The following is a 144,179-nucleotide window of genomic DNA, read 5'->3' as shown; positions in this document are numbered from 1 at the left end:
GTTTGAATTAAAAAGTGAAAGCTGTGTGATTTCTGGCTTGAAAGTGTTATTTTTCCGTTCCTTTTGTGAAAAATTTATAGTCTGGAAAATGTGCAGTTGTCATCCGCCCATTACTGCTATGTACATCTACTGTATAGGTTATTGAGGTCCCTGTTCTTTCAATTAAATGACAGCTTCTGCATAGTGGTATAAAAATGCAAACAAGGTGGAAATATCTGGATTAAGCTGATGTTTTCTTTTTTTCGCCTGTCTAAATTCGTGGCTCCTTTTATTAATGTATGCAACTTTCTTTCAAAGTGTTCCAAGGTTTGATCATACATTGATAATGCCCTATACCCTTTCACTTTAGGAAAACTTTGATTTTTTTGTTATCCTTTTGGCCCACATCAAGGTTATTTTACCTTTCTAGTTTCGAAAGTACAGTAAAGACAAAGCCCAAATAATTACCCATAATTACCTTCCAATTTTTTGCGAATTTGGTGCAACAACAATAAATGGTGTTGTTTCTTCAAACTTAGCATAGCCACCTTTGGGCGATGCCAAAAGATAAGAAAAGCTAATAAAGTGTCTTTTTTCCAGATAAAGTTTTCGAAAATATTATACTATGCGAGCTCATGTAATCAAGGGCTGTAGCCAATAGGCTTTGCCTCTCAGTTAAATCATAATCCAGTGACAAACTGCGATTTGTTTGCTTTGCTGGAGCCAAGGGAAATAATGAAACAAACCCTGTGTCCGGCCGTGACTCTGAATATACTGCACCAGTCTTTGACGAGAGGGGATCTGCAGGTGGCTAACTTGAATGCACAAATGCCCCAAAGGTTTCCTCAACATCGAGATTGAGTAAGATAGTCGAATATGTTGCCTGTTATGAGATTTAAAAAAAAGGGGGGTGTCCAAGTGCACACCAGTCTTCAAGTTTTCTTTTTCAGCAAAAGTTTTTCCATTTTAATCCTTATGCGTGCAGCCCTGAACCGGTCTGCCCTGCTACCACGTGTTACAAACATCATCAAAAGCTGGAGTTTGCGAAATGGAAGAGGAGAAATATTTATTGAATGTTATTTTGTGGCATCTCATAACAGGCATCATCAAAAGCTGAAGTGGTCTCCGGTGTCGGACGCACAGCTGAGCGCAAAAATCATGCAAGATTTTCAACATATTTATCTTCTTTCAGTGAATTTAATTCTTAGTATTCCTCAATGTTTTATTCCACTTCTTCAATGTTTATCCTGTCACATGAGAGATACTCTCTATTATTATATCTAATGCTGCAGATATGCCACGCCAGGCCTTTTTCTGCAGCAAAACTGAATACAAGTAAGTATTCATCGATGATAAGTGTAATTCCCAATGTATTTCTGGCTATAATACCGCCTTTCCTCAGGGGTATACTACAAATTGAAAAAACATCAACTTTAAATAGTGTGTTCAAGTCATAATACAAGTTAATCATTATCAATGCATCGCTTAGTGCGTACCTCATTTTTTAATTTTTTTTATTTCAAAGTATTTTATTGAAAATAAATTTTACAAGTATAATACAATGCAGTATATCAAAATTCTTGGCTGCGGTGGAGAGAGAAGAAGAGAAGAGGAAAAGAGAGAAAAAGGGAAAAGGGAAAAAAGGGAGGGGGCTTTATCGCTCCAGGTGAGCATCCAGGGCGGCCCACATTCCCCCTTTGGTGGTGTGGTTCGCTCAGTGGTGATTTGCAGTGATATTGTCGGCCCCCCTCAGGAAGGTTACGGAGTTGAACCATCGCTTGAAAGTGGCTTTGCCAATGTTTTTCCAATTAGCTAGAATTGTTTTGGCCGTCGCTGTTAGCAGGAGGTCAACTAGGTTGCGGTCTTCTTTGGATTGGAGCTCTGTGGTCATAAAGGCCATGGCAAGACCAGGTAGTCCACGTTTTGTGTAACTTCCTATGAGCGTGTCAATGAAGTCGTGTACTTTGCGCCAGAACACCATGACCTTGGGGCACTCGTATAGGATGTGGGACAGGTCACCCTTTGCCTTGTGGCAGTTCCAGCATGAGTTTGTTTCACTGGCACCTACTGCTTCAAGTTTGGCTGGTGTCAGGTATAGTCTGTGTAGTAGCCGGTACTTTGTTTGGGCTAGCTGCGGGGTTACTTTGTTTTTGGAAGCTGAGACCCAGAACTTGGCCCTCTCTTCTTCACTTAGAGTTCTCTCTAGCTTCCCTTCCCAGAATGCCAAGGTTTTGTTGTTCAATGTTGTGGTGCGAGGGGTGATGAGTTTGTATATGTGTGCGGTTTGGTGGCCAATCTTGTTTAGGTTGTGTGTGTACTGTATGATGGAGGGTTTGTGTTTTGAGAGGTTGGCTTTGGTGATTGCCGCCTTGATCTTAAGGAATTCGTAGAACTCCTGTTTTGGTAGATTGTCTGTGCGTTGTAGCGCTTCGAATGTGAGCGGGTTGTTCCCTATCACCAGCTGGGCCGGTGTTGTGATGCTCCTCCCATACCACTCTTTGCTCGCTAGTGTTTTCCCCCTGTATGTTATTCTGGAGTTATGCCAGATTGATTCCCATTTCGACCCTTTAATACTGAATTCCATATCTCTGTCTACTCTGAGAAGCGCCGCTTTGGTATTTTCGATGATTGCATTATTGGCCTCTGGGTGTTTGTTTGCCGTCAGTGCCATTAGTGGGTCGGCCCCCCCAGGATGTCCCTTTCCAGATCAATCCAGACTGGCATGTAGTCTGGCGTAGGGGAGTTCCAGTGTATGCCTTGTTTCGCCAGACATGCTGTTTGGAAGGCCTTATAGTTAGTCATGTTCAGCCCCCCCAGATCTTTCTTCAGTCTGAGTTTCGAGAGGCTGATTCTGGCTTTTTTTCCCTCCATAGGAATGAGTTGATTGCCTTGTCTAGTTGTTTGTGAAAGTATATGGTTAGCGGTAGCATACTTAGCAGGTAATTCAGCATTGGTGGGATCATCATCTTGATCCTCTCGACTCGACCCCACCAGCTGATTAATTTTGGGCTCCAGGCCTCTAGTTTGCTTCTGATCTTCTTCAGCACTGCCTCCTCGTTGTGGTCCAGGGTCGACCTTAGGTCTCTTCCAAAGAGAAGACCCAGGTATTTCAGGGGCTTCATTTGCCAGGCTAGTCCGGACGTGCCTAGCACTGTTTTTGTTGTGTGGCAGTTCATTGGCTTGCATTCAGATTTGTTGCGGTTTAGTCTGTATCCTGAGACATGCGCATATTCCTCAATTGTTTGCATCAGAGCTTCGATTAAGGTTTCTGGGTCATTTGTGGTGATTAGGATGTCATCGGCGTGCGCTGCCAGTTTGAACGCGTTCTCTCCGACGCGTACGCCTGTTATCAGTGGGTTGTTCCTAATCATGTGGAGGAGTGGTTCTAGTGCGTGTAGGAACAGCCCTGGTGAGAGTGGACAGCCTTGCCTTGTCCCCCTCTCTAGGGTGAACACTGCCGACGTTGTCGCATTGACCACTACTCGTGCTCACGGGTTATGGTAGAGTGACATTACCATACCTCGGTATTTGTCACCTAGTCCGAATTTGTGCATGCATTGGTCGAGGAAGGGCCATGAGACTCTATCGAAGGCCTTTTCTGCGTCTAGCGCAATCATTACTGCCTTTTCCATGCTGTTGGCCGTGCGGTTTATCAGGTGGCATAGTAGTCTAGTGTTGTCTTGTGAGAGTCTGTTCTTCAGGTAGCCTACTTGCGATTTGTGTATGAGGTGAGGCAGGTAGGTGTTCAGCCTTGCTGCCATTACTTTTGCAATCCACGTTTATTAGAGAAATCGGGCGGTAGTTCTGCGGGAACTGTGGGTCCTTCCCCTCTTTGGGGATGACAATGATGTTCGCCTCCGCCATCGAGTTCGTCATGCTACCTCTGTTTGCGCCTGTTCTGAAGACTTTGACCATGGTACCCTTAAGCAGGTGCTGAAATTGTTTGTAGAAGGCGGCCATGTACCCGTCCGGGCCCGGCGCCTTGTTTCGCTTTAGGGAGTCTATTGCCATCCCTACCTCGGCTTCAGTTATGTCCTGCTCAAGTGAGTCTCTTTGTTCATTAGTGAGTTTGGGGAGTGCAAGTTTGTCTAGCAGGTTAGCTCCTCCATCTGTCGCCAGTGATTTGTCTGCCGTATATAGTCCCTTGTAGAATTCCCTGAAGGTTTCCAGGATTTGTTTGTTGGCCGTGTGTGTCTTGTTCGCTTTGTTTGTTATCGCTGCAACAGAGTGTTGCCTTTGCTTTGCCTTCAGATAACCTGCTAGTGCTTTGCCTGCCTTGTTTGCTGAGCACAGGTTTATGGATTTGTACTTGTTAATCCAAGTACCTGCCCTTTCGCTTAGTGTTTTGTTAAGTTCATACTTTTTTTTGTAAGTGCGGTGAGCGTGTTCCTGTCTACGAGGTTCGCACTGTGGTTCTTTTCTAACTCCTTAATCTGGTTTTCTAGTTCTATTATTTTTTTGTTCCTGTTTCTGTTCATCCTAGCTTTGATGCTCAGGAACTTCCCTCTTATCGTGGCTTTTAGTGCTTCCCAAAGGGTTGTGGTGTCTGTCTCCGCAGTGTTGTTAAATGCTAGGTACTCTTTTATCGCACCTTCTGCCTCCGCTATATTTGCAGGGCTTTCTAGTATGTCGCTGTTGAGACGCCAGCTACGACTCGCCTTCTCATTGTGCTTCCCGCTGATTAAGAGGGTTATGTGTACGTGATCTGAGATTGTTATAGGGCCGATCTCCGTTGATTCTGTGAGGTGTGTGTGGGTGGAGGACATGAGTATGTAGTCAATTCTGCTGTATGAGTTGTGCGGTGTGAGTAGAATGTGTACTCTCTGGCACTGGGGTGTTGTAGCCTCCATGGGTCTGACAGCTTTAACTTGGCGCATATGTTCTTGAGTGTGTTTTGCTCTTGTGCTGTGTGGCTGATTCTGTGTGGGTGTCTGTCCGTGACATTGTCGATGGTTTGGTTCATGTTTCCCGCTAGGATCAGCAGCTCTCCCTGAGGGATGTTGCTGAGCTCGTTCTCCACATCCTCCCAGAATTCCCTGTCTGTTGAGTTCGGGCCGTATATGTTGGCTACATGTATGGTTTCTTTCCCTCTCTTAAGGCATAGCCTTCTTCCCTTTGTCTCAGCTCGGTAGTCGTGTAGCGTGAGTTTGGCTTTTTTGCTGATAATGGTTATCACCCCCCCTTTCTTGTTCGCCGCTGGTGAACACACTATCTCGCCTATCCATCTTGCCTTGAGGCGATTTGCGTCTTCCGCTGAGACCCTAGTTTCTTGGGGGACATATATGTCGCCCTTGAGTTTGTTTAAATATTCTAGTGTTTTCCGGCGTTTTATGGAGTGGTTGAGGCCCTTGAAATTTAGGGATACTATTTTGATGTCCGAGGCTATTTGTGTTTGGGTTGGTGTGATCATGGTGGTTTGTGTTTCTCGCTTGCTCTCGCGCAGATGCTAGAGTTTGGCCACGTTTCTCGCTCTGTGCTCATGCTGACTGTTTGCCCCAGTCTGTTATCGGTCCTCCCCCCTCGGGATTGATTTAGAGTGTGGAAAGGGTTGTAGATAGAGAGGAAAGAAGAGAGAAAGTGTCTCCACAAGATTGCGATTGTTCGTGCTGCTTGGCTCCCTGCCCGCACCCACCCATCCCCCCCACCCCTGTTCCTTATTTTTTTTAAAACAACTCAAGTCCTTGACGTTTTCCCTCTAAAGCGTGACTTGATGCTAACAACAGGGTGCCCAAACAAGCTTCTCACCACCATCCGGGTCTTCCCACACCTTGAATTCACCTTTCGATAAACCCCCACCAAGAACATTCCCCGTGGAGTAGTTTTAAATTTAACAACACGTCATCAACAAACTCTCGCTTTGAACCATTTGGTAACATGCCCTCCCTTTGCGCCAACCTGTAACCCTCTTATCAGCACCCATGTTCCCTCCATGACTCATCACCCCCCTTTCTTCGGTCTACTCAACCCTGTTATACCCAGGGCTTTAAGTGGGCCGGGTCTCAAGGGGTCTGAGCACCGGCAGTTTTTTTTAAGGGGCATCGAAACGGGTCTCTATCGGGCTCTGTTTTGACCCCCGGTACAGGCGGTCCTTTTTTTTCCGGACTGTAGTGACAGCAGTTTGCTGTCACTGCAGTCCGGAAAAAAAGTGCCATGGCTCAAAACAGCCCGATTGAGACCCGTTTCGAGACAGCAGGCACAACGATGTGCCCTGCCCACACTACTCACTTCTCACTAGTGGACGTCATGCCATGTGAGCGTTGTGTGGGAAGGGAAATCCTTTAAAGAGAGTCATTTTCTCTCTGGATTTCCCTTCCCTTTCCGAAACGCAAGAGCAGCAACATTGTGGTAGGGTCACCAGGGCTTTAATTGGAAGCTTTTTCAATATTATATGCAACAAGCCATAGTTGCAGCTTATTTATCTTATGCAACTAATAACCGTTGACAAAGCCAATAGTCCTGACTTGTTGTAGGTATGATGTTACTTGTTGTATCACATATCTGGAACAGGGCTTTAAATGGGCCAGTACTCACCGTTACTGAGTACCGGCACTTCTTTGTTTTCTGCCCCTGAGTACCGGAACTTATTTTTCGGGCAAGGAGAGTACCGGTACTCTCAGAAGCAGCAGGGCTCAGACCCTGAAGTACGGGTAAAATGGAGCGTGTTTATGTGCCGCTCTGGCTGGCAACAGCATGTGTATTTGTGTATTCCTGCACTGGGCTCAAATGGCTTCACCGCCCTCCCCCCTCCCTCCCTCTCCTCGTGTGTTTCAGCCCGGGCTGAGACAGATTCCCGGGCACACTAACAGCCGCACCGCACCCGAGTACTTCACAGGTCTTTACAAGACCATTTGCTTAAGGTTTTGTTATGTGTTTCACCCATGCTTAGAGCCCCTCCGGTGATGTGCTTTGCAGGGGTTGATTCACCCTTGATGAAACCCTGCTGTGTTGCCTGAATTAAGTCAGGCAGCACAGTAAGAGAATCTTTCTAACAGTTCTCTGTCCCTGGTGTCTTGAGAGGGCTGGTGTGAAGGTGAGCCTTCACAGAAAAGTGTAAACGTTCGTGCTCACCCGACCCTTTCTCAAAACCGGGACATTTGTTCATGTTTGCAATAAGTGTCGGCACACCGGGACATTTCCCGAAAACCCGGGACTGTCCCGGGAAATCCGGGACGCCTGGTCACCCTAAATTAGTGAGTACCGGCACTTTTGATGTTCCATTTAAAGCACTGATCTGGAATGGATGTAATGACAGAAACAGCAAAATACAAGTGGGGCTGCACACTATGCTAAACACAGATTTTTAGCCTAAGTGATTTAAAGCCACGCCCCTAATTACACTGACCACGCCCCTTTGAGAGACCCCACTGTTTTTTCATCCCACTTAAAGCCCTGGTTAGACCCTCTATATCCTCTGTGATTGACACCCCGTTAATACCTCTGTTCAACCCTTAAATGGTAGTGGGATTAACACATCTCCATAAGATAAAACACATTGATGCACGCCTGTACCTGGCTCTGTTTTCTTCGTACTCTCGTATTTGTTTTTATACTCCATGCGCAAAAACCTAGTCCACCCAATCTTAATTGCCCATTTCAAACCTTCAAAGCGATCCGCCCCTATCACATCAACCAATTATGTAGATCCTCCGTAGTCATGCCTACAACACCCATAATCCCCCTTGCAGGCCTCTAGAACATTCGTACTCCCGGGGCCTCACTGTTAAATCCAAACTGCTATTTCCGAATACAGCCTACCTGAGCAACTCCCACATTTACCCCGCCCACCCTCAGATGTCATCTACCACATCAAGTCTGAGATATAACAGGTTGATAACAAGTAAATAACACCTAAACCGTGATTAAAAACTGCCATTTGTTTTGATTAACATAAATTGCATAGTTTTAAACTTAAATGTCTCTCCATTTATGAAACGAAAAATCTGTCGTGTTTCCTCGTAGGAGTAGTTCATGAAATTCCATTTCAAAGATGCAATCATCTCTTATATGACAAACTTCAGTTTTGTTGCAGGTTTTATAGTAATCCATGGGTGCAACTTGTGCCGAAGAGCAGCAAGTAATACATTATATAACAAGCATTTACAATGCAACGGTTTCGCCTTTGGAAAAGTTTGAGCTATTGGCATTGTGAATGACAAACTTTTTATTTATGTGTTGGTTTTTGAAAACAGATAAATAAATGGCATTGTCATTTACAATGGCAATAGCTTAATCTCTCGCAAATGCGATTTGTATTGCAACTATTTCAGTTAGCATTTTGCACTACGATGAAAACTGGCTTGTGCATTTACTCCTGCAGAAGAGTATCAAGAGGAGAGTCAGCAGGCGTCCCTGTAGGAGGTAGTGTATTCAAGACTGTGCAAAACAATACATGCTCCCTTCCCAACTCACTTGGTCTCGAACGCCCAGTCATACACTGCACCACCATACATTGCGACACAAATCTGGACATACATTAAAACGCAGAATGACCAAACGAAACGGACTAAAAAATAAATAAACCCCGCCCACGGCCTTGATGACGATCCGAGAGGGAAGAAATCGCGGGAACTCCCACGAATCTGGTCCGGCCATGACGGACAGATCTCTGTTCCAATGGCTAGCCTCCATTTATGGAGCTAGCCAATGGAAACAGAGGCGGGGACCAAAGCACTCTACTCTTCTCATGAGGTTTTCCCTGCAGCTGCGCAGTGCGCAGCTCCCCAGGCAAAACCTAAAAACAGTAGTCTGGGAGAGGCAGATGCACAACAAAAGAAAGAAAGCAATGTAGGAACAAGCTAGTGTGTGGGTGAAGGAGCCCCAGGCATACTTTGAATAAACATACCTTTATTTGGTGAGTGTTTGTTATTAGATTTGTTTGCCTGGTCAATTTTGGCAAGTGATAATAAAACATGCACAGCACCAAGGACATGAAAGGGACCTTCAAATATGTCCGTTGTTACACTCACTGAAATGTAGCAACCCAAGCAATGTGTGCAGCTTCCGGTGTGATTACAGATTTTGTACAGGTGCAATTTTGCGCCAATATTTCCATTGATTTGGAACCACATTTTCAAAGTAATGCATTGCCATTGACTTTTCAGTCAAAAGGTATTTTGAGCTGGAAAGGGTCTCTTTTTTCTCAGCGCATAAACAACTTTGTCCTACTGCTACTTTTCGTCAGTTTTGTGTGAAGGGGGTGTTACTGGGGCGTTACTTGCGAGGATCAGTCTAAATCCCATAGGCTTTAATGCAAAGCTTGGTCTAAGAAAGCCAGACAGGGCGCTATGTTAAAAACTCGCACTTTCTTGAAGTAGACACGAACAAAGGAAATGTTTCCATTTCTCAAAAAAACCCACATATTGTATGCATTTCGAAGTGCACAGCACACATCTAATGAATGGGATGCGCCTAGTACAGATCCTGTGCTTCACAGAGCACACTGGCCTCTGCACTACAGTGCAAAGATGTGTCATTCACACCGGCATAATCAGAGCCCTAGTGCAGGGAATGACTGCAGCAGCAGGCAATCTTCATAGATATGGCTGTATGGTGTTTTCTTGTGCAACGCAGCGTAGTAAATTTGGTTGTTGCTGTGTTGCAATAAACATTTGTAAATCTGGCCCATAAATTAGCAGCAATTTTGCACCAACAATTGTCATGACTTTTGGAATAACTATCTGGTACACATTATTTATTTTGCATTTTTCAGTAGGTGCCAGTGCAAACTTATCCATTGTCATACAGTGCAAATAATGACACAAAATTTAGCCAGAGGAGCATAATTGAATATGTCTGAACCATTCCACATCCACCACAATTTGGCGCATGTATGAACTGTGCAAATTGTTGGGGCTGCACTCTGATCACCTGGGAGGTAAAACAGTAAATATTCTGCTAGCACGGAATCCCCACACAACAACGGTTGCATTTGTTATGACGCACTTGAAGCCTGCACGCGCTTGAGTCTTTGGTTTCGCTTTCCCTGCACTTGAATATCACTTCCCGCATAGCAAGTTAATGCCTCGTGGCTATAGCACTTCACTGCAGAGCAGTAATGGACGCCGGCTTGTAAAATACAATGGATGGAACATTATTATTACTAATCGCCGCTTGTGTGGCGGGCACACGGACAGCGGGGGGGGGTTGCAGGCAGGCACACGGACAGCGGGGGGGTGCGGGCAGGCACACGGACAGCGGGGGTGCGGGCAGGCACACGGACATGCAGGCACACGGACAGCGGGGGGGGGGTCGGGCGTGCACACGGACAGCGGGGGGGAGGGCAGGCAACATAAGACGGGATACATAAAACGAGCGGTAAAGGCACGGACAGCGGGAGGGGGGGCGGGAAAGGCACGGACAGCGGGAGGGGGGGCGGGCAGGCAACATAAGACGGGAAACATACAAAGTGAAAACACATTTATAAAGAAAATGCTCCTTACCTGATCGCTTTGTGGGAACTCAAATCTTGCAGCCAACTCCAACAACAAACACTTGTAGAAAGAAGAAAACAGGCCGACTCGGAAAAAAAAAATAACACACGCCCACCGCCGCGATGACGACATCGCAGAGGCGGAGAGCGAAAAAATCGCAGGAACGCCCCCGAATCGGGTCCGGCCTTGACGGACAGATCCGGCTCCCAATGGCTAGACTCCATTTATGGAGCTAGCCAATGGGAGCCGGGGGACGTTCCTGTAGCCCATATTGCAAACAATAGATTTCGCCTGCGCCGAAAAGCTGCGCAGAGCGCAGCCTTCGGCAGGCGAAACCTAAAAAGGGGGGTGCCCAAGTGCACACCAGTCTTCCAGTTTTCTTTTTCAGCAAATGTTTTTCCATTTTAATCCTTATGCGTGCAGCCCTGAACCGTGGTCCGCCCTGCTACCACGTGTTACGAAACATCATCAAAAGCTGAAGTGGTCTCCAGTGCCGGACGTACAGCTGAGCACAAAAAATCATGCAAGATTTTTAACACATTTATCTTCTTTCAGTGAATTTTATTCTTAGTATTCCACAATGTTTTATTCCACTTCTTCAATTTTTATCCTGTCACAGGAGAGATACTCTCTATTATTATATCTAATGCTGCAGATATGCCACTCCAGGCCTTTTTCTGCAGCAAGACTGAATACAAGTAGTCATCGATGATAAGTGTAATTCCCAATGCATTCCCGGCTATAATACCGCCCTTCCTCAGGGGTACACTACAAATTGAAAAAACATCAACTTTAGATAGTGGCTTCAAGTCATAATACAAGTTAAACATTATCAATGCATCGCTTAGTGCGTACCTCATTTTTTGAAAAAAAACAACCCCAGTCCTTCACGTTTTCCTTCTAAAGCGTGACTTGACGCTAACAACAGGGTGCCCAATCAAACTTCTCACCACCATTCTGGTCTTCCTACACCTTGACTTCGGGAAACATCCTTTACAACGCAACTTTTACAACGCACTACCATTACAACTCAACTTTTACAACGCAAGTCATTACAACGAATTGCGCTGGAGGGCGATCTAGGATAGGAATAGTTTAATTACTATCCAACACCTTCCCTACTATCCACAGGGACTGGAGTTGGAATAGTAAATTAAACTATTCACTATCCAGCGCCCCCCAACGCAAGTTGTCGTAACGACTTGCGTTGTAAAAGTTGCGTCGTAATGGCATGCGTTGTAAAAGCATGCATTGTAATGACATACATCCCTTGACTTCACCTTATGATAAACCACCACCAAGAACATTCCCTGTCGAGTAGTTTTGAATTTAACAAAACGTCATCAACAAACTCCCGCCTTGAACCATTTGGTAACATACCCTCCCTTTGCGCCAACCAGTAACCCTCTTATCAGCACCCATGTCCCCTCTATGACTCATCATTCCCCTTCGATCTTATCAACCCTGTTAAACCCTCTCCATCCTCTGTGATTGACACCCCGTTATTACCTCTGTTCAACCCTTAAATGATATTAGGATTAACACATCTCCATAAGATAAAATACATCGGTGCACGCCCTAAATAAAATATTGTGGAATACTAAGAATAAAATTCACTGAAAGAAGATAAATGTGTTGAAAATCTTGCATGATTTTTGCGCTCAGCTGTGAGTCCGGAACTGGAGACCACTCCAGCTTTTGATGATGCCTGTTATGAGATGCCACAAAATAACATTCAATAAATATTTCTCCTCTTCCATTTCGCAAACTCGATGACCAGGAGAGTGGCACCGTAGACTTTTCATGATCCATAGTTCAAGCAAAGAAACTTAGACCTCTTTCTCCACTTAGGCAATAGAAGACAGATACAACTGGGATGCAGCTGTAGCAGTCGTGCAGTTTGCTTGAGTCTGGGGTTCCGCTGCTTGATAACCTTCGTAGCTGTGGCGGTGGTATCCTGGTTGCCATGGCCTAGTGGGAGGCTACTCCATGGTGGATGAAGCAGGATGAGCATACATGCTTCTTTTTCACTTACCCACAGTTGGGGTGGCCTCTGTAATGCAGTAGGAGTTCTACAGTGGTAGAGGCTAGAGATGTTAATGGGTGGTGAGTCTGGTGAGGAACCACTCGCAGCCTGTCTTGAGCATGGACAGGAATGCAAGGTGAATACATCGAGTGCTAGCCATGTTTCCTAGGTTTGTTATCAGTGAATAAGCTTAATTTGTCATGGTATTGCAATGACTGGGGTACTTTGGTTGCACTGAGATTCAGGCCTGTTGCAACAACTCAGTTTACACTGTGCACCAGGGGTTTCCACGGTCCGCTGGCTTTTCAATCCTCATTGCACTTAGCATTATGACAGACCTCCGTCCCTGCCCTGGATGAAGGAACTAAGACTGGAGTTTACCAAAAAACACTACTCATCAAAGAGTCCTTCAAATTTGGACTAAATTGCCACCCATAGGCACTTTACCTGGGACTTTGTTCCAAGGATGTATCACGAGGAATTCAAGGGTTATGGTAGGAAAGTAAGACAAGGAACTTCGAGAGGCAGTTGGGCGATAGGGGCCGGTCGCAGAGCACAAAACAAATGTAAACATGAAAATAAACTCCAAGTCAAACGAAGACACTTAATATTTGCACTTTATTTGAACTTTTAATCTTTACGTTTGGGTTCGTCCAGGACTATGGCTTTCCTTTTTATGATGTTTTACATTTTTACTACATTTATTACCGTATTGCAATAGCTTTAATTAACTTATGCAAATAAATAACTAAATTCTAAATTCAAACTGGTGATGGTGTGAGTTTCTGGAAGTATCTAGTGTTTTTTTTATCAACATAGGTACAGCATGAGCTCATCAGAAACAACTTGCACATTTATTCAAAAGTGAGGGCTACTCATCCTCTCACTCCGCCCTCAGGTTCATTCAGCATTTTACAGAGGCAGATATCTTAAATGTTCTTCAGAGAAACTCATGAGTCATTCAACAATGAAATTTAAGCTGCTCTTACATATTGTAACACATCAGTTGAATCTGCAGGGATGATAGAAGAGGCTGTGAGCTTGTGGTGGTGTTCAGGAATGCTTGGATAGGGGACACAGAAGAGAGAGAGAGAGTAATTACTCAAACAATGTTGTGCCTTAACCTTGTAGTGAATCATACCTGCCTGTCTCCTCACTTATCTGTGGCTGGCTGCCCCTTTCAAGCCACCTTGAATAAACGTGTGAGGCAGAGGAGCAGGTTGTTGAAAGAAAAAGAACAGGATAGCAAGGTGCAGTTGACTACATCAGTGGATATTATATCTGGGAATCACCAAGACATCTGCTGCACATCAATACAGAGAGAAAGCTTCATCAGTCTTACAGGCTTCACAAAGCCCTCCAAAGAATCTGGAAATTCCAGAATTTTTCTGAGCATACCTGATCCAGAAGGATGATGGGTCATAATTGATGAGGCTCTTTATCGGGCCTAAAATGCTATGAGAGGGAAGTGAGTCTTCCTGCACTCTAAAAGTGAAGATTCTCATTAAGCAATTTAGGTGCAACAACAGCAATGATTTCCTCTCTTGGACTGGGTTAAATACTAAGGAATATACTCCTGCAGACTAAGTACATCAAGCAGTCGAAAAATGTACTCAAATGACTCTAGCTTCCTCTGGCATCTATCCAGGCAAGAACGTTCATCCACCACCAACCTGAGACCATACTAATTTCCCTACAAATCACCAACTACACCTTCTAAAATCTGCTCTTGCAAGTTCTCAGACACATATGTTTACGCACACAAAGGGAAAAGGTAGGCATTTTAACCTAATAGTGGAAGCAAACATGAAGAAATGCAACATAACAATGCTCATGCCACTTCTGAACGATGTTCCGATTCAGAGGAACGTGCGAATATCTTTGCTAATGACTTTCATTTGTACAACAGATAATCCAGCACAAATTAAACTTTATGATAATAAATGTGCAAAACCCTTTGGAATATGAACCCCAAGACTCCTTGAAGAACAAAGTGTTGGTCTGATTGCATGACAAAATTGGTTGGAGTATTATTTAGCCAAAACTATAACATAAAGATAAAGGAACAAATAGACTGCTTGACTTCCTGCTCCTAGACCATACAATTTTGAGATATGGTGACAGGACTCTCCCACAATGTCTTTCATTGATAAAAAGTGTGTTTAACCAATGCCCTTCAGCTGAGATTGTTCTGTACAATCCTTTGGAAGCACCAGAGTCAGAGTACACCATGTATACACCGAAGACTTATGATCGAGTATTGTCAGAATGTTGAGAAGAGACTTAATAAAGTAACAGGCCTGCTTTATATTCGCCTTACCTAGCATTTGTGGGATACCTCTTGAGTAGGTGTTTATAAGATAGAATGAGAAAAGTACAAAGAAGGTCACAGATAGGATTGTCAAAGGTCATATTAAATCCTCAAAAGCTTTGGAAAAAACATTACAACCCCCCACGAAATTTTCAAGACTCTATGTGGCAAATTTACAATATTTTGGTGTAGGGCAGCACTGCAAGTCTTCTAACTGTGCTGTCTTATTACAAAAAAGAAAATGGCAGGAATGTGCAATATCTACAAGTACAACATACTCCTGTTCTTTCTGCCAGCACCGGCTTACAAACTGCAGCCGAGCACCAATGCAGGCACTCTTGCACCCTGGTGGGAGGGTGTCTGTGTTGTTGGCATGATTATTTTTGTGCTGGAAGGGACACCTTCAAAAACAATCAAAGGAGGCATTTTCCTTGTTCTATGTGTGCTGCAGAATACAGCACACATGGAAAGAGGATTAAACAGGAATAAATGTAAATATTGCTCTTCATTATGGCTGCTTTGGAAACGTATTAGTTTTGCTCTGCCCCAGATTTATGCTATGTTGTAAATCTGGGGCAGTGTGAAAAACCGTAGGTATTGTGCGGTAACACCCACAGCAACACCAATTGAAATGAAATTGTGTATGATATATACAAAAGTATTATTAGTGTATGAGGGGATTTGTGAGTGGGTGTGTGAGTATATCTGTGTGTTTATAAATGAGTGTGTGTGTGGGTGTGTTAGTCAGTATGTTAGTGAATGTGTGGGTCAGAGAATAGGTGTGTGAGTAGTACATCAATCATGTGTTTCCCTGGAAGTTTACAGCATGTGTGTGTAGTTTTACTGCATGGTGGAGTTGCTATTAAAAACTCCTTGCTAATGTTTAAACTTCTGTTATACGATGTAATAAGTACCCCTTAGGTGGGGTATAGATGAGTCATAGGGCAGGGTGCTAGGTGGATAGTAGTTGAGACATGCAGTTTGAAGTCTCAGTCAGTTACATGTGTACTTTGAGACCCCTAGGAAAAGTTAAATATCTAGTTCCTCACTCATACTGCAGCTTATATATAGTTAGAAAAGCAGAGTCACTCATCTTGCCTGTGAGAGAGAGACAGAGGCATGTAGATATTCAGTGACATGCTCTTACAGCACCTATGTATCCAGCAGTAACAGAGCCAGTTGCACACACTGTTATAAAACCCAACAGTCAACATTAGAGGCAGTAATTGATATATACAGCTACTTACATACATATACAGAGATCCATAGCGATACTGAGACAGCTAGTCATATAGGGCCAGATGTAGGTAACTTACATTTAGTGAGTCCTTAATAGCGAATATTACCGAATCGCTATTAGGGACGCGCTAAATGGAATGTAGGTAGGAATCGCTAAAATATTAGCGATTCCTTAACATTCCTTAATAATGAATCAGTAATTCTGATTCGTTATTAGGGAATACCTAGCCATTCATTCCTTTGGGCTAGGAGGCCCATAGGAATGAATGGGAAGAGATTCCCTATTAGTGATTTGGTATTACCGAATCGTTAATAGCGGGAGGTATTTCAAGAGTGCCAGGGTGTCCAAAGGATACCCTGTTGCACCCCTGAAATGTGCATGTGCGCACATGTGGCGCACATAAAAAAAGTGTTTTTTGTAAGGAAATCATTCCTTAAGGCTGAGGTGCACTGTTTTTAGTGCTACGTACATTGTATTTAAGGAATCGGTATTTCCGATTCCTTAAATGCAAGAGCAAAATAAGGAATCGCTATTTTGTGATTCCTTATTTTACATGTAGGTTTAAAGTCACCTACATCGAACATTACTAAATACCGTTCGGTAACGCGGTAATTTAACGAATTTTGTCATTACTGACCAGTATTTAGCCACCTACATCTGGCCCATAGAGTCTTAGTTACTTACACACCCAGACAGGAACTAACTCATGCACTTATCTAGATGTATATTTAAGTAGTGATACTCCTACTCATTCATCCAGACCAGTAGTCCTTTAGCCATGTAGTCTGCCTACTACTGCGGACTGCATCTTCAGTTTTACTGCCAAATCGAGTTGGCATTCAAAACTCTTGCTAAAGTTTAATCTTCTCTTCTACTAGATAGTAGTCACTAAAAATGTAGGATATATGTATGTCAGAGGTCAGGGTGATATGTGCTTAGAAGGCAAGACATGTACTTTGAAGTTTCAGTGAGTCACATGTGCAGTCCCAGATCGATATGCCCAGTTACACATTCAGCCTTCTGCCCATACTGTGACTCACATACCTATTAACAAAAGCATAGAGGTACTCATCCACCCAGTCAGACAGAGACAGATGCACTTACACATTCAGTCACATGTCCATACAGCACTTATGTATCCAGCAGTAGCTGAGACAGTTGTGCACACAGTTGTATTTCCCAGTACTCAATAACACAGCAAGTAAGCAATCCATAGAGCTACTTGCACATGCATTTACAGACCCATAAAGTTAAGAAGACAGCTAGCTTACTTAGTTTACATATCCAATGACACACCCACACAGGGACTTACAATCACTCAGATATATACTAAAGTAGTAACCCTCCTAGTCACCTATCCAGACAAGTAGTCCTTTAAATATGTCCAGGGCCTACTACTTCAGAACCTGTCTGTGCAGTTTTACTACCAGTCTGACTTGACATTTAACACCTTTTGCCATGCAGTAAACTTTCCTTTTACTGCATATAAGTCACCCCTAAGGTAGGCAATGTGTAGTGTGTGTTTAAAAGATAAGACATGAACTTTGAAGTTTCAATAAGTCGCATGTGCAGTTACCTATATGCCAAGTCATACGTCCAGTCTCCCACCCATACTGTGTCTCACATGCATATTTACTAAAGCATAGAACCTCTCACACACCCAGTCAGACTGTGACAGAGTCCCTTACACATTCACTCACACACTGACTCAGCACTTGTGCATCTAGTAGTAACTGAGCCAGCTGAACACACAGTTACATATCCCAACACTCTGTAATAGATCCAGTTAATAATATATACAGCCACTTACATATATTTATAGAGACCTAAAAAAGTAAGAGAAGGAGTCATATAGCAAGATAGCTACGTACACATGCAGTGACACACTCAGAGAGCAAACTAAAGCACTTATTTACATATGCACTAAAAACTGGACCTCTAAACATGTGTTGGGGCTGCTACTGCAGAGTCTGTGTGCTCAGTTTTACTGGCTTGTTGAGTTGGCTCCTAAAACTACTTGCGAAGCCTTAAACTTCCCTTCTACTATAATTAATATGTAAGGTAGGCCATGGGTAGGCCATAGGGCTGGGTCCTGTCTGCTTAAAAAGTAAAACATGTGCTTTTAACGTTCATTATGTTACATGCGTACTTACAGTCTTATACGCCCAGTTATACATCCAGTCTCACACTCATACTGCAAGTCACATATGTATTTACAAAAACATAGAGTCACTCACACATCCAATCAGACAGTAACAGAGGCATTTACACATTCACTCACACACTCAGACTCACTTATGTATTGAGCAGTAACAGTGCCAGTTGCACATACATATCCAGCACTCACTAACAAAGCCAGTAAGCCAGTAAGCTATCCTTACAGCCACCACTTGCATACAGATTTACAGACCCATAGAGTTACTAAGAGACCCACTCATATAGTTATATAATTACTTACACATAATGTCACACACCCAAAGAGGGACTGAAACACTGAATCTGATATGTAGTCAAGTACTGACACTCCTAGTTACCCATCCAGACAAGTAGTCCTTTCTTTTTTTCTCTTTTTTTTTTTACTCCTCATCTCACTGTGTCAAGTCTTTGTGGAACCTTTACAGCCATAATCCATCTCTAGGGGCCACCAGGCTGACCACCTTTACTTGGGTCACCAGACCTCCTCCCCTTTAGTACCGGGGACATGGTGTAATCATAGGAGTGTCCGAATCAGTCTTAAGTCCCTTCCCCATCTTATAAGAGGATGCCAGATGTTAAGCAGCTTCTCCTCAGCCCTTTCGTATTCCAACCGGGCCATACTAAATGATGATCTTAACCAGTCCTCACTACTCGGGGGTAGGTGGTCCCTCCACCTCTTACATATCTCTCTCCTAGCCAGCAGTATCAAATATAGGAGGAGCCCTTTTTCCACACTAGTAGCTGACTGAAAGAACAGGCCGTCATCCCCAAAAATCACTAGGAAGGGATTGACTTTAATCACAGAGCTAAAAAGTCCTGACAGAGCCTGTCCTATCTCAGTCCAAAATTGATCTAGCTCTTTACAATCAAAAAACATATGTATATCGTTGGCCAACAATTCCTGACATCTTGGACATTTCGGTGGAGGTAGAGGGGCAAATTTCCCGATTTTATAGGGAGTGTAGTAAAGTCTATTCACCACGAAGAAATGTTTTTTTTAAAAACATGCAGGCTTTATATGTTTATACAAGATCTTCAAAGATGGTTCTAACATATCCTCTGCCTGCATAGCCAGTACGGAGTTGTTCCAAACCCCTTCTGCCACTGGTATCCCTGTATCATCTCCTTTTATTAATTGCTGATACCAAACGGAGATTTCTTTAGAGATTGGTGTAGATGATCGAATAAGCCTTTCTACTACCTCATTGTTCCCCATCTCTTCCACTTCTGCTGTATGCCAGGACACTAGTTGAAGATATTTAAACCTTGACAGATCTATCCCAACCTTGGCCCTCAAATACTCCCATGGGTGTATCCCATCCTCATCTATTAGCTCCTCCCACTTCATTATCCCAGCTCTTTGGATGGGTATAGCCAGGGCATCTTTTAAGCAGTCCGGGGTACCAAGTGAGTCCCAGATTGGAGATGAGGCTGAATAATACCCAATTCCACATCCTACCCTTATCCTGTACCATGTCTCCAGGGCAGTTTTTAAAATCTTTAAACGAACCCTCTTGAAGTATCTTGAGCCGAACTTATACATAAATTCGTCATTCCTCCCTTCGATTCTAACCATTTCCTGCAATAGTTTGCCCCAGGGTGAATCATCTGGCCTAGTGAGTAACGGGCGGAGACTCTTAAACTGAAAAGCAACAACATAGAGGCTGATATCGGGGAGGGCTAAACCACCTTTTAATAATCTTCTTCTGAGTTTTTTCCAGGATAAGCGTGTCCCTTTATTTCCCCACATAAAACTCCCAATCTTGCCCTGTATCCTTTTTACATCTTTCTTGGGGAATAGTAGCGGTATAGTAGAGAAGAGATATGTAAGCTTTGGAAGAACCACCATTTTTACCAAGTTCACTTTCCCGTATATTGTTAATAGGAGATTTTTCCACCTACTGAACAAACGGTCTATTTCCTTAGTAGTTCTGTCTAAGTTTATTTTAGGGATCCTATCTAATTCCTTCAATATATAAATCCCCAAATATCTGAACTCCGAGCTCTCCACTCCTGCCCAATGATCTAAATTCCAACACATAACCTCCGTCTTAGATCCATTCACCTTATAGCCGGACAGTGTCCCAAACTCTGCTGTCAATTCCTCTATCTGGGGTATGGCTGTAACTGGGTCTCTCGTATACAGGATCAAGTCGTCCGCGTAGAGGGCCAATTTGGAAATATACTGTCCAGATTGAAAGGGTGCTATAATAGGATCGAGCCTTATTGCCTGCGCCAAAGGTTCAATGTACAAACTGAACAGTAACGGCGAGATAGGGCAGCCCTGCCTGGTTCCCTGCTTGATATTAAAGACTGATGTTAGTGTTCCATTTAAAACGATCCTAGCTGAGGCTCCCCTGTAACAATTCTGTAGTGTACTGATGAAAAGTGGCCCAAACCCCATTGTTTCAAGGACTACCCAGAGGTATTTCCAGCAGACTTTATCGAACGCCTTGGCAGAGTCGAGGGCTATCACTGCCAAGGGTTCTGACTTTCGTACTGCTAGATCGATGTTTCCCAGTAGGAGGTGCGTTTCAATATGCCTACCCGCCACAAAGCCCTTCTGGTCCTCATGGATCAACGTGGGTATCAATTTGTCCATTCTCCCTGCCAAAATGCCCACAAAGATTTTATAATCTACATTTAGCAGGGAGATTGGTCTGTATGAGTCTGCTCTCTGAGGGTCCTTTCCGGGCTTCAAAATTAAAACTATTAAAGCTTCCCTCCAGGAGTTTGGGACCCTACCCTTTGGTGAATAAATTGAATTACATATGATTTCTAAAATCGGACATAACTCCTCAGTTAGATGTTTATATAGCTCACTGGGTAATGCGTCTGTGCCCGCAGCTTTTATGTTCTTTAATTTCTTAATCTGTACTGAAATTTCTTCTATTGTGATAGGGGCATCCAGGGTGTTCCTCCCCTCCTCAGATAGCCTAGGCAAATTCTTGTTGCTCAACCATGTATATATGGCTTCAATAGGCGGATTCACCTCTTCTCTATATAGGCTTGAAAACAAGGAAAGAAGACAGTTTTGCATGTCCTCAATATTTCTTGATATTTCTCCATTATTGTTATTAATTATTAACTCCTTTATATCATTCCTTGCACGGTCAGTTCTAGATTTCCACGCTAGTAATGCTCCTGCCCTTTCCTCATATTCAAAATTATCCATCCTATTGGAATCCCACTGAGCTTTACACTTAATGTCTAGATGTCCTCTATAAGTTTGTTTAGCTGATTCTAGATCCGATTCGATCTGGAAGAGTTTTCCCTGCTCATTGATTTGTATATTCATCCTTTCCTGCTCCAACTGTCCTATTTTAATCTCAAGATCTTTAAGTACCCTTGCCTCCGATCTGTTCTTGGCACAGACTATTGCATGAAGCTTCCCTCTGAGCCCTGCCTTATATGCGTCCCAAATATAATCAAAAGTAGTGGACCCCATATTAAATAGAAAAAAATCTGCTGTATATGCCTGAATAGATTGTATTGTCTCTGTACTAGAAAGAATAGACCTCTTTAATGTCCATCTAGACTGTGTCTGCGTTACGCCTTTCACATAGACTAACTGAAGAGGGGAATGGTCAGATAGAAGGCTGGGCTTTACTTCTATTTTCTTTATATCGGTAATTGAGTGCCTATCTGTAAACATGTAATCTATCCTCGAGGCATGCTTAGATTTCTTGCTGTAAAATGTATGTCCCTGTACTGCACCCTGCTTAGTTCTCCACACATTCTCCAAATCTAGATCATGGATCATATTCTTTAGTGCGCGTCGTATCTTTGGTGCCCCTACGTAATTACTCCTGTTGGATCTATCCCTTATTGGGTCCAATAGCACATTGAATTCTATGTCAGGACCAGAGGCTTCGGATTATGCCATTCTTTCATCGCTTTATTCTCTACAGCAGCAAGAAAAAATATAACAACTACTTTTCCCATGAACATTTGGGGAAAGAATAAAGTCAAACATGAGTCCTATTACAGTGTCCATGTACAGGTGTCTCCCATCATGCTCCACTGTACTTGTCCCCTCTCTTTCTTCGCTGCTCACAGCAAGTTAAGTTGGTTTTTTCCTTCTCTCCTGGGTTTGGGTTTCTGAGTGGTTTCTTTGGCCTTTGGGCCGGGTGTCAGGTTTCTGTCTTTTCCCCACAGATTCCCTTGCTTGGTCGCGGGACGCCTAGTGCGCTCCTTACGCGATCTTTGCCCAGTAGTGTGCGGTGTGGTGGCGCGGCCACCAGGGGCCGGTGTCTCGTTTGCTGAAGGGGCGCTTCCAGAAGCTTCTAGAGTGTTCTGGCGCGCTCCTGTCACCAGCTGACCCGTGCCTAGCCTCCCGGCTCTGATACCCTGCGGGGTCGCAATTAGGTTTTCCCTTTGCTTCTGAACGCCCTTTGATTTGTACTTTTGGCGAACACCCTACGGGGTCGTAAGTGTGCTGTGGGACCGCTTTGCCGGGAGGCGCCCCGAGACTCTGTGGGCTGCAGCGTTCCCAGGGCTTTGCCCGTTCATTGTGTGCCTCTGGCCACCCATATCGCTGGGACTCCCCAGACTATAGAGCGCCCTGAGGAGGGTCGTTGGTCTTGTCTGACGTTCCCGTTGCTAGAGCCCAATTTAACTCGCTATGCAGGGGAACGCGGACAATTATCCGGAGGAGGACCCCCTGAACTATGTCCCGTTGGACGATGACTTTTACCAGGCGGTCGACGAGTCCATCTACCGCGCGGACGACCAGGCTATGGTCCCCCTGGAACAACGTCTTTCGGCACGCCTGGACGAGGCCTATGCCAAGTTTGCCGCCTTGCTTCCGGCGCCGGTCCCGGCCTCCGGGTCCGATTCGTCCCCTACCCCACCTCCTCCCAAGAAGCCTTGCACTGAGGGGGTTGATTCGGCGGCTTTCGCCAGGGTAAAGAGTGCCTTCAAAGCCCTGGAGGACGCTCAGGCTCCTGCTCCCCTTCCTTCGGAGGCTCCGCCGCTTTCTCCACCTGCGATGTCTCCGGACCCGCAGCGCGATGACGACGACTCCCCGGACTCGGAGGAGGAGGCCTGTTCTTCCGGGTCGTGGCTCACTTCTCAGCCCTCATCCTCCGCTGGTCCGTCGGACATGCTGGGCCCGGACAATATCGTCCATCCCCGTTCCTCAGAGTGGGTCCCGTGTGACAAAGTGGCCCAGTACGTCGCTAATAGGCTACGGAAACCGGTGGACAAGGATGCTAGGAGCCGCCTGCGCGCGGAGTGTCCCCGGCCGTCGTTGGATGGCAAAGTGGCCATGACCCCGGACATCGATCCGAAGATGGCGACCTTCCTACAGAAATTTGTCAAGGACCCGAGGAAGGGTATCGACAGATCCTGGCGCACTTGCCAAGACAAGCTTCTGGATGCTGTCGGGCCCCTTACCAAGATCCTGGATATGGCGGAGGAGGCCAAGGTGTCGGGTGACGCGATTTCCCCGGAGGTTCTTTCCAACTGGGCCCAGAGGGCCATTATTTTCCTTGGCAACGCCAACTGCGCCCTCTCTACGGAGCGGAGGCGCTCCCTGCTTATCAAGGTGGACCCCAAGCTGGGCGACCTCGCCTCGTCGGAGGCGGGTGCTGTAGCCCAGGGGGGCTTGTTTGGTGACCCGTTCATCAAAGAACTGGGGAAGTTCGTGGCGACCTTCACGTCCCTGGATCGTGCCCAGTCCAATATCAAAAAGGTTTTTGCGCCCCAGGTTTTCGACAAGGCCGGACGAGGCAGGGGCCGCTCGTTCGGCTGGGGCGCCAGCTCGGACCGAGGTCAAGGCTCCGGACGTGGCCAGTACCAGGACAGGGCCAAGTTCAATAATTTCTACCCCACGAGAGGGCAGAAATTCGGAGGTCGTGGTGGTCAGCGTGGCCAACAGCAAGGCGGTGGCCGAGGTGAGTGTTCTGCCTTCCGCGAGTTTGAAAGTGGGGGGGCGCTTGGCGCAGTTTCTTCCTGCATGGGCCTCCCTTACCGGCGATGCTTGGGTTCTGCAGACGGTTCAGGGCTTCCAAATGGAGTTCCATGGCCGTCCGTGTCAGCTACAGCGTCCTCCCCCCATTACCTTTTCCCAGCGCGATGCGGCTTTGGTGAGCGAAGAGGTCGCTGCCCTCCTCCAAAAAGGGGCGATTTGTTGCGCTTGCGAGCACCCCTCAGGTTTTATAAGCAATCTTTTCTTAGTAGACAAGGTGGATGGGGGCAGTCGCCCCGTGATCAATCTGAAGGAGTTCAACGAGTGGTTGGTGTATCGGCACTTCAAAATGGAAGGGATACATCTGCTGCGCGACGTCTTGCGAAAGTCCGACTGGATGGTCAGGTTGAATTTGAAAGACGCTTATCTAACGATTCCCATTTTTCCGCCTCATCGGCGTTTCCACCAGTTCAGGTGGGACGGCCAGGTTTACGAGTTTACTACTCTTCCTTTCGGGCTCTCCTCAGCACCGTGGTGCTTCACAAAGGTGTTGCGGCCGGTGGTGGAGGCCTTGCGAGCTCAAGGGGTCAGGATGATAGTCTACCTAGACAACATGCTGCTCATGGATCAGTGCCCCGAGAGACTGCGGTCACAGTTGCAGTCTGCGGTCAACCTTCTGCAGGGCCTGGGGTTCGTGATCAACGAGAAGAAGTCTCTCTTGGTTCCCATGCAATGCGCTACATTCCTCGGTTTCACCATAGACTCGGTGGCGGCCACCTTGAGCCTGCCGGCCAGGAAGATGGCGCGGATCCGACACGAGTTGAGACAAACCCTAGCGAAGCGGATGATTTCCTTGCGCCACCTGGCGAGACTAGTGGGCCTGTTGTCCTCTTCGATCCAGGCTATCTTCCCGGGGCCCCTTCATTACTGCGCCATGCAGCGCTTGAAGGCATACCACCTGCGGAGGGGCCTGACATACTCTCAACTGATTCCTTTGTCGGAGGACGTGAGGGATGAAATGCAGTGGTGGCTTACGCACATGGAAGCCTGGAATGGCCGTGCGATTTTCGGTTCCGCCCCAGATATCGTGATAGAGTCGGACGCCAGCCGTTACGGCTGGGGGGCGCGGAGCGGAGATTTCTCCACAGGCGGCGCCTGGTCTGCTCTCGAACAATCCTTGCATATCAACTGCTTGGAGTTGCTAGCGGGCTCCTTCGCGGTGCAATGTTGGACCAAGGACAGGGTGCAATCCTGCGTCCTTCTGAGAATGGACAACGTGTCGGCGGTCCGTTATATCAACCACCTGGGCGGTACCCGGTCCAAGATGTTAGCGGACCTGGCCAGGGATTTCTGGCACTTTTGTCTGGATCACCAGGTGTCGGTTACGGCAGAATATTTGCCGGGTGGTCAGAACGAGGTGGCCGATTGGCACTCGAGGAATATTCTGGACGCCAGTGTTTGGAAGCTGGGCCCTACCCTGTTTGCGGAGCTCTCGGATCTTTGGGGCCCGTTTTCGGTGGACCTGTTCGCGTCCCGCTTGGACCACCAGCTCCCGCGGTATTTCAGCTGGCGCCCCGACCCTCTGGCGGAGGCGACGGATGCGTTCCTCCAGGACTGGTCGGGACTACAGGGCTATGCGTTTCCACCATTCTCAATGATAACAAGGGTGTCCGCGTTGTTACGCCGCCAGTCGGCACAGGTAGTGCTGATCACTCCGTGGTGGAGGTCGCAAGTTTGGTTTCCGGTTCTTCTGGAACTTTCTTGGGATTTTCCTATCCTACTCCCCCAGTCTCCCCACATTCTACTGAATCCGGAAGGAGCGCCCCACAGGTTAGTCCTGGAGGGCTCGTTGCGCCTGATGGCGTGGAGGCTCTCCGGCGACGCTGGACGTTGCCTGGCCTTTCGAGATCGGCAGAGGGCTTGCTCTCCAAGGCTTGGGCCGACAGCACGACCAAACGCTACAGATCGGCTTGGCTCCGGTGGAGCCGTTGGTGTGTGCGAAGGGGTTTGGATCCCGTGGGGGCACCTGTAGTGCGTGTCTTGAATTTCTTGGCGGAACTGTCTGATCAGGGCCTGCCTATCGATCGATCAATACGTTCCGGTCGGCGGTGTCGGCGGGACACGACCTGGTTCAAGGGTCCCCGGTTGGCAAACACCCCTTAGTCTGTAGGCTCTTGCGGGGTATACAGCTTGCCTTGCCGCCGGAGCCTCGGTATTCCGCCCTGTGGGATGTGAACAGGGTGCTGAATTTGTTCCTTTCCTGGCAACCGAACAGGTTTTTAACGCGTAAGGAGTTGACGGCTAAGTTGGCCATGTTGTTGTGCCTGGTGTCCTGCAGGCGTGTCTCGGATGTGCGAGCGTTGGATATTACGGCCAGGGTTTTTTCTCCTGAAGGAGTTTCCTTTACCGCCAGCAGACGGACCAAAACGCATACTAGGGTCATTTCGTACCCGGCTTTTCAGGACTCCCCTAAGCTGTGCGTAGTGCAGTGCCTCCGTGCTTATGAGGATATGACAGAGGATACTCGCCCTCCGGGTGAGCGACAGTTGCTTATTGCCCTGCGTAAACCGTATAAGGCAGTGACTTCACCGACGATCGCCCGTTGGGTGCGTTGGATCATGCAGGAGGCGGGGATTGATACTAAACAGTTTGGAGCGCACTCTACGCGAGGTGCCATGGCGTCTAAAGCTTTTGCCCTTGGGGCTCGATTGGAGGATCTGATGAGAGCGGCCGATTGGTCCTCAGACTCCACGTTTAAGAGGTTCTATTTCAAGCCAGTTATTGATGTGGCCAGATTGGTGGTCGATAAGCTTTGAACTGGCATAATCCGAAGCCTCCGGTCCTGACATAGAATGCGAATTTGCCTAGCCTTGGTGCTGGTAAGTTCCAATTCTATTAAGGACTCGGAGGCAAGGATTATCCCCCCCGGTGACTTCATGGAAGTGTACCCTCCCCGTATGCAATGTAAGTAAAGCGTTTATGTTCTTTTTCGAATGTGCGCTTATGGCTCTGCGGTGTACTGCTCTTTCTGTTTTACCGCTGAGGTTCTATTGATATAGGATGGATCTGATGGTGTGTTCTTTTGCAGGAGCAGATAATTCTAAACAGGATGCGTGAGTGGACGGATGTTCTGGCTTCGCGCGAAGAAAGAGGAGGGGACAAGTACAGTGGAGCATGATGGGAGACGCCTGTACATGGACACTGTAATAGGACTCATGTTTGACTTTATTCTTTCCCCAAATGTTCATGGGAAAAGTAGTTGTTATATTTTTTCTTGCTGCTGTAGAGAATAAAGCGATGAAAGAATGGCATAATCCTCGCCTCCGAGTCCTTAATAGAATTGGAACTTACCAGCACCAAGGCTAGGCAAATTCGCAATCTCCACCCACAATATACGGTGGTGCCTCCAACATCAATATAGATTGTAATTTTAAGATGTAGGAAGGATCATCCACGTTAGGGCTATAAAAGGAGGCACACACAACATCTATACCATTCAACAACATCTTTACTACAATCCATCTCCCAGATGAATCTGTGTGGACCCCCTAACTGTTGCCGAAGTACCCTGTTTCACAAGTATAGCCACTCCCCTGTTGTGTGCTGTCTGAAGCGAAACCTCAAAATCTTTTATCCATTTAACCTTCGAGAATATAGATCGACTTTCGAGTACACTCAGATGCGTCTCCTGTAGTAGGCAGATCTGGGCACTCAAGATTTCCAGATATTTAAGAATAAGTCTCTGTCTACGTAGACATCGCATTCCATTCACATTCCATGTGACAAAGGTGGTCCGTTTATCCCTTAAACTTTGTTCTCCCATCATTCTTCCTACTACTTGACAATCATAATTCCATACCACTAGTGAGATGAGTAATTTTCTGGATTTTTTCCCTATGCCCCCCCACCCTGTGCTCCCCCTCTCCCCCTCTCCCCCCACCCCACACGCCTTCCCCAGTGCCCTACCCCCCCATTGGGAACCCTCCCTTCCAATAGGCTAAGCCTATTTGGCTGGGCTCTCTCTCTTAGATGCAATTTTAATATTTATTAAACAATAATGCTCTGTTTATTCATTAATCGCCATATTACAGCTCTTAGCGGCTCTGGTCATTCATGGTTTTTGACTCCCTACAAAAAAAACATAAGGGGGAATAAAAGATACACCACTTATAGATACGGAAGGGGGAGAACTTCCTATCCTTATCATTCACTTCCTTTGGAGCTTTTTTTTTCTTTTTTAATTTTCAAAATCAATTCATCAGCTTCCTCCCCTGTTTTGACCAAGTGCATGTGGTTGTTCCACATCACCCTTAAATGTGCCGGAAACTTTAACTGTGCCTTGACCCCCAAACTATTCAATTCATCCAGTCTTTTCCCCAGTTCCCATTGTCGGTTAGCTGTCACATGGGAGATGTCCGACCTTATTTGGAAATTAAAGGGGTTGGAACTATTGAATGCAATTGTTTTTTCTTTCAGTGCTGATGATAAGATTTGCTCTTTTACTGTGTAAGTCAAGAAATTCACCAGAATTTTCCTTGGTTTCTGCCTGGCAGGAATCCTTCGAAAAGGATCTCGATGAACCCTCTGAATTTCCTGCACGAGATCAACCGTTTCATCTCCTTTCAGTACAGTCCCCCTTATCAACGATATCACAAAGCCCTTTAAATCAGCTCCTTCCATTGCTTCTGGCACATTGAGTATTTTTAAGTTGTTCCGCCGGGAGTGGTTCTCCAGCCTCTCAATGTCCTCTTTCAACTCTCGGTTTTGTGCACTTAGTTTCGCCACTACCTCATCAGTAGAGCGCACTGACTCCCTTATCAATGGAACTTGTTTCTCCAACACTTCTGTCCTTAACATGACATCATCTAGTCATTTTGCCAAAACTTCACATGAAGCCTGAATAGCGGCCTGGTTGGATTCATAGGTCATAAAACGGTTAGCTAATTCTGATTGATTGCTTTCCGAAACCGTAAATCTGTTTGATATTTCTTCCTTCATAGTTAGAAGGATATCCGCCAGCGTTGAAGAGGACACATCAGTTTTACTAGTGGCCAACTTACTGGCACCAGTGCACGCTAGCCCTCCCTGCAACTCGGGCATTACGGGCTTTTTCTGATGTTCGGTAGGCAAGGGACTAATTGGGGGAAGATTCCTCTCCCCCGTGACTCTATCACCATCTATCAACACAGAGAACTTGTTGGAGAGGGGCACGTCCGAGTGTATGGTCAAATTTGCCGTCAGCTCTCCCCCTTCATCCGCTGGCATCTCGTCTATCCCCCCATTGATTTTAGCTATTTCCTCAGTGCTTTTCTTTTGCTCTACCATTGTACCCTGCTTTGCAATGCCCTTTTGTGCGGTTGAGACCAATGCCGGTGATGGTGTTTTCTTGGGCTTTAGTGATTTAGATGGCGTCTGAGAGGTCCTTTCAACATGTGCTGGGACTGATAATGTAGATGCTGAGTGTGCAGTTTTGCACAACTCTACATGAAAGTCTTGTCTGATTCTGATGTCGAATGGCTCAATTACTCCTTCCACATCATCCAGAAATGGATGTCCAGCTCCTACCTGAGGCTCAACACTAAGAAGATAGAATTCCTTTTATTTTCCATGACCAAGAAATTTGATACAGTACACACTTGCCTCAGTGAAATGGACCTTGATGGCTTCAGATCTTAACTCTCTACAAATACCAAACAAAACAGCCAGAAATGAGCTCTGTCTTTTAAAAAAAACCTTAACAGCTTTTTTTTCTGAAAGCAATTTCAGAACTGCTGTTCAACCCCTTGTACTTTCACATCTGAGTGTTTGTAATGCCCTACTATCTTCCTAGACTCCACACCGACACCCCTTAGGAGTAATCTACCTGGTGCAGCACGTCAGTCAGGGCTTGAAGAAATATGATCACTTCACCAAAATCCTGCTGGAACTCCAGTGGCTCCCGTTGATGGTCAATACAATCTTTGAAACCAGCTGTTTCATTTACAAAGTCATCACGACTACCCACCTTCCCTGCTTATCTTGCAGGAAAGCTCACCAGCTCTGATGGTCACACTTGCAGCCAGGATACCTTCAGACAGCAGATTAAGAAGTATAAAAAATAAAAAAGGCCATTTCCAACTATGGACACAGGATCTGGAACAACATCCCTTTATCCATTCGGGGCACTCTAATGCACCTCCAATTTAGGAAAGAGTTGAAGATGCCTGACTTTTGGGGACACTATGTCACAATGCATTGCCAAGCCACAACTCAGCTTCATCTCCTATTACTCGCAGACTTTAGGTTTGTCTTTGATCATGTGCAGCACTCCTTTTGGGTTGGTTTTATTATAGTAATACCATATACATTCATACATATACATACATTATTTTTTACTACCACAGTAACTAATCATCATCAATTCCAATCCAATGAATACCACCCCATCAAACATGCCTCTACTGCCTAAACTAGAGCCAATACCACCAGCAATACCAACACCAATACCAGCACCACATACCACCACCAACAATGCGACACCACCAAACATTTAATGCACCACAAATGCCATCACCATCAGTAGCACCAATACAATTTCACCTCTAACCAATTCTACTATCAATAATACCACTACAATCAATACCATCATTAAAGCCACAAACGTAATACCAATACCACTACTACCACATATCCACTGTACCACTAATACTCCCAAGTATATCACTGATTGCATCACCAATACCACCACCAATATGCCATCCTCCACTACCACAACCAATATAATTGCTATCACTAGAATCAGCACCAAACCACAGTAAACACCACCAATCACAAAGCCATCACCAGAATGACCACCATAACCACCAATAACCATATCACTACCATTAACCACACCTCCATCAACACTACCAAAACCAAAGCCCATCAGGCAAAGCTAAACTCAATTTCATGTTAATGTTTTACAGTATTTAGAGAAACTAACAATGACAAAATTAATATCACTGTGGCAGACTCTTTAAGAAACAACTTTATTATTCATTACAGCATATCACTGGCAGTGATCTGAACAGTGATAGTGCAGCCTGCCGTGCCATTTGGCAGTTCAGGCTAAAGGGTCTGTGTTAAAACATATTTTTGTTTATATAAACATTTCAAATTAAGGACACACATCTTAAAATCTGTCTTAGACAATATTCTATTTGGCACCCAGCATGTAATTATTACATGTGGAGAAGATTTCTTTGTTATTTTCTTCTTTAAAAAGTGTGCCAATGAGTAATAGCAGCAGTAGCCAACGCGTTTCGTCCAACAAGGACTTCTTCAGGGCTCTGACTTATATATGAGCATCACTAGTTCCTCAGAATGTGTTGACAATAGAATGATCCAAACTTTGTCATTTTGTTCAGTACAAGATTTGGAATACATTTGTCCCCCTGGAAAATTACATTTGTGGTGTCTGCTTCTAATAGTGACTCTTCCTCTGCAGCTACAGACCAGTTTCATTCTGTTTCTGCCCTCTGGGACCCAATTATTTTCGCCCTAAGATTGCCACAGTTACCGGTCTGGATCTCCGGTCGGTTGATTATCCGCGTACCCATCATTTCAACGAAGCTGACAGAGAAAGGTTTTAATAACGAGAGCCACCATGACTACTCTTCTGTTACAACTACTCTCGGTTGATTTCCCCTCTTCTTTTTCTGTTGGTCCACGTTTGAACTGGCAATTTTCTCCTTTCCCCCACAGACCCTCATGAATACCTTATTGGCCTTCCTTGATTGACTCATCCCTACTACAAGGATCCCAGGCTACCACCACCTCAAGTAGCCATTATTCCTCTTCGTCCACTATTCTCTTCCTATGTCTGTACTATCTCACTCTTAAAACCTCCCTTTCTCCATTCATTCCCTTATACAGAACTGGCCGAATCTCAGTAACTCGGCTCTGATGATGACCTGAAAATGTAAAGGTTGAAACGGCGGCAACGATTCAGCACATCTCTAGGCGTTATCGTGGTTTCTGAAAACAGTTGAAACTTTGTATAAATGTCTCAGTAACTGTTTTTGCAACCATCACTCAAATAGTTTATTGCGCTGTTTTTGCTGTTGCTACACCTTTTCACATGTCACTCGAGCCGCTCACCTTTCCACGAGCATGTATGTGCACTTTATACTTTTGGGTTACTATCGCAATTGATGTAATGTAGTGCTGATCTAACTACCTTTACTTAAAAAACATACCAACCTTTATGGTCCTCTTTAAACTATTGTGGTATTTCTTATTTCTCTGTATGTGACATTGATTCGTTTTACATTATACTTGTCTTACTCAATGATCACTGGCTGAGACACTGTTGCTTTGTTAAACAACCTTCAAGAAAGACAGAAAGTAACCCATTCACCTGGGATAAAACATCAACATTTATACATCTAAAGTCTATCACGAGTTAGTCGCATAGAGTGATTTAGCCTCAACCTACCATAATACAGATGCTGTCATTAGATTTGTAGTTCCCTTTTACATTTAATTATTTGTTTTCCTGTATCATTTGATGCTTAAAGCTATGTTTTCATTTTTACTTGATTGTACTAATTTAATGTGTATGATTTCAATGGACTTAGCTTGGACCTCATAGGCTCTTTATTTGTTCACTGGAATACTTTTTTGTTCAGTGTTTGCAAATATAACTCATGCATGTCTCTAGGAAAGTCTTGTTGCCTAAAACAAGTTACCAATGATGAGGCATGGACTCTTTGAAGACAGCAGCTAACTTTGGATTAGCATTGGATTGTTTGGATCTTGTAACAACTCATATAAAGTTGTTCTATATGAGCTTAAAATTAAACCTGAATGGATGCATGTTTCGGCATGAATCTTTTCACTGCAACCCATCCAAGTGAAAGCATGGTCATCCCTGCAGAGGAGATGAACTTTGCATTTGTCCAATTGTTGGCTTACAGCGAGAGACAACTCTGTGGGATCTCTGTAACATCCCTATCTTTGTTGTCCCATTCCAATTCATCACCTTGTGTGTCATGGGCTCCAATTTAAATAGTTTGTTTAGAACACAAGGGAAAGCCATTATACAAAAATAAAAAGAGCTCCTTGACATCCCCAGCTCTAAGCTTTGTAGAATTCCATTATATGGATTTTTTTTTTTTGATTTGTTTAATTTTTTTTTTTATTATTCATCATCAGAGAGTACAATTCCACATGATTACAATCAACTATTTCATTCCAAATATACATTTCTTTTAGCAGATATGCATCATTATGAACGAGAGACAAAGAATAATTTCACAGGTCATATAAGTCTTTACACAAACGAACTAAAGTTCATGAAAACAAGACACAAAAAGTAAGAATTATTATAATGTTATAAACTAATATTGTAGAATAGATTACCCCTCTATTCTTGATTTCCAATGCTCTACCGGTGCCCAAATCCGTTTGCCTAATTGCATCGCTTTACGACCTTTTTTTTCATACAATGATTTCTCCAATGTATACATTGATAGCATTCTTATAAGCCATTGGTTAAATGACGGGGATTAGGATCCTTCCATTGGGTTGCTATACAAAGTCGGGATATAGCCATTGCAATATATATATACATTCTTGATGGGGGATATCCTGCCCATCTCTCCCTACACCCAAAATCATAATCTCGTTTGTTAAGCCAATTGATATCCTTAATTCATCCCTAAAAAATATTTCCATCACCTTTTTGAAAGGATTTAATTTTGGACATGCTGAAAACATGTGGATAGTATCAGCTTGTGTGCTTTGACATCTGGGACAAGATATGCCACTAATTCCCCCCCATTATGCTATTTTATGCGGCGTATAATATAATTCATGGAAGGTTTTACAGCATTGTGCTTGTAAATTAGCAACTTTAACAATAGAGTTAGCAAACTGCAGTGATTTTTCCCCCTCGTTTCCCACTAAGTTTAACTTCGTCCTCCATTTAGTGAAGATTTTAGTCCTATTGTCTTCTTTGCATTCACTCAACACCCCATATAATTGTGAGATTGAGCAACCCTTCTCATTTTGAATATATTCCATCAAATCCTCTCTTTTAAAATTATTTCCCCTAGGCAGTTTTCTTTGTATATCTGATCTGTAGGTATTTGAAAAAGTCTCTACGATCTAACTTAAATATTTGACAAGCCCTTTCAAATGAGATTATGCCCGTATCATCTATAATATCTCCTATAGTACAAACCCCAGCACTATCCCATCTTTTCATAACTTGATCATGGAACACTTCAGGGAGTAGCTCATTATTATATAAAGGTGTATAGAAACTCATCCGTCCCAGCTTGATTTTTTTCCGGACCATAGACCATACCGATTTGGCTGCTGCAAATACCTTAAACTTTGCTCTTTTGTAGTAACTAAATTCTTTAAATGTAAGTAATCCTTTATTGGAATCTCTAACTAATAAATCATATGTGTCTGGTATATCAAGTCCGTCCCACCATCTATCGTTAGTGTTCCCCCCAAGTAGTCCTCTAAGATACTGTAAAGATGCTGCTAGATAATATTCTTTAAAATATGGAACTGCTAAACCTCCCTTTTCCTTAGATAGATCCATCTTTTTTATGGACCTCCGAGTTTTACCTTTTGCCCATATAAATCGATTACAGACCCTTTCAATATCCTTAAACCAATTATTATGAAATATTAAAGGGATAGTTCGAAAGAAATATAACATTTTGGGAAGAAACATCATCTTAATTATATTACAGGGTCCGATTATTGTAAGATGTAGATTATCCAACCTATCTAGATCTTGTTTAGCCTTTCTGATTACCGGAGTGAGGTTTTCCTCCACTAGCTTAAGCAGATTAGATGTTATAGTTATACCCAGGTAGACAGCCGAATCTATTACTCTAGCATCGTCTATTATAGCAAATTGGCTAATAACTATCTGTGTTTTAGACTGGTTCAATTTGTACCCAGACCAAACCCCATATTTTTTTGCCTCTCTTTCTATTTCCACTAACGCTGTTACTGGGGTAGGTGACGTGATTGCTAGGTCATCTGCATAACCCAACATTTTTGTCTCGTAGCCATTCAATACAATAGGACATATGAGCGTATTCTTTCTATATGTCTTATGAAAGAGTCAATGTAACAGGCAAAGAGCAACGGTGAACAGGGACAGCCTTGTCTAGTTCCTCGCTTGATGTTAATATTTTCACTCTGTTCCCCCGCTACTCTTACTTTTATGACTGGGTTTTTATATAGCGCTTTCAATCCCCCTATATACTTTTGCCCAAAGTTGAGTTTATACATTGTTGTCCATAGAAAACCCCACGAGACCCTATCGAAAGCTTTTTCTACGTCTAATAATATTAAAGACATAGGGTCTCGTGAGGCTGTCGTTCCATCAAACAAGGTGAAAACTCTTCTAATGTGATCGGCTGTCCCCCTGCCTGGGATAAACCCATGTTGGCGGGGTGAAACCACCTTTCCAATTATCAAGATCAATCAATTAGCTAATATTTTTGAATAGGCCTTTGTATCGCTATTCATCAGGCTAATTGGTCTATATGACCCCTGATCAGTGGAAATGTTATTCTTTTTTAAGAAAACCACCATTGTCGCTTCACTCCAGAAATCGGGCGGTTCAGCTCCTTCCTGGATCGAAACCATGAGTGTAATGATATCCCCCTCTAGTATTACAAAGAATTTCTTATAAAATTCAAAGGGTATGAGGTCAGGTCCTACAGCTTTCCCTGATGGTAGTCCACTAAAAGCCAGTTGAATTTCTTCTCGAGTAAATTTTGTCTCCAGACTAACCCTATCTTCCTCCGTAACTTTATCCAGTACCGCCTCTTCTAGATATGTTTCTATTTCTCTCTTTCTTGGCTCCTCTCCCTCTTGATTATAGAGTTTCTTATAAAAGTTCTGAAAAACTGGGCAGATTTCCTTTGGGTTTTTAACTACCCCTCCTCCTTCTGTGATCATTTCAGTTGTCTGTCCCTTAGAAACTGCCTGTCGAGTTCTTATCGCCAACATGCGTCCAACTTGCTCATTATATTCATATTGCTCTTCTCTTCTTGCTAAATACTTCTCGGCTGCTCTTGAACTATATACTTCCCCTACTGCTACTTTAGCAATAGCTAATTTTTGAGTCACCTCTGTCACATCCCCTTTCTCTACTATAGTCTTTATCAGATCTTCCTCCAAATCCACCACAACTTTAATCTTCTTCTCTATTAATACTTTTTGCATTTTCTTACGTCTAAGAGAGTAGCTTAAAGTTTCTCCTCTGATACCAGCCTTCATCGCGTCCCAAACCACTGAAGGTCGTACCGTACCCATGTTATGTTCAAAAAATTCTCTTAACCAATTTTCCATAAGGGTAACATAATCAACATCATATAATAAAGCTCTCTCAAATGACCAAGAAGAAATATTTAACATTGCATTCGCCAGAACAATCTCTAAAACTAGAGGGTTGTGGTCCGACATTATTCTTGGTAATTTTTTGATTATAACAATCGGTAGCAGTGCAGGTGAGATCAATAAATAATCAAGCCTTGCTACTGTTTTGTGCGGAGCCGAGTAGTATGTACTACCTCCTCCTCCCATAATCTGCTCCCAGGTGTCAGTTAAGCCATTATCTTTCATAAGATTAACCAGTGCTCTATGACTTTTTTTTTTCCTCCCTTTAAACCTACCTACATCATTCTTCCATAGCCCTGCAAGACCATTTATATTTAAATCACCACTCACTATGATCGGAAGTGGCCAGCTAGGTAGTCGTGCATTTATTTGGCTAAACGTATCAGGATCATCCACCGTAGGTGAGTAAATTGAACATAAAGTAAAATTCAAATGATGTATTTGTAATTCAGCTAAAACCCATCGGCCGTGTTTATCTGTCTGACGTTTCTTCAGTTTAACACTATTTCCTCGAGCCAGTACCGCTACCTCACATGTCCTTGTACCCTGGGTAGTACATACCAATACCAAATTACCCAATTGCTCTAGTAAATATTTCTGCGAGAATTCAACATGCGTTTCTTGCAAGCATATTAAGTCTGCTTGCAGTGTTTTAAAACATTCTTTCAGCTCTCTTCTTTTTCTCACCTCATTTAAACCACAAACATTAATTGTTACTATGCGCATGAAATTTTAAGTTTCTTAGCCATTTTTCTCTAGTTCTTTTTTTATCCTTATTCCGTTTAGTAAGCATTCTGCCTTTTCCCTCAGTATCTGTGATTCTCTCCTGCCACCACTATACAATAGTTTCTTCTTTTCCTGATGATGAATGTTTCCCCCCTGTAGCAAAACATTCCCCACCCTCTCACCCTCCCCTCCCCCCACCACTTCTTGAGGCATCCTGGGACCTAGATCCCTAGGTGTTGGCGGCCAAGTGATCCGAACATCACCACTCGCTCGATCGCCTGATTTGTCAAGAAACTTTGAATATATAACATCTCAGATGGCTAGTTTTTCTCTTCCTGTTTTCTCAATTCAGAAAGTTCGTGCAGATACGCCTCCGCTTGGATCTCACTAACGAAGTTCCTTGAGGTTCCTTTATAAAGTACTCTTAAACGTGCTGGGTTTAGCAAATGTACAGTTGCTCCTATCTTTTCAAATGGGGCAAAAAGTTGCCGCAGCCTCCAGCGACGTTCAACCGTTGCATGAGCAAAATCCGGGCGAACAAAGAACTTGTTCCCTTGATATTCTTTTTTGCTCATCGGTCAGGCCAGGTCATCAATTGCTTCTCTTAAAAGAGAATTTCCAAAGCAGACCAACATAGCTCTTGGATATTGGTTTTCTTTTGGAGATCGTTTGGGGAGTGTTAGAGGAAAACGGTGAGCGTGTTGAACTTCACGTTCTAGTTCCCATGTTTGAAGTTCAGTCATGGAAGATTTTAAGAGGTTGATGATATATCCCTTCGGATCGCTTCCCTCTGCACTTCTGCAATTCCCAAAAAGCGTAGGTTATTTCTCCTCCCCCGGTTCTCAAGATCCTGTAATGTAGTGCTGATCTAACTACCTTTACTTAAAAAACGTACCAACTTTTATGGTCCTCTTTAAACTATTGTGGTATTTCTTATTTCTCTGTACGTGACATTGATTCATTTTACATTATACTTGTCTTACTCAATGATCACTGGCTGAGACACTGTTGCTTTGTTAAACAACCTTCAAGAAAGATAGAAAGTAACCCATTCACCTGGGATAAAACATCAACATTTATACATCTAAAGTCTATCACAAGTTAATCGCAAAAAGTGATTTAGCGTCAACCTACCATAATACAGATGCAGTCATTAGATTTGTAGTTCCCTTTTACATTTATTGATTTTTTCCTGTATCATTTGATGCTTAAAGCTATGTTTTCATTTTTACTTGATTGTACTAATTTAATGTGTATGATTTTAATGGACTTAGCTTGGACCTCATAGGCTCTTTATTTGTTCACTGGAATATTTTTTTGTTCAGTGTTTGCAAATATAACACATGCATGTCTCCAGTAACGTCATGTTGCCTAAAACAAGTTACCAATGGTGAGGCATGGACTCTTTACAGACAGCAGTTAACTTTGGATTAGCATTGGATTGTTTGGACCTTGTAACAACTCATATAAAGTTGTTCTATATGAGCTTAAAATTAAACCTGAATGGATGCATGTTTCGGCATGAATCTTTTCACTGCAACCCATCCAAGTGAAAGCATGGCCGCACCTGCAGAGGAGATGAACTTTGCATTTGTCCAGCCACGGCATCCCTAAATGCAATACAGTGCGCGCAACGAAATTTGTTTTATTTATTTAAATGTTTACTTACCTGTAAAACTTCGTAATCCATACATTACTACCCCCCACCCTGCCCCTCCCCCTTCCCACGTCACTGCCCTGCAGGTACTCCCACTGCCGGCCGCGGCTGCATTTGTCCAATTGTTGGCTTACAGCGAGAGACAACTCTGTGGGATCTCTGTAACATCCCTATCTTTGTTGTCCCATTCCAATTTATCACCTTGTGTGTCATGGGCTCCAATTTAAATAGTTTGTTTAGAACACAAGGGAAAGCCATTATGCAAAAATAAAAAGAGCTCCTTGACATCCCCAGCTCTAAGCTTTGTAGAATTCCATTATATTGATTTGTACTGTAGGATTTATAAAATGATTCAATTATTAATACTTCCAATGAGAGTCAAAACATCTAATGGACATTGGGTTCCAGTGGACACTTTCAGAGTGCATAGTGTAAAGAGTGTGTGTTTGAAGATTGGAGATGTATTCCAGCCAAGGTGCAACAAATGTGTAGCTGTGCATATACGTACGGAGTTATAGAGTTTTGTAAAATATAGTTCTGGGTAGGTAGATTGAGGAGTTGTCTGGTACCTTTATTTGGGATTTTCGGTAGCCTGCAGATTAGGGAAAAATGGGCTGTATGATTTAAACCATTCAGATAGTTGAAGCAGGAAAGCACAAAGATGATGAGTTCCTGTACACCTTGAGGTTAACATAGGCAGTGGGGCCTCAATACAGGGATCATCTAATGCAGAAAGATATTTTTGTATTCCTATTTACTTGTGCTACATGGGAAGATTTAGACTCCAAAATCACTTCCAAAATTCCTACTTGTTTTAGGATGATTAGTTGTGGACCTAGTTCCTGTGTCCGGAAGGTCGAAGGTTGATATGCTCTATTTCCCCTCACTAAAGTTTCAATGTGTTTAACTTGTGTGGTCAGTTAGCATAAAATACTATAAAGTGGTAGCATTGCTGCTCGCTCAAGAGTTGAGACAAGGGTTTTTAGGATTTAGAATGATTTTTGGGGCATCAATGTAGTTGTAGCAGTTGAGGCTCAAGGAGAGAATAAGGCATGGGAGAGAGCTAAGATGGACAATGAAGAGGTGTGGATGGTGGGACCCTGCAAAATTGATTTTTAAGGAAATATTCTTGCACATGCATTTTTGGTGTCAAATCTCACTGTCAGATGTAGTTGTGTAAAGTTGGGAATTTGTTTAACTGCAAACTGGACAAAATGCTAAGTTTGTAACCTTCTCTTAATCTCAAGGAAAAAGTTAAATTTATTGCGCAGCCACCAAAAATATACACAAATAATGAAGCCAATGACCATTAGTGCAGTTTTGTGACAAATGAATTTGATACATATAGGTTGACTCATCAACACTTTACACCACTGCATAGTCACACAAAGTAACGAAAAGCAGTGCAAAGCCTGAGGTACTGGGTTTTTCAGAACCGGTACTGATCCGGTAACCCAGCGGTGTCAGGGATAACACCCGTAGACCTCGAGTACTTTCCTGATTTAGACCACAGAAACACGAGTCTTCTAGGTGAAGTCAAGGATCAAATTTATTGGCTGCAACCAGGTAACAAGCGTCCTAGAAGTACATCAGCATGTATGTTCTCAGGAGACTGCTCAAATGTACAAAGCCTGGTCTCTTCTTTTATACATCTTTTTAGGCTTCAGGCAACATTCTTAAGTTTACGGTGCAAACATTCTAGAATTTACAGTGAGCTATTCACATATTTTCTTTACAAAAAGAAAAGCAGAGTCATGGTGACATATATACATTTAGTGTGTCCAGTTCGTGATCAATTACCCGGCCAGGCCCAACATTTCCATCAGATATCGGTGTACTCTCAATAAAACCGGGTTCCTCCTCATCATAAAGGTAAAGAGAAGAAAAGAGCAGAGCCAGGTGTGAGCAAGATTTGGGCAGGGTGTGTGTGCGATGTACGCGATTTATGGCCTGTTGTGTGTTGATGCTATCTTGTTCGGCCACTGGGAGAGGAACTGACCAAACAGGTTTGGCTTGGGGCGATGGCTTCAGCTTGGCCAGGTCACAGAGAAGTCGATTAAGGTGTACGTGTCCTTGATATCAAGACTCAGCTGCAGTTGCAAGCCTATGTGAAGGATAACATATAAGATGGATGCCAAAACGCAAAATGGCGGACAAGGGTTCAGAAACAAAAATGACGATTTTGTGGTGAAATCGTTACCTGATTGTGACGCAAATACTTGTGCACAATGCACTAGTCATTACCGGTATTTTGGCATAAAAATCGTCAAAATACGACAAAGTTTATTTCACGGGTTCCAGAAATTTTCAGGAACTACAAGCCTTAATAGAACGTTTTCTTTCCAGCACTAAACCTTTTTTCGGCTGGAATGTTGCCCTTAAGTTAGCACAAATGCTGTGTTGCACTGCTTTGCCCTACTAAGGTCAAGAAGCTGTTCCATGGGTGGTACTCATCATCCTCACGCTGCCACTCATGGTTTTTGGCCACAAAGCTTGTTAGACCTAGCTTTGCACCAAGCAATAATGACTTTTTTAAAGATGCGCTAAGTTGCAGAAATACACACAAGATGATGTACGGAATGTTGCACAATGGCAAAACATTCACCCCGAGTCACAGATCTGGGTTTAATATATTGTTATTTTGCTCACCAAGACACCCCAGTTAGACATGGCCATATGCAAATCAGTCTTGGCCCTGTGCCTCATGGGGACAGTCCAGCCCGAATTGCCAAGCCATGTCTTCCCTGGAACGGAATCAAGCATCCTAGGACCGTTTTCTGGCTATCAGCCTTCCTCAGCCAGGATAGCTTGACTCCAGTGGCGTAGTGAGCACGGGACCCACGTCTGGGCATACCCTTCCCACATAGGCTGAACAGCAAAACACACACAGATTAAGTGTTTCAGTGCCTCTTTGGTTGAGTGACTGTATGTGTAAGTAGCTATATCACTATATGAGTCTGTCTCTTAGTACCTCTATGGGTCTGTAAATCTGTATGCAAGTGGCTGTATGGATATCTTACTTGCTTTGTTAGTAACAATTACTTCATTTATGTGCAATATATGACAATATATGTACCTACCTCTAAATGTTGTGAAAAAGGCTACAACTATACCAACGTTAACTACCTCATGTCATGCTATCTGAAGCGCTCTGATACCCAAGGGTCTTGTTCACGCTATACAAAACTCTAAATAAATAAATAAATAAATAAATAAATGTGTATGTGCAACTCTATTACTGCTGGATACAGAAGTGCTGTGTGAGTGTATGTATATGGTATTTCTACAGTGTGAACCTTGCAAAACATTTTGACTTCATTTAGGACCGTGTGTTCCTTGAGGGCGAGTTTGGTGTCCAGGGTGAATCCAATTGACTTGGTATTCTGTGAAAGGTCAGTTTGAAGCCTTGAAGGTGTAGGTCATTGAACCGCTATGGAACCATGGGTGGATTTTAGCACGTGATATGCTGTATTTGTGACCTGGAGGTGCCCGATTGAACAATCTGTTGACGGGTGAAAAGGTGTTAAAGAATGGTCTAGGCATAGGACATTTTATTGAAAATCTGTCCTTACAGTATGAACTTTATGGTAGACAGCATGAATTCACCCTAGCACTATGGTGCAAAGGTGTGTGTGTAGCTGTTTGTACACCAGCGAATGGGGAGAGAGCAGCAGTTAGTCAATATGGCTCTGTGCTGCTCTCGCCCTCCACCACAACACAGCAACTTTGGTTGCGGCTTTGTTGCACTATAATTTTGGAAATAAGGCCCTAAAATATTTACTAAAGATTTCTGGATTACAGAAGATATTTCAAACTTCATATGAAAGGATTTCGTTTGTGCTTCTTTGATAGCTCATGTACAACTTTTATGCTATGGTTTTGTTCTCTTGGATAGTCTGTACAAGAATTCCCTCTTTTTCACTTTAGTGGAGTTCCCATTTTCCATAAAAAATGTCGTTTTAAGAAACCACTAGAATAGTACTTCCGCATACCACTCATACTTTGAAAGTTGGATATTGCTCTAATAGAGCCGTGATTTTTTTTTAAGATGGCCCTGGTTCCGAAGGCTTGTTCTGTTTTCATCCCATTCAGGCGCTGGATCGAGAAGATGTTTCCCCTAAATTAAATCACAGAAAAAAGTGTGATCGTATTAGATTGCAATACACGCACAATAAAGTATATTTCATCAAAGCTACAGAAATTAATGTGTTGGTTTGACCCGGCAGCCAGCATGCCTACTAAAGCCCTGAAGAGAACTGAAAATAAAATAGCCCTACTTGACAGATATAATAGTTTAAGTGATTTCAAATTAACCACATCCGGCTGACCGCAAGTGAAGGATGCGTTCATTTTCCTGCAATAAACCACGCTCGAGGGACACATTACGCTGAATGGAGTAAGCAAAACCATAGTCTGGTAATTGCAGCAGCGAAAGGCAGGGGGAAGGACAGCTTCTTCGTAATTTTTCCCTAAATTATTCACATATCCTCATCGTAATACGTTTACTAATTATTTTAGCTCTATTGGAAACTTTACCTTGCATTACACGAGAACTACTAGCAACATAATGATATTGGACATTTGCTGAAAGACCAGTGCGTTTAAAATGTAATTCATCCAATCAAAATAACTGATTTCGCTTGACCTTTTTTCAATACTTGCTTTGTATAGCAAGTTATATTGTTCAGACTAAAATCAAAGTACCCGGGGCCTCATTTATGAGAAATGACGCATCGCTGCGTGAAAGCAGCGATGCGTCACTTCGCAGTGCGCACTCCTTGCGACATTCCTGATGCGTCATATTTAATGTATGATGCATCATGTCGGAAGGAGTTACAGATACGTTAGTATTTCTGACGTATCTGTAAGTGCAAAAGTGACTCATTGCTGGTGTGTGTCACAAAAGTGACGCAACTCCAGCAATGCGTCCTTTCACATGGGGCAAGCCCCATGTGAAAGGGCCTGCGTCAGTCTTACGCCTGCTGTGAGGCAGGCGGAAGATTTTGACGCAACGGCGTCCTAAAAGTGACGTAGTGAAATCTCATAGATTTCACTGCGTCACTTCTACGACCCTTCCTTGCGTCAATACGTCCCCCTTGCATACATTATACCTGGCGCAGGTATAATGTGGCGCAGGGGTTTACAAAGGGACGCATCTACCTAGATGCATCACTTTGTAAATATGGCGCAACAAGGTGTATTTTTATGCCACTGGTGCGTCATAAAAAGTGACGCACCAGCGGCGTAAAAGTGACGCAGAGATTCATAAATGAGGCCCCCTGTTCAGAGAACACACTGAACTAATTTTTGTGCACTGGCCAATAAGCAATGAAGGGGTCCTGTTAGCCAGGTGTGAATTTTTTATTAAAGACATAAATGTGGGAATAAGTGCCATTTTTATTTCAGTAGATGCATGCATGTTAATTTGCTCTTGCTCTGCACTTTTAAATTATACACAAATGGCCTTTTTAATGACATTGAAACCACTTTTTTAAATCATAGTCCAAGGGCCTGATTTAGAGTTCAGCAGACACCATACTCCATGACAACTGTGGCGAATAATCCGTCCACCTTATTACAAGTACCATAGGATATAATGTACTTGTAATACCCTGGACGGGGTAGCTCTAAGTTTGTGATGGAGTATCCCATCCACTGAAAATGAAAGTTTTGTACACCCACAATCTTACACATTTGTTTGTATTCATATACTTCTATCTAGGCCAATCTCACCCTAGTACTTTTCCAAGATGACAATGAAAAAAAAAATCCATGCACACATGATCGGTGCACAGGGAAAGGAACTTAACACTTACTGGAAGGTATTCCTTCCTGCACAAGTGTACACTATGTAAAACTCCACTTGTAGAAAGGCCTCTGCCTGTGTGTAAATGCAGATTTCTAAAAGCTTCCCAGGAGTACAACTAGAAATACACATCTGTTACAGTTTTTTAAAAGCATTCTTTAAAACGTTTATAAGTTCCAAAAAGTCAAAAATCTATACACGTATAAGGTCATAAATCTGCATATGAAGATCCTGGACTTTTTTATGTGGCCTAGAGTGCGGTCCAACTTTAGGTACATAACTAAAGGTCTCATGTTATTAAAAAGATAACGCTGCTTCACCAAGGCAAGACAAATATATGAATAAGTTGGCTTTTCTGAATTATTAATGGAACAGCAACCAGCAAAGGACCTAAAATAGGTGAGGCAAACATACCACCATTAACAAAAAACAAAAAAATCCCAACAAACGGATAACTGACTAATGGCAATCTTTTAAAGATAGCACATCCTGTACCTGGAAGGCTATATATGCTCAGTGAAAGCTTCATTTTATGGTCAGTTCATGCTTGTCCACACATGTTAACCACTGCAGTAAGGCGAAAATGTGATACTTCATATACTGACTTATCATTTTTAAGTACATTCACCAAGTTGAGGATGCTGAAGTAATATGATTCCTAAAATGTAGCTTTGTGATATTTCCGTGAAGACAATACGCGCATTGTGGTTAATTCTGTTCGAAGACTATGTTAGTCTAGTATAATGTCACATCAATACACAAAATGTGCGAAAACTGTGCCTTTTTATGTAGCATGAATTTGCGCGTGCACGGGATGTGTTTGAGTAGAAAATGACTGACTACTCTTTCTCCACAAATGAGAAATGTTTTCTCCTATCTAGTGTCCTACTGGTATCTAGTCTAGTGTAGTAGTCATGGAGGAAAGATAACAAAAACATATTTTGCATAATTTTGTGAAAACTGCAGGTATGCCACGCAAAACATTTTCTGCACATTTAGCACGCCCCATGGTTAGAGTGTAGGTAGGAGCATTTTAAGGAGTGTTGGCCAGTCATGCTATCACTGCTTTGTAATTTGGTTTATGATCAGATAAACATATTTGGTGTTTTCAAAATAATTCCACAAAAATAAGAAACAGTTCTTAACTTAAAGAGGAACTAGTTGCTATTGTATTTTTTCTTTACATTGTTTTTACATTTAACAAAACTCACATCCATCAGAAATTGTAATCTAAGCCTTAGAAGGTTGTAAGGCTCTCTGCAAGAGCCAACACATCCAAATAATTATTAAATGATTTTATAAAGAGGGAACATACACTGATTTGGTATTCTTCACTTCTGGATAACATATCAGCACGTTTGCTTGCCAGGGTTCCGCAAGCATCATATATTGCTGCAGTGTCCAATTTAAATGTGTTCAATTGGATATGCCCCAAACTAAAAAGTTCGATTTACACGACGGAAAAAGTATTTAAGTTGGGGCATCCTCTACTGATATTCTACAGTTAAAGACAGCACAACGGGAGAACTTTATTAGATAGAAAAGGTTTTTTCCTTCAAACTCAGTGGGATCTAATGACTCAAGACATTCAGCACAGCAATCAGATACAAAGGTTAGCAATTAATACATTCTAAATTTAGTGCTAGCCTTGATTTTTTGATGGGTGTGATCCCAGTGTAAAAATGGGCTTTACATTTAACGCCTTAACCGTGGCGGTTTTTCCACCGCGGTGCAGGCGTTCTACTGAGTGGCCAATGGCAGCACCCACGAGGTAGTGCTCCCGTCGGCCAATGGCTGACGGGAGCCCGGAACGGGTTAAATAATCCAAATGGACCACCCAAAGTGACATTGTCACTGAATGCCCTAGTCTGTGATTTGGGATTGTTAAATAATTTTTCCACTGAAAAGGATAAGAGATACTATTGAACTTTTAACACTAAGTAGTACAACAGAACCTTACAACTGGCTGGAAGAAGCACTTATCCCTTTTTTCCAACTGATTGTGCAAACTGGGAACATACCTGAGTCCTAGCATGGGGCAATGATCAAACTGATCTTTAAAAAGAGGGAAGGAGTGAAAACAAACACTCATATGGTATGCAAAACGGATACAATGGTTCAGTGATGTAGCAAGGGGAGGTGAGGGGCGGAAATGAGTTTTTGGGATGGCTGTCTCCCCCACCCCCTCGCTCATACAAGCGGCTGTTGTGGCGCGGGGATCACACCAACACCCCCCACCTCCGGCTGTCGTGGGCATACGTCAGCACTGTGAAGTGGTGGACCCACACAGAAGAAAGACAAACAAGTGTAGTGTCTGAGGATAGGTCTTTAATGTAGCTCCATTTCATGAGACCTCATCCTACAACCAACAACAGCAACTGACTCTGCATTCAAGTGCTAACATTCTACATATATGAGATTCTGAAATGGACTGGAATTCCATGGTACCCAGGTAGAACAGGGATGCTGCATTACTTACACAACATAGCTAACAAGAAGAACACCACATCACCTCCCCCTTTACCAACAAAAGTATGAATGGCACAGTTAAAAAGTGCATGAAATACATGAAATGCAATCGTGCAAACCTACTTGATCTCCTTTCAACCTGTTGTGGAAGAGCAGCGGGCTCACAGGAGGAATTCTCCTCAACACATATGTAAGGACACTTGACAATCCAGTTGAGATTCCATACTCTATGATTTGGGTTTTTACAGCGTTGCCAAGAAGTTTGACTACCTTTATTGGTTGTCCAAACTTGGACTTGCCAACTCTTCTTTCAGGGAGTTTCACTTTAACCCAGTCCACAACTTGAGCAACAGTTTTACGGCTTTTCTCGCATCAAACTCCATTTTCCTCCTTTCCATTGTCTCTGCAACTCACGGTCTTTCCATCCCACAGTGCGAATAATCACGCCACAACTTCCATTCTTCTAGAAGTCACCCAGAAAGGGTTTACTTGTGTATTGGCCACCCTTCCTTTAAATAGTGTGAAATGGGAAACTCTGGTTGAAGAATGCAGGGTGAATTTGTACTCACATACTTTTTTCTTGATAGCTTCCTCCCAGTCACAACTAGAAACAACAGCCAATTTCATGGCCTCCTTGAGCACTCTCACAAACCTCTCGACAACACCATTGCACTCGGGATGGCATAGTGCGGCATGCTTATGGGTAATTCCCCTTTCACTCAAAAACTCCTCTACTGCTCCAGAGGTAAACTGCACACATTGTCTGTTAAGACCGAAGCTGGCAACCCCTCACTTGCAAAAAGATTGTCCAGAAAACAAATCACAGCAGATGAATCAATCAAATTAACCATTTTGATTACTGGCCACCGGGAAAACATATCCACACACTCTAATACGTAACGATATATGGTCCTGACCTTTACCGGACCCAGGATATCCACTGCAATATCAACTCAGGGACCACTGGATTGTTTTCTGATAACCATGGGTTGAGTTCTGCATTTAAGGTTGTTATCACTGTGAGCACATTGTGAACAACTGCGCACCGATCTTTCTATCCGGACATCCATAGCAGGCCACCAATAGGCTTCCCTAGGCCTTTCTTTTGTTTTTGCCATGCCCATATGACTGGAATGGACATTCTCTAACAATTTGTCATGTACCCCCGAAGGAACAACAAGTCTACTATCTCTGAAAAGTTCAAGTTGTCCATTCCAAATGTACAACTCCTCTTTCACCCACCAAAACCCTTTGATTTGATTATCACAATTGCGCTTCTCGCACCAACCATCACGCACATAGGTGATGACCTGCTGTAAGGCAGGATCATTCTCTAGACTGGCATTCCATTCCCCTTCTGTTACCACACCTTTAGTCACAACACATACTTTTAAGTCTTCTCCAGTATCTTCACCAGCAAGACAGTCATCATTGTCACAAGCATCAGGACTTGCAGAACCACCAAGCCTAGACAAGCAATCCTCAAGGATATTACTTGCACCGGGTAAATAAGAAATTTGAAATTCAAAGTCCTGCAGAGCAACAGCCCATTTCCTCATTCTATGGTAGACACAATCAATCCCATTTTTTTCAAATATTTTAGTGGTTTGTGATCAGAAACTACAGAGAAGTGCTTGCCCCTAAGAAACTTTTTGAGCTTTCGAACCGCCCAGTAGATGGCCAAGACTTCCTTCTCTATCACAGAGTAGTTGCACTCAGCACCTCTAAGTGGCCTCGAAATAAACAAAATGGTATTGCCGACATATTCACCAGGCTGCAGAAGAACAGCACCTAACCCCTTACAACTAGCGCCAGTCATGACGAAAGATTCCTTTGAAGGGTCAAAGCTAGACAAATTAGGTGCCTTATTCTAGCAATTTTTGATAAGATCAAATTCATCACAACAGGACTTGTCCTATATAAACTCACTTCCCTTCTTCAGCAGACCTCTTTTCTGTTTTTGTGTAAAACCAGGGACAAATGTGTTGTTCTGCCACCCCTAAAAATGTTACAAGTTCATCCTTGTTCTCAGGATAATTGAGATTGGATATGGCCTCGACCAAAGATGGCTTGGGTAGATGTCTGAGCCAGACACCGAGTGACCTAGATATTCAATCTCTCTAACATCAAATTTACACTTATCTAATCTGAGAGGGAGCCCAGAGTCTTGCAATTTGGTGAACCCTCTTCCCGTCTCAAATCGAGCTCTTGTAAATTCACACAACGTGAGCAAGAACATCATCTTGTTAAGCCTTGCTTCCATCAATTCAATATCAGCAAAAAGATTTTCCATCACTCTTTGGAACACTGATGCAGCCGATATTAGGGCAAACAGCATCCTGAGGAACTTAAAAGTGCAGAATGGAGTGATGCAAGCAGTAAGATCTTGGCACGAGGGATGGAGCTTGACCTGATGATAGGCTGAGTAGAGGTCTAGCGGGGTGAAGTGAGTGGCACCACCCAACGAGGACAACATTTCAGTAATATTTGGAAGCGGGTAGCGATCGTCAATCACAGCTTTGTTAAACTCTCTAAGGTCAATGATTAATCTTGCCTCTAAGTTGGCCTTACGGGCCATCACCACCATTGAGACCAATTCGGTTGCCTCAACCTCTTGTATAACACCATTCTTCAACAGTTTGTCTAACTCAGACCTCATCTTGTGTTTGGCTAACGACTAACACTACTAACCTTCACCACCTTGGGTGTAGAGTTGCTTTTCAACTTTATTAGGTTATGTAATTTTTGAGGCAACCTAACATATTACTGAAAACTCTGGGAAATTTCACAATCCAGGTGATCAGTAATAGCAGCAACAGAGGGTGGTTCCCTTAAGCACACAGAGGGAGACTCATTGGGGTCAAGGTAACCATGAAGGTCATGTTGATGACCCCAGCTAATTAGGGAATCCCCTTTCATCGAGACATATATTTTTCCTGCAGTGACCCTATCTTTAAAGTCTATGGTACCCATAAAGTAGCCCAAAAGATCGATGATTTCTCCCCCATAGCCTCTTGGTACAATGTCAGGTTTAAACAGCCTTATTTTCCAGACAGATATTTCTCATAGAACATGTTGGGCACAAGGGTGATTCTAGACCCCGAGTCAAACAGCATTCTGACTGAGTTATCATTAATTAGAACATGATCAATAGGACCATCAACCACTTGATCGTTGGCCTGACAGGTTATCCTCATCTTGAGCAAATATCCACCGCCCTTACTTTCTTTTGGTCCCTGTTAGATCTACAGCACTTAGAAAAATAACCCTTTCTTTTACAAATTGAACAAACTGTCTTCCATCCAGGACAATCTTTAAAGTTAGCTACATGACCTGGGTTTCCACAACGGAAGCATTTCACAGGGAAGGATTTGGTGTTTACAAAGGGACATATAGACTTAGAGACAATAGAAGCCCCTTGTGGTAAAGGCTTGTGTGCTGTGTCTGAGGAGGGAGTTTTAATTTCTTTCACATCTTTGTTGGCATTCCTATGACCTTCTGTATCTTTGTGAATTGCCTCAACGCAGGCTTTAGAGTGTTCATGCATTTGTAACTTAGTAATCACCTCTTGAAGAGGGGGTTATCCTTCTGCCAAAGACTCTCATTTGCCTTATCTATAGAACAACCTAACATAAGTTGGTCTCTTAACCTCTCATCAAGACTGCCAGCGAAAGAGCATGTCAAAAGAAAGCTTACGTAGAGCTGTGATGTATTGCTCGACAGATTCCTCTTGCCTTTGCATCCTCTTCCCAAAGTGATAGCGTTCTAAAATCATACTCACTTTAGGAAGGTAATGCAAGTCCATTTTCTTAATGCAGATTTCATACTCTTTGAGAGTCTGCCTCATTGTCAGGAAGATCTGGTAGGTGTTCAAATACTTCCTGTCCCTCTGACCCTAGACAATGTAGAAAAAGAGGAGACTTCCTCTCTGCACTTAGCGATGTACCACAAACCCTGGCGTAATGAGTAAATACTTTTTTCCATTTGAACCAGGGTATGGTACGATCACCAGGAGCAGACAGAAAAAAACAGAGGAGGAGTGACGTTCTGCATGGTAAAGGAAGGAGGCTATCACAAGGCAAAGCAACAATGTATAAAAGCACACGTGTAAAATGAAGCAGGGATTAGCTGTGTAGATCAGCGTGACGAAGTACCGTGAGGAGAGACAACCAATCTGCAATGTCTGGCAGTATTTAACGTCTATAAGACAAAGAAGCTGTGTAGATCAGCATGTAACACAAGAAATGTCAAAGAGAAAGAAGGCAGACCTGCAGCACGAAGACTACCGCTTTGAGAAAGTTGTGCAGATCAGTGTAGCAACAAGAAGAACAAAGTTGACTCACCCCTCGGCATGCAGGAAAGTAATGGTTTAGGGAAAAACAGGAACTGCAAACCTCTGCCGGAACAGTATCAGCTGATAGGTGAGAATGGCGGGCGACATCAGCTAAAAGATGTGGAGAGAATATGGCGCTGGAAAACTGTTGAAGTCGCCGAAGAAGGAGACTTGAAGAGACCCAAGATGGCTGCCGTCACGTCTTGACATCTGAGATTCACGCAGACATCAGCCAAGGAGACTTGAAGGGACCCAAGTGGCTGCCATCACGTCACGTCGTGACGTCGGACGTCACGCAAGCAGGATAGCGTGAAGTCAGCATAAGGGCCCAGGTTGAAGTCAGGCAAAGTCAGGCAATAGTAGTTGCCAAGAAACAGGGAACGGCAACACCAAAGGCCTCAACGGTAGTACCACAAGTGTCGGACCTACCACATCAAATGCAGCAGCTTGAACATCTGGGCCCCAGTGAAGTTAGGATCCAGCGTCAGGAAGTCAGCAGAGAAGCGGATCAGCGGATGCAGTACTGGAGGTGAGCCTCATCTTTAGAAAGTAGAAAAGGGTCATATTTCATTGAAGTGTTGAGTTGAGGTATCTTGGAGCCGGTGGGTGAGTTTCCGCTCGTTGCCAAAATGAAGTGGTGGACCCACGCAGAAGAAAGGCAAACAAGCGTAGTGTCTAAGGATAGGTCTTTAATGTAGCTCCATTTCATGAGACCTCATCCTATAACCAACAGCAGCAACTGACTCAACATTCAAGTGCCAACATTCTACATAGATAAGATTCTGAAAAGGAATGGAACTCCATGGTAACAAGGAAGAACAGGGATGCTGCAATACTTATACAACATAGCTAACAAATGCTGCATTACTTACACAACATAGCTAACAACAAGAACACCACACACTGCCCCCCACGCTCTTACATTCTGTGGTGGGTGGCAAACACCGGGCCACTCCAGGCAGCCAGTGGTATAGCTACACCACTGCAATTGTTTGATGTTTTTGCAAGGACTTTGCTTTTTCAACTCGAGGAAGGGTGACCAAAATGATTTTCCTACCTTTGGAACAGGGATCTTTTCAGAGGGACATTCCACTATTGATCACTGCTTTGCATTACGGGAAAACAAGTGTGCTAATCAAAGACTGTGTGTTTGCTTCATTAACACCCGTAGAGCATTCAAATGTGTGAAGCATTCCATTTGTGGAGCAAATGACAACTATGGAAAATCCAGTGTGCATCTTCTCATTATCAAATGTTTACATGCAAAATACTGGGCTCAGGTAGAGCTACATAGGATGTCTTAAAGAAATAGCATACACAATGGTCTTTGGCAAAGATGTGCACTCACTGTCTGTAATTTTTATGTCTTTTTGGTGGAATTATCCGAAAGATAACTAGTAATTCTCACCAAAAATGGAGATGTCCACAGACCTTTTCCTCTTTATGGAAACTATTTAATCATTCCCTCCTTGATTTTTATGTGTCTGAGAATATCACTTATCTATGCAAGACTTTATTTTATGATGAAGATGATGAATTCTTCTGTATTACACACTGATGGGAATACAATGCAAGTGTGATTGTCTTGCTGTAAAACAAACTTCATGAATGTAAGTATTGAAAAAAAAAATGATTTTGGTAAGAAAATAGCAAACATCTCATGGTTTTAGAGAAAGTCAAAATGAGGAAGTAACCTCCTATAAGTATTTGACTATGTGTTTTACCATAACCCAAAAAGGAATAATGTTTAAAAATTATTAAAAAATTTGAGACATTTTATCCTCTGAATCTTTAACTAAATTTAACTGTAGATTTGGAGTTCATTCTTTATTTGCTTTCATGAGAGCTACCGAAATAAATTCATTGTGGGTGTGCACTGTGCTCTGCTTGATTGTGCATGTGTGCCATTTTGCCCATCTCTACCCATCCCCCAGTACCTGATGGTCACTCACCCAGTTGCGGTTGTGTTGTGTTCTGTTGAGCAGTGTCCAATCCCCCGACTCTGGCCACAGTCTCCACACTGATCACTGTCGACACCAGCTCCTCCATGTCATCCAGCACGAGCTCTGGCGCTGGGCCCCTACCTCAAGTCTGCGTTGCTGCCTTCTGGTTGGCAGAGAGTTTCTCCTTGGTCCGCCACTTTATGTCATTCTATCGCCTCTTGACCTAGTCCATTGTCCTCTTGTGCTCCCAGATGGCATTCACCTTGTCCACGATGTCCTACCATATTCCATTTTTGGTGCCCAATGACAAGTTGGAGGTGACAAACAGTTGTTGATGGTGCTTCATCACCTCCGTGACTATGATCCCGTTCGCCTGCACTCTGAACTTTATCTTCCTCTTGTCTTTGCCCTTCCCTGTCCCCGAAGTCCCGGGCTGGTCGTCCGGGTGTTTGAGGGGTTGCGCTCTTCCTTTGCGCCTTCTCCGGCTGCCGTTTGTGTTTGGGTGTTTTTTCTACTTTGAGTGTGATTTTTCCCGCCTGCCAAGTGTGTGTTGCAGGTCTGGCGGTGCTTATTGCTGGTTTCCTAATCCCGCATTGGCCCATTGCATGTTTTTTGGTGCTGTGGTTTGTGTTTTTGTCTCCATCGAAGTGGTTGTATCGTGGACATTGTCCACAGTTTTGGCAGACTATTGCATGCTATCGCTGTGTTTTGAACTCTACTTTGACACTGGGTAATTTTCCCACGATAGCCTGGGATGTTGAAAGTTGCATTAGCCTACTCTTGCTGTAGTTATCACACGTTCTTGGGAATATACCCCTGAGTTTTTAAACCTTAACTCCATTCAGTGGGAAGAAAGTCATGGGCTTGAAGTTATAGACTACTTTACCGTGTGGTAATATTTGTTCTATCATGAGGATTCTTTTGTGGACATCAAACCAAAAACAACATACTGGAGATTGAGTTACTGTCTGTGCGTTCCCTATAAAGAATGATTTTTAGTACTAATGTTTAATAACTGCCAAACAACTTCTAACTACTAAGGCATTGAAGGTCATATCAAATAGATCAACTCAGGCTTTGGGGACTTAAATGGAATTATTCTTTGCATGAATTGTTATATGTGTGTCAGGCAAAGCCAGCATCTTGAGTTTTAGAGCAATCAGTAAGATAACATCTGTGACATGTAAGTAATTAAGTGAGGCAACAATGAGACAACATCACTAATACCTAAGGTCAATTACGAGTATTTCTTGTTAACAGTATTATATCAGTGCCAACTTGAAAGGCCTCCAATGCAACAGGCCCAATTAGTCACAATATCTGTGATTTATAATGTTCAGAGCAGCATCAGTGGAATCTTGGCTGGGTGAATGTCATGAAATGGCTTCTGACAAAGAACATAACAAGAGCTGATGAAAAAGTGCATGAATGAGTTTTTTTAAAACACTACACAGGGTCTTTTATTACAGAAGATTAAAGATAATGGAGCATGGGGGTAGGAGGCTTCTGGTACCCTGTGTGTCAGAATAGAATGTTCCACAGTTATGATCAGCTGACGATACATGTATGATAGTAACTTTACTGGTAATTAGAAAAGAACTTAAGAAAGGAAGCTGTCAATAATATATTCCAAAGCTGGCATACTATCTCTTCCCAGTTGAATCTGTGACAGCAAATTGCTACATTTGCCGAAGGTTTCCAGAATTCAAAGAGTTTACATTTTCTCAGTCCACTCTTTTGATCCTACCAGTAAAATGAGGATAAATAATGGCATATAGTTAAGAGTGGAGGTGGTAACATTTTTGATATTTAATAACCAGTTGATCCAGAATCAAATTAATCAAGAATAGTATTAGCAGTGTCTTAATCTGAGGAGTACTTGATTTCTTCAGGGTAGCTGTAGCTAAAAGTGATAAACAGCTCTCAAAAGAATTAAAGCAGTCATCCAGACAATGCATTTCAGAGGAACAATCCCCAAACTGATTTAATCAAAGAAAGAAAACTGTAATGATTAAAATGATATCAGGCATTGATAGAGGCAATCATAAGTCATGACATTTCAAGAAGTAAAAAGCATCTACAGAAAACCATAGGGAAGGTCAAAAGCATTGACAGTCTATGGTATGCATATAACTGTGTCCTAGGTGGGCTGTCAGGCTGACTTTGACAGAGCACCAGAAAGGTAAAGACTAGTGGTACACCTTGGTCAAATGTTTTATCATCGACTTAGTCATAAGAGATAAACATCCTTCTACAGGGCAAAGCAGGGCTCTGTTCCCACAGAGGGCTCCGTGAGTTCTAAAGCATAAAAGTGAGGGTTCTTCTAAAGCCTCGAGCTTTGGCATGAAATCATTTAAAGAAACAAGTTTGCAAATTATAGCTGACAAATTTCTCAGATGGATCACTTTACTGACTCTTTCTGCTTTTGTTTTATTCATCAGATTCAGACCCTTATTTAGACGTTGGCAGATATGGGACATCCACCAAGGAAAGCAGCAGATGTCTTGCCAACCTATTTAGAGGGCCTATCGGCCCTGTACATTCTAAATAAATCAGACAGACATCAGCCACCTTTTTGGCGGATGTCCCACATTCGCTAAACTTTAAATAGGGGCCATAATTACTCTGTCTTTACCTAAAAATCCTTCACAGACAAGAACAGAAGCAAAAGTTGGGCACGGCTTCACATGGTGTGGTACCTTTGGCACGAGGATCAGCTTAGCCATTGTTTCCCTTGACAAATTGCTCTGAGTTAGCTCACAAGGAAATCTCTACTTTCTTGGTCCTACCTTTCTTGAGTAGCTGATTTTAGATGTTTAAATGCAGCAGGAAGGTTTTTTCCAATACATGCATGCAGCAGCTTGGCTTAGAGCCATTCAGGCAGCAGTAGCCATTCCGAGGACACCTTTTAAAGCACCTTGAAACCTAGCTTGCCACTTTCCTGTGGCCTCCACTTCCTGCTTGTTCCAGTCTGATCCAATGACACTGCAGTTGCCCAGGTTTCCCCCCAGGGGTTTTCCTCACCTGGTTTTTCCACTCACTGTTCTTTTTCGCTAACAAAAACCCTGCCCACCCCAGGACCTACTCAATGCAGGCTGCAGCGCAACCACATCAGTAGGCACCTGGACAGCAAGCTTGCCACATGCCTGTAGCCTCAACTTCCTGCTTGTTCCACACGGATCCAGTGACAACCCAGATGCCTTGATTTCCTGCTGATGATTTCTAGACTTTGTTTTCCTACTTGCCGTTCTTGCTGCCAACAGAAGCATAGCCTTCCGGAGGACCTCTTTAATGCCGACCGCAGCACAACTCAATGCTGGAGCACCGAAGGCGTGCTAAAGACAAGCCTGTCTGTGCCCATCTGTGTCTGGACTGTACCCAGTGCCACGACCCCTGGCCCTCCCTCTCCCTGAAGATACATCATCGCCGAGCTCTACACCATTGACCCAGACACCGCAACAAACACTTCCACCACGCCGACCTATGATCTGCCATAGGACCTTTTCACCTGCACCCACAGCTACTTCACCTGCCCCTGTACACACACCAGCTGACTGACCAGCTCCTCCCCAGAAACACCACTGACACCACCTGAAAAAAACGTCAACTTGCATGCACCATTCTCAACATACGCTCATTATGCAAGCATTCCACTGAATTATGGGACCTAATCACCACCCTGGCACCTGAAATAGTCTTTCTCACTGAGACCTGGCTCAACATCTGTCCCAGACATTACCAAAGCGATCTCTGACGGATATAAAGTCACTCACCAGGACCGCACCAACAAACCGGGAGGAGGAACAGCCATCATCCAGAAAGATACCATACAGTGTACCACAACCACCGACAACACCACCACCCCATGGAACATCTCAACTTCAAGCTCTACACGAACAACAAGACAACCATCAGAGGCACCCTTGCATACCAAGCCCCAAGCCCACTCTCCAACTTCTGCAAAATCATCACAGATTTCATTGCACTCTTAGACTCCAAGGAATATATCTTCCTCAGCAACCTATATTTCCACATAGATGACCACAATGACAAAACGCAGCACACCTCATCAACAGTATAAGCAGCCTCTGAATGACCCAGATCTTCCACAAGCAACACACTGCAGGACAGTCACTGGACCCACTTTTCACCTCCAGCAGCCATATCAAATACAGCCATGCCACAGAACTCACAATGACCGATCACTCCATTGTCCACTTCAGAATCTCCAGCCCTTGCACTGCCACCCCCAAGATGACCAATGCCTGCCACCGGAAAAGAAAGAAATTCTCAAAGACCAGCTGGGTGAATGCCCTCAACACCTCCAACCCTGCTACCGCCACCAACCTGAACAGGGAGTGAAAACTTCAATGCCTGGATCACTAATTGTGCAGACAGCATTTTCATCATCAAGAGTCAATCCTATAAAAAGGCCAGCTGGTACACCCAAGAACTCAGAAAAGCTACACGAGACAGCAAACAGTTAGAGAGGAGATGGCTCAAAAGCAAGGACACCTCTGACAGGTCAGACTTCAAGACCACCCTCAACCTCTACCACTTGCTGCTAAGGGCAACAAAGAAGACAGCCATTGCTGCACATATCAAAACTAGTGCCGACAACATCAAGGAATCTTTCAACATCGTTAAGGAATTCTCCGACCTGGATGCCAGCGAAAACAACATCACACTCACGGGAGATGTGCCACAAACTTGTCCACTTATTCCACAACAAGATTCAACCATAAATAGAAACTTCAAAACCCATCCCATACCTACAGACTTCCTCAACAGATATGCCACCACCATAACCAACATGAACCACACATTGACCACTTAGAACATCCTCTCTACCAGGGTATCACCTCCACCATGAAATCCATTCACTCAGGAGCACCCACAGACCCATTCCTGAACCACATCTTCAACCTCAGAAACCAAGGAATCAGCCAGGAACTCCCCACACTACTCAACACCTGGATCACCACGCAACCTTTCCTGATGCCTGGAAACATGCTGATGTCAAACTGTAGTGTAGTTCCTATATTCCCAATAGGCTCTGCGCATTGGAATAACATAAGCAGCAGTGTAGACGTAGAACTGAGGTCATCTAGGACTCTACTGACTATGTTAGACTTAATTAGTTTTGCCAGCTAGCATAGAGGTAACTAGAAACGTTCTTGAATGTTCAGGAAAGGGTTAACCGTCCTGATTTAGACAAGAAGGGATTAGTTTCTGAAAACCACATAAACATGACAACTTTGCTCCCTCAGAATAAAGAGTGTATCTCTAGAGTCGTGTGAAAACAATAGACAGCCATTTCACTCGGTCAATCGTGCAAAGTGTGGAGAAATGTGGCTCACTGGTTAGAGGCGGCAGACCCTGAAGCAGAGATCAGGCCCGGGACCAGGGTTCAATTCCTGACGCGGCAGGGTCTAGGATCAATGTCCGTGAACTCGATATATCTCGCTTCGGCGCCTTCTCTAATCATGGGCCCCACGCTGCAACTCTGGGCAATAGCTTGCTTAATCTCCACAACGGCCCCACCAGCGCTGGGATGCCTGGCTCAGCCCCTCACAGGGAGAGCCAGGAAGCGTTCCACAGCCTAAGCGCCGAGATACCCTCATGGGTGATTCAGCGCTATATAAATCAATAACTATAACTACAACTATGCTTAATTTCACCAGTTTGCAGAGAAATAGAGAGACGGGCGTTTTCAATAAAAGGTGTTATTTTATTGAGCAGTCTTCTTTCTCATGCAAGAGAAATGAATTGCCACAATTGCAATACTTATTATAAAGTAAAGTGCGTACAGTAAAAGTAGTATTATGAAATAATACTGTAAATGCATTGATATGGTTTCTTAGCCATATGATACTTTAAAATGGATAAAATATATACATACATAATAACATTGACTAACAAACTCAACTGGTGCTTCTAATACACGCCTACCCTGGTGTACCTGACCTAAGCCTAATACGTGGGAAGTAGTAACTAAGTTGCAGTTTTAAGTTAAGTTAAGTTTTATCCAAGAATCTGAATCAAGAATTCTCTCTAAGGTTTTAATCAGCTCCGTACCTTGGTTATAGAATGAAGGAGGTCTTGTATCTCGCTTCTCAGGACTCGATCTCCCAGCAACCCACGAGGGTGACTTGGGACCACCGGAGCTGGATTTTCTCGGCTGGAGAAAAAGACAGCATCTCTCTCAGTGCGTCAAAGGGAGGGGCGTTTTCCTTTGGTTCTAGCAACAGCTGGGCTCCCGGGCAAGTAGAACGTCGCTCTGCTCCCACCACCCTGTGTTTGCTTAAGGCAACGTTGGTATATTTATACCTGAAAGGTGCCGGGTTTGACGTAAGGTTGGACATAAGACGTCACTAAGAACTAACAGTTCTTTCTGGACTCCAGGAGTTCTTGTGCAAATCAAAACAAAAGCAGGGGGGATTCCCGGGCTGCTGGGGGCTTGGTTTGTTTAAAGAACGCGTTGTGCTTTCTAGGAGTCTATGGGAGTAGCCTTGCCGTGTTTTGGACTGCATGGGCTATTACTAAATATGGATATGATTCTGATGCCTTTATAAGGATATTATTTGTTATAACCACATAAGGACATGAATCAGGAATATCGAATTAGGGTCCTAGATAGAAATACAACTCCCACTCCATGTATTAATGTCCATCATTACTAAATAAGCAATATTAAACATATAACGATGAATGTATTTTCCAACCCACCCCAAAATACATAAATTGTTTTTGAAAAGGTGCGTGGTTTATACACGAAAATGAGTATTGGTACTGTACGTTTTTTCAAGCAGGGTTATTATTCAGTTAACTGCATATATATATCAGCTGAATGAATTGCGAAAATCACACATGAAATGGCTCTGTATACAGAAAAGAAGGTCGAGACCATTTCATCACATATTTACACTATACTGTACATGTGCTAGAGGCTGAGGTAAAATATTTGTCTCTAATGTCTCTAAAAATAGAAGCTCTGTTCTCTAAGAAAAGTTCTACTTTAAGCACAGTACCATTTGCCAAAAAAAAAAGGTAAATATTTTTGAAGTGAAAGAAAAATAATTTCGCTTTCAGTTGAAGAAAAAAAATATAGTTCCAAATGTTTTCAGCAGCTTTGTTTAACAAAACTGAAGGCCGAATTCAGAGTTCAGGGAACACTGTGTGCTTGTCGTTTTTAAAAGTTATTCTTGTTGTTCAGGGGAGAACATCATATCAGACAGGCTTGCAAAAAATTTGTCTACAACATCAGGTGAAAGTTCGACCAAGTTTGAAAATGCTGTAACTGTGCAGTTTGGAGCATGATTGATATCATCGATGTTTGGATCAGCAATGCTCACAGAAGGTTGTACCTGTTTGGTGCTGATTTCCTCTCGTACTTCACCGCCACCTACTCGTAATGGTGAAGTCTCAGCGAATGCCGTCATCAGAATAGGTAGCCGCTGGGGACAACACGTTGCATGAGTCGTTACTGGACAAAGCAAAGTATCGATATCCATTGGTACTGCTGATGGTAGTGTAAGACAGACGTCCAACACGCATTCTTCTCCGCATAGCAGACATCGAAGCACAGGTAAGTTGCAATCTTGCCAGATTGGTCTGAATGAAAGAACCCAGGTAGTATTCAGATCTCTTAGCCGGGCCAATCCGAGGACCTTAGTGATGCGGTCTCGGTAGCGTATTGCTAGGATCGTTTCTTCCATCGTTGCTGGAGTCTTGTCTGTGGCTTGGCTTGCCATATCGGAGCAGAAGGAACAAAAATAAAATTCCTGCCACGAGTCCCAAAACTAAAGGTAGGCCGCCAAAGACAGAATGGACAAAATTCGGGAAGATGCCCAGAACTGTTTCAAATGGTGTTAACAGTCCCCAAAAAATTGTCTTAAATACATGTGTGATGCCACTGGTATCAGACATGTTTAAAATTTGACTTAACATTTCTATGAAATGCACAGGGCAATTTGTCGATAAAAGGGTATGTATCTCTTCTGCTGTCCTTGCAACTTGCAGATCATACGTTTCTTTGGATGAGGTCAACGGCACAGTAGTCTGTAAAAGAATAGACTTCATTCTGCTTAAAGTATCAATTAGAATAGAAGAGATATTCACATAAGGCCATATTGCCGCCTCCATGTCTGGATTGCTGTTTGAATACAATACTTGCATACAGCAAACGACCCTGGAAGTAACAGTTACGAGATAGCATTCTCCTGGCACCATTCCACAACAGCTGTGGTCATTTATTAAAACGTAGCTACCATTGGAAAGCTGTCTGAAAAATGGTTCTATCTGTGTTGCAGGAGTGCCTTGCAGGTGACATGAAAGGTTATTTGAAGACCCTTCGCAGGCTCCATGCAAGGTAATACCTTTACACAGAAGTGTACCGCTTAGTGATTTCTTACAATTATTACCACTAAGGAATACCTCCTTTTTCCCTTCACTATAACATTTGTGTGTGTAAGGTAAATCCCAGGTTGATTTGATGTATCCTTTACCCAACCTTTCATACTGGCCTGCTGGTATATATTCTTGTCAATGTTTAAACTGGAAAATTGTTATCAGAATTGTAATTTTTCCATGTATTATCCATTCAATGACAGGTCTTTCTGACATTGTCAATGGTAATCTCTCAAGTTTTTCAATGCTCAGAATCGTATAGTCTGCTCCTTTTTGTGCCAAACTGATTTGTTGATCAGTAAGTTTAAAGATAGAAAATAATGACATTATGTTGATTAGACGCCATGGCACGTAGCCTGAACGTAGGTTTTGCAACGTCCAGCCAAGCTGTACAATAGAACGCAATTGGGACTGACCATGTTGTAACATTAGTAAGTGTTGCTCTATTATATCAAAGGCAGATGATACAATGCTGTCCAGTGAATATATTCTGGAGGACAGAGTCGTTAACCTATTGTCCACTACAGAAAGTGATTTTTCCAAATTTATACGATCAATTTCTCGTATTTTTTCTGCTGTTTCAATTTGCATTCTTTTCCAAGCTTCGTTGTATGCAGCGTATATACCGGCCGCTATGAAATGTTTTTGACGCTGTTTGCGAGGTCCCATTATGAAATCCCACAAGTCAGCACCTTCTTTAAGTAAAGTAAAGTGTTGCTTAATTTCAGCCAGTGTGGATTTCTGTAGCCACTCAAGGCATAATTTCCCTACATTGTATGTTGTAACTATACCTGGATTTTGTCTCTGGGAGTATCTTGGGTCTGGCCTGGTCAGTTTGAACCCCTGTTTTTTGTTCAGGAATCTATCTTGACAGTTATTTGTGTCTGTGGGCCAGATCAATCATTTTTTCCAATCAGGATTTGTTCTGTTTAGGTGAAAAATATGGGATACGTATAGCTTGCTTAATCTCCACAACGGCCCCCACAACGCTAAGGATGCCTGGCCTCCACCTTGGGGGTGCCCAGGAGTGGACGCCTCACAGAGAAAGCCAGGATGGGTTCTACAGCAGTATTCGTACAAGCGCCTTGAGACCCTTGCGGGTGAGTAGTGCGCTATACAAGTTTCAATTTACATTTACATACGTCTATTTCCACATCCTCAGTACTATTACTATCAGTTATGGGCTTTGGAATAGACGGTTTATTTAAGTCCTTTATCTTAGCTAAACCAAGACAAGTAGTTTGTTGAATGGTATCATTCAGGAATACTATTTGTTCTGGGATCATGCAGGCTCTAAATAATGATTCTAGACCTTGTACCTGCCAGTCTTTTGTTCCCCAGATGGTTTTTGTTTCAATGTTATTTTTCCAAAATTCAAAACCAAATGTAGACATTTTGTCATAACATTTTTCAGAATAAATCAATGTAGTATTTCTCAACATTGTTTTCATTCCTGTCTTATTTAACATTTTAAAATAAAACGTTTCTGGATCACTGTTGTTAAACCCTGAGAAGTATGGAAATTTCTTCGAACTTCCTTTTGGTGGAGTTGGACAATGTTCCCATTGATTATAAGTAAAAACATTTCTAGGTTGAGCAGATTTATGCAAATAGTGATGACCATAGTGATTGTAACAGTATAATTCTTCATAATTTGATGAACCCTGCAAATAATCATGTTCTGTGAATTTAGCTGACATTACTAAATCTGACATCATATTATTAATATTTTCAAAGTCCCAATCATCAGAGAAAGAACTTGGTATCACAAAATCACTTAAGGGAACCTTAAACTGGTGTGGATACTTCAGGACTCAATCGGGCCATACATTTCATAGTCAGTTCTGTCCCATGCTATACCACCAGGTATTTGATTGGCTGTGATGTTCACTGATGATAGTTCTCTTTTCTAGATGTGAGAGGATCTGTGAGACTTTAGGACCAAGTTGATGTTCTGACTTGCTGTGTCCATTGTACTATATTTTCCATCAATGAATTTACCCAAGCATAAAACCATGATGAGCCAAAGCAGGAGGAAAAGTACACCTAACACAGTCCAAAATTCAATCCACGGTGAAATCAGATATGCTTCTTTTAGTTGGTGAAAAAGCTTGGTCGTTTTTTCTTTGAAAGTTTTTGTTGCTGGCTTGTCTCCATGTTCACTTGGATCATCGGAAAAGTCATCGAAGTTGATAAAATATCCAGATGCAGTTCTGTCAATTGGTGGGATTGCTTCCGGATTTCCATTGATCCTTGCATTTTCTTTTGTTACATTTGTACAGTCTGAGGCTACATCGTTGTATATCAGTGTATCATTATGACTTGTTGCAATTTGGGTTTCAAGAGGCCCAAGTTCCATGGCTTTGTTGCATAGTCCTTTATTATTTACTGCAGGTTTATCGAATGTGATTAGTCTCTCAGTTTGGTCTTTTGCTATTTCTTGGTAGTCCACTGGGCCTGCTATTTATTATAGACCACATGTTTGTGGTTTCACCAGCTCGATGGAAACAATTCTGTTTTTCCTTTTTACCAGCAAGTGACGGTAGTACTACTGATCTTGTTCCGCTGACAGCTAAGACAGGTACTGCTTTTCTGTAAGAAGGCTCAAATTCCTTCTTCACCGCGATTTTTTCTCTGACCAGATCCCCAATCTTTGGAATCCAGACAGGTCTTGCTGGGACAGGTGGTTCTTCAGTGGTTGTTGGCTTAAACGTTATGTGACTTAGACTCTTTCTTGTTTCATTTAAGTCCTGTAAAACAGCCAAACGATCTTTGATATCAAAAGTTTTTTCTTCTACCACTGAAGTTTGACGATCCAAATCCGGGATAATCATTCTAGTACCAAATAAAAGTTCATACGGATTGATACTTCCTAGAGAATTTCTTGGCATGTTATTAAGACTACGTTGGACACTTATTAGATGTTGCAAGATGGCGGCCGCGTAGGACGGCCGGGTAGCAGCTCGATTGAGGAGGTGCAGGAATGATAGCAGTATGACCCCGCAAGCCTGTGCTATGGAGCCACAGAGTGTGTAGAAACTAATATCTAAGTCAGCGGGAGACTCGAGACACGAGACGCGGGAGACGCGAAGTGCAAAAGTGATTGATAACTCGGAAACGCGCTAGAGGGAAAATCCGCCGTATGAGACTGACCTGCCGACGGCCGCTCAAGCGGCTGCTATTGGATCTGCTGCAGGTGGCGAGGAGGCTGAGAGGCGGGTCAGCTGTCGGGCTGTTGGCAGAGTCTGCGGAGGTAGCAGAGATAGCCCTCTCCAAACAAACGGTGCGGAGCTTACTGACGAAACGGAGTCGGCAGCAGAGCAGACAGCTCCGGTCAGCGGAATCTCGGCAAGTAGAGACACAAACGGATTGGCAAGCGAATTTGCATCAAGGTGCCGAGGGGAGGATACTGAACGCCCTGGAGACCCCTACAGACCTAAATTTGGCGGATAATAACTGGGACAGCATTAAATGCGGTAAGGAGCAGTTTGGGCTGGAGGAAAGGAGGAGGGAAATCATGGCCCCCAAGATTAGTGCAAGTGCCAAGGTAGCCGCAAGGAGGAAGGCTGCAGCAGAACTCGCGGATTCTATGGCAGATCTAGAGGGCAATAAGAGGAAGAAGCAAGTCTCCCCAGCAAAAAGAATGGTGCAGCAGCAAGGGGGCAGTAAAGTAAACCCAGACTCGCAGGGCACCACCCCGATATCAGACATATTTCAAAAGTTGAGCAAAAACAAAGACTCTAAAGTCCCTGATCTCTAGGCTATTCAGGCTACGGCAAAAAAATCTGATGATGATGTTGACGATGCTGGGAGCCCCGATATCACAGGGGAGGTATCCCAAAATGCTACAGTTTCCACTGCACAGTCCAATACTGCCGGAAGCACAGAGGGGCGCGAGCAAGGGGGGATGGATCATGCAGGGGGTCTAGCAGGGGATTCCGAGCTCAATGTATTGGTGATACCTCGAGTATTAGAAGAGATTTTGGAGGATGATACCGGGGGAGACAGTAGTGATAAAAAGGATGCCCCAAGTGAGGCATTTTTTTCAGTTTCAGAGGGCGGTGAATGGTCGGAGGAAGAGGAAGTCAGTCTGGATCAAGAAGTCAGTGGTTCAGATACTGACAGTGATTTGGAACAGGACGAATTTAGCCCCCCGATAACTGCAGTGAAAGCCGCGGCGGGAGCAAAAATACAATGCCTGAAAAGAGAACAACCGTTGACCAAACCAGTCCCAGATAGCCCTGGAGGGGAATCGGCACAAATGTCCCTCCTGGAGGTCATACACCAGGAGATAATTGCACACAGGGAAGAAGCCCGACAGGAGAGCCGTAAGTCTCAGGCGGCAGTCAGAAAAATGCAAGGGGTGGTAAGGAAGCTGACTAAGGTGTGTGTGAACCTGGGAGAGCGGGTTACTAACCTGGAAGAGCGAGTTGTTTCAACAGAAGCCGAGTCAGCGGCAGCGTCTAGCAAGGTAGATCTGCAGACAGAGCAGCTAACTGATATACAGTGGAAATTGGAGGCGTTGGAGAACAGATCGCGTCAGAATAATCTACGCATTCTGGGAATCCCTGAAGGGTCTGAGGATACAGACATGAAAGCATTTGTTGTCAAACTTTTTGAACATGCCTTTACCGAGTTGAAAGATTGGGATTTCACTAGGGAGGTTCAGAGGGCACACCGTATCCCTGCTAAAATCCACAAGAATGCGAAAGAGGGAGACAAGCCCAGAGCAATTTTAATTTTTCTGGGCAACTTCAATTTGAGGCAAGCAATTTCTGAGAGGGCGAGACCTGATAAAAAAAAGACGGTTGACGGTTACTCTTTCTTTGTTCGTCCTGACTTTTGCCATATCACGGTGGAGAGACGCTGGAGATTACGGAAGATGATTAAACCGTTTCAGGATAAGGGTATGCAGGCATACCTGATAAACCCTGCCCAGCTGAAGATAATCAAAGACGGAAAAACATTGTATTTTGCCTCCGAGGTTAAGGCCAAATAATTCTTGATGTCTCAGGGGGTCTAGAAAAAGCCTGGAATTGATAAGCATTGATTGATATTAGTCTCTGGTAATAATAAATGGGTTTATCATATTGGCAGTTTCTAGACAAAAGTGAAGCCTTGTTAAAGTTCAGGTAAAACACAAAGCAGGAACACAGAGTGTGGGGTGGAGTGTACTGTATATGGTGGGGGGTCATAGGAATCAAAGATGGGATACAGGATTAAATCTCCTCAATCAGGGCTGCGAACCATCACGTGCACAGACCATTGGTCTGAGCGCCTCTGAAAAAGGGGGGTGGGTGAGGGGGAGCTCCGGCTGGGAGCTGGGCAAGGGGAGGGAGGGGGAGCAGGGGGAGGGGGAGGGCGTGGAGGGGGGAAAAGGGTGGAATAAAAAAAAAGAAAAACTATGAGATGGAAATGAATATGACTTGGGCTGGTATCAGATTAATGGTTAACAGACATTGTAGGAAATGTAAACATGTCATTAATGTCAGACATTAGGATTTGCACCATTAATGCAGGTGGTTTAAACGACTGGAAGAAACGGCAAAGATTGAGTCACTTGGTCAAATCAAATAATATAGACATAGTGTGCATTCAGGAAACTCATATACCCTGGGCTAAAAGGAAGCTGTTGGAGATGCGTGGGTATACCATGATTGGATGCTCATCACAATCATCTACGATTAGAGGTGTGGCTATTTTAGCAAAAAGTAATCTGGGTGGAGTGAAGCGCAGTAAAACTGATGGGTCTGGTAGATGGGTCCTAGTGGAATTGAATTTGGGATTTACATTGTGTGTGATATATGGCCCAAATGAAGATGACCCAATGGTTTATGATAAACTGGAAGAAGAGTTGGCTAATTGGGTCACCCCGATGATAGTGTGTGGGGATATGAATATCTCAGCAGACTGGCAACAGGGAAGTAGATATACAGGTCGTAAACGTAAAGTAAATAGAGCTCTCGGCTCCCTAATTCAGTCTCATGGCCTGGTGGAGGTATGGGGAGAAAAAATGCCTGGGGATCGAGGCTTTACATAATTTTCCCACCCGGCACAGAAATATTCTAAATTAGATTATTTTTTTGTGACAATGGGGGAAATAGGCAAGGTTAAAATAGTCAAATTACCAAGAATAGTCTCTGATCACAACCCCTTGATATTGACGTATAAGGTTCCCAATATGCAGAGGAAAACGTTAAGATGGACCTTTGAAAGGAAACTATTAAACGATGAAAGGTTTGTAAATCACATTAAAAAGTGGGCGAAGGAATTTTTTGAGTGTAACAGATATAGTGCTTCCAGAAATGGAGTTTGGGAATCCTTTAAGGCTGCATTAAGGGGTGAGACGATTAGCTGTTCAGCTAAATTAAGGAAAGAGGATAAAAGTAAAGCGGAAAAACTCATATCAGACCTAGCTGAGGTAGAGAGATGTCATATAGAGGAAATTGCTTCAGGTAAAGATAGCGGGTAAACTGTTAGAAATATGGTTCGGATCAAGGGCGAGATCTTAAAAATAATCACGCAGAAGGAGATATCTGAATATCAAACACATAGAGCTAAGAGATATGAGACAGGTGAACAAGCTGGAAGAGCATTTGCCGAAGGTTTCCAGAATTCAAAGAGTTTACATTTTCTCAGTCCACTCTTTTGATCCTAGCAGTAAAATGAGGATAAATAATGGCATATAGTTAAGAGTGGAGGTGGTAACATTTTTGATATTTAATAACCAGTTGATCCAGAATCAAATTAATCAAGAATAGTATTAGCAGTGTCTTAATCTGAGGAGTACTTGATTTCTTCAGGGTAGCTGTAGCTAAAAGTGATAAACAGCTCTCAAAAGAATCAAAGCAGTCATCCAGACAATGCATTTCAGAGGAACAATCCTCAAACTGATTTAATCAAAGAAAGAAAACTGTAATGATTAAAATGATATCAGGCATTGATAGAGGCAATCATAAGTCATGACATTTCAAGAAGCAAAAAGCATCTACGGAAAACCACAGGGAAGGTCAAAAGCATTGACAGTCTATGGTATGCATATAACTGTGTCCTAGGTGGGCTGTCAGGCTGACTTTGACAGAGCACCAGAAAGGTAAAGACTAGTGGTACACCTTGGTCAAATGTTTTATCATCTAACTTAGTCATAAGAGATAAACATCCTTCTACAGGGCAAAGCAGGGCTCTGTTCCCACAGAGGGCTCTGTGAGTTCTAAAGCATAAAAGTGAGGGTTCTTCTAAAGCCTCGAGCTTTGGCATGAAATCATTTAAAGAAACAAGTTTGCAAATTATAGCTGACAAATTTCTCAGATGGATCACTTTACTGACTCTTTCTGCTTTTGTTTTATTCATCAGATTCAGACCCTTATTTAGACTTTGGCAGATATGGGACATCCACCAAGGAAAGCAGCAGATGTCTCGCCAACCTATTTAGAGGGCCTATCGGCCCTGTACATTCTAAATAAATCAGACAGACATCAGCCACCTTTTTGGCAGATGTCCCACATTCGCTAAACTTTAAATAGGGGCCATAATTACTCTGTCTTTACCTAAAAATCCTTCACAGACAAGAACAGAAGCAAAAGTTGGGCACGGCTTCACATGGTGTGGTACCTTTGGCACGAGGATCAGCTTAGCCATTGTTTCCCTTGACAAATTGCTCTGAGTTAGCTCACAAGGAAATCTCTACTTTCTTGGTCCTACCTTTCTTGAGTAGCTGATTTTAGATGTTTAAATGCAGCAGGAAGGTTTTTTCCAATACATGCATGCAGCAGCTTGGCTTAGAGCCATTCAGGCAGCAGTAGCCATTCCAAGGACACCTTTTAAAGCACCTTGAAACCTAGCTTGCCACTTTCCTGTGGCCTCCACTTCCTGCTTGTTCCAGTCTGATCCAATGACACTGCAGTTGCCCAGGTTTCCCCCCAGGGGTTTTCCTCACCTGGTTTTTCCACTCACTGTTCTTTTTCGCTAACAAAAACCCTGCCCACCCCAGGACCTACTCAATGCAGGCTGCAGTGCAACCACATCAGTAGGCACCTGGACAGCAAGCTTGCCACATGCCTGTAGCCTCCACTTCCTGCTTGTTCCACATGGATCCAGTGACAACCCAGATGCCTTGATTTCCTGCTTATGATTTCTAGACTTTGTTTTCCTACTTGCCGTTCTTGCTGCCAACAGAAGCATAGCCTTCCGGAGGACCTCTTTAATGCCGACCGCAGCACAACTCAATGCTGGAGCACCGAAGGCGTGCTAAAGACAAGCCTGTCTGTGCCCATCTGTGTCTGGACTGTACCCAGTGCCACGACCCCTGGCCCTCCCTCTCCCTGAAGATACATCATCGCCGAGCTCTACACCATTGACCCAGACACCGCAACAAACACTGCCACCACGCCGACCTATGATCTGCCATAGGACCTTTTCACCTGCACCCACAGCTACTTCACCTGCCCCTGTACACACACCAGCTGACTGACCAGCTCCTCCCCAGAAACACCACTGACACCACCTGAAAAAAACGTCAACTTGCATGCACCATTCTCAACATACGCTCATTATGCAAGCATTCCACTGAATTATGGGACCTAATCACCACCCTGGCACCTGACATAGTCTTTCTCACTGAGACCTGGCTCAACATCTGTCCCAGACATTACCAAAGCGATCTCTGACGGATATAAAGTCACTCACCAGGACCGCACCAACAAACCGGGAGGAGGAACAGCAATCATCCAGAAAGAGACCATACAGTGTACCACAACCACCGACAACACCACCACCCCATGGAACATCTCAACTTCAAGCTCTACACGAACAACAAGACAACCATCAGAGGCACCCTTGCATACCAAGCCCCAAGCCCACTCTCCAACTTCTGCAAAATCATCACAGACTTCATTGCACTCTTAGACTCCAAGGAATATATCTTCCTCAGCAACCTATATTTCCACATAGATGACCACAATGACAAAACGCAGCACATCTCATCAACAGTATAAGCAGCCTCTGAATGGCCCAGATCTTCCACAAGCAACACACTGCAGGACAGTCACTGGACCCACTTTTCACCTCCAGCAGCCATATCAAATACAGCCATGCCACAGAACTCACAATGACCGATCACTCCATTGTCCACTTCAGAATCTCCAGCCCTTGCACTGCCACCCCCAAGATGACCAATGCCTGCCACCGGAAAAGAAAGAAATTCTCAAAGACCAGCTGGGTGAATGCCCTCAACACCTCCAACACCTCCAACTCTGCTACCGCCACCAACCTGAACAGGGAGTGAAAACTTCAATGCCTGGATCACTAATTGTGCAGACAGCATTTTCATCATCAAGAGTCAATCCTCTAAAAAGGCCAGCTGGTACACCCAAGAACTCAGAAAAGCTACACGAGACAGCAAACAGTTAGAGAGGAGATGGCTCAAAAGCAAGGACACCTCTGACAGGTCAGACTTCAAGACCACCCTCAACCTCTACCACTTGCGGCAAAGGGCAACAAAGAAGACAGCCATTGCTGCACATATCAAAACTAGTGCCGACAACATCAAGGAATCTTTCAACATCGTTAAGGAATTCTCCGACCTGGATGCCAGCGAAAACAACATCACACTCACGGGAGATGTGCCACAAACTTGTCCACTTATTCCACAACAAGATTCAACCATAAATAGAAACTTCAAAACCCATCCCATACCTACAGACTTCCTCAACAGATATGCCACCACCATAACCAACATGAACCACACATTGACCACCTAGAACATCCTCTCTACCAGCATATCACCTCCACCGTGAAATCCATTCACTCAGGAGCACCCACAGACCCATTCCTTAACCACATCTTCAACCTCAGAAACCAAGGAATCAGCCAGGAACTCCCCACACTACTCAACACCTGGATCACCACGCAACCTTTCCTGATGCCTGGAAACATGCTGATGTCAAACTGTAGTGTAGTTCCTATATTCCCAATAGGCTCTGCGCATTGGAATAACATAAACAGCAGTGTAGACGTAGAACTGAGGTCATCTAGGTCTCTACTGACTATGTTAGACTTAATTAGTTTTGCCAGCTAGCATAGAGGTCACTAGAAACTTTCCTGAATGTTCAGGAAAGGGTTAACCGTCCTGATTTAGACAAGAAGGGATTAGTTTCTGAAAACCACATAAACATGACAACTTTGCTCCCTCAGAATAAAGAGTGTATCTCTAGAGTCGTGTGAAAACAATAGACAGCCATTTCACTCGGTCAATCGTGCAAAGTGTGGAGAAATGTGGCTCACTGGTTAGAGGCGGCAGACCCTGAAGCAGAGATCAGGCCCGGGACCAGGGTTCAATTCCTGACGTGGCAGGGTCTAGGATCAATGTCCGTGAACTCGATATATCTCGCTTCGGCGCCTTCTCTAATCATGGGCCCCACGCTGCAACTCTGGGCAATAGCTTGCTTAATCTCCACAACGGCCCCACCAGCGCTGGGATGCCTGGCTCAGCCCCTCACAGGGAGAGCCAGGAAGGGTTCACAGCCTAAGCGCCGAGATACCCTCATGGGTGATTCAGCTATATAAATCAATAACTATAACTACAACTATGCTTAATTTCACCAGTTTGCTGAGAAATAGAGAGACGGGCATTTTCAATAAAAGGTGTTATTTTATTGAGCAGTCTTCTTTCTCATGCAAGAGAAATGAATTGCCACAATTGCAATACTTATTATAAAGTAAAGTGCGTACAGTAAAAGTAGTATTATGAAATAATACTGTAAAAGCATTGATATGGTTTCTTAGCCATATGATACTTTAAAATGGATAAAATATATACATACATAATAACATTGACTAACGAACTCAACTGGTGCTTCTAATACACGCCTACCCTGGTGTACCTGACCTAAGCCTAATACGTGGGAAGTAGTAACTAAGTTGCAGTTTTAAGTTAAGTTAAGTTTTAGCCAAGAATCTGAATCAAGAATTCTCTCTAAGGTTTTAATCAGCTCCGTACCTTGGTTATAGAATGAAGGAGGTCTTGTATCTCGCTTCTCAGGACTCGATCTCCCAGCAACCCACGAGGGTGACTTGGGACCACCGGAGCTGGATTTTCTCGGCTGGAGAAAAAGACAGCATCTCTCTCAGTGCGTCAAAGGGAGGGGCGTTTTCCTTCGGTTCTAGCAACAGCTGGGCTCCCGGGCAAGTAGAACGTCGCTCTGCTCCCACCACCCTGTGTTTGCTTAAGGCAACGTTGGTATATTTATACCTGAAAGGTGCCGGGTTTGACGTAAGGTTGGACATAATACGTCACTAAGAACTAACAGTTCTTTCTGGACTCCAGGAGTTCTTGTGCAAATCAAAACAAAAGCAGGGGGGATTCCCGGGCTGCTGGAGGCTTGGGTTGTTTAAAGAACGCGTTGTGCTTTCTAGGAGTCTATGGGAGTAGCCTTGCCGTGTTTTGGACTGCATGGGCTATTACTAAATATGGATATGATTCTGATGCCTTTATAAGGATATTATTTGTTATAACCACATAAGGACATGAATCAGGAATATCGAATTAGGGTCCTAGATAGAAATACAACTCCCACTCCATGTATTAATGTCCATCATTACTAAATAAGCAATATTAAACATATAACGATGAATGTGTGTTTTCCAACCCACCCCAAAATACATAAATTGTTTTTGAAAAGGTGCGTGGTTTATACACGAAAATGAGCATTGGTACTGTACGTTTTTTCAAGCAGGGTTATTATTCAGTTAACTGCATATATATATCAGCTGAATGAATTGCGAAAATCACACATGAAATGGCTCTGTATACAGAAAAGAAGGTCGAGACCATTTCATCACATATTTACACTATACTGTACATGTGCTAGAGGCTGAGGTAAAATATTTGTCTCTAATGTCTCTAAAAATAGAAGCTCTGTTCTCTAAGAAAAGTTCTACTTTAAGCAGAGTACCATTTGCCAAAAAAAAGGTAAATATTTTTGAAGTGAAAGAAAAATAATTTCGCTTTCAGTTGAAGAAAAAAAATATAGTTCCAAATCTTTTCAGCAGCTTTGTTTAACAAAACTGAAGGCCGAATTCAGAGTTCAGGGAACACTGTGTGCTTGTCGTTTTTAAAAGTTATTCTTGTTGTTCAGGGGAGAACATCATATCAGACAGGCTTGCAAAAAATTGGTCTACAACATCAGGTGAAAGTTCGACCAAGTTTGAAAATGCTGTAACTGTGCAGTTTGGAGCATGATTGCTATCATCGATGTTTGGATCAGCAATGCTCACAGAAGGTTGTACCTGTTTGGTGCTGATTTCCTCTCGTACTTCACCGCCACCTACTCGTAATGGTGAAGTCTCAACGAATGCCGTCATCAGAATAGGTAGCCGCTGGGGACAACACGTTGCATGAGTCGTTACTGGACAAAGCAAAGTATCGATATCCATTGGTACTGCTGATGGTAGTGTAAGACAGACGTCCAACACGCATTCTTCTCCGCATAGCAGACATCGACGCACAGGTAAGTTGCAATCTTGCCAGATTGGTCTGAATGAAAGAACCCAGGTAGTATTCAGATCTCTTAGCCGGGCCAATCCAAGGACCTTAGTGATGCGGTCTCGATAGCGTATTGCTAGGATCGTTTCTTCCATCGTTGCTGGAGTCTTGTCTGTGGCTTGGCTTGCCATATCGGAGCAGAAGGAACAAAAATAAAATTCCTGCCACGAGTCCCAAAACTAAAGGTAGGCCGCCAAAGACAGAATGGACAAAATTCGGGAAGATGCCCAGAACTGTTTCAAATGGTGTTAACAGTCCCAAAAAAATTGTCTTAAATACATGCGTGATGCCACTGGTATCAGACATGTTTAAAATTTGACTTAACATTTCTATGAAATGCACAGGGCAATTTGTCGATAAAAGGGTATGTATCTCTTCTGCTGTCCTTGCAACTTGCAGATCATACGTTTCTTTGGATGAGGTCAACGGCACTGTAGTCTGTAAAAGAATAGACTTCATTCTGCTTAAAGTATCAATTGGAATAGAAGAGATATTCACATAAGGCCATATTGCCGCCTCCATGTCTGGATTGCTGTTTGGATACAATACTTGCATACAGCAAACGACCCTGGAAGTAACAGTTACGAGATAGCATTCTCCTGGCACAATTCCACAACAGCTGTGGTCATTTATTAAAACGTAGCTACCATTGGAAAGCTGTCTGAAAAATGGTTCTATCTGTGTTGCAGGAGTGCCTTGCAGGTGACATGAAAGGTTATTTGAAGACCCTTCGCAGGCTCCATGCAAGGTAATACCTTTACACAGAAGTGTACCGCTTAGTGATTTCTTACAATTATTACCACTAAGGAATACCTCCTTTTTCCCTTCACTATAACATTTGTGTGTGTAAGGTAAATCCCAGGTTGATTTGATGTATCCTTTACCCAACCTTTCATACTGGCCTGCTGGTATATATTCTTGTCAATGTTTAAACTGGAAAATTGTTATCAGAATTGTAATTTTTCCATGTATTATCCATTCAATGACAGGTCTTTCTGACATTGTCAATGGTAATCTCTCAAGTTTTTCAATGCTCAGAATCGTATAGTCTGCTCCTTTTTGTGCCAAACTGATTTGTTTATCAGTAAGGTTAAAGATAGAAAATAATGACATTATGTTGATTAGACGCCATGGCACGTAGCCTGAACGTAGGCTTTGCAACGTCCAGCCAAGCTGTACAATAGAACGCAATTGGGACTGACCATGTTGTAACATTAGTAAGTGTTGCTCTATTATATCAAAGGCAGATGATACAATGCTGTCCAGTGAATATATTCTGGAGGACAGAGTCGTTAACCTATTGTCCACTACAGAAAGTGATTTTTCCAAATTTATACGATCAATTTCTCGTATTTTTTCTGCTGTTTCAATTTGCATTCTTTTCCAAGCTTCGTTGTATGCAGCGTATATACCGGCCGCTATGAAATGTTTTTGACGCTGTTTGCGAGGTCCCATTATGAAATCCCACAAGTCAGCACCTTCTTTAAGTAAAGTAAAGTGTTGCTTAATTTCAGCCAGTGTGGATTTCTGTAGCCACTCAAGGCATAATTTCCCTACATTGTATGTTGTAACTATACCTGGATTTTGTCTCTGGGAGTATCTTGGGTCTGGCCTGGTCAGTTTGAACCCCTGTTTTTTGTTCAGGAATCTATCTTGACAGTTATTTGTGTCTGTGGGCCAGATCAATCATTTTTTCCAATCAGGATTTGTTCTGTTTAGGTGAAAAATATGGGATACGTATAGCTTGCTTAATCTCCACAACGGCCCCCACAACGCTAAGGATGCCTGGCCTCTACCTTGGGGGTGCCCAGGAGTGGACGCCTCACAGAGAAAGCCAGGATGGGTTCTACAGCAGTATTCGTACAAGCGCCTTGAGACCCTTGCGGGTGAGTAGTGCGCTACACAAGTTTCAATTTACATTTACATACGTCTATTTCCACATCCTCAGTACTATTACTATCAGTTATGGGCTTCGGAATAGACGGTTTATTTAAGTCCTTTATCTTAGCTAAACCAAGACAAGTAGTTTGTTGAATGGTATCATTCAGGAATACTATTTGTTCTGGTATCATGCAGGCTCTAAATAATGATTCTAGACCTTGTACCTGCCAGTCTTTTGTTCCCCAGATGGTTTTTGTTTCAATGTTATTTTTCCAAAATTCAAAACCAAATGTAGACATTTTGTCATAACATTTTTCAGAATAAATCAATGTAGTATTTGTCAACATTGTTTTCATTCCTGTCTTATTTAACATTTTAAAATAAAACGTTTCTGGATCACTGTTGTTAAACCCTGAGAAGTATGGAAATTTCTTCGAACTTCCTTTTGGTGGAGTTGGACAATGTTCCCATTGATTATAAGTAAAAACATTTCTAGGTTGAGCAGATTTATGCAAATAGTGATGACCATAGTGATTGTAACAGTATAATTCTTCATAATTTGATGAACCCTGCAAATAATCATGTTCTGTGAATTTAGCTGACATTACTAAATCTGACATCATATTATTAATATTTTCAAAGTCCCAATCATCAGAGAAAGAACTTGGTATCACAAAATCACTTAAGGGAACCTTAAACTGGTGTGGATACTTCAGGACTCAATCGGGCCATACATTTCATAGTCAGTTCTGTCCCATGCTATACCACCAGGTATTTGATTGGCTGTGATGTTCACTGATGATAGTTCTCTTTTCTAGATGTGAGAGGATCTGTGAGACTTTAGGACCAAGTTGATGTTCTGACTTGCTGTGTCCATTGTACTATATTTTCCATCAATGAACTTACCCAAGCATAAAACCATGATGAGCCAAAGCAGGAGGAAAAGTACACCTAACACAGTCCAAAATTCAATCCACGGTGAAATCAGATATGCTTCTTTTAGTTGGTGAAAAAGCTTGGTCGTTTTTTCTTTGAAAGTTTTTGTTGCTGGCTTGTCTCCATGTTCACTTGGATCATCGGAAAAGTCATCGAAGTTGATAAAATAGCCAGATGCAGTTCTGTCAATTGGTGGGATTGCTTCCGAATTTCCATTGATCCTTGCATTTTCTTTTGTTACATTTGTACAGTCTGAGGCTACATCGTTGTAGATCAGTGTATCATTATGACTTGTTGCAATTTGGGTTTCAAGAGGCCCAAGTTCCATGGCTTTGTTGCATAGTCCTTTATTATTTACTGCAGGTTTATCGAATGTGATTAGTCTCTCAGTTTGAACATCTTGGATTGTAGCAAAGTTTGGTCTTTTGCTATTTATTGGTAGTCCACTGGGCCTGCTATTTATTATAGACCACATGTTTGTGGTTTCACCAGGTCGATGGAAACAATTCTGTTTTTCCTTTTTACCAGCAAGTGACGGTAGTACTACTGATCTTGTTCCGCTGACAGCTAAGACAGGTACTGCTTTTCTGTAAGAAGGCCCAAATTCCTTCTTCACCGCGATTTTTTCTCTGACCAGATCCCCAATCTTTGGAATCCAGACAGGTCTTGCTGGGACAGGTGGTTCTTCGGTGGTTGTTGGCTTAAACGTTATGTGACTTAGACTCTTTCTTGTTTCATTTAAGTCCTGTAAAACAGCCAAACGATCTTTGATATCAAAAGTTTTTTCTTCTACCACTGAAGTTTGACGATCCAAATCCGGGATAATCATTCTAGTACCAAATAAAAGTTCATACGGACTGATAGTTCCTAGAGAATTTCTTGGCATGTTATTAAGACTACGTTGGACACTTATTAGATGTTGCAAGATGGCGGCCGCGTAGGACGGCCGGGTAGCAGCTCGATTGAGGAGGTGCAGGAATGATAGCAGTATGACCCCGCAAGCCTGTGCTATGGAGCCACGGAGTGTGTAGAAACTATTATCTAAGTCAGCGGGAGACGCGAGACACGAGACGCGGGAGACGCGAAGTGCAAAAGTGATTGATAACTCGGAAACGCGCTAGAGGGAAAATCCGCCGTATGAGACTGACCTGCCGACGGCCGCTCAAGCGGCTGCTATTGGATCTGCTGCAGGTGGCGAGGAGGCTGAGAGGCCGGTCAGCTGTCGGGCTGTTGGCGGAGTCTGCGGAGGTAGCAGAGATAGCCCTCTCCAAACAAACGGTGCGGAGCTTACTGACGAAACGGAGTCGGCAGCGGAGCAGACAGCTCCGGTCAGCGGAATCTCGGCAAGTAGAGACACAAACGGATTGGCAAGCGAATTTGCATCAAGGTGCCGAGGGGAGGATACTGAACGCCCTGGAGACCCCTACAGACCTGAATTTGGCGGATAATAACTGGGACAGCATTAAATGCGGTAAGGAGCAGTTTGGGCTGGAGGAAAGGAGGAGGGAAATCATGGCCCCCAAGATTAGTGCAAGTGCCAAGGTAGCCGCAAGGAGGAAGGCTGCAGCAGAACTCGCGGATTCTATGGCAGATCTAGAGGGCAATAAGAGGAAGAAGCAAGTCTCCCCAGCAAAAAGAATGGTGCAGCAGCAAGGGGGCAGTAAAGTAAACCCAGACTCGCAGGGCACCACCCCGATATCAGACATATTTCAAAAGTTGAGCAAAAACAAAGACTCTAAAGTCCCTGATCTCGAGGCTATTCAGGCTACGGCAAAAAAATCTGATGATGATGTTGACGATGCTGGGAGCCCCGATATCACAGGGGAGGTATCCCGAAATGCTACAGTTTCCACTGCACAGTCCAATACTGCCGGAAGCACAGAGGGGCGCGAGCAAGGGGGGATGGATCATGCAGGGGGTCTAGCAGGGGATTCCGAGCTCAATGTATTGGTGATACCTCGAGTATTAGAAGAGATTTTGGAGGATGATACCGGGGGAGACAGTAGTGATAAAAAGGATGCCCCAAGTGAGGCATTTTTTTCAGTTTCAGAGGGCGGTGAATGGTCGGAGGAAGAGGAAGTCAGTCTGGATCAAGAAGTCAGTGGTTCAGATACTGACAGTGATTTGGAACAGGACGAATTTAGCCCCCCGATAACTGCAGTGAAAGCCGCGGCGGGAGCAAAAATACAATGCCTGAAAAGAGAACAACCGTTGACCAAACCAGTCCCAGATAGCCCTGGAGGGGAATCGGCACAAATGTCCCTCCTGGAGGTCATACACCAGGAGATAATTGCACACAGGGAAGAAGCCCGACAGGAGAGCCGTAAGTCTCAGGCGGCAGTCAGAAAAATGCAAGGGGTGGTAAGGAACCTGACTAAGGTGTGTGTGAACCTGGGAGAGCGGGTTACTAACCTGGAAGAGCGAGTTGTTTCAACAGAAGCCGAGTCAGCGGCAGCGTCTAGCAAGGTAGATCTGCAGACAGAGCAGCTAACTGATATACAGTGGAAATTGGAGGCGTTGGAGAACAGATCGCGTCAGAATAATCTACGCATTCTGGGAATCCCTGAAGGGTCTGAGGATACAGACATGAAAGCATTTGTTGTCAAACTTTTTGAACATGCCTTTACCGAGTTGAAAGATTGGGATTTCGCTAGGGAGGTTCAGAGGGCACACCGTATCCCTGCTAAAATCCACAAGAATGCGAAAGAGGGAGACAAGCCCAGAGCAATTTTAATTTTTCTGGGCAACTTCAATTTGAGGCAAGCAATTTCTGAGAGGGCGAGACCTGATAAAAAAAAGACGGTTGACGGTTACTCTTTCTTTGTTCGTCCTGACTTTTGCCATATCACGGTGGAGAGACGCTGGAGATTACGGCAGATGATTAAACCGTTTCAGGATAAGGGTATGCAGGCATACCTGATAAACCCTGCCCAGCTGAAGATAATCAAAGACGGAAAAACATTATATTTTGCCTCCGAGGTTAAGGCCAAATAATTCTTGATGTCTCAGGGGGTCTAGAAAAAGCCTAGAATTGATAAGCATTGATTGATATTAGTCTCTGGTAATAATAAATTGGTTTATCATATTGGCAGTTTCTAGACAAAAGTGAAGCCTTGTTAAAGTTCAGGTAAAACACAAAGCAGGAACACAGAGTGTGGGGTGGAGTGTACTGTATATGGTGGGGGGTCATAGGAATCAAAGATGGGATACAGGATTAAATCTCCTCAATCAGGGCTGTGAACCATCACGTGCACAGACCATTGGTCTGAGCGCCTCTGAAAAAGGGGGGTGGGTGAGGGGGAGCTCCGGCTGGGAGCTGGGCAAGGGGAGGGAGGGGGAGCAGGGGGAGGGGGAGGGCGTGGAGGGGGAAAAGGGTGGAATAAAAAAAAAGAAAAACTATGAGATGGAAATGAATATGACTTGGGCTGGTATCAGATTAATGGTTAACAGACATTGTAGGAAATGTAAACATGTCATTAATGTCAGACATTAGGATTTGCACCATTAATGCAGGTAGTTTAAACGACTGGAAGAAACGGCAAAGATTGAGTCACTTGGTCAAATCAAATAATATAGACATAGTGTGCATTCAGGAAACTCATATACCCTGGGCTAAAAGGAAGCTGTTGGAGATGCGTGGGTATACCATGATTGGATGCTCATCGCAATCATCTACGATTAGAGGTGTGGCTATTTTAGCAAAAAGTAATCTGGGTGGAGTGAAGCGCAGTAAAACTGATGGGTCTGGTAGATGGGTCCTAGTGGAATTGAATTTGGGATTTACATTGTGTGTGATATATGGCCCAAATGAAGACGACCCAATGGTTTATGATAAACTGGAAGAAGAGTTGGCTAATTGGGTCACCCCGATGATAGTGTGTGGGGATGTGAATATCTCAGCAGACTGGCAACAGGGAAGTAGATATACAGGTTGTAAACGTAAAGTAAATAGAGCTCTCGGCTCCCTAATTCAGTCTCATGGCCTGGTGGAGGTATGGGGAGAAAAAATGCCTGGGGATCGAGGCTTTACATATTTTTCCCACCCGGCACAGAAGTATTCTAAATTAGATTATTTTTTTGTGACAATGGGGGAAATAGGCAAGGTTAAAATAGTCAAATTACCAAGAATAGTCTCTGATCACAACCCCTTGATATTGACGTATAAGGTTCCCAATATGCAGAGGAAAACATCAAGATGGACCTTTGAAAGGAAACTATTAAACGATGAAAGGTTTGTAAATCACATTAAAAAGTGGGCGAAGGAATTTTTTGAGTGTAACAGATATAGTGCTTCCAGAAATGGAGTTTGGGAATCCTTTAAGGCTGCATTAAGGGGTGAGACGATTAGCTGTTCAGCTAAATTAAGGAAAGAGGATAAAAGTAAAGCGGAAAAACTCATATCAGACCTAGCTGAGGTAGAGAGATGTCATATAGAGGAAATTGCTTCAGGTAAAGATAGCGGGGAAACTGTTAGAAATATGGTTCGGATCAAGGGCGAGATCTTAAAAATAATCACGCAGAAGGAGATATCTGAATATCAAACACATAGAGCTAAGAGATATGAGACAGGTGAACAAGCTGGAAGAGCATTTGCCGAAGGTTTCCAGAATTCAAAGAGTTTACATTTTCTCAGTCCACTCTTTTGATCCTAGCAGTAAAATGAGGATAAATAATGGCATATAGTTAAGAGTGGAGGTGGTAACATTTTTGATATTTAATAACCAGTTGATCCAGAATCAAATTAATCAAGAATAGTATTAGCAGTGTCTTAATCTGAGGAGTACTTGATTTCTTCAGGGTAGCTGTAGCTAAAAGTGATAAACAGCTCTCAAAAGAATCAAAGCAGTCATCCAGACAATGCATTTCAGAGGAACAATCCTCAAACTGATTTAATCAAAGAAAGAAAACTGTAATGATTAAAATGATATCAGGCATTGATAGAGGCAATCATAAGTCATGACATTTCAAGAAGCAATAAGCATCTACGGAAAACCATAGGGAAGGTCAAAGCATTGACAGTCTATGGTATGCATATAACTGTGTCCTAGGTGGGCTGTCAGGCTGACTTTGACAGAGCACCAGAAAGGTAAAGACTAGTGGTACACCTTGGTCAAATGTTTTATCATCTAACTTAGTCATAAGAGATAAACATCCTTCTACAGGGCAAAGCAGGGCTCTGTTCCCACAGAGGGCTCTGTGAGTTCTAAAGCATAAAAGTGAGGGTTCTTCTAAAGCCTCGAGCCTTGGCATGAAAACATTTAAAGAAACAAGTTTGCAAATTATAGCTGACAAATTTCTCAGATGGATCACTTTACTGACTCTTTCTGCTTTTGTTTTATTCATCAGATTCAGACCCTTATTTAGACTTTGGCAGATATGGGACATCCACCAAGGAAAGCAGCAGATGTCTCGCCAACCTATTTAGAGGGCCTATCGGCCCTGTACATTATAAATAAATCAGACAGACATCAGCCACCTTTTTGGCAGATGTCCCACATTCGCTAAACTTTAAATAGGGGCCATAATTACTCTGTCTTTACCTAAAAATCCTTCACAGACAAGAACAGAAGCAAAAGTTGGGCACGGCTTCACATGGTGTGGTACCTTTGGCACGAGGATCAGCTTAGCCATTGTTTTCCTTGACAAATTGCTCTGAGTTAGCTCACAAGAAAATCTCTACTTTCTTGGTCCTACCTTTCTTGAGTAGCTGATTTTAGATGTTTAAATGCAGCAGGAAGGTTTTTTCCAATACATGCATGCAGCAGCTTGGCTTAGAGCCATTCAGGCAGCAGTAGCCATTCCAAGGACACCTTTTAAAGCACCTTGAAACCTAGCTTGCCACTTTCCTGTGGGCTCCACTTCCTGCTTGTTCCAGTCTGATCCAATGACACTGCAGTTGCCCAGGTTTCCCCCCAGGGGTTTTCCTCACCTGGTTTTTCCACTCACTGTTCTTTTTCGCTAACAAAAACCCTGCCCACCCCAGGACCTACTCAATGCAGGCTGCAGTGCAACCACATCAGTAGGCACCTGGACAGCAAGCTTGCCACATGCCTGTAGCCTCCACTTCCTGCTTGTTCCACACGGATCCAGTGACAACCCAGATGCCTTGATTTCCTGCTGATGATTTCTAGACTTTGTTTTCCTACTTGCCGTTCTTGCTGCCAACAGAAGCATAGCCTTCCGGAGGACCTCTTTAATGCCGACCGCAGCACAACTCAATGCTGGAGCAACGAAGGCGTGCTAAAGACAAGCCTGTCTGTGCCCATCTGTGTCTGGACTGTACCCAGTGCCACGACCCCTGGCCCTCCCTCTCCCTGAAGATACATCATCGCCGAGCTCTACACCATTGACCCAGACACCGCAACAAACACTGCCACCACGCCGACCTATGATCTGCCATAGGACCTTTTCACCTGCACCCACAGCTACTTCACCTGCCCCTGTACACACACCAGCTGACTGACCAGCTCCTCCCCAGAAACACCACTGACACCACCTGAAAAAAACGTCAACTTGCATGCACCATTCTCAACATACGCTCATTATGCAAGCATTCCACTGAATTATGGGACCTAATCACCACCCTGGCACCTGACATAGTCTTTCTCACTGAGACCTGGCTCAACATCTGTCCCAGACATTACCAAAGCGATCTCTGACGGATATAAAGTCACTCACCAGGACCGCACCAACAAACCGGGAGGAGGAACAGCCATCATCCAGAAAGAGACCATACAGTGTACCACAACCACCGACAACCCCACCACCCCATGGAACATCTCAACTTCAAGCTCTACACGAACAACAAGACAACCATCAGAGGCACCCTTGCATACCAAGCCCCAAGCCCACTCTCCAACTTCTGCAAAATCATCACAGACTTCATTGCACTCTTAGACTCCAAGGAATATATCTTCCTCAGCAACCTATATTTCCACATAGATGACCACAATGACAAAACGCAGCACACCTCATCAACAGTATAAGCAGCCTCTGAATGACCCAGATCTTCCACAAGCAACACACTGCAGGACAGTCACTGGACCCACTTTTCACCTCCAGCAGCCATATCAAAAACAGCCATGCCACAGAACTCACAATGACCGATCACTCCATTGTCCACTTCAGAATCTCCAGCCCTTGCACTGCCACCCCCAAGATGACCAATGCCTGCCACCGGAAAAGAAAGAAATTCTCAAAGACCAGCTGGGTGAATGCCCTCAACACCTCCAACACCTCCAACCCTGCTACCGCCACCAACCTGAACAGGGAGTGAAAACTTCAATGCCTGGATCACTAATTGTGCAGACAGCATTTTCATCATCAAGAGTCAATCCTCTAAAAAGGCCAGCTGGTACACCCAAGAACTCAGAAAAGCTACACGAGACAGCAAACAGTTAGAGTGGAGATGGCTCAAAAGCAAGGACACCTCTGACAGGTCAGACTTCAAGACCACCCTCAACCTCTACCACGTGCTGCTAAGGGCAACAAAGAAGACAGCCATTGCTGCACATATCAAAACTAGTGCCGACAACATCAAGGAATCTTTCAACATCGTTAAGGAATTCTCTGACCTGGATGCCAGAGAAAACAACATCACACTCACGGGAGATGTGCCACAAACTTGTCCACTTATTCCACAACAAGATTCAACCATAAATAGAAACTTCAAAACCCATCCCATACCTACAGACTTCCTCAACAGATATGCCACCACCATAACCAACATGAACCACACATTGACCACCTAGAACATCCTCTCTACCAGGGTATCACCTCCACCATGAAATCCATTCACTCAGGAGCACCCACAGACCCATTCCTGAACCACAACTTCAACCTCAGAAACCAAGGAATCAGCCAGGAACTCCCCACACTACTCAACACCTGGATCACCACGCAACCTTTCCTGATGCCTGGAAACATGCTGATGTCAAACTGTAATGTAGTTCCTATATTCCCAATAGGCTCTGCGCATTGGAATAACATAAACAGCAGTGTAGACGTAGAACTGAGGTCATCTAGGTCTCTACTGACTATGTTAGACTTAATTAGTTTTGCCAGCTAGCATAGAGGTCACTAGAAACTTTCTTGAATGTTCAGGAAAGGGTTAACCGTCCTGATTTAGACAAGAAGGGATTAGTTTCTGAAAACCACATAAACATGACAACTTTGCTCCCTCAGAATAAAGAGTGTATCTCTAGAGTCGTGTGAAAACAATAGACAGCCATTTCACTCGGTCAATCGTGCAAAGTGTGGAGAAATGTGGCTCACTGGTTAGAGGCGGCAGACCCTGAAGCAGAGATCAGGCCTGGGACCAGGGTTCAATTCCTGACGCGGCAGGGTCTAGGATCAATGTCCGTGAACTCGATATATCTCGCTTCGGCGCCTTCTCTAATCATGGGCCCCACGCTGCAACTCTGGGCAATAGCTTGCTTAATCTCCACAACGGCCCCACCAGCGCTGGGATGCCTGGCTCAGCCCCTCACAGGGAGAGCCAGGAAGGGTTCCACAGCCTAAGCGCCGAGATACCCTCATGGGTGATTCAGCGCTATATAAATCAATAACTATAACTACAACTATGCTTAATTTCACCAGTTTGCAGAGAAATAGAGAGACGGGCATTTTCAATAAAAGGTGTTATTTTATTGAGCAGTCTTCTTTCTCATGCAAGAGAAATGAATTGCCACAATTGCAATACTTATTATAAAGTAAAGTGCGTACAGTAAAAGTAGTATTATGAAATAATACTGTAAAAGCATTGATATGGTTTCTTAGCCATATGATACTTTAAAATGGATAAAATATATACATACATAATAACATTGACTAACGAACTCAACTGGTGCTTCTAATACACGCCTACCCTGGTGTACCTGACCTAAGCCTAATACGTGGGAAGTAGTAACTAAGTTGCAGTTTTAAGTTAAGTTAAGTTTTAGCCAAGAATCTGAATCAAGAATTCTCTCTAAGGTTTTAATCAGCTCCGTACCTTGGTTATAGAATGAAGGAGGTCTTGTATCTCGCTTCTCAGGACTCGATCTCCCAGCAACCCACGAGGGTGACTTGGGACCACCGGAGCTGGATTTTCTCGGCTGGAGAAAAAGACAGCATCTCTCTCAGTGCGTCAAAGGGAGGGGCGTTTTCCTTCGGTTCTAGCAACAGCTGGGCTCCCGGGCAAGTAGAACGTCGCTCTGCTCCCACCACCCTGTGTTTGCTTAAGGCAACGTTGGTATATTTATACCTGAAAGGTGCCGGGTTTGACGTAAGGTTGGACATAAGACGTCACTAAGAAATAACAGTTCTTTCTGGACTCCAGGAGTTCTTGTGCAAATCAAAACAAAAGCAGGGGGGATTCCCGGGCTGCTGGAGGCTTGGTTTGTTTAAAGAACGCGTTGTGCTTTCTAGGAGTCTATGGGAGTAGCCTTGCCGTGTTTTGGACTGCATGGGCTATTACTAAATATGGATATGATTCTGATGCCTTAATAAGGATATTATTTGTTATAACCACATAAGGACATGAATCAGGAATATCGAATTAGGGTCCTAGATAGAAATACAACTCCCACTCCATGTATTAATGTCCATCATTACTAAATAAGCAATATTAAACATATAACGATGAATGTGTGTTTTCCAACCCACCCCAAAATACATAAATTGTTTTTGAAAAGGTGCGTGGTTTATACACGAAAATGAGTATTGGTACTGTACGTTTTTTCAAGCAGGGTTAATATTCAGTTAACTGCATATATATATCAGCTGAATGAATTGCGAAAATCACACATGAAATGGCTCTGTATACAGAAAAGAAGGTCGAGACCATTTCATCACATATTTACACTATACTGTACATGTGCTAGAGGCTGAGGTAAAATATTTGTCTCTAATGTCTCTAAAAATAGAAGCTCTGTTCTCTAAGAAAAGTTCTACTTTAAGCAGAGTACCATTTGCCAAAAAAAAAGGTAAATATTTTTGAAGTGAAAGAAAAATAATTTCGCTTTCAGTTGAAGAAAAAAAATATAGTTCCAAATCTTTTCAGCAGCTTTGTTTAACAAAACTGAAGGCCGAATTCAGAGTTCAGGGAACACTGTGTGCTTGTCGTTTTTAAAAGTTATTCTTGTTGTTCAGGGGAGAACATCATATCAGACAGGCTTGCAAAAAATTGGTCTACAACATCAGGTGAAAGTTCGACCAAGTTTGGAAAATGCTAAAACTGTGCAGTTTGGAGCATGATTGCTATCATCGATGTTTGGATCAGCAATGCTCACAGAAGGTTGTACCTGTTTGGTGCTGATTTCCTCTCGTACTTCACCGCCACCTACTCGTAATGGTGAAGTCTCAACGAATGCCGTCATCAGAATAGGTAGCCGCTGGGGACAACACGTTGCATGAGTCGTTACTGGACAAAGCAAAGTATCGATATCCATTGGTACTGCTGATGGTAGTGTAAGACAGACGTCCAACACGCATTCTTCTCCGCATAGCAGACATCGAAGCACAGGTAAGTTGCAATCTTGCCAGATTGGTCTGAATGAAAGAACCCAGGTAGTATTCAGATCTCTTAGCCGGGCCAATCCGAGGACCTTAGTGATGCGGTCTCGGTAGCGTATTGCTAGGATCGTTTCTTCCATCATTGCTGGAGTCTTGTCTGTGGCTTGGCTTGCCATATCGGAGCAGAAGGAACAAAAATAAAATTCCTGCCACGAGTCCCAAAACTAAAGGTAGGCCGCCAAAGACAGAATGGACAAAATTCGGGAAGATGCCCAGAACTGTTTCAAATGGTGTTAACAGTCCCAAAAAAATTGTCTTAAATACATGTGTGATGCCACTGGTATCAGACATGTTTAAAATTTGACTTAACATTTCTATGAAATGCACAGGGCAATTTGTCGATAAAAGGGTATGTATCTCTTCTGCTGTCCTTGCAACTTGCAGATCATACGTTTCTTTGGATGAGGTCAACGGCACAGTAGTCTGTAAAAGAATAGACTTCATTCTGCTTAAAGTATCAATTAGAATAGAAGAGATATTCACATAAGGCCATATTGCCGCCTCCATGTCTGGATTGCTGTTTGGATACAATACTTGCATACAGCAAACGACCCTGGAAGTAACAGTTACGAGATAGCATTCTCCTGGCACCATTCCACAACAGCTGTGGTCATTTATTAAAACGTAGCTACCATTGGAAAGCTGTCTGAAAAATGGTTCTATCTGTGTTGCAGGAGTGCCTTGCAGGTGACATGAAAGGTTATTTGAAGACCCTTCGCAGGCTCCATGCAAGGTAATACCTTTACACAGAAGTGTACCGCTTAGTGATTTCTTACAATTATTACCACTAAGGAATACCTCCTTTTTCCCTTCACTATAACATTTGTGTGTGTAAGGTAAATCCCAGGTTGATTTGATGTATCCTTTACCCAACCTTTCATACTGGCCTGCTGGTATATATTCTTGTCAATGTTTAAACTGGAAAATTGTTATCAGAATTGTAATTTTTCCATGTATTATCCATTCAATGACAGGTCTTTCTGACATTGTCAATGGTAATCTCTCAAGTTTTTCAATGCTCAGAATCGTATAGTCTGCTCCTTTTTGTGCCAAACTGATTTGTTTATCAGTAAGGTTAAAGATAGAAAATAATGACATTATGTTGATTAGACGCCGTGGCACGTAGCCTGAACGTAGGTTTTGCAACGTCCAGCCAAGCTGTACAATAGAACGCAATTGGGACTGACCATGTTGTAACATTAGTAAGTGTTGCTCTATTATATCAAAGGCAGATGATACAATGCTGTCCAGTGAATATATTCTGGAGGACAGAGTCGTTAACCTATTGTCCACTATAGAAAGTGATTTTTCCAAATTTATACGATCAATTTCTCGTATTTTTTCTGCTGTTTCAATTTGCATTCTTTTCCTAGCTTCGTTGTATGCAGCGTATATACCGGCCGCTATGAAATGTTTTTGACGCTGTTTGCGAGGTCCCATTATGAAATCCCACAAGTCAGCACCTTCTTTAAGTAAAGTAAAGTGTTGCTTAATTTCAGCCAGTGTGGATTTCTGTAGCCACTCAAGGCATAATTTCCCTATATTGTATGTTGTAACTATACCTGGATTTTGTCTCTGGGAGTATCTTGGGTCTGGCCTGGTCAGTTTGAACCCCTGTTTTTTGTTCAGGAATCTATCTTGACAGTTATTTGTGTCTGTGGGCCAGATCAATCATTTTTTCCAATCAGGATTTGTTCTGTTTAGGTGAAAAATATGGGATACGTATAGCTTGCTTAATCTCCACAACGGCCCCCACAACGCTAAGGATGCCTGGCCTCCACCTTGGGGGTGCCCAGGAGTGGACGCCTCACAGAGAAAGCCAGGATGGGTTCTACAGCAGTATTCGTACAAGCGTCTTGAGACCCTTGCGGGTGAGTAGTGCGCTATACAAGTTTCAATTTACATTTACATACGTCTATTTCCACATCCTCAGTACTATTACTATCAGTTATGGGCTTCGGAATAGACGGTTTATTTAAGTCCTTTATCTTAGCTAAACCAAGACAAGTAGTTTGTTGAATGGTATCATTCAGGAATACTATTTGTTCTGGGATCATGCAGGCTCTAAATAATGATTCTAGACCTTGTACCTGCCAGTCTTTTGTTCCCCAGATGGTTTTTGTTTCAATGTTATTTTTCCAAAATTCAAAACCAAATGTAGACATTTTGTCATAACATTTTTCAGAATAAATCAATGTAGTATTTGTCAACATTGTTTTCATTCCTGTCTTATTTAACATTTTAAAATAAAACGTTTCTGGATCACTGTTGTTAAACCCTGAGAAGTATGGAAATTTCTTCGAACTTCCTTTTGGTGGAGTTGGACAATGTTCCCATTGATTATAAGTAAAAACATTTCTAGGTTGAGCAGATTTATGCAAATAGTGATGACCATAGTGATTGTAACAGTATAATTCTTCATAATTTGATGAACCCTGCAAATAATCATGTTCTGTGAATTTAGCTGACATTACTAAATCTGACATCATATTATTAATATTTTCAAAGTCCCAATCATCAGAGAAAGAACTTGGTATCACAAAATCACTTAAGGGAACCTTAAACTGGTGTGGATACTTCAGGACTCAATCGGGCCATACATTTCATAGTCAGTTCTGTCCCATGCTATACCACCAGGTATTTGATTGGCTGTGATGTTCACTGATGATAGTTCTCTTTTCTAGATGTGAGAGGATCTGTGAGACTTAAGGACCAAGTTGATGTTCTGACTTGCTGTGTCCATTGTACTATATTTTCCATCAATTAATTTACCCAAGCATAAAACCATGATGAGCCAAAGCAGGAGGAAAAGTACACCTAACACAGTCCAAAATTCAATCCACGGTGAAATCAGATATGCTTCTTTTAGTTGGTGAAAAAGCCTGGTCGTTTTTTCTTTGAAAGTTTTTGTTGCTGGCTTGTCTCCATCTTCACTTGGATCATCGGAAAAGTCATCGAAGTTGATAAAATAGCCAGATGCAGTTCTGTCAATTGGTGGGATTGCTTCCGGATTTCCATTGATCCTTGCATTTTCTTTTGTTACATTTGTACAGTCTGAGGCTACATCGTTGTAGATCAGTATATCATTATGACTTGTTGCAATTTGGGTTTCAAGAGGCCCAAGTTCCATGGCTTTGTTGCATAGTCCTTTATTATTTACTGCAGGTTTATCGAATGTGATTAGTCTCTCAGTTTGAACCTCTTGGATTGTAGTAAAGTTTGGTCTTTTGCTATTTCTTGGTAGTCCACTGGGCCTGCTATTTATTATAGACCACATGTTTGTGGTTTCACCAGGTCGATGGAAACAATTCTGTTTTTCCTTTTTACCAGCAAGTGACGGTAGTACTACTGATCTTGTTCCGCTGACAGCTAAGACAGGTACTGCTTTTCTGTAAGAAGGCCCAAATTCCTTCTTCACCGCGATTTTTTCTCTGACCAGATCCCCAATCTTTGGAATCCAGACAGGTCTTGCTGGGACAGGTGGTTCTTCAGTGGTTGTTGGCTTAAACGTTATGTGACTTAGACTCTTTCTTGTTTCATTTAAGTCCTGTAAAACAGCCAAACGATCTTTGATATCAAAAGTTTTTTCTTCTACCACTGAAGTTTGACGATCCAAATCCGGGATAATCATTCTAGTACCAAATAAAAGTTCATACGGACTGATACTTCCTAGAGAATTTCTTGGCATGTTATTAAGACTACGTTGGACACTTATTAGATGTTGCAAGATGGCTGGCCGCGTAGGACGGCCGGGTAGCAGCTCGATTGAGGAGGTGCAGGAATGATAGCAGTATGACCCCGCAAGCCTGTGTTATGGAGCCACGGAGTGTGTAGAAACTAATATCTAAGTCAGCGGGAGACGCGAGACACGAGACGCGGGAGACGCGAAGTGCAAAAGTGATTGATAACTCGGAAACGCGCTAGAGGGAAAATCCGCCGTATGAGACTGACCTGCCGACGGCCGCTCAAGCGGCTGCTATTGGATCTGCTGCAGGTGGCGAGGAGGCTGAGAGGCGGGTCAGCTGTCGGGCTGTTGGCGGAGTCTGCGGAGGTAGCAGAGATAGCCCTCTTCAAACAAACGGTGCAGAGCTTACTGACGAAACGGAGTCGGCAGCGGAGCAGACAGCTCCGGTCAGCGGAATCTCGGCAAGTAGAGACACAAACGGATTGGCAAGCGAATTTGCATCAAGGTGCCGAGGGGAGGATACTGAACGCCCTGGAGACCCCTACAGACCTGAATTTGGCGGATAATAACTGGGACAGCATTAAATGCGGTAAGGAGCAGTTTGGGCTGGAGGAACCAGTCCCAGATAGCCCTGGAGGGGAATCGGCACAAATGTCCCTCCTGGAGGTCATACACCAGGAGATAATTGCACACAGGGAAGAAGCCCGACAGGAGAGCCGTAAGTCTCAGGCGGCAGTCAGAAAAATGCAAGGGGTGGTAAGGAAGCTAACTAAGGTGTGTGTGAACCTGGGAGAGCGGGTTACTAACCTGGAGGAGCGAGTTGTTTCAACAGAAGCCGAGTCAGCGGCAGCGTCTAGCAAGGTAGATCTGCAGACAGAGCAGCTAACTGATATACAGTGGAAATTGGAGGCGTTGGAGAACAGATCGCGTCAGAATAATCTACGCATTCTGGGAATCCCTGAAGGGTCTGAGGATACAGACATGAAAGCATTTGTTGTCAAACTTTTTGAACATGCCTTTACCGAGTTGAAAGATTGGGATTTCGCTAGGGAGGTTCAGAGGGCACACCGTATCCCTGCTAAAATCCACAAGAATGCGAAAGAGGGAGACAAGCCCAGAGCAATTTTATTTTTTCTGGGCAACTTCAATTTGAGGCAAGCAATTTCTGAGAGGGCGAGACCTGATAAAAAAAAGACGGTTGACGGTTACTCTTTCTTTGTTCGTACTGACTTTTGCCATATCACGGTGGAGAGACGCTGGAGATTACGGCAGATGATTAAACCGTTTCAGGATAAGGGTATGCAGGCATACCTGATAAACCCTGCCCAGCTGAAGATAATCAAAGATGGAAAAACATTATATTTTGCCTCCGAGGTTAAGGCCAAATAATTCTTGATGTCTCAGGGGGTCTAGAAAAAGCCTAGAATTGATAAGCATTGATTGATATTAGTCTCTGGTAATAATAAATGGGTTTATCATATTGGCAGTTTCTAGACAAAAGTGAAGCCTTGTTAAAGTTCAGGTAAAACACAAAGCAGGAACACAGAGTGTGGGGTGGAGTGTACTGTATATGGTGGGGGGTCATAGGAATCAAAGATGGGATACAGGATTAAATCTCCTCAATCACGGCTGCGAACCATCACGTGCACAGACCATTGGTCTGAGCGCCTCTGAAAAAGGGGGGTGGGTGAGGGGGAGCTCCGGCTGGGAGCTGGGCAAGGGGAGGGAGGGGGAGCAGGGGGAGGGGGAGGGCGTGGAGGGGGGAAAAGGGTGGAATAAAAAAAAAGAAAAACTATGAGATGGAAATGAATATGACTTGGGCTGGTATCAGATTAATGGTTAACAGACATTGTAGGAAATGTAAACATGTCATTAATGTCAGACATTAGGATTTGCACCATTAATGCAGGTGGTTTAAACGACTGGAAGAAACGGCAAAGATTGAGTCACTTGGTCAAATCAAATAATATAGACATAGTGTGCATTCAGGAAACTCATATACCCTGGGCTAAAAGGAAGCTGTTGGAGATGCGTGGGTATACCATGATTAGATGCTCATCACAATCATCTACGATTAGAGGTGTGGCTATTTTAGCAAAAAGTAATCAGGGTGGAGTGAAGCGCAGTAAAACTGATGGGTCTGGTAGATGGGTCCTAGTGGATTTGAATTTGGGATTTACATTGTGTGTGATATATGGCCCAAATGAAGACGACCCAATGGTTTATGATAAACTGGAAGAAGAGTTGGCTAATTGGGTCACCCCGATGATAGTGTGTGGGGATATGAATATCTCAGCAGACTGGCAACAGGGAAGTAGATATACAGGTCGTAAACGTAAAGTAAATAGAGCTCTCAGCTCCCTAATTCAGTCTCATGGCCTGGTGGAGGTATGGGGAGAAAAAATGCCTGGGGATCGAGGCTTTACATATTTTTCCCACCCGGCACAGAAATATTCTAAATAAGAATATTTTTTTGTGACAATGGGGGAAATAGGCAAGGTTAAAATAGTCAAATTACCAAGAATAGTCTCTGATCACAACCCCTTGATATTGACGTATAAGGTTCCCAATATGCAGAGGAAAACATCAAGATGGACCTTTGAAAGGAAACTATTAAACGATGAAAGGTTTGTAAATCACATTAAAAAGTGGGCGAAGGAATTTTTTTGAGTGTAACAGATATAGTGCTTCCAGAAATGGAGTTTGGGAATCCTTTAAGGCTGCATTAAGGGGTGAGATGATTAGCTGTTCAGCTAAATTAAGGAAAGAGGATAAAAGTAAAGCGGAAAAACTCATATCAGACCTAGCTGAGGTAGAGAGATGTCATATAGAGGAAATTGCTTCAGGTAAAGATAGCGGGGAAACTGTTAGAAATATGGTTCGGATCAAGGGCGAGATCTTAAAAATAATCACGCAGAAGGAGATATCTGAATATCAAACACATAGAGCTAAGAGATATGAGACAGGTGAACAAGCTGGAAGAGCATTAGCGTTGCGTATTAGGCAAGAAACAAATCGTAATAAAATTGGTAAGATCAAGTATAACGGGGTAGAATATACAGATCCAAAAGCAATAATGGATGTATTTCAGAAATTCTATCAGAAGCTGTACGATCAGGAGCCAGGGGTGGTACCACCCTTGCAAGATCTAGGACCCCCATGCCCAAGGGTGGAAGAGGAGGATAAGGTGCAATTGGATTTGGATATAACAGCAGAGGAGATAAAGATTGCTCTGAATGAACTGGCTGCGGGTAAAGCGGCTGGCCCAGATGGCTTACCAATAGAGGTTTATAGGGTGTTAGGAGAAGAAATTCTTCCTTTGCTTGAAGATTTATTTAATGGAATAGTTTTTTCTGGTAAGGTCCCGGATACATGGAAACAGACCAATATCGTAATATTCCATAAGAAGGGAAAACCCGAAGAGAATCCCGGCTCATATCGGCCGATTTCGCTGATAAATGCGGATGCCAAACTTTATTCCAAAGTATGGGCGAAAAGGCTAGGTAGGATTATTGGTCAACTTGTTTCACCCTGGCAGCATGGGTTTGTCCCAGGGAGAGGTACAACTGAACATACAGCGCGGGCAATCTCGTTATTTGATGCAATGGCAGCTGCGGGTGGAGATATGGCCATGATCCTTTTAGACGCCGAAAAGGCTTTCGACCGTGTGGTCTGGGATTTTATGTGGGATGTACTGGCCAGAAGGGGCTTTGGTGAGAAATGCAGGAAAGCAATTAAAGCTATGTATATGGATCCTGTAGACAGAATCACTACAATGGGACTACAATCGGAAGAGGTGGTGATTAGAAGAGGCACCCGTCAAGGATGCCCCTGTTCTCCTATACTTTTTTGACTCTATATAGACCCATTAATTAGGAAGATTCTTGCTTCTGATAAAATAACCCCTGTTATAACTCACGGATATACTACCAAGTTATTGGCGTATGCGGATGATCTGGCAGTTGTTACCACTAATCCACAAACGGCAATACTGGAATTAAACCATTTGGCTCAGGAGTTCGGGATGTACTCTGGTTATGAGCTCAACACGGAAAAAACAATAATAATTTGTACGAAGAACATTCATAAAAGGGATCAAAGGTATGTGGACTCCGCGGTCTATCTGGGAGTAAAAATCAATGCAAATGTAGGTAAAATCATACAGGAGAATTACGTGCCCTTACTTACATCAATAGACAAAGAATTGAGAAGAATCGATGTACTACATCTGTCTTTGATCGGAAGGGTGAATGTATTGAAAATGTCAATGTTTCCAAAATTACTGTATTTATTCCGTGCCATACCGCTACTCGTTGATGAGGGTTTGTTGAAAAAAATGGAAGCAGTGTTTTCACAATTTCTATGGCAATATGGAAAAATTCGGAGATCATTAGCTCGACTCTCTGCACCACTAGAGGGAGGAGGGTTATCGGCACCTAATTTAAGGTTATATCACTGGGTCTGTTTAATGCTGCATATGAATTATTTATTGAATTATGATGCTCTAGAGATGCCGCCTGGATCCCAAAGAATCCCTACAATATATGAATTATTAATTGGAGAAAGGGCTATGGGGATTTTAACACGAGAAATCAATGTCTTGTATTTCAAAAGGAGCAAGAGCAAGGTCATGTTAAGTGCGTGGGGTACATGGAAGGCGATTCTGACATTTCTCAAGATCCCTAAGATCAATGGTACAGTAGATCTTTGGAGCTCAAGCCCATTCTTTCATCTAGGACAGAACAGAAATAGCGGCATATGGAAGAGGTTAGGCATTAGATGTCTGGGGGATGTCATGTGTAAGGAGGAATTATTAGGGTTTGATGTTTTGCAACAAAAATATGATATCCCTACGAACCACTGGCTTTTATATAAACAATTAGAACAAACAGTGAAGTCACTAAGGCCTAGGGTTTTCATTCAGGAGCTCAACCCGATTGTGAAATACGTAATGAATGGGGGCAAGAAGATTAAAATAGGGTATAGATATCTTCTACAGGGCTTGGGAGAGGACACGGGACAAATAGAAACTGCCTGGGCTCAAAGAATGGGGGACCCAGATATAGATGTAGATTATGCTCTGGCATTGAATAGAAAAGTACTAAGAGCAACTAATTTAAAAGCGCAGCATTATAAGATGGTGTTTAACCTTTACTATACTCCCGCCAAGTTGTTTCAATGGGGTAAAAGAGATACTGATAGATGTCCAAGATGTAATCAAGGCCCGGCGGATTTATTGCATATGTTTTATTCTTGTCAGAATCTTAAGCCAGTTTTAACTGAAATGGAAAAGTTTTTATCGGGGCTGCTAGAGCGTCAAATTCCTCTATCCCCTACTACTGTTTTGATTGGCAGGGATGAAAACCTTATAATCGCACAAGAAGTTGAAGCTTTTATTTTTCTATGTGTGGCTGTTTTTAGAATCTTAATTGCGGCGGCCTGGAAAGATCCGATAGCTCCCACTTTTCAGATGTGGCTTACGAGATTGCTGGGGACTCATAACATTGAAGAATGCCTATATAGCTTTAAAGGTAAAAAGAGGAAAGAGTATGGTAAAAAGATATGGGCTCCTCTTAGTAATTGGAGGAAAACTAGATGAATAATCTGAACAGTCCTTGAGTATCCTCTACAGTTTTTGAATGTAACTTCTTTCTATGTGTTTAGTCCTGTAACATTTTTTTGGCTGATTGCTAAGTTTTGGAGGTTGTAGAAGATGTAATTGTATATTTTTATTAGTAATGTCTGATTTTACCACTGTCTTATCCCTCTGATATCTGTAAATGTGTTTCTTTTTTATATTCTGATCCATCTCAATAAAAAAAAAAAAAAAAAAAAGGACACTTATTAGATGTTTGACCCACCCATCACCCGAACCTAATACCCTCGCCGTTATAGATTGCTTTATGTCATGGTTTTTTCTTTCCACTACCGCATTTCCCTCAGGGTGGAAGGGAGAAGAGTACCGCAATGCAATGCCCATGCTGTTCATGACCTCTTTGTAAGCTCGAGAGTTAAACGCAGGACCCTGATCAGAATGTAGCATGCCAATTGCGTATGTGCGGATAAAGACTCGCAAATCTTTTATAACAGTTCTGGCATCAGCCGAGCGCTGGGGTCTACATTTTCAAGTGAATTTTGTCTTAATAATTATGGGGACGCATTTCTCCGGCTGGATTTCTGCGTATAGATCGCCTGATACTTTCTAATAAAGGTGTCCTGGCAATAGTCTGGTCCGGTTCACAACTGTGATCTCTGTTGCAGTCTGGACAATCAATTGCAAATTTGTAAATTTGCAAGCTCATCCCCGGCCACCAGTATTTTGATTGTAATTCTATTCGAGATTTCAAGATCTCTTGGTGCCTCGGACACAGTCCCATGTGTGCGTCTTCAATCAAGAAAACTCTCTGGTTCGTGTTTGGAATTACTCTATCCCCCACTCCAGGGATTTGAGCAAAAGGAACGGAGTTTGCATCAATTATGTATGTATTACTGAGTGGATAGTTGAGAGGTAATGCTGCATAATCATCTTTTAGCAACGCTTTTACCGCTAGCATGGTTTCTTCATCTATGTGTTTTTTAGAACGCTTTTTTGTGGCTACAGAAGCCGGTTGAACCACTTCCGCTGTGGCTCTGTTAGCCAATTAATTCCCTGCAATGTGAACGCCATCACGTTGATGACTCAGTGTATGTATCACGTGAGTCTTTTGTAGTTCTTTCTGCAAAAGAACTACTTGTTCCCAACGCGTTTTATGCTTTATTGTGGCACCTGTGTCATCTTTGTAACCGTTTTTGCTCCATGTATGCATGTCACTATTGTATGACTTGACGCACTAATGCGAATCGCACACTATCAGTGTGGGGAATTTGCAATCGGCATTTTCAAGCGCCATCTTTAAAGATCTTATTTCAGCTCGCTGAGCTGAACAGTTTCTGAGTGATTTAGTTTTGGTAATCATTGGTTTGAATTTACCAGAGCACCAGCGACCTTTAACAATCGCACACGCTGCATTGTAGGATTTTTTATCTACATCATAATGGTGTGCAAATCTGTCCATATAGATTACACAGGTATATTGTTCGAGAGGCAGAATTTCGATTGGCAGAGGATATTCTTATTCGTATTCTAGATCATCTAGTTTTTTCATTTTCGGATCAAAATAGTATTTCACGTCTTCTGCAGCAAGAGAATTTTCCCATTGTATCCATTTTGGATCTAATGCCACTGCGACTGCGTGGACTTGTTAATGCCTCAAGGGCTGATTCTGCTGTATAAACCGTTATTCTCTTGCCTTGGGCTAGGGCTCTTTCTCTTGCTACAGCAGTTTGAACCGCAGTCACAATTTTTTCTGTAGAGCTGAATTTCATTTCAGCTTGAGTGTACAAATGTGATTTGTAAGCTATAGGTACCGTTTCTCCTTCATTAGAGGTCAGGTATGTGAATCCGCATTTTCCTGGGATGACTCGGATTACAAGGTTGGGTACGTTTTCGCGAGTTTGCAATTTTGTTTTAGCTAACATGTCTGTTTGTAATGATCTCAAAATTTCTGTGTGTTTCTGAGTCCAATGTATTGGTTTGAAATCAGGTTATATTAATTCGTAAAGAGGTTTAACCCTCTCTGCATAATTTAGAATGTATGTTCTTCCAAAATTCAGGAAACCTAGTATTGATTGTAAATTCTTCAGCGTTTTAGGTGCTTGGAGTACTGCACACTTCTCTGGGAAGTTGTCTGCCAGGCTTTTGCCTTCACTTGATAATTCATATCCTAAAAAGAGGACTGTTAGATGGGCAATTATTGACTTTTTAAAGTTGAATTAGTAACCCTCTGATGCAAACCCAATTATTATGGTGTTCACTCTTTTTAAGTGAGGCTCCAGGTCATCGTCTGTAAGATAGATGTCATCGACATATGATAATGCCTCATCATCATATATTTGTAGTAACTCTGTTACCCTTGCTGAGAATATTCCTGGGCTACTCTTGAATCCCTGTGGGAGTCGGCAAAATTGTTTTTGCGACCCCATTATTGAGAAAGCGGTCAAATACCTGCCTTCAGGTGCAATGTTTTGACAGAAGAATCCATTAGAGATATCTAATGTCGTTTTATATTTTTTGCGCACAATGTTGTTCATTAATGCTGCACTGTGTGAGTTTTGTACTGCAAAAGTTTTGCAGCAGGAGTTTAAATGTCGGTAGTCCAAAACGATATGAATCGTCTGGCTTGGAGACAGGAAACAAAGGATTGTTCATTTGTGAGGTGCATGTTTCAATTACCCCTTGATATTCAAGTTGATCTAAGATCTCCCTGACTTGCTTTTTAGCTTCTTGTTTAACTGGGTACTGCCTTTGTGCAGTGGGTTGATTTTTTAACTGGATTTTATGGGGAGGAGAGTCCTCATCCCATCCTACATGATTTTTGTATAATGCAGGGGCTTGGGCCACTGCCCGTTTTCTTGCGAATGTGTATTTTTTATGAATTTGAGAAGGCAGGCATAATAATTTCTTCGCCATGAGGGCACTCCCTGACAAACTCTGGTGCCCAGTCTTTTTCAGCTAACAGGATATCATAGCCTTTAGAAAGATTCTCCCAAAAGAGACCTTTTATTTTCCTAGTTTTATCTCTCTCTATACATAATGTTATTTCATATAGTTTATGGGGCACGCTAACTCGTGTGTCTGCAGTTTCCACCTGAATGTATTCATTCGTGTCCACTGTCTCCAGAAGATTCATCAGGATCTTGCGAGCTATGGTCACTTCTGCTGCGCTGTCTAGCATTGTCTGGGCCCACTCTCCATTTTTCAGTTGTGTCCTCAGAATCCTCGGCATGTTTAATTTTAATACTTGCTACCTTCTTTTTGGGAAATTGTGATTTTTTACTTTGATGAGCAGGTTCTTTGTCTTAGAACTTGACGTGCTCTTCCTTGTGTTCTGACCGTCCTCTTCTTTCCGATTTCTGTGAGGAAGTCTGAAAAGATCGAGAGGGACGTGTATAATTATCTTGATATCTGTCAGGTTTTCTCAATTTATCCCTGTCGCTAAGGCTGTATCTTTTCTCAGAGGGTTCCCTTTGGGGAGACTTGCCTCCTCAGGCAGGAGATCTTTCTCTACGTTGAGGAGACCTTCCTCTGGACTAGAATCGTTTTTCCTTGGGAGTGGATTGTTTATTACCCGCCCAAACCTTTTTTGGAGAATTTAGATTATTTTTAATAAATGTTTTTTTCAGGATTTTCAGTTAGTTGGGGTTTTATTGGTTTCCCACCCGAACTATCTCTTCCTAGTTCTTCATAGGATTTTTCTATGATTCTGGCAAGTTCAAATGGTTGGTCTGTAATATCTGTCTCCTTCAATTTCTGGCGGATTGCCACACATGCTGCTTCTCCTTTTATGTTGCCTAATAATATAGCCGAGACCTGCTTAAAGTCTTTTAGTAATTTCATACCCAGAGTTAAAGCAGGTTCTGGACCGTATTTGTTTTGAATTTGTCTTAGTACATCTGGTATGACCGCCATAGACGGAACACCATGTGTTTTTGTGTAAATGAAAGCAAAGACCGTGCCCCAAGTGTCACAGTCCTTTACATGTGGTGCGACCCCCATTGGGAGGCAGATAGTCAGAATTCGGTGTTTTTCATGAGGTGTAGTATTAGGAAATACTGCCTCTATTTGAGTTATTTTTTGAGCTAACCAGAATGGGATTTGTTCCCGTTTTATGGGTGTTTTACCAAGACATGATTGTATGTTCTGTTGTGTAATTTTGTTTGTATTCCCCTGATTAGCGGTCAGCTGTGGGATGTTAATTGCTGGTTGGACTGTTGAAGTCCGCATTACATATTGGACCAATTGTCTATGTATTTTAATTAATAGTTTTAGCTGAGCTAAAAGTTCCCTGTCCGACATTTTATCAATGTCTGGGTGTGGTGTGTAGCTGGCTAGAACCGGCCACGTGGCTCCTGGTCTACCTAGTGGACCATGCCGGGTGATGTGATTTTGATGTTTTAGGGCGCCTTTAAACCACAGCAGGTGCTCTTGGTAAGTTAGTGGGATTTCAACGTCCTCAAAAGGAGTGTATACATCCGGAGGTTCCTCTATTTTGTAATAGTGGAAATCTTTTGTCACAGCGTGTGCTGCTGGAAAATGTATCCATGAATAGAACACGTCTGTCTGCCGATACTCATGTGCCTCTATCACGAATATGACCGTACCACCTTTGGTGATAGTCCATTTTCTATGGGTTTAGCTCATGATGTTCCTTTAGCTGGTCATCTGGGGCATAACAAGACCTTTTAAAGGCTTGTCTCCCACTCTTATTGGCCCCAGATGAGAAAGAGTTCAGATAGTCATTGTTGAACTTGTCAAACTTGCCAAGCAAGTGGAAAAAGTGGAAGGAGGCACAAGGCCCCTCTCCAACCTTTTCCTGTAGTCAGTACCCCCTTTGAACGGCTGGGCATTGACATTGTGGGGCCACTGGACCCCAACACAGCCATGGGCAAGAGGTTTATCCTGGTCCTGGTGGACCATGCTACCCGGTACCCGGAAGCCATTCAACTCAGGACAGTGACAGCCCCGTGGTGGGACGTGCACTGATGGGGATCTTCTCCCGTGTGGGGTTCCCCAGAGGGGTTGTGTCTGACCGAGGTACAAACTTAATTTCCAATTATATGAAGTCTCTGTGGAAGGAATGTGGTGTTACCTACAAGTTCACCACTCCTTACAAACCACAAGGTAATGGGTTGGTTGAAAGATTTAACTGGACCCTTAAGGGCATGATCATGGGTCTTGAAGAACCAATGAGGCATAAGTGGCACGTCCTCTTGCCATGCCTTCTGTTTGCCTACCGAGAGGTTCCACAAAAGTCTCTAGGGTTCAGTCCCTATGAGCTTTTGTATGGTCACCCGGTAAGAGGACCTTTGAGTTTGGTAAAGGAAGGCTGGGAGCAATCTCCCAGGAAACCTCCCTAGGATGTATATAGCTACATGCTGGCCTTCAGAAACCAGACCAAGCGTTTCAGGGATCTCGCTCAGGCAAATCTGGAAGCCAGCCAGGAAGAAATGAAGCGTTGGTACGATCAGAATGCCACTCTGATTGAGCTTCAACCTGGACAGAAAGTTTGGGTCATGGCCCCTGTGGAGCCTTGTGCGCTCCAAGACAGGTGGACTGGTCCATATGAGGTGGTGGAGCGCAAGAGTGATGTCACCTATCTGGTGAACTTGCGGTCTCCAAGGAACCCTTTGAGGGTCCTTCATGTTAACCGCCTAAAGCCCCAATTAGAAAGGTCCGTAGTGGGCATGCTCCTAGCGACAGATGATGGAATGGAGGAGGAGACCAAGCCTCTTCCTGACCTCCTGTCTGCAACATAGCAAGATGGGTCAGTGGATGGTGTCAGCCTCTCTGCCATACATGCCTGATCAGCAGCAAGATTGTCACCAACGGTTAGGGCAATTCTCTGATCTATTTTCCTTGGTTCCTGATGTCACAGATTGGTGCGTCCATGATGTGGACACTGGTGACAGTCCTCCTGTGAAGCAAAAGGCTTACAGAGTGACTGACAAGGTTAGGGCTTACATTGAGGAGGAAATCTCCAAGATGTTTGCTTTAGGGGTCATTGAGTCCTCCAACAGTCCTTGGGCCAGCCGAGTGGTCTTGGTCCCAAAGGCTGCCTCGCCGGGTGCCACACCTGAACTCCGGTTCTGTGTGGACTACAGAGGGCTCAATTCAGTCACCAGGACTGATGAACACCCCATCCCCAAAGCTGATGAGCTCATTGATCGGCTAAGGGCTGCACGGTACCTCAGCACGTTTGATTTGACATCTGGGTGCTGGCAGATCACCTTGACCGATGGGGCTAAGGAGAGGTCAGCCTTCTCCACACGAGATGGGCACTACCAATTCCGGGTTATGCCCTTTGGGATGAAGAATGCCCCTGCCACCTTTCAGAGGTTGGTCAACCAGGTGTTGGCTGAACTGGAAGATTTCAGTGCTGCCTACCTGGATGATATTGCAGTGTTCAGCGCCAGTTGGGAGGAACACTTGCAGCACCTCTGGGAAGTTTTGATGGCATTGCGCAAGGCAGGCCTCACGATCAAGGCAAGTAAGTGTCAGATCGGGCAGGGCTCCGTTGTGTACTTGGGTCACCAGGTAGGAAGGGGCCAGGTGGCGCCCCTACAACCCAAGATTGATACCATCCTGGCATGGGAACCCCAAAAGACTCAGACACAGGTGAGAGCCTTTTTAGGACCCACGGGGTATTACAGGAGGTTTGTCAAAGGGTATGGCAACATTGTTGCACCTTTGACTGAGCTGACTTCCAGAAAGCAGAACAAGAAAGTGAACTGGACTGACACCTGTCAGAAAGATGTTGATGCCCTGAAGACTGCCATGTGCACAGCACCCGTGCTCCAGGGACCCAACTTCTCAAAAGAATTCATTGTACAGACAGACGCTTCAGAGCATGGTGTGCAGGCTGTTCTATCACAGATTACTGAAGAGGGCTTTGACCAACCTGTAGCCTTCATCAGTAGGAGGTAACTTCCACGAGAACAGAGGTGGAGTGCAATTGAGCGGGAGGCATTTGCTGTGGTTTGGGCACTGAAGAAGTTGAGACCATACTTGTTTGGGACTCACTTCCGGGTTCAGACCGACCACAGGCTCCACAGATGGCTGATGCAGATGAGGGGTGAGAACCCAAAGTTGCTGAGGTGGTCCATCTCCCTACAGGGTATGGACTTTACGGTGGAACACCGCCTTGGTACAGAACATGCCAACACTGATGGTCTGTCCAGATTTTTCCGCCTTAGTGAAGAGAACTCCAAAGGGGAAGGGTAGGTCTCCCCACATTTCAGCTGGAGGGGACACGTGTTAGACCTGACATCATTGGCGTGAGTCTCCCTTCCGTTTTCTGATGGATTGCCTCCTCTGTTTTGACATATTTTTGCTGGTTGTATGTTTTGGGCCCTGTGCCACTGCTAATCAGTGCCACAGTGCAAGTGCTCCCTATGTTAAATTGATGTACTGATTGGTTATTCCACAATTGGGTTATTTGATTTACTGTCAGCCCCTAGTACAGTGCACCATGTATGCCCAGGGCTTGTAGATCAAATGCTGCTGGTGGGCTTGCAGCACTGGTTGTGCCACCCACAGAAGCAGCTTGTAAAGTGTGCCTCAGGCCTGCCATTACAAGGCCTGTGTGTAGTCTGTGACTACCATGTCGACTTGGCCAAGTGCACCCACTTGCCAGTCCCTAAACCTTCCCTTTGCTTCACATTAGACACCCCTATGGTCGGCCAAAAGGCAGGGTGCATTGTAAGTATGAGGTAGGACATGTTCTGGTGTGTGTAGCATGTTCTAATAGTGAATTACAGCCATTTTTGTGTTTTACTATTGAAGGCTACCTGTTCTCATAGGCCAGAATGGGCAGGGAAGATTGTTACATTCCTACAATCCTAACTGACTCAGGGAACATGGTAGAATATCGAGTTTAGTATGCTTGAACTCAGAATAATAAAATAAATATTTTAGTAAAGTTTATTTTAATATTATGTGTTTGCAAATACCACTTTTAGGAAGCAGGAATTTGCTTGCCTAACCATTTGAACCCGCCTCTGCTGACTTGTGTATTCCTTGTCTGGGTTTGTGTGTGACAGGGCTGGGGAGATTCCAGGAGACAGTCTGGGACAGCCTAGTGGTGAATAGGGAGATTTACCTCCAGATGGGAGGGGGAGAGTGCACCTGGGACCTGAATAGGACTGGGCCTTCCCTCCACAATGCTGGCTCCACCACCTGTGGCTTGTCTGATGTATCTGCCCTGCACAGTGAAAGGAGAAGGGGAATCCTGTCAACAGAGTGCTCCAGAGCTGCATCTTCCCTCCCCTGTGCTAGCTCCACCTCATGTCCACCTGATGTTTCTTCCCTGCACAGTGAAAGGAAGAGAAGAGTCATGTAAACACAGAGCTCAGGAACTGGTTTGAACTAGGCAGAGGCCTCTCTGCCTTCAGAGAACAAATGTTTTTGTGGTATAAATATTGGGACCCAGTCCCACAGACTTTAGATCAGTTCTGGAACAAGAAACCTTTCAGCCAAGGAGAAGAACCAAGGAAGCTGCAGGAGTTTGGACTGCCCCTCTGCCAGTGTGCTGTTTGCTGGGTTGGCCTGCAGTGGTTGCTTCATTGCCAAGGGAAAGGAGAAGGATCTTTGGTAAGGACTTTCATCTACAGAATATTCTCCAAGGGCTTGAACTGTGCTTGCCTCCTGCTGAAGACTCAGGGCCAAAAGACTTCACCTCCAGCTCCCTCCTGAATTTTCTTGCTGGGAATTCTGACTCCAGTCACTTGCGTGCTGCTGGGAGCTGGAAGCGCGTCACATCGAGAAGAAGCATGTCACTGCCGCACCTGAAATCATCACAACGCCGGAGAAGCAAGCTTTCATCGCATCTCCCTGGAAGCGTGTGTTAACCGAAGCTGTCTGCTATCACATCACCGGAGAAGCGCGACGCATCGAGAGAGTCGTCATTGCATCACCGTAGAAGCGCATCGCAGGGCCTGTCGCGGTTCCAAAGTACAGAGTCATCGCAAGGCTGCCAGGGCGTCATCGCATCGTCATCGCATTGCCTCATCAAGAGCGCCATCTTCTCGCATCGCAACTGGATCGTCGCATTGCATCAAGGCGCCATTTTGCGCACCACAACGGGCCCGCAGGCCGAGAATCTACGCATCACCTCCGCACCGGTAAGGCTCACGACGAGTCCCCTACTCTGCGCAAGCATTGAGGAAGGATGCAACGTTCCCCCGGGTCACGGAACCAACGCATCTCCCCCATGCAAGCCTTTTGTTTACTTTGCGTCACGCATCCAAGTACTTTGTTGAGAACTTTGTCGCATTTACCATCAACTTGAACTAAGAGACTTGTATCATCTTTTAAGCAATCTTAAGTGTAGTATTGTGGATTTTTGTAGTTTGTGGTCTTGTGTTTAAGTCTATATAAAGAATACCTATTTTTATTACACCTGTGTTGTGTCCATCTGTGGTGTTATCACTGTATTACTGTGTATATTCACAAATGCTTAACACACTGCCTCTGAGATAAGCCTGTCTGCTCATGCCAAGCTACCAAGGGGGTGAGCAGGGGTTATTAAGGAGTGTAATCCCCTTATCCTGACTTAGAAGTAAGGGTCCCTATTTGGACAAAGGTGATAACCATTGCCAACTAGAGACCCCCAGATCTAACACACATGGAAAGACTCCTGGTGGCCATCAGACTGAGGACTCGCAGACAATCCTTTCTTCCATGCCAGAAACCTCTGAATCATCATTGACAACAAGCTCACCATGAAATCATAGATAAACACTGTCTCCTCCACCTGCTTCCTCACTCAGCGCATGCTATGTAAAATCTTCAAGTGGCTACTCCTTCACATGAGACGCACCATGACACAAGCCCTCATCACTAGCGACTGGACTACAGTAATGCCCTCTATGTAGGATGCCACAGACATACTCATCCTCAGCCTTTCCAGATTAACCCACATCACACCGCACCTCAGGAAACTCCACTGGCTTCCCATATAGAAGAGATGTAAATCCAAGCTTCGGATCCACGCACACACAACTTTACACAACTATGGACCCAGCTACATTAACTACCACCTGAACTTCCACCAACCATCGAGTAGACTACGCTCCACCTCTCTTTCACTTGCTCATACTGCCCGCATTTACCAAAGCATAAGTGGAGGATGCTGTTTCTCCCACATCACAGCAAAGACCTCCCCACACTACCTCTGGGCCATCACCTCCCTTCCGGAAATTCGAATGGCCCAAGACCTGGCTACTCGAAAAAGTCTGCTAGCACCTGCATACCCTATCTGGCGATCAGCCACAATTTATAAATCATTATTGATTGATTACAAGTCTACCATGTGGGTGGTGCAATTCCACACTGCTGCTCATATGTGATATTGTACTTCTTTGCCTTACATTATAGCCACATAAGATAACAGGAGATGTAGATTGGAACATATGCAACTGGTGTTTTTAGCACTCAATGGGTGTGTTTAGCAGCCTCCCAGTCTCTAGGGTCAAAATAGGTATGTTAGTTCAGTAAGAAAAAGGAGGAGCAGCACAAAAAGATTCACTTCCCTACACTAATAATTCTTTTTATCAGCCTTGACTTTTGTTTTTTGTGTCAGAATTTCAATGTTTTTGACCAGATAATAAAGTTCACTCCTCTAAAATATTTATACATATATTTTTTGTTTCATAATTCATGAAAGCCTGGCTGAGTGGGAGGGTGGTCTCTGTTCAGCCAGCCTCCCTGTGGAATACGTTATCTCTCCATTTCTGAATACTGTCCAACCATCTGAAGTTTGTTTGGGCCTTACAAGTCTTATTCATCTTCCGATTCCTTAAAGCCAAGTTGCCCATAGTTGATATCACACTTAATAATTACCAAAAAATACGTACTTTTACATCATGCAACAGCGTACAGATTTCATGGGTTTCACTGGAAAATTAGTGCGCAAAAAAATGGATTCTGCTAGTTTTTGGCTGATCAAGAGTGGAGTTATGTTATCATGCTGAACAATAGCTGCTGTAGACATAGGTGCACAAGCCCATGGAATGTTCTCCATGTCACAATTAAGCCATCCTTAACAGGTTTGCACCATTAGTTTCCATAGTCATACACTTATGCTGACACTACCATGCGGTGCAGTCTCTTTTTGGCCTAACAATAAAACTAAAAGTTAAACTGTACCTCAATGTATACAATGTTAAACAATCAGCAAAGCGTCACATCTCAAGTGCTTTTCTTGACAACCACCATGAATGCTGTCAAGCCCTAACAGATGACAACAAGTCTTTTATACAGCTGGTGCTGCAGCATCATTACACTACAAACAAAATCAAACATGAATTATGTATTCCATTTTACAATATACATCCCTAATATAGGACAGAAATTATTGATCATAAAAAGAGAGAATGCACACAGTAAATAATTAGTCCAGCTGCATATTCATACAGCCCTCCTTTGTTATGGAGTAATATATTTATCAATATTATCAATCCTTGTTTACAAATCTTAGTTAATTACCCTTGTAAATCTACAAAAGCATTATCTAATATATGATTGGAATTTATGAATTTTTTGATAATTTATAAACATTACTGATGTATTCATCGAAAATCCTGGATTATAACTGTTTTGTAGCATCAGAAAAACAAGCAAAAGTCAGCGTAGAGCTAGGTGCCTGTTAATAACTGGGGTAGAGGGCTTACTTCTTTTTTTGGGATCTAGATACATGGGTTTGTCAGGACCTTGGTGCATATTAGCAACAACTTGCGATAATTATCGCAAACCGCGCTAAGAGTGATTTTTTAATCGCCTCCTATCGCTGGATTTTATTGCGGAAATAACGCAGTATTACCAACGTTTATCTCCACGGCAATAAAAAAATCCAGCGATAGCGGCAAATCACATCCTTAACGTGGGATTTCCAGCAATAAAAATCCTATCTCTAAGGAAAATCTCGCTAATAGGCAGGTGGGGACTTAGCCATAGAATCCAGCTCCCCTTGAGTATTATGGCTAAGTCAGGTTTTTACCTGGTGTAAAATCCGTCACTGGGACTTGAACTGTTGCAGTTTGTTTTGTTTCACCAGCGTTTGTTGGAAAGGCCAGGAGTCCGCCACGAACACCGGGGAGAAAGAAAGCAGTTTTGGGATTATTAATCCCATGCCGGGCAGAGCACACTGTGGATCAGCCCCTGCTCTACAGACTCTCTGGACAACGTCCTGAGGTGGTATTGGGGGACCAGAGGAGGCACTCTGGAATTTGCACACCAAAGCAGGAAATTCCATCCTTGTGTTCTATGTGGCGCATCCTGTTTCCTGGCCCCCCGCAATGACATTTTCACATTCCGTGTCTTGCTACAGCACCGCAGTTCCCAGACTTCACTACACTGCATTCGGGGATTTGAGGTCCTGCGCCACACTTGGGACTTCGCACAGGTGCGTGGAGTTTACTGCAGGGGGTGGAGCTGGCTTGCATTTGCAAGCGTTTAAGGGGAGAGACTGACCTGCAGCATGTGACACCACTTACGGGACGCTTTGGGCGCTGATTAAGGCAGAAGGCTGCCGAAATGCATTCGCCATTGTGTAAATAGAAGAAGGCTTCCTCCCGTTTCCTCCTGGGTCTCTTTCTCTTTTCTTGAAAGGAGTTTTGTGCATCTATGACAGCGTCACCCAGAGACGCTTTTCAGAGATCCCCACCTTGCTTTGGGTTCCGGCTTCACTGGGACTTGAACTGTTGCAGTTCGTTTTGTTTCACCAGCATTTGTTGGAAAGGCCAGGAGTCCGCCACGAACACCGGGGAGAAAGAAAGCAGTTTTGGGATTATTAATCCCATGCCATGCAGAGCACACTGTGGATCAGCCCCTGCTCTACAGACTCTCTGGATAACGTGGCTGAGGTGGTATTGGGGGACCGGAGGAGGCACTCGGCAATTTGCACACCAAAGCACGAAATTCCATCCTTGTGTTCTATGTGGCGCATCCTGTTTCCTGCCCCCCCCCCCAATTACATTTTCACATTACGTGTCTTGCTCCAGCACTGCAGTTCCCAGACTTCACTACACTGCATTCTGGGATATGAGGTCCTGCGCCACACTTGGGACTTCGCACAGGTGCGTGGAGTTTACTGCAGGGGGTTGAGCTGGCTTGCATTTGCAAGCGTTTAATGGGAGAGACTGACCTGCAGCATGTGACACCACTTACAGGATGCTTTGGGCGCTGATGAAGGCAGAAGGCTGCCGAAATGCATTCGCCATTGTGTAAATAAAAGAAGGCTTCCTCCCATTTCCTCCTGGGTCTCTTTCACTTTTCTTGAAAGGAGTTTTGTGCATCTATGACAGCGTCACCCAGAGACGTTTTTCAGAGATCCCCACCTCGCTTTGGGCTCTGGCTTCACTGGGACTTGAACTGTTGCAGTTCATTTTGTTTCACCAGCGTTTGTTGGAAAGGCCAGGAGTCCGCCACGAACACCAGGGAGAAAGAAAGCAGTTTTGGGATTATTAATCCCATGCCGGGCAGAGCACACTGTGGATCAGCCCCTGCTCTACCAACTCTCTGGACAACGTGGCTGAGGTGGTATTGGGGGACCGGAGGAGGCACTCGGCAATTTGCATACCAAAGCAGGAAATTCCATCCTTGTTTTCTATGTGGCGCATTCAGTTTCCTGGCCCCCCCGCAATGACATTTTCACATTCCGTGTCTTGCTCCAGCACCGCAGATCCCAGACTTCACTACACTGCATTCTGGGATTTGAGGTCCTGCGCCACACTTGGGACTTCGCACAGGTGCGTGGAGTTTACTGCAGGGGGTGGAGCTGGCTTGCATTTGCAAGCGTTTAAGGGGAGAGACTGACCTGCAGCATGTGACACCAATTACAGGACGCTTTGGTCGCTGATGAAGGCAGAAAGCTGCCGAAATGCATTCGCCATTGTGTAAATAAAAGAAGGCTCCTCCCGTTTCCTCCTGGGTCTCTTTCTCTTTTCTTGAAAGGAGTTTTGTGCATCTACGACAGCGTCACCCAGAGACGCTTTTCAGAGATCCCCACCTCGCTTTGGGCTCCGGATTCACTGGGACTTGAACTGTTGCATTTCGTTTTGTTTCACCAGCGTTTGTTGGAAAGGCCAGGAGTCCGCCACAAACACCGGGGAGAAAGAAAGCAGTTTTGGGATTATTAATCCCATGCCGGGCAGAGCACACTGTGGATCAGCCCCTGCTCTACAGACTCTCTGGACAACGTGGCTGAGGTAGTATTGGGGGACCGGAGGAGGCACTCTGGAATTTGCACACCAAAGCAGGAAATTCCATCCTTGTGTTCTATGTGGCGCATCCTGTTTCCTGGCCACCCCCGCAATGACATTTCACATTCCGTGTCTTGCTCCAGCACCGCAGTTCCCAGACTTCACTACACTGCATTCTGGGATTTGAGGTCCTGCGCCACACTTGGGACTTCTAACACAGGTGCGTGGAGTTTACTGCAGGAGGGGGAGCTGGGTTGCATTTGCAAGCGTTTAAGGGGAGAGACTGACCTGCAGCATGTGACACCACTTACAGGACGCTTTGGGCGCTGATGAAGGCAGAAGGCTGCCGAAATGCATTCGCCATAGTGTAAATAAAAGAAGGCTTCCTCTCATTTCCTCCTGGGTCTCTTTCTCTTTTCTTGAAAGGAGTTTTGTGCATCTATGACAGCGTCACCCAGAGACGCTTTTCAGAGATCCCCACCTCGCTTTGGGCTCCGGATTCACTATGACTTGAACTGTTGCATTTCGTTTTGTTTCACCAGCATTTGTTGGAAAGGCCAGGAGTCCGCCACGAACACCGGGGAGAAAGAAAGCAGTTTTGGGATTATTAATCCCATGCCGGGCAGAGCACACTGTAGATCAGCCCCTGCTCTACAGACTCTCTGGACAACGTGGCTGAGGTGGTATTGGGGGACCGGAGGAAGCACTCAGCAATTTGCATACCAAAGCAGGAAATTCCATCCTTGTGTTCTATGTGGCGCATCCTGTTTCCTGGCCCCCCCGCAACGACATTTTCACATTCTGTGTCTTGCTCCAGCACCGCAGTTCCCAGACATCACTACACTGCATTCTGGGATTTGAGTTCCTGCGCCACACTTGGGACTTCGCACAGGTGCGTGAAGTTTACTGCAGGGGGTGGAGCGTTTAAGGGGAGAGACTGACCTGCAGCACGTGAGACCACCTAAAGGACGCTTTGGGCGCTGAAGAAGGCAGAAGGCTGCAGAAATGCATTCGCCATTGTGTAAATAAAAGAAGGCTTCCTCCGGTTTCCTCCTGGGTCTCTTTCTCTTTTCTTGAAAGGAGTTTTGTGCATATATATATATATATGGAAGAAAGGGTTGCCCCATGGTGGGAATGCACTTACGGGTAGGAATTAATGCCACCGCAAGGGCACGAGCCGCGAACAAAGTCCTTTTCCTGCCAGACGCGTTTCGGGCCAACGCCCTCTTCAGTGGCAGACCATGTGACATGACGGCAAGCGGCAAACACCAGTAAATACCCACAGTAATTATACGCAGGTGTAACACCTGAAGCAATGCTTTCTGGGACTGGTAGTTTATAAGTAGAACCCAAGTGGGTCGCCGCCGCCATTCACATGTAAAAAAGTATTAAAAGGATTGCCAATGTCCCCGCAAGCACCCCGCAAGTAAAAGGCACCTCCCGTACCACAATATGCTGCCCAAATGAGGCAGCTGTGGACCCGCAGTTTGTACGCGGTAGTGCAAACCCGCGACCGGGCCGGCCGCTAACAAATGGAAGAAAGGGTTGCCCCATGGTGGGAATGCACTTACGGGTAGGAATTAATGCCACCACAAGGGCGCGAGCCGCGAACAAAGTCCTTTTCCTGCCAGACGCGTTTCGGGCCAACGCCCTCTTCAGTGGCAGACCATGTGACATGACGGCAAGCGGCAAACACCAGTAAATACCCACAGTAATTATACGCAGGTGTAACACCTGAAGCAATGCTTTCTGGGACTGGTAGTTTATAAGTAGAACCCAAGTGGGTCGCCGCCGCCATTCACATGTAAAAAAGTATTAAAAGGATTGCCAATGTCCCCGCAAGCACCCCGCAAGTAAAAGGCACCTCCCGTACCACAATATGCGGCCCAAATGAGGCAGCTGTGGACCCGCAGTTTGTACGCGGTAGTGCAAACCCGCGACCGGGCCGGCCACTAACAAATGGAAGAAAGGGTTGCCCCATGGTGGGAATGCACTTACGGGTAGGAATTAATGCCACCGCAAGGGCGCGAGCCGCGAACAAAGTCCTTTTCCTGCCAGACGCGTTTCGGGCCAACGCCCTCTTCAGTGGCAGACCATGTGACATGACGGCAAGCGGCAAACACCAGTAAATACCCACAGTAATTATACGCAGGTGTAACCAGGAAAAGGACTTTGTTCGCGGCTCGCGCCCTTGCGGTGGCATCAATTCCTACCCGTAAGTGCATTCCCACCATGGGGCAACCCTTTCTTTCCATATATATATATATATATATATATATATATATATATATATATATATATATATATATATATATATATATATCAGAAACCTCAGTCTCCCTCGCGCTGCAGCCTTTCTCCTCAGCCACGTACAGGAACAGGTACGAACCAAGGTATTGGATGCAAAGAATACTTTATTTTCTGTGCTGTCGCCATAACGTTTTGGCATATATATGTGATCACATGATCACTGATATATATATATATATATATACATATATCCACAAAACAGGAACCCAATGTAAAGAACAGCCGCTGGACGTTCAATGTTCATTGTAGTTTAATGGAGACATGCTGGCAGTTGAACTTAACAGGGAGTGACCTCGGTGTAGCTGCACGCCAAACGCGTTTCGAGAGCCCCATGCTCTGTTCTTCAGTGGCGCTAATTGAAATGAATAACAGCGCTCAATGTTTATCACCTGCCTGACAAGGGCATGGCCGACTGCGCGGCCTCCTGGGTGATGTAGTCAATATCAATGTCCCCAGTGGCACGCTCATTATTCACATTTAAAACTTTATATCATCCCAAGGCATGCTCTGAGCTCCGGTTTCAGCGCTTAAAGCAGGGCAGGTCCCACCATAGATTTTAGCACTTCAAAAGGCTATGAATTTGTTATGGTGTGCAGGCGCGCCCACTGGGGATGATCGGGAGAACACTACATCGCCCAGCAGGCCTTGCAAAAGGCCATGCCTATCAGAGCAGATGATGAATTATAGAGTGCTCTTCAACAGCGCCTACAGCCACCATTTGCTGCGACACGCCACTGAAGAAAGGAGGTTTCCTGAAACGCGTCTGGCGTTTACCTATGAACATTTTGCTTTCCTGATGGATCCTGCTGGCAGGCTGTCTTTTACCAATAAAGTGGGCTTTAACAGAGACCTTGGTGTGGCTCTATTTCTCAAGGGGGGTTTTCTGCAGGAGTTGGATAAGCAGCGGCTGTCCCGGTCGCGAGAACGAGCCCATCGCAACAGCGAGTTCAAGGCGGCACTTTGACGGTGTTGCCTGTTACGAAACGAAGGGGAGCTGGAATTGTGCAGGGAGGCCGGCTCCGAGCTCTGGTTTCAGCCCTTAAAGCAGGCCAGGTCCCACCATGGATTTTACCATTTCAAAAGGCTATGAATTTGTGATGGTGTGCAGGCGCGCCCACTGGGGATGATCGGGAGAACACTACATCGCCCAGCAGGCCTTGCAAAAGGCCATGCCTTTCGGAGCAGGTGATGAATTATCGAGTGCTCTTCAACAGCGCCTACAGCCACCATTTGCCGCGACACGCCACTGAAGAAAGGAGGTTTCCTGAAACGCGTCTGGCGTTTACCTATGAACATTTTGCTTTCCTGATGGATCCTGCTGGCAGGCTGTCTTTTACCAATAAAGTGGGCTTTAACAGAGACCTTCGTGTGGCTCAATTTCTCAAGGGGGTTTTCTGCAGGAGTTGGATAAGTAGCGGCTGTCCCGGTCGCGAGAACGAGCCCATCGCAACAGCGAGTTCAAGGCGGCACTTTGACGGTGTTGCCTGTTACGAAACAAAGGGGAGCTGGAATCGTGCAGGGAGGCCAGCTCCGAGCTCCGGTTTCAGCGCTTACAGCAGGGCAGGTCCCAACATGCATTTTAGCATTTCAAAAGGCTATGAATATGTGATGGTGTGCAGGCGCGCCCACTGGGGATGATCGGGAGAACACTACATCGCCCAGCAGGCCTTGCAAAAGGCCACGCCTATCGGAGCAGGTGATGAATTATCGAGTGCTCTTCAACAGCGCCTACAGCCACCATTTGCCGCGACACGCCACTGAAGAAAGGAGGTTTCCTGAAACGCGTCTGGCGTTTACCTATGAACATTTTGCTTTCCTGATGGATCCTGCTGGCAGGCTGTCTTTTACCAATAAAGTGGGCTTTAACAGAGACCTTCGTGTGGCTCAATTTCTCAAGGGGGTTTTCTGCAGGAGTTGAATAAGTAGCGGCTGTCCCGGTCGCGAGAACAAGCCCATCGCAACAGCGAGTTTAAGGAGGCACTTTGACGGTGTTGCCTGTTACGAAACGAAGGGGAGCTGGAATCGTGCAGGGAGGCCAGCTCTGAGCTCCGGTTTCAGCGCTTAATGCAGGGCAGGTCCCACCATGGATTTTAGCATTTCAAAAGGCTATGAATTTGTGATGGTGTGCAGGCGCACCCGCTGGGGATGATCGGGAGAACACTACATCGCCCAGCAGGCCTTGCAAAAGGCCACGCCTATCGGAGCAGGTGATGAATTATTGAGTGCTTTTCCACAGCGCCTACAGCCACCATTTGCCGCGACACGCCACTGAAGAAAGGAGGTTTCCTGAAACGCGTCTGGCGTTTACCTATGAACATTTTGCTTTCCTGATGGATTCTGCTGGCAGGCTGTCTTTTACCAATAAAGTGGGCTTTAACAGAGACCTTCGTGTGGCTCAATTTCTCAAGGGGGTTTTCTGCAGGAGTTGGATATATATATATATATATATATATATATATATATATATATATATATATATATATATATATATATATATATATATATATATATATATATATATATATATATATATATATATATATATATATATATATATTCACTGAAAAAACCATAGGTTATAGACCATATATAGTTAGGGATTTGCATTTACAAAACCTTATTTTACTCGCATAAAACCATTGAAATTCCATATATAGTTAGTTGCGCTAACTATATATCGCGCACCCGCAATCCACTGCTGATGATGTCACATATTACATCATTCATGACATGGTCAGTGACATCACTGATGACATCACTGATGACAACATCCAGTGACTGTATGTTTCTGTAAAGTGTAAATATGTCTTACATATTGAAGAATGAGTGGATGTATAAGTGTCTGGATGAAAGATTTAGCAGGTGCATGACTGACTGTATGAGTGAGTGATTAAATGTGTCTCACTGAGTGCATGGGTTAGTGACTAAACTGTCTTAATTTGTGCATCACTATGTCTGTTGTTCTGTAAACTGCTGCATGTGTTGATAAGTAGCTATATGAGTAACTATATGGGTTATTGATTGGTAGCCCAGGTATTTGTATGGGAGACTGAGTGTGTGTGTGGGTGGCTGGGAGGTGTATGACTCTGTCCATAGATGTGTGAGCAGTTGATTCACTAGATGTATGGTTTCAAAAGTGCATGTGGAAACAGCTGTATGGGCGGTTGACTGTGTGCATGAGTGTATTGGTGAGTGAATGGATATCTCAGTGCTACATGTCAAAGTAAGTACATATGTAAAACACAGTACATGTGAGAGTTGACATATATAAATAACTGTGCATAAGAGCCAGTGAATGTGTGAGTGGCTGTATGGATCATTGTGAACTTGTATCAGGGATTGTATAAGAGAGTAAATATGTGTTAGTATATGTTTGAATAAGTAAAGTTTGTATAACTGTATAGTTGAGGAAATGGAGGTGTGATTGATTCTTTGCATGACTGACTAGGTGTGTGAGTAACTGCATGGATGAGTGACAGTCTGTGAGTGTCTGTTTACACTGATTGTATCTAAGGTTATATTAGAGTCTGAAGAGGTTCATCGTATTATCACATGAATGATATCATCAGTGATGTGATCAGTAATGTCAAATGAGATGTCATCAGTGATGTCATCAGTGATGTCATTTGAGACAGTGATGTCATTTGAGATGTCATCAGTGATGTCATCAGTGATGTCACTGACCATGTCATGAATGATGTAATATGTGACATCATCAGCAGTGGATTGCGGGTGCGCGATATATAGTTAGCGCAACTAACTATATATGGAATTTCAATGGTTTTATGCGAGTAAAATAAGGTTTTGTAAATGCAAATCCCTAACTATATATGGTCTATAACCTATGGTTTTTTCAGTGAATTTTCAAGGTTTTGTAAATGCAAATTCCTAACTATATATGGTCTATAACCTATGGTTTTTTCTGTGAATTTCATTGGTTTTTTAAAAGCTAACATCTGTAGCTGTAAAATGTATTCTTCTTTAAATCTTAAAATATATTTTAGATGTTTATTAATAATTTTTTTTTTTATATTTTTTTTCTTCGCTTCTAGTTCGCGAACCGGGAAGCTTTCCGTTAGCTCATCTTGATGCCGCGACCTAGTCCGCGAACCGGTCAACGTTACGTTAGCGGAACTGTGACGCGTCGCGGAAGCGCGACGTATCACGTTGTCGCGTAATGCGTCTAATGACGCGCTGCGTTAGCGCTCCCGGAAGTGCTCCGGACCGCGAACCGGAAGCGATCCGGGACGCGGCGCGCACCGCGTAACGTAAGCGGAACAGGTCATGTGACTTGTTTATCAAACTTTTCATTGGTTCATTTCACTTTTGGTTTCCAAATGATGTATGACTAGGTCATGTGACCTAAAAATAACACTTTTCATTGGTTCAGAACTTTTGCTTTTCCCAAATCATGTAAACCCCTCCTTCTTTCCTCACTCTGACTTTCATCTTGGTGAGAGAAAGACCATTTACCTGGAGTTCAACAATGGCTTCCATACTTGCTGCAGCTGGTGCACCCCCACCACCACCTCCACCTCCTCATAAGAAGAGAGGACCACCAAGTCAATTTACCTCCAACAGAGAGGAGGAAGAGGAGGAAGAAGAAGAAGAGGATAGAGATCAACCACAATTTATCCCAGAGTTGCCCCGTGTTTCTAAGAGAAAAACAAGTTTCATCTGGCAGTTTTTTTCCATCCCTCCAGGGGAGAAGAAGGTGAATGCTAAATATGCCACCTGCCTCATCTGTGATTACAGATTGTCTAGAGGCACAGAGAAAAAATATAGTATGGGCAACTATACTATGCATCGACATATGACCAGGTGGCATCCCTTAAACTACAGCCGGGCTGAGTTAAGGGACCTACAAGACAATCCCCCGACAACTCCTGTGGCCAGATCTACCTCAACAATGTCTTTGACAGGAAGAGAGGCACAAGAAACTGTGCCAAACATTCAGCCAAATTTTAAACATATCAAGTTTACTTGTATATATTGTGGTGCTATGCTGTCGTATGGCAACATGAGCGTCAACTTGATTAATATGGTGTTCGAAAACCATAAGTGCCCTAATGCACCCAAGCAGTAATTTTTTTTTTGCTCCTGTTGAGCCCTTTTCACTGCCTGTTTTTTTGTTGTTTCCCCTCCATAAAAAACACAAAAAAAACATAAAACTGTTCTAAAAATACAAAAAAATCAAAAAATGTTCAGAAAAAAAAAAAAAAAAAAAAAAAACAACAAAAACAAAAAAAAAAAGTTCTTTTCAGAACTACCTCCCCTTTCAAATAAAATTGCTAGAATGTTTATCACTCTGGCAAGCTCTATTTTTTTGGGTTCGCTTCAAGTTCGCTGACCGGTTCGCGAACTGGAAGCGAACCAAAAAAATATTTTTTTTAAAAAAAGAAGAGTTAGTATAAGGGAAGTAAACAGAGAATAATGTAAAAAGAAAGACAGCTATAGAGAGTAAATCAGAGATAGTGTCAGTGACATCATCAGCAGTGCATTGCGGGTAAAAAGAGTAGAAAACATTTACCTTATAATTCATGTTACCTTTTTAAAATATTTTTTCATACTTTCAATCTGTAAAAGAGAGAACAAACATTTCCAAAAATATTAAAACATGTATTTAAAAATTAGAAAAGACAAGGGAAAAGGTTCAAGAACAAACAGTTTTTCAACAACTTTCACATTTACAGAAGTCTCTGCTTCTCTACGTCCCCTACACAATCCTAAAGATATATATTTTAAAGAAACTGTATCTTGATGTTGATGTATTGAGGCCTATTTTGGAACATGGTGCTTTTTTTGCACTGCTAATGTCTCACAATAGTGATGCAATAGCAGCGCAAAAAAGATGTAAACCCATCATAAAATTGTGTCTAACATTTTAAATTATTGTTTCAGGATGCAAATAAGATGTGTGCTTTCAAGAGCTTTCTTTGAGGTGAGGCCTATTCATTTTTTTTTTAAAAAAAACAGTACCTAGAAGTACAGCACTGTAAGCATTAAAATTGACACTTACAGAACACTCAGTTTCTCCATATCTACTTCACATTTCTAAATGTATATCATAAGCACAAAAAGCAAAACATTAATTATACATGTTAAATGGTTTATTTTTGCTGTTCTCAGAATGTATCAAATTTCACTTAAATCAGTGACTTGAAGGTATTCATCATATAACAGCGGGGAAAAAAAAACACAATCAAAATGATTGTGTTTAAAAAACCCATTCAACATAAGAAATCTGAATTCAAAACTCCTTAAAATTAACTTACTTTCAATGACGTCGAAGGATGTCCTATGAACAGCGTCCACTGTGTTGTGCTATAAATATTGTCAGCCCGCCACTTTCTGAAAGAAAACCTCCAACGATTCGAAAAATATGCTACATACAAGAAAAGACTTCTCACATTCTACCACATGTTTCCACTTGGCCAAATCATGTTGCAGCTATTCACAAGTCTTGTAATTCTTCCAATCAAATCCCGTCATTTTCTATATTCGCAACTTTCAAAAAGAAAACATTTAAGATAATTTACACAATCCTGGACTACTAATATCTTACCCTTCTTTGTCACTCATGTTCTCCTTTTCCTATGACACTGATACTGCTTACTATGAAGCAGACTTACTTGCATCAGGTTTATATAGTCGGATTTTACAAAATAACATTATAATTAAAAGTTTTGGACCAATAATCTAGACAGCATTGCAGACTTACATTCCCTCAACTTGATGAACCTTTTGCAATTCTTCACAGGAAATCCCGAGATTCTTTCTTTAAAATTTTGGTTTTAAAAACACCAGGTAAGAATTTTTAAGGTCAAACGGCAATTTTTTTTTGAAACTTACAACGGAATCATTGCAGAATGACCAGCCATTTCGAGACTTTAAATAAGCTGTATAATGTCCTGAAGTTGTTGAAGGACCATCGTGATAGATAATTGCTACAGTTACAAAAGTCCTTCCTGATATTGAAAGCTGAGAAGCCACAATTTTTTTTATTAAAGTTGACAATTTTGATCCATCAGGCCTACATCGTTGCATCATTAAAATGACATACTGTCCATATCTACGTATAAGTAATGTTGACATCATTTCAGATTTACATTGGCTACACTCCATGTTGTGATCCGCTGCATTTACTAGCTTATTAAAGGAGACTGATTTACTGTCTGGCAAAGTTAAATATATAAATCTTTCTGAGTCTACACTAGTAGTACTTGATACCCTACAATTCTCGCAGTCATGCTGCCATTGATAAGAAAGCCCAAACAGTTGATCTACATCTACACCCTCATCTTGCAATATATCAAGCATATACATTAAAAACTCCTGACAATCTTGCTGATTATTTTCAGAGAAGTCTGTTTGACCTGAACATTCATCTAACAGATAACGAACTTCAGACACACTTTCTACTTTTGTTCGATCAGTGCTACATTTCTCGAAAACAGAATTCAACAAACAGCATAAAATTTGTTCTGAATTCAACAGAATCTGTTCTTTTAAACTCTCTAGTGAAAAGAGAACATTAACCACTACATTTGCATAGCAGTTGACACCAGAACTGTTTTCAAATTGAAAACCGACAACATCTTCAACAGAATCCACTTTCTTTCTGCTAACAATTTTCGGTTCATTGACTTTTAGTCTTTTTGCAACAACCTCCCTACTATTACTGCTATTTCTACGTTTGCGGCCTACCACACGTTTCTCAAACAAAGGATATTGAGGCAAATGTGGCGCATACTCTCTTCTTAACCTATTGTATTCCTTAACACAATCTAGATCCGCACAAATGTTTGTGACATCACAGTCAATTAAGTACAATCCCGATAAAGTTCTAACTCGTGACAATGCCACATATGCCATACCCTCCTTGAACACAGAACTGCCAATATTCACCAATGCACAGTCTACACTTAAACCTTGCGATTTATGGATTGTCACCGCATATGCCAAGCAAACAGGAAACTGTTTACGGCGAACATATAAGTCTTTAACAAGCATAAACCTAGCAGAACAACGACCAATTTGCTGTACTTCCTCAATGCCATCAAATTTAATTCTTAAAAATTCTATTCCATCTCTATTTCTGTATTTCTCAAAATCAACAACATTACCCATTGATCCATTTACCAGACCTCTTTCTACATGTAAATTCCTTCTCAAAATGATTCGGCAATTTAAACACACATTCAAAGTCTTTTCAAAACCCGCTGTTTTAGATATAGTCTTCTCTAATGAATCCAATTTTGATTTCAAATTGTCTGACAAAATAATTGTTGATCCCATATGCTCTAATTTGTCGATAGCTTCAAGTTTCACAATCTCTTGCTTTTCTAAATTCAACATTTTGTTGTTGAAGATGGCACATTCTGCAAGAGTTGGCATGAGACATATTCCGGATTTCTTCTCAGTAATTTTCTGAAAAATATTCTCAGGCACAATCTCTTGTTTGGGATATAAATTTGACAGTAATCGTGCATTTAAAGCTTCTTTCCCATGCTCGGTCACTTTTCCAATTCTAATATCTTGTAGAATATTCTTGTAATCTTCATCCTTTGCCTGACGCATATTTTGATGCAGTTCTGCATAATTGAAGTTTAACCATATATTGACGTTGCCAATGCTCCCTAGGCACTTCCTGGTATCTTCATGCGTGAGTATTTTGAACACAGGTTGACCTTTTACTGGTGTCAGCTGCAGAAGATCTCCGAAAACAATGATGTGTTTCCCACCAAATAACACATCATATTCAGTTTTAAGTACTTCTTGCATTCTCAAATGCACAAAGGCAAGCATGACATTGGAAACCATGCTTACTTCGTCAATGATAAGTAGTTTCATTTTCCTCAAGACTCTTGAAACTTCACAGCAAGCATCTCCAGATAACTTGTTGTATTGTAATTTGTTGTCATGCTCCACCGGCAGCATCAGTAGACGATGCAAAGTAATACCTTTAATGTTATGTGCTGCCAGTCCAGTAGGAGCGGTGACAACACAAGACAGCGATGACTCACTCCTTTCCTGCAAATAACAAGAGATTGCTTTAATGAGGAAACTTTTTCCAGTTCCCGCTTCTCCACTCACGTACAGTCGGACAGGCTTCAACGATGTACATGAGCACTTGTTCTTCTCATGACTTAATCCGTGCTCAATTTCCTTGGTAACTTCATCATATATTTTCCTCTGCTCAACGTTGAGTTGTTTTTCCAAGTCTTCTAAGTTAACTGAATCCTCCTGAGCATGTGCCATGGCTCTTTCTACTTCATTCATAGCAGTGGCAGCTTCATTTTCGATAATAGGTCCTCCAAGTGGATCTTGACTCAATGAAACAGAACTCTGACTGTCCTGAGAACTGTCTCTGGCAATCTCGGCTGCAATCGTTGCTTCCTGCTCGATTTCCAAAGTTAGCATTTCTTGATATTTAGAAAAAGCAGGACATTCTATGGACTCCTTGGCTGCATTGAAAGAGTCTTCGTAACAGAGGAAATCTCCAAGCAGTTCCTCTTCTGCACGCCAAGGCTTGAAAAGTTGCAAAAGTGCTAAATAAAAAAACTCCTTTTTTTCTGGAGATTCACCACTCAATTTTCGATGGTTTACTAATTGGCATTTTCTTTGCTTGACCAGGCATCCCTCACTTCCAATTACAGCATACACTCCTTTCTCAATATCTTCTTTGATGTTCCTCTTGAATATATAATTTTGGAGAACCTCATATAGACAAACATTCTCAAGATGACTGCTTCGATTTGGATAATATGTATCCAACATGTTGGTCTTCAAAATGTCGGTACTGTTTGGTTCCTTTTCTGCCAAATACTCAATTTCCCGGACAGGTTTTAGAACTCGATTTCGCGTTGCAGCAAGACCAAGACTCGCCCAAACGAGACTCCTGGATTTGGCATAGAGACTTGCTGAAGACAATCGATCAGAACATTCGTAAGCTCCGATTTCTCGATGCGACAACATCTTCAGACTGAAACTGTACAACTTCTTGCTGAGGCTCTTTTCATGGGAAATGTCCTCCCACATATCCTTCAGTTCGGTCTTTTCTTTTTTGGTGATGTAAGATGTCACATACCGAGCCACAGCCATACAGTTGTCAGCCACAAACTGTATATCCATGTTAGCATTCCACATGGACAAAATCACTGGGTTGTAGTCATTGATGTACTTGGACTCTTCGTTCCTTTTCAAATTGTATGTATTCTTGGGTGATTTCCTCGTCACATTATGTCGCAGCGAAGACATCAAACTGTTCACTCTTCCTTTAGAAATCACCGGTCGTGGAAAGTTGAAACGACATTTGGTGTAGAACTTGTCCTTGTTTCTGAATTTACGACGACAGTACTTTCCACAACGATGGCTTTGGAAACGTAGAACTTGTTCTCTTAGACTTTTCTTCTCCGTTGCGTTTGGAACAGCACACGTAGAATACTGTTCGATGAAATTCATCACTAAGTCATCCGGATCTGTTCCAAATTTAGGTGCATCCTTGATCCACAACAACATATGTATATGAGGGGCACCTCTTGCTTGGTACTCCTTTCTCCAGAAGAAATCCAACACCTCTCCAAGAGGTGGATTCTTTTTATTTGTGATGAAAGACATCATAGCTTCAAATCTATGATTGAAGTACCTGCATACATTCACTGGATCCAAAGAACACAGTTCTCCAGGTGTCTTGAATTCAATGTTTTCAATATTTCCATTTGCCTCTCGTAGAAATTCAAGTAAGTCTTCCCAGCCATACTCGGCACAGCTCAGAGTGAGGAACCATGTTGGAGTTCCTAAGTTCCTCAGCATACATTTTAAATCACCATGACGACGGTACCAGTACTCATTAGTACCACGCTGACACGCCATGAGATTAATTAAGTGAGAATCCAAAATACTGTCTTGGACATTGACTTTATGCATAAAGTCACTTGCCGAGATGTTTCGCATCTGTATACCACTTTTTAAGATGTGGTTCACTGCATATGACAGTCCAGACAGATCGCTTTCAAACAGGAGATGAAACAAATAGGGAATGCATTGCCGAAACCTAGGATCTTCTGCATACAATCGTAAAGTCCGGTATTCAGACGCAGGAATTTGATGAGGTCGCTCATCATATCTTCCTCCTTGACCTGTGGGAAATAGCTGTGGGAAACACCGAGCTTCCAAACTTTCCTCCCAAACACTAATGGGACTCCCTTTGGCTTGTTTCATTTGAAACAACTCAATAGCATTCCCCATGACTTCCTTGGAATGCAAAGGATGAACACTATAATGTTCATATATTTCTTCACTTTTAGAGGCCTCTACTTTCTCAATTTGGCCAGCACACAAATCGCTATCCTCTTCATCACTTACTTCCTCTTCTGCAACATATACATTCTTATAGTACTTATTATTTTTCTTCAAATACACTGTTGCCTTTTTGACTTTCCTAACATCCACTAAATCTTGCCATATTTTCTTATTCTTTGTCGGAACCCCATTAACCAAGATAACCAGAGGTTCCTCTTCCACTTTTTCTATTCCAATTGTGTTAATGTTTTTGTTCAAATCTAGAGGCAAATAAACAACTCTTCCCTTTAATCCTCTCTGTAAATCTGCTGGAGGCAACTTCCCTGTCTTTGGCTCCATTCTTACAATAGCCTGAAAGGGATGGATACTTTGAATCAAAATAGATTCATAAGTATTTAAATCCTTCAATTCAGAAGGAATCTCAACCAATTCCAGATTATTATGAACTGCCCTAGCAGGCATCTGGTTTTGGTTTAATTTATTACAACAATAAGTACACACACGTTGATCCGATCCCAAATCAAAATAATTTTCTACCATCAAGTATGTGGCAAAATCCTTCCATTCACTATTATTTTCCCTTTCACTTTTTGCATATAAATCCACTACCTTAGTCTGATTCTTATAATAAGTGCGTCGACAACATACACAAGTGAAATTAGGCCTCTCACTTGATTTTATCTGAAACGTGGCAATTTCCTTCTGAAAATTATCTGTACTGGAAACCTGTACATTATCTTCCACATTACCCTCTACTTCAGGGTCAATTTGAACATTCTCATCTTTACTACCAAAGTAACAAAACTCAATTTCTTCACAAATATTCTTCACATCTATTTCAGAACCATGCAAAAGAGCAGCACATAATTGTTTAAGCATAATTGCTGGACTCTTAGCATAATACAACATTCTCACTAATTTTCTCACTTTATTATGATGCACTGCTAGCATCCTGAAATGATGAAAAACACTCTGGCATACTCTCCTGGAAAGACAAGCCAGTGAATGACCACGCAAACCTGTCATTTGTCTCACTCTGCAAGGATCCGAGGGCCAGATGTAGGTAATTTTTTTTTACCGACCTCTTAAATACCGAGTCATACCGACTCGGTATTACCGAGTAGGAAAATGAGATGTAGGTAATGAAGGCGGTAAGAAATACCGACTCGGAACCAGTCGGTAATCGGAAACGGTATTTACCGTCTCGGAATATACCTACACGGTAAAATCCGAGACGGAAAAACCCAAACCGATCCACCGGTGCCACGGCCCATAGGAATGAATGGCAACATCCGACCCGGTAAATACCGAGTAGGTAAACACCGACCCGGTATTTACCGGGTCGGAACTATCCGCCGCAGATTTTGAAACTGACAAACATGTGCGCCTGTGAACCAATCAGGTACTTCAACCACACCCAAATTCCAAGCCACAGGGGAACCAACCAATCAGATCCTACCACCACACCCCAGTACTTGGGACAGGCCACGCCCATGCAGGTGCAGAAACAAACAGTCAGGAGAGCAGGAGGACAGAGTGTGGAGCAGCCTTACCTGAGTCAAAAAAACACTGCAAGATGGAGAGCCAGGAGGCACAGAGAGAAGCTGCAGAGCGCAAAAGGAAGCAGAAGTTCAGCCAGGAGGAACTGCAGGTGCTGATTTCTGAGGTTGTCAGACATCATGGCAGAATTCTAGGAAAGCAAACTCTGCATGTTGCAGAATCCATCAAACGCAGCACCTGGTTGGACATACAAGGCAAGGTAAATGCCATTGGTGTCACCCACCGTGACCTAGAAGACCTAAAAAAACGGTGGTATGACATCCGCATTATCACCAAAAAGAAGCTTGCTGCCCACCGCAAGGAATGTGATGCTACAGGCGGAGGAAGTAACAGAGCCCCCAGACTCACCGACATCGAGGAGATGGTTGCAACCACCCTTGAGAAGGAATGTATACACGGAATAGGAGACGCAGACAGCTCAGCAAGAGGAGCCAAGAAACCAGGTAAGATGCAACAACACTATCATTTACCCTTTTACCTATTCCCCTCACAGGACAAATCAGACTCCACAACAGGTTTAAGTAATGTCCTGCAATGCATCCTGTGAAATGTAGTCACGTGTAGATACCTCAGAGCAGTCAGCGTGCATTGCAGCAAGGGGAGCAACAGACAAGTAGCATAGGCAAATGAGAGACAGGCTAAAGTGCAATAGAAGTGTATTTTATCACATGACACAGGTGATCAACATAACTGACACAATGTCCATGTCTGTCCACAGGAGAGTCAAAGCGCAGCACAGCTGAGGTCAGAGAGAAGAGGAGGGAAGGAGCCGGACCTAGCACATCTCACGCAGGGCAGGACCAAGAGCAGGCAGCCCCGATACCTGAGGAGGCAACTGCTGGAAATCCACAATCCCCTCTCCTATTCGGCAGTCAGGACACAGGAGCGGCAGAACTATCACCCACCCCCACATCACCATCCCCAGTGCTGGGAAGAGTCAGGAGCCATGATGTGCCCCCTCGCAGAATACTGCAAACATCATCGGAGGAGGAGGAGGAGGAGGGTGGCACACAGGACAGAGGCAATACCGAGCAGCAGCCCACTCCCAGAGTCACGCGGGCCAGTGTCCGAGGGCGACGTCCACGGGAGGAAGAGGATGTGCGGCAAGTCCAAAGTGTCTTCTGCGGACTGGAGGCCACCATGGTGAAGGTGCAGCGCCTGCAGGCGAAAGCAATGATGGGGGTTCAGAGGCACGCACGCACAACAAATGAAAAACTGGATGCAGTAGGCAAGGGCATAGGGGAAATGGCAGAGAGCATGCAATCAATGGCGACAGGAATATCGGATATCACACAGTGCATGACTGTCCTGTGTGACAAATTGGACAGGGACCATTTGGCGAGACGCAAGGCCCGTGTGGATGCGCGCAAGCAAACCATGGCCCTGAACACGTTTGCAACTGCCATAGTGCAGTGCTGCAACAATTTAAGTGAAGGCATGGCCAGGATGACCTCTGCAATGGAGCTGGTGCTCGCGCAACAGACTGGCACTGGAGGCGACACTTGTGCTGCCGAAAGCGAGGGGTCCGCCAGCAGGAGTGGTGCAGGCAATCCTGTGCATGAGTTACGGAGGAGTGGCAGGCGTGGTGGAAGTGTGACAGGCCAGCGTGAGGACATAGACTCACAGCAACAGCAGCCCCGCCCTGTGTCCCGTGCCCACAAACAATGACTTAGCACTCCAACCAAGGCTGTAGTCACGGTGGTGTTAACCGTGACATCACACTCATGGAGTGTTTGTATTAGTGAGCCCAATGTGAGCTAACAATGCTGTGGCGTAGTGAATATTAAACTACTTCAACAAAGTTACATTCATGCCTGTGTCTCTTTACTCACTCAGAAATATTGTTGTGTAACCTCTGCCCGTCTCAGTCTCCCATCTGTAGCTGCTGCTGCCACTGTAGCTTGGGGCTCTGCCACCTCTGGGTCGTCATCAATGTTCTCATGATATGTGAGCTCCACCTCAGTGCCTTGCTTGGTGGCGAGATTATGCAACATTGCACAGGTTGCTATTATTTTGCAGCAGATGATTGGGGTGTACTGCCGTGCACCTCCACTCTTGTGGAGGCAGCGAAACCTGCTCTTTAGGAGCCCAAAAGTGCGCTCAACTACGTTTCGTGTGGATCTGTGAGCCACGTTGTATCGCCTTTCACTCCTGGTGGATGGGTTGAGGTAGGGAGTGAGCACGAAGGACCGCAGGGCATATGCACTGTCGCCTAGGGGGAGAAAGATAGACATTAATTTCAAGTACATGAGACGTAGATCTAATGTGAGTGTCAGGGTGTGTCAATGTGATTTACCTAGCAGGTATCCATTTCCAAATTCTCCGGCAAGTAGGCGCGTGTATATTCCACTGTTCTGGAAGATGTATGAATCATGGCTACTTCCGGGGAACTTGGCTACGATGTCAGTGATGAGGTTACCTGCATTACATATGACCTGGACGTTGATGGAGTGCGTCGATTTGCGATTCCGGTATATGTGCTCTGTGGCTGCAGGTGGACAGAGTGGGACGTGGGTGCCATCGATGCAGCCGATCACGTGAGGGAAGTGTGCCAGGTGATAAAAGTCAGTCTTGGTTTTGGCTAATTCTGCCGGTGTAACAGGGAATGAAATATAATGCCCCATTCTCTGCATCATGGCGTCAAGAAACCGCCTGAAGAAGCGGGACAGGCAGCCCACCCACTGCAGCTATCACACTCTGGTAGCTCCCTGAGGCCAGCAGGTGTAAGCTACATAGCACCTGGACATGAGGTGGGATCGCATGGGCCCTGGGTGTTGGGTGGTCCAGGAGAGGGTTGTAGGTCCCTGATCAATTGCTTGATGGTGTCTGGGTGTAGCCTGTACCTCTGCAGTATTTCAGGCTCTGTCAATTGGAACAGTGTTATCCTCTGCCTGTACACTTGTTCCTCCCTTAGCCATTCTCTCTGTCCTGCTGCCTGTAGTCTCTGCCGTCTTGCTATGATGTAAAAAGCCGCCATCATGGGTCCTGAGGTGCATTTTGGGACTTTTTTTATAGCCCTCCCTTGGTTACCACCTGCTTTCAATGCATGGTAAATACCGACTGATTAATACCGTTTTTCGGCAGACTCGGTATTTTTTCTGCTTACCTACATCTCCATGGCTAATTTTTACCGTTCCTGAATTTCCGAGTCGGAGAATACCAACTCGGTATTTATGTATACGGTATCTTCCGACACGGTAATTTTACCGGGTCATTCTTACCGAGTCGGTATGTTTCCGACTCGGATTTTCACAAGTCGGTAAATCATGGCCTCCTACATCTCATTTCCTCGGTAACGGCCGATTTTACCGATTTTCGGCCGTTACCACCCGGTAAAAGCCTACCTACATCTGGCCCCAAATCTTGCAACAACTTCATTTTCTGCTTCAAACTTTTCTTATTAAATGTCCGTATAAAATCACAAAGCAAATTGATGGAAACTCGTCGCACACTGCAAATAGAAGTACACTTCCAAATGTACACAGGACCCTTAGGACGTCTTCCTAAAACCTCATCACTTAGCGCCTCTTCTGTCTCTGTTGTCACAAGTTGTTCTTTTTCAACTGGACAACCATCCTTCACTTCATAAGCTCGACCACTGATGTCAACTGCATGCACCAAATCATTATCCTGAAAATAAGTCTCCTCATTAAAAAATGCCTCACAACTTGAACTATGCATCCATTCTCCGGAAAAAACTTCACAAAAGTTAGTACGATTTACTACTCTCTTCCATCTACTTTTTGTTTTGAAATCAGAAATTACCTTGCTTAGTTTCCTAATTCTATTGATTACCAAAATAAACAACTTTCGCTTAATTTCAAAAGCATGATCAATAATTTTCTCTACATTTTTCTTCTTCTTATAAAATGCCGCTTTCTGTTGGCCTTTCTTTTTAATATTTTTCAATAAATTAACTAATATCCTATTACGGAACATTCGATTTCGAATGTCCCTAAACTGTTGTTTCCTTCTACTATCATGCACAGAGTTATCTCTTCCTCTACCAGTAACATTTGTGATGGGTCTCTCCTTTCCATTTAAATTACTTTTCTTTTTGTGAACTGAAACATTTTTTGGAGCAAAACTTTTTTTACTACAAATATTTCTTAAGAATGATTTCGTGCTCTTACCCGGACCTTTCTTGCTGTTTTGACAAGTATTTGGAGAAGAGGACTGCTGCAATAAAACATCATCCTGCTGTCTTTGACGTTTTCTAGCCTTTCTTATTCTACTTTTTGAAGGCATTTTCCAAACTATGAAAGAATCTGCAGTTGAATCTGTGGAAAAATATAATATAAAATGTTATTAACCACTATTACCAAACAGTAAATAAATAACAGTCATCTAAAACTTAATGCCGTACTAATTATTTAACATAGCAAATGTTTTCCACCAGCACTGCATCACAAAAATGACACTCAATGGTACAAAACAGGCATACAACACTCATAAATCACTCCCTAATATTTTAAATCATTAATTCAGGATGACGATAAGATGTAGCCTATCTAAAGATTTGTTTAGGCCCAGATCTTTAGACTGGGGTGAATGTGTGTCATTGATCCACATTCAGTCCATCACCTGTTTTGTTTATTTGAGGTGAGGCCAACACATGGTTGCAGATAAGATTTTCACTGAAAAAAACCAAGGTAAAAAAACATGTGAAGGCCTACCAATGAAGTAAATCATTAAATGAAAACCAATACATTTCTGGAAATATGCACTACTAGTGCTTCATAAGATGTTTTGGGTCATATTTATAAGGCATTTGAGTGTCTAGTATGCTATTTTACGTTCTTCATGGTGCAAATTTATTGTAAATACGCTCCCACCTGCGGTTAGCAAATTTAGATTTTGATTATGGGATTTACATAGGCATGTTAATAATTTCCCAAAAATGATGTATAACCCCAAACAACCTTTGAAGCAAATGCTCTTAGCCATGTTATCCACCTCCCATTGGATAACATGGCTGAGAACTGCTCGCAAATGCGAAAAAAAACGGCCGCAATGCATGAATATCGCAGAAAAGTCAGCGATATTCATACATTTTCCAGCAAATGCTCTTAGCCATGTTATCCACTTCCTATTAAATAACATGGCTTAGAACTGCTCAGGGCCCCATGAGGAACGCTTTCCATTTAAAAAGGGAAAAATAACATCAAAGACACTAAAATGCCTTCTAAATATAACCCCAAACAACCTATGAAGCTCTAACAGTACATATCCTGAAATTTAATTGATTTCAAAATTCCTTTTTAAACACAGCATATAAATCAATTGTATACCTGCATTCATGAAGAAATGACTAAAAATGTCCTTGAGACACATGAAAGTGTTTTCTGGAATGCCCTAGCACCATTTTTGGGACACTATTAACATGGCTAGGTAACTCCCATAATCAAAATCTAAATTTGCCAAGCGCAAGTGGGAGCGTATTTACAAGACACTTGCCCCAAGAGGAACGCTTTCCATTTAAAAAGGTAAACATAACATCAAAGACACTAAAATGCCTTCTAAATATGACCCCAAACAACCTATGAAGCTCTAAAAGTACATATCAAGAAATGTAATTGTTTATCACAAATGCGATTAAAAACAGCCGCAATGCATGAATATCGCTGAAAAGTCAACGATATTCATGCATTATCCAGCAAATGCTCTTAGCCATGTTATCCACTTCCTATTAAATAACATGGCTAAGAACTGCTCGCAAATGCGAAAAAAAACGGCCGCAATGCATGAATATCGCAGAAAAGTCAGCGATATTCATGCATTTTCCAGAAAATGCTCTTAGCCATGTTATCCACTTCCTATTAAATAACATGGCTAAGAACTGCTCAGGGCCCCATGAGGAACGCTTTCCATTTAAAAAGGGAAAAATAACATCAAAGACACTAAAATGCCTTCTCAATATGACCCCAAACAACCTATGAAGCTCTAACAGTACATATCCTGAAATTTAATTGATTTCAAAATTCGTTTTTAAACACAGCATATAAATCAATTGTATACCTGCATTCATGAAGAAATGACTAAAAATGTCCTTGAGACACATGAAAGTGTTTTCTGGAATGCCCTAGCACCATTTTTGGGACACTATTAACATGGCTAGGTAACTCCCATAATCAAAATCTAAATTTGCCAAGCACAAGTGGGAGCGTATTTACAAGACACTTGCCCCATGAGGAACACTTTCCATTTTAAAAGGAAAACATAACATCAAAGACACTAAAATGCCTTCTAAATATGACCCCAAACAACCTATGAAGCTCTAAAAGTACATATCAAGAAATGTAATTGTTTATCACAAATGCGATTAAAAACAGCCGCAATGCATGAATATCGCTGAAAAGTCAACGATATTCATGCATTATCCAGCAAATGCTCTTAGCCATGTTATCCACTTCCTATTAAATAACATGGCTAAGAACTGCTCGCAAATGCGAAAAAAAACGGCCGCAATGCATGAATATCACAGAAAAGTCAGCGATATTCATGCATTTTCCAGCAAATGCTCTTAGCCATGTTATCCACTTCCTATTAAATAACATGGCTAAGAACTGCTCAGGGCCCCATGAGGAACGCTTTCCATTTAAAAAGGGAAAAATAACATCAAAGACACTAAAATGCCTTCTAAATATGACCCCAAACAACCTATGAAGCTCTAACAGTACATATCCTGAAATTTAATTGATTTCAAAATTCGTTTTTAAACACAGCATATAAATCAATTGTATACCTGCATTCATGAAGAAATGACTAAAAATGTCCTTGAGACACATGAAAGTGTTTTCTGGAATGCCCTAGCACCATTTTTGGGACACTATTAACATGGCTAGGTAACTCCCATAATCAAAATCTAAATTTGCCAAGCACAAGTGGGAGCGTATTTACAAGACACTTGCCCCATGAGGAACACTTTACATTTTAAAAGGAAAACATAACATCTTAGACACTCAAATACCTTATAAATATGGCTCAAAACAACCTATGAAGCTCTAGCAGTACATATCCAGAAATGTAATTGATTTCTTAAATCGTTTTTAAAAACAACATATCTGTTTCAGCTTACATAACAGACCATGGAATGGGCTCCATGTACCACAATAACTTGTGTTACTGCATGCCAGAATGTTACACCAAATATGCAATTACATTTTCTCTATGAAACTAATTCTATTAGTATATCACTAGAGACAAAACCACATTTTAAAAACACAGCTTTCTTCATCATTTTCTCCTTAAATCATACTATTCTCTATCTAAATTAAATAAATCTTTTCTCACCTTAGCAAATATTTTTTGAGTTTTGAAAACAGTCTCAGAAATACACCAAATTGTCTTCAGCAGAAGAAAAAGGATGCACTCCAAAGGCTGCAGCTATTGAAAGCACAGAAATACAGATATTCATTTCACATATCTCTCATATTAGCCAATCATACCTCTTCCCTCACTTTTTTCAAATCAAAACCCTTCCCCCCTCTGCCCTCTCTGCCTTGTTTCCATAGCAACCACCTCCTGGAAGACCTCTCATGTTTGCAAATTCACACAACAATGTTTCAATTGAACTCTGAACTCTCAGTGCACCTGCGTATCCAGTGCAATCTTTCATTAAATGTTTCTTCCTTGACCATTCAAATTACATGTTTCAAAGAACACATCCATGCACCCTAACTTTCTGTTTTCAGAAATGGAAATGCACCAATCACTGCTAATGATTCATTAGCATTGCAAATCCACACTTTTTTTTCTTTAGAAACTCCTACTGTTTCAACTGCCCTTTCATTACCACACTTCATCTGACTGCAGAACAACCTTCTCCCACCATGTTTAAGGTCTGGATTGTTGGACATAGTTACATCCACTGGGCTCAAAGGTATGCTGAGAACAGAAATTTACCTAACCTCAATTTACAAGATGTGGAAATTAAGTGGTTGGGCCAAAGAGGATTAAAATGTCACCAATTGATACCATTGGTGAAAACCTTTATGCATTTGCCAAAACCTGACCTGTTAATAGTGCACTGTGGAGGTAATGATTTGGGCACTTTGACAGGGGTAGGTCTGGAAAGGCTTTTAAAGGACACCTTTGAGCAATTAATGGCACTTTTTCCTCAAACTGCCTTGGTATATTCCAATATATGCCAAAGACAGAAATGGAGGTGGTCCAACCAATTTTGTCCACAAATTGAGAAAGCGAGGAAGCATGTAAACAAATCTGTTTCAGCTTTCATGAGAGACCATGGAATGGGCTCTCTGTACAACAATAACTTGCGTTACTACATGCAAGATATCTACAGAGGAGATGGAGTTCACTTCTCAGATGAGGGCAACAGAATTTTCATTCTGAATTTAAGACTGTGCATTGGTACCTACTTATAAGTTCCTAAATGTACCATAAACCCAAAAGCTCTTCTCAGAGCTACCCTTTATCTGATCACTCACAATTATTATTTTTTTCTAACTTTTTTCATTAATTTTCCACAAAATTCGCTCCCCGGGGCGCTACCCGGTTCGCGAACCGAAAGCTAACCTCGCGGAATTTTTAAAAAAAATGTTTTTTTCCGCACATATAAGCCTCCTCAGCCACCCTCAGAAAACCTAGAGGGTCAAGATAAGTCTACCATGACCCCTTCTACCCATTCTAAACATTATTTGCCCTCCATCTTGTATCTTAATGCGACCGAAACACAAAATGGTGGACTCCCGTGACGCTTAAGGTTCGCGAACCGGGCCGCTTCCCGGAAAGCGGTCCAAAAAAAAGGTGGGAAAGTAATTTACAGAAAAACGACTAGAGTCACTCTCACCAAATATAGATTAGCTCATACTACATAACAATCCCTTTCATTTTCACAAATTTGAATGAAATTCCATTTAGCCATGAAGCCTGTAGACCTCTCTAAGTACCGTGAGGTAAATTACTTCACAAAACACATCTGAAGTGTTGGAATTGACAACCAATGAAAATGTTACTTTCATTTTCTACTTTTATTACCTGACATTTGATTGGTTATATACCTGAATATATATAAAGGAAGAGAAGGAAACACAGCCATTTTGACTACTACTTGTTGTTGTATATATCATTTAGAATATCACTAATAACATCAACTTGTTTCTAAAGGTAAGTTGTTATTTTTAAAACTGAAGTATATTGTGCACTATAAGTAAATATGGTAAACTTTTTCAGATAGTTATATACTATCCCTCTGTAAGAGTTAGACATTGAGAAAGGCTTCTTTATTATAATTATGGACTGATTTAGGTTTCTGTGGTATAATTATGAATTTACTTAGGCTTCTTCACAGGCACTTTTTAATAGTACTACTTCACGCCTGAAACCATACAGTGCCCATAGATTACTTCTCTGTTATAAACTCACAAGTGCCTGTCTGAACTTAAACCCAACAGTGCCCTATCTCTACTGATATATTTATTTTTTATGCAAATTACAGCAATAAAATGGAAGGTGAGCAGAATGTTTCCTTCGAAATTGTTCTGGAGAACAACACAGAAAAAGTTATTGAGGACAATGATGACTCAGATTTCATGGATGAATCACGGGACCATGAATTAGTTCAATGTGTAGAATCTGTGGATCATTTACTTCATTATGATGACGGTCAAATGTTGGAACTTATGTTCACTGAACAAGAACACATATCAGACAGTGAAATGCTAGACGTTGTATTAAATTTTGAAAAACAATCCGAAAAATAAAATTGTATGTAATATTAAAAAAATGTTTGAGTCTTTAATCATTTTTATATGTAATTCATAAACTAGTTAAATGTTAGAAATGTTATTACATTTTGAAACACAATCACAATAATAAATAATTGCTTAAAAAATAAAAAAATTAAAAAATAATCAACAAAACCAACAAATAATTAACATACAGTATTAGAAAAGTCTTTCATTCTTTTATCCATAAAGTTCGCTGCCCAGAACGCTTTCCGGTTCGCGAACTTGGCGCTTACCACGCAAAAAAAAAATTTTTTTTTATTTTTTTTTGGACCCTCCTAGGCCCTTTTAAAACCTCCACATAAAACCTAGGGGGTCAACGAGGATCTACTATGCCCCCTTATGGTAATTTCCCCCTTTGTTTTGGCCTCCTCTTGTCTCTCGATCCTACCGAGAGACAAGATGGCGGCCGCTCCGGACTGTTTAGAATGTTGACAGACACCGGAGGGCCAATCAGCTTCGCATCGCAAAGTTCCGATACGCGAAAGGTTCGCTAACCGGATCGCTGCCCGGAGCGCTGTTACAGATATATATCTTGATTTAAACGTTAATTTCTCAAAATCCACTGAAGCACATATATTGAGACCTAGCAAAGGCACATCGGGCTAACAGTCCCTACAATTTTGCCAAGTTTCGTGAAAATCCATTCAGCCATTCGGGCTAAAAGTGAGTCCAACCGCCCTATGGAAATTAACATGGGAAAAAGGCGTTTTGGGACCCCCCTTTTTTCTCGGCCCCCCCTCCACAAAACCCCCCCAAATTTTCAAGGGCTGCTCAGAAACAAAATGTGCCATTTTCCTGAAAATTTCAGCCGATTCCGTCCACAAACGCAAAAGTTCGCTGCCCAGAACGCTTTCCGGTTCGCGAACTTGGCGCTTACCACGCAAAAAAAAAATTTTTTTTTTTTTTTTTTGGACCCTCCTAGGCCCTTTTAAAACCTCCACATAAAACCTAGGGGGTCAACGAGGATCTACTATGCCCCCTTATGGTAATTTCCCCCTTTGTTTTGGCCTCCTCTTGTCTCTCGATCCTACCGAGAGACAAGATGGCGGCCGCTCCGGACTGTTTAGAATGTTGACAGACACCGGAGGGCCAATCAGCTTCGCATCGCAAAGTTCCGATACGCGAAAGGTTCGCTAACCGGATTGCTGCCCGGAGCGCTGTTACAGATATATATCTTGATTTAAACGTTAATTTCTCAAAATCCACTGAAGCACATATATTGAGACCTAGCAAAGGCACATCGGGCTAACAGTCCCTACAGTTTTGCCAACCTCATATAGACAAACATTCTCAAGATGACTGCTTCGATTTGGATAATATGTATCCAACATGTTGGTCTTCAAAATGTCGGTACTGTTTGGTTCCTTTTCTGCCAAATACTCAATTTCCCGGACAGGTTTTAGAACTCGATTTCGCGTTGCAGCAAGACCAAGACTCGCCCAAACGAGACTCCTGGATTTGGCATAGAGACTTGCTGAAGACAATCGATCAGAACATTCGTAAGCTCCGATTTCTCGATGCGACAACATCTTCAGACTGAAACTGTACAACTTCTTGCTGAGGCTCTTTTCATGGGAAATGTCCTCCCACATATCCTTCAGTTCGGTCTTTTCTTTTTTGGTGATGTAAGATGTCACATACCGAGCCACAGCCATACAGTTGTCAGCCACAAACTGTATATCCATGTTAGCATTCCACATGGACAAAATCACTGGGTTGTAGTCATTGATGTACTTGGACTCTTCGTTCCTTTTCAAATTGTATGTATTCTTGGGTGATTTCCTCGTCACATTATGTCGCAGCGAAGACATCAAACTGTTCACTCTTCCTTTAGAAATCACCGGTCGTGGAAAGTTGAAACGACATTTGGTGTAGAACTTGTCCTTGTTTCTGAATTTACGACGACAGTACTTTCCACAACGATGGCTTTGGAAACGTAGAACTTGTTCTCTTAGACTTTTCTTCTCCGTTGCGTTTGGAACAGCACACGTAGAATACTGTTCGATGAAATTCATCACTAAGTCATCCGGATCTGTTCCAAATTTAGGTGCATCCTTGATCCACAACAACATATGTATATGAGGGGCACCTCTTGCTTGGTACTCCTTTCTCCAGAAGAAATCCAACACCTCTCCAAGAGGTGGATTCTTTTTATTTGTGATGAAAGACATCATAGCTTCAAATCTATGATTGAAGTACCTGCATACATTCACTGGATCCAAAGAACACAGTTCTCCAGGTGTCTTGAATTCAATGTTTTCAATATTTCCATTTGCCTCTCGTAGAAATTCAAGTAAGTCTTCCCAGCCATACTCGGCACAGCTCAGAGTGAGGAACCATGTTGGAGTTCCTAAGTTCCTCAGCATACATTTTAAATCACCATGACGACGGTACCAGTACTCATTAGTACCACGCTGACACGCCATGAGATTAATTAAGTGAGAATCCAAAATACTGTCTTGGACATTGACTTTATGCATAAAGTCACTTGCCGAGATGTTTCGCATCTGTATACCACTTTTTAAGATGTGGTTCACTGCATATGACAGTCCAGACAGATCGCTTTCAAACAGGAGATGAAACAAATAGGGAATGCATTGCCGAAACCTAGGATCTTCTGCATACAATCGTAAAGTCCGGTATTCAGACGCAGGAATTTGATGAGGTCGCTCATCATATCTTCCTCCTTGACCTGTGGGAAATAGCTGTGGGAAACACCGAGCTTCCAAACTTTCCTCCCAAACACTAATGGGACTCCCTTTGGCTTGTTTCATTTGAAACAACTCAATAGCATTCCCCATGACTTCCTTGGAATGCAAAGGATGAACACTATAATGTTCATATATTTCTTCACTTTTAGAGGCCTCTACTTTCTCAATTTGGCCAGCACACAAATCGCTATCCTCTTCATCACTTACTTCCTCTTCTGCAACATATACATTCTTATAGTACTTATTATTTTTCTTCAAATACACTGTTGCCTTTTTGACTTTCCTAACATCCACTAAATCTTGCCATATTTTCTTATTCTTTGTCGGAACCCCATTAACCAAGATAACCAGAGGTTCCTCTTCCACTTTTTCTATTCCAATTGTGTTAATGTTTTTGTTCAAATCTAGAGGCAAATAAACAACTCTTCCCTTTAATCCTCTCTGTAAATCTGCTGGAGGCAACTTCCCTGTCTTTGGCTCCATTCTTACAATAGCCTGAAAGGGATGGATACTTTGAATCAAAATAGATTCATAAGTATTTAAATCCTTCAATTCAGAAGGAATCTCAACCAATTCCAGATTATTATGAACTGCCCTAGCAGGCATCTGGTTTTGGTTTAATTTATTACAACAATAAGTACACACACGTTGATCCGATCCCAAATCAAAATAATTTTCTACCATCAAGTATGTGGCAAAATCCTTCCATTCACTATTATTTTCCCTTTCACTTTTTGCATATAAATCCACTACCTTAGTCTGATTCTTATAATAAGTGCGTCGACAACATACACAAGTGAAATTAGGCCTCTCACTTGATTTCATCTGAAACGTGGCAATTTCCTTCTGAAAATTATCTGTACTGGAAACCTGTACATTATCTTCCACATTACCCTCTACTTCAGGGTCAATTTGAACATTCTCATCTTTACTACCAAAGTAACAAAACTCAATTTCTTCACAAATATTCTTCACATCTATTTCAGAACCATGCAAAAGAGCAGCACATAATTGTTTAAGCATAATTGCTGGACTCTTAGCATAATACAACATTCTCACTAATTTTCTCACTTTATTATGATGCACTGCTAGCATCCTGAAATGATGAAAAACACTCTGGCATACTCTCCTGGAAAGACAAGCCAGTGAATGACCACGCAAACCTGTCATTTGTCTCACTCTGCAAGGATCTAAATCTTGCAACAACTTCATTTTCTGCTTCAAACTTTTCTTATTAAATGTCCGTATAAAATCACAAAGCAAATTGATGGAAACTTGTCGCACACTGCAAATAGAAGTACACTTCCAAATGTACACAGGACCCTTAGGACGTCTTCCTAAAACCTCATCACTTAGCGCCTCTTCTGTCTCTGTTGTCACAAGTTGTTCTTTTTCAACTGGACAACCATCCTTCACTTCATAAGCTCGACCACTGATGTCAACTGCATGCACCAAATCATTATCCTGAAAATAAGTCTCCTCATTAAAAAATGCCTCACAACTTGAACTATGCATCCATTCTCCGGAAAAAACTTCACAAAAGTTAGTACGATTTACTACTCTCTTCCATCTACTTTTTGTTTTGAAATCAGAAATTACCTTGCTTAGTTTCCTAATTCTATTGATTACCAAAATAAACAACTTTCACTTAATTTCAAAAGCATGATCAATAATTTTCTCTACATTTTTCTTCTTCTTATAAAATGCCGCTTTCTGTTGGCCTTTCTTTTTAATATTTTTCAATAAATTAACTAATATCCTATTACGGAACATTCGATTTCGAAGGTCCCTAAACTGTTGTTTCCTTCTACTATCATGCACAGAGTTATCTCTTCCTCTACCAGTAACATTTGTGATGGGTCTCTCCTTTCCATTTAAATTACTTTTCTTTTTGTGAACTGAAACATTTTTTGGAGCAAAACTTTTTTTACTACAAATATTTCTTAAGAATGATTTCGTGCTCTTACCCGGACCTTTCTTGCTGTTTTGACAAGTATTTGGAGAAGAGGACTGCTGCAATAAAACATCATCCTGCTGTCTTTGACGTTTTCTAGCCTTTCTTATTCTACTTTTTGAAGGCATTTTCCAAACTATGAAAGAATCTGCAGTTGAATCTGTGGAAAAATATAATATAAAATGTTATTAACCACTATTACCAAACAGTAAATAAATAACAGTCATCTAAAACGTAATGCCGTACTAATTATTTAACATAGCAAATGTTTTCCACCAGCACTGCATCACAAAAATGACACTCAATGGTACAAAACAGGCATACAACACTCATAAATCACTCCCTAATATTTTAAATCATTAATTCAGGATGACGATAAGATGTAGCCTATCTAAAGATTTGTTTAGGCCCAGATCTTTAGACTGGGGTGAATGTGTGTCATTGATCCACATTCAGTCCATCACCTGTTTTGTTTATTTGAGGTGAGGCCAACACATGGTTGCAGATAAGATTTTCACTGAAAAAAACCAAGGTAAAAAAACATGTGAAGGCCTACCAATGAAGTAAATCATTAAATGAAAACCAATACATTTCTGGAAATATGCACTACTAGTGCTTCATAAGATGTTTTGGGTCATATTTATAAGGCATTTGAGTGTCTAGTATGCTATTTTACGTTCTTCATGGTGCAAATTTATTGTAAATACGCTCCCACCTGCGGTTAGCAAATTTAGATTTTGATTATGGGATTTACATAGGCATGTTAATAATTTCCCAAAAATGATGTATAACCCCAAACAACCTTTGAAGCAAATGCTCTTAGCCATGTTATCCACCTCCCATTGGATAACATGGCTAAGAACTGCTCGCAAATGCGAAAAAAAACGGCCGCAATGCATGAATATCACAGAAAAGTCAGCGATATTCATACATTTTCCAGCAAATGCTCTTAGCCATGTTATCCACTTCCTATTAAATAACATGGCTTAGAACTGCTCAGGGCCCCATGAGGAACGCTTTCCATTTAAAAAGGGAAAAATAACATCAAAGACACTAAAATGCCTTCTAAATATAACCCCAAACAACCTATGAAGCTCTAACAGTACATATCCTGAAATTTAATTGATTTCAAAATTCCTTTTTAAACACAGCATATAAATCAATTGTATACCTGCATTCATGAAGAAATGACTAAAAATGTCCTTGAGACACATGAAAGTGTTTTCTGGAATGCCCTAGCACCATTTTTGGGACACTATTAACATGGCTAGGTAACTCCCATAATCAAAATCTAAATTTGCCAAGCGCAAGTGGGAGCGTATTTACAAGACACTTGCCCCAAGAGGAACGCTTTCCATTTAAAAAGGTAAACATAACATCAAAGACACTAAAATGCCTTCTAAATATGACCCCAAACAACCTATGAAGCTCTAAAAGTACATATCAAGAAATGTAATTGTTTATCACAAATGCGATTAAAAACAGCCGCAATGCATGAATATCGCTGAAAAGTCAACGATATTCATGCATTATCCAGCAAATGCTCTTAGCCATGTTATCCACTTCCTATTAAATAACATGGCTAAGAACTGCTCGCAAATGCGAAAAAAAACGGCCGCAATGCATGAATATCGCAGAAAAGTCAGCGATATTCATGCATTTTCCAGCAAATGCTCTTAGCCATGTTATCCACTTCCTATTAAATAACATGGCTAAGAACTGCTCAGGGCCCCATGAGGAACGCTTTCCATTTAAAAAGGGAAAAATAACATCAAAGACACTAAAATGCCTTCTAAATATGACCCCAAACAACCTATGAAGCTCTAACAGTACATATCCTGAAATTTAATTGATTTCAAAATTCGTTTTTAAACACAGCATATAAATCAATTGTATACCTGCATTCATGAAGAAATGACTAAAAATGTCCTTGAGACACATGAAAGTGTTTTCTGGAATGCCCTAGCACCATTTTTGGGACACTATTAACATGGCTAGGTAACTCCCATAATCAAAATCTAAATTTGCCAAGCACAAGTGGGAGCGTATTTACAAGACACTTGCCCCATGAGGAACACTTTCCATTTTAAAAGGAAAACATAACATCAAAGACACTAAAATGCCTTCTAAATATGACCCCAAACAACCTATGAAGCTCTAAAAGTACATATCAAGAAATGTAATTGTTTATCACAAATGCGATTAAAAACAGCCGCAATGCATGAATATCGCTGAAAAGTCAACGATATTCATGCATTATCCAGCAAATGCTCTTAGCCATGTTATCCACTTCCTATTAAATAACATGGCTAAGAACTGCTCGCAAATGCGAAAAAAAACGGCCGCAATGCATGAATATCGCAGAAAAGTCAGCGATATTCATGCATTTTCCAGCAAATGCTCTTAGCCATGTTATCCACTTCCTATTAAATAACATGGCTAAGAACTGCTCAGGGCCCCATGAGGAACGCTTTCCATTTAAAAAGGGAAAAATAACATCAAAGACACTAAAATGCCTTCTAAATATGACCCCAAACAACCTATGAAGCTCTAACAGTACATATCCTGAAATTTAATTGATTTCAAAATTCGTTTTTAAACACAGCATATAAATCAATTGTATACCTGCATTCATGAAGAAATGACTAAAAATGTCCTTGAGACACATGAAAGTGTTTTCTGGAATGCCCTAGCACCATTTTTGGGACACTATTAACATGGCTAGGTAACTCCCATAATCAAAATCTAAATTTGCCAAGCACAAGTGGGAGCGTATTTACAAGACACTTGCCCCATGAGGAACACTTTACATTTTAAAAGGAAAACATAACATCTTAGACACTCAAATACCTTATAAATATGGCTCAAAACAACCTATGAAGCTCTAGCAGTACATATCCAGAAATGTAATTGATTTCTTAAATCGTTTTTAAAAACAACATATCTGTTTCAGCTTACATAACAGACCATGGAATGGGCTCCATGTACCACAATAACTTGTGTTACTGCATGCCAGAATGTTACACCAAATATGCAATTACATTTTCTCTATGAAACTAATTCTATTAGTATATCACTAGAGACAAAACCACATTTTAAAAACACAGCTTTCTTCATCATTTTCTCCTTAAATCATACTATTCTCTATCTAAATTAAATAAATCTTTTCTCACCTTAGCAAATATTTTTTGAGTTTTGAAAACAGTCTCAGAAATACACCAAATTGTCTTCAGCAGAAGAAAAAGGATGCACTCCAAAGGCTGCAGCTATTGAAAGCACAGAAATACAGATATTCATTTCACATATCTCTCATATTAGCCAATCATACCTCTTCCCTCACTTTTTTCAAATCAAAACCCTTC

This window comes from Lissotriton vulgaris, chromosome 11 (genome assembly GCF_964263255.1).
Source record: "Lissotriton vulgaris chromosome 11, aLisVul1.2, whole genome shotgun sequence".
Classification (NCBI taxonomy): Eukaryota; Metazoa; Chordata; class Amphibia; order Caudata; family Salamandridae; genus Lissotriton; species Lissotriton vulgaris.
Note: the sequence above shows the minus strand (reverse complement) of the source record.